Genomic DNA, 144,179 nt, shown 5'->3' on the forward strand with positions numbered 1-144,179 from the left:
CCAAAGTTGTATCTTTCTTAGTGTTTTTGTTCTACTCAGGCCTTCAACTGATTGGATGAGGGTCACCCATGTTAGGGAGGGCAATCTGCTTTACTCAGTCTACTCATTCAAATGTCAATCTCATAAAAAACATCTCCACACACACACCCAGAATAATGTTTGACCAAATATTTGGGCATTCAGTGTCCAGTCAAGTTGACACGTAATATCAACCACCATAACCAGTATCGAATCTTGAATATAATTTATTATATAAGCCTTCATTTTAATTTCAAATACTCACTTTATACGTTATTTTGTACTTATGCAATATGTTGGGTTGAAGCAAAATTGGATGAGGCTCTGTTTCCCATTATAGTTCTCAGAATTACTTTTCCTTCAAATGAAGTTGCTGAAATGCTGAAACTTTGAACATGTGACCCCACAAAAGTAATAGATATTGGAATTACACAGTCTGTGTCAACCCATTGTATATTTGGCCTTTAGCTATGCTAACAAATTATAGGTAGATATAAACAGAGACTTAGTAAGAAAAAAAAAAGCAGCGAAAAAGACCCTGTTCTCAATTTGCCTCAAATCCTCAGGAAACATGAGAAATGACAAGTGTTACTGGTAAATACTACCAGAAATTAAGAATTTCTCAAAACAATTTAACACAACAACACAAGATTAAAGGTTACATTGGATTAAATAGGACTTAGATTAGATGAGCAAACTGCTAGGTTTATTAAAATTATAACCATCAGGAAATGTTTGAAATACCAAAAAAAAAAAAAATGTAAAATTTTGTTGCGGTAACTAAGATTTATAGAGCATTTCCCATGCTGTGAACACTATGCTTAGTCCCTTACAATCTTATCTCATCTGCGTCTTATAATAACCCTATTGTGTCCGGAATTGGTGGGCTCTTGGTCTCACTGACTTCAAGAATGAAGCCGTGGACCCTTGTGGTGAGTGTTAACAGCTCTTAAGGTGGTGCCTCTGGAGTTTGTTCCTTCTGATGTTCGGATGTGTTCGGAGTTTCTTCTTTCTGCTGGGCTCGTGGTCTCGCTGGCTTCAGGAGTGAAGCTGCAGACCTTCGCGGTGAGTATTACAGCTCATAAAAGCAGTGTAGACCCAAAGAGTGAGCAGTAGCAAAATTTATTGCAAAGAGTGGAAGAACAAAGCTTCCACAGTGTGGAAGGGAACCCCAGCAGCTTGCCACTGCTGGCTCAGGCAGCCTGGTTTTATTCTCTTATCTGGCCCCACCCACATCCTGCTGATTGGCAGAGCCGAGTGGTCTGTTTTGACAGGGCGCTGATTGGTGCGTTTACAATCCCTGAGCTAGACACAAAGGTTCTCCACGTCCCCACTAGATTAGCTAGATACAGAATGTGCACACAAAGGTTCTCCAAGTTCCCACCAGAGTAGCTAGATACAGAGTGTCCATTGGTGCATTCACAAACCCTGAGCTAGGCACAGGGTGCTGATTGGTGTGTTCGCAAACCTTGAGCTAGATACAGAGTGCCGATTGCTGTATTTACAATCCCTGAGCTAGACATAAAGGTTCTCCACGTCCCCACCAGACTTAGGAGCCCAGCTGGCTTCACTCAGTGGATCCCGCAGCGGGCCGCAGGTGGAGCTGCCTGCCAGTCCCGCGCCGTGCGCCCGCACTCCTCAGCCCTTGGGTGGTGGATGGGACTGGGCGCCGTAGAGCAGGGGGCGGCGCTCATCGGGGAGGCTCGGGCCGCACAGGAGCCCACGGAGGGGGTGGGAGACTCAGGCATGGCGGGCTGCAGGTCCCGAGACCTGCCCCGCGGGAAGGCAGCTAAGGCCCGGCGAGAAATTGAGCACAGCAGCTGCTGGCCCAGGTGCTAAGCCCCTCACTGCCCGGGGCCTGTGGGGCCGGCCGGCCGGCCGCTCCGAGCGCGGTGTCGGCGGAGCCCACGCCACGCCCACCCGGAACTCACGCTGGTCCGCAAGCGCCGCGCGCAGCCCAGGTTCCCGCCCACGCCTTTTCCTCCATGCCGCTCCCTCCATACCTCCCGGCAAGCTGAGGGAGGCGGCTCCGGCCTTGGCCAGCCCAGAAAGGGGCTCCCACAGTGCAGCGGCGGGCTGAAGGGCTTCTCAAGTGCCGCCAAAGTGGGAGCCCAGGCAGAGGAGGCGCCGAGAGCGAGCAAGGGCTGTGAGGACTGCCAGAACGCTGTCACCTCTCACTATGAGGTAAGTACTTACTGTTATTATCTGCTTTTTACAGTTTAGAAAAATGAGACTGAGAGCTTGGGCAACTTGCTCAAAATCACACACATGTCCTGTAGCCGTCAGCCCTCATTTTGTCTCACTTTGAAACCCAGCTGTGCTCCAATGCCTCTCATGTACAGTGTACGATGGGTACTGTTGACCAAAGCAAGTGCTTTCCATAGTCACTCCTATTAACATCGTTTGTTAAAACTCAGTAAATGGTCATTGTTTTTTCAGTTGCATAATGGAAAACTCCTGGTAGGAAACACATTTACAAAAACTTCTGTCATCGCTTACATCCAGCTATAGAATCTCTCGAAGGGAATCATTGAGAAGAATTTTTTTTTTAGTTAATTAATCTCAAAGGTATTCATTTCTACGAGATGCTTTTTATGCTCATTATGATTTTGGCTATTTTGTCCTTTAATTGTTGGTTTCCATTTGTGAGCTGTGTCATGAGGTAAAGAGGATTAGTTAGCCAGTGCAAGAAGGCTTGTTACAGTGTTTATGTCTTGGATTCACTCTGCAATTGTTATTCCAAGGAAAAACTAATTATGAGTGTAATACATACATGTTAATATACAGCCTCCTTTCCAGACACATGTTTATGGATAATTTCATTTACATCAGTTTTTCAGCATTTCCAAGGTGAGGCTGATTTTTTCTAAATCACTGTATTAAAAAGCAAACAAGCAACTCCCCTGCTCCAAAAAAAAAAAAAAACACCTCTAAAAACTAGCTTTCCTACAGCATTATTCTCTCTTGTGGGAGTTAGTGGTAAAAATGCCACTTGTCAATTGCAATGCAATTAAATAGACTTGGTTGAAATTGACAAGAAAGAACAGCGAAAATATGGATTTTAAATGTCAAAGCTCTAAGTGGCTGCATATTCTGAGTGTGGACTTTTCTCACTTCAAAGAAGCATCAGTGGAACCTGTCAATCATATTTCATTCCTGACAGCTGGCTTTGATCAGCACATGGTGAAAAGCTCAATTAAAACCCCACAGTTAAATTGAGCAGCTGGGCCAGGGTAAGCAATTTGAGACTCAGTGTGAATTTCAAGAGGGACTGTTAACCATGATCGTCCTCATAGATTAAATTAGGTACTTGCTAACTTTTTCCGTCAGTACTTGCTGTGAAGATGTATTATACTGCATGACAAACTGCCTCCCCACCATTCTGAAGTCCCAAAGTTAGAGGCACTTTATGTTCTTAGTTAAGTTTCATGACATTAGGGAGTATTTAATTACCTTAAATACCTACAAAGAAACACACACACACTACATGCACACACATACATGCACACACAATATAATTAATCAAGGTAACAATTTTGATAACACACACCAATAGAATGAAATCTGTCGCTTTCAGTTAAATATAAGAAAAATCCTTTGGGTTCCACAATAACAAACCATCTCTATCAAAATAGAAGATAAATGCTTATGTCCTTATAAGTGGATGGAGGTGGATGAGACCTTAAATGTCACATAAAGTTTAAAAAAAAAAAGTATGATAAAACAACTGGACACAGAAAGACCAAACAGCATACACAAAATAACACAGAAAAAGTGAGAACAAAGTGAGGTTATCCGTTATCCAAGGTTACTTCAAGAAATGGATTGAAATCTAATTCAGGATTTAAGTCTTCTATTGATCTTGTCTGATTTCGAATAAGGTTTTATAATTATCTTTGTATTTGTCTTATCTACTGCATACATTGCAAATTCCCCAAGAATAGGCACAGTGTGCCCCATATGTCTTCTTCCACTAATCCTGTCTTTATTTCTACTGCAGTGGTTCAGCACAAGAGCCTGAGCAGAGCTGAAAGTCTATTAACTATTTTTAATATTGAGTTGGCTATCTCCTTGTAAATGATATCCTTATGTAGCCAGCCCTCAGGCCTCTGCCAGTTTCATTACTTATAGAGCTGACCCTATCCACTCAGAAGCCAATGGTGAATAGCATTAAAGAGAAACATTCAGACTAGACTTCACAAAAAAAGCTTACTTACATGCACCATAATCATATCTTGTTTTTATATATTATTATTAAACAACTTTTGAACTAAAAGGGACCTCAGAGATCGTTAATATAAACAGCTCTTTTAAATGAAGAAAAAATTCTACATAGCTAGATGAGTGCACAGAAACGAATATACTAAATTGGGAGTTCTGCCTCTCATCAAGATATCTGAGGGATAAGTAGGTTTCCTCTTATTTTAATTAGCCGATATATTAATTTAGCAAACATTCACTGAGGATCTACAAAGACGCTTAGCTAGGAGCTATGAAAAATATGAATTAGAGGCCTTTATAAAATTAGCAATGCAACAAATTATATATTGTCAGTCATAAGAAAAATACAGTTAAAATTTGAAGTGGGTTCAAATGAGAAAGGTTAGTTTGATCTGGGTATATCGGGGTAGGCCTGAGGGAAGACATGACATTCAAATTTAGCTTTATTGGCTTCTAGAATTCGAAAATTTGGGAATAGCAGTTGGTTTTAGAGAAAAAATCCAGCAAAGGCTAAGGCATAGAAATAAGAAGAAAATGAAAAAAAATCATTAGTTCTTATTTATTTTTTCTCTAATTAAAAAAACAATAACATAGAATACTTAATATATATAGTATTGTATTATATAGTATACATTATTTTTATTTTATATTATTATTATAGAATAGTATTTTTTAGTGTTTATACTTATAATATTATATAATTATGTTTATTTGGTATAAATAATATTTACTTAGCCATGCTAAGCCATTAGCTCTATAGTCAGGACCCAAGGAAAACAAAACAGCAAGCTTGAAATTGTTAGGCTACCTTCCTGTGCTTTCGTTTCCTCTCTGCATTTGGTTTCCATGGAGACCATTCGAGAGAGGACCCAGTGAGTCAGCAACAGACAAAGCTAGTTCACTGAGCCCTGTGAAATTAGGAGTAAGCTTTAAGGTCAGTGAAATGTTGCAAGTGAAATACACAGCTCAAATAATTTTCAACGTTCATTAAATTTAACTAGGCCTATTATCTTCTGCTCATAATTCTGCTCCAGCCATTATATTTTCAGGCCCTTGATTCACACCCAGATATATGTGATAATAGAATTGATGTCGCTGTCATACCTCTTGGGGAGCCACAGCAGATTTCAAATACACGGAGAGGATACAAAATGGGTAAACTATTGTTCATATGCTGCAAACTCAGATATACAAAAATGTAATTTCCTTTGATTTTTTTAAACTGAGCTCATTTTTATTCCAAGATTTCATTTCTGTCAAATGATAGGAAAAAATAATCTAGTTATCTTTAAGTAAACCCAGTTAATTTTGAGTTTTCTATCCTCATCTTCATCTTCACAGAGTTCTGGGACTAAGCTGTGGGACTTACATAACACCACAACATTGGTGGGGAGGAGTGTCTACTTTTCTCCTTTGATACGCCTTCCTTTGCCCTCTTATGATATGTACAGCATCTTGTGATGGCATTTGGTCATCTAGAGCCATCTCCACATATTCTGGGATTAACGTGTTCCTGTTATGGTTGTTATACTGACATTCAACACCACTCTTCCTTGGAGAATTCTCTTACCGTAATTTGAAGACCATTTTGGATTGATAGTTTTCCTTCAAAATTTTATTTTCTTTTCTTTAAAATTTAATTATTTAGCCAGTAAAAATATTATCCTGGTAAATCAAAAAAGTCATTTTTAAAAGAAGTAAGATTACAACAAGGGTAAGAAAGATGGCTCAAACGATGGCCAAATATATTTTAAATTCTAGAATCAAGTTGACATGTAAAACACAAGACTCACAAATATAAATATTTTATTATAAAATTTAGTATCAATGATTTGGTTTCAGAAATAAAACATAATATGTTAGAGCAAATTAATGTTCTTTATTAGAATTTTATTAGTTCTATAGTTGTTTTTTTGCATTTGTTCATTTTTGTTTCATTACCGTAGAAATGTGGTAAACAAGAGTTTATATCTAGCTTTGAGTCTGAAACAACATACATGTAAGGAAATGAATAAGTCAGTATGAATTTTTTTCCTTCTGTGTGTAATTCAAATCTAAATGCCAATAGTCTATATATCCAGCATTTCACCTCTGGATGTATACCCAAGAGAACTGAAGACCTATGGCCACAAAAAAAAACTTGTACACAAATTTTCATAATAATATTATTAATAGCCCAAAGTGGAACAAACTCATATGTCCATAAATGAATGACAAATATGCAGTATATTCATACAGTGGAATATTAGTGAATCACAAAAGGGAATGCAGAACTGATAAATGTCACAATGTGAACAAATCCTGATAACATTATGCTAATTTGAAGAAATCAGATACAAAAGGCCTTATATTGTATGATTCTGTCTATAGGAACTGTCCAGAAAAGACAAATCAATAGAGACAGAGTGTAGATTAGTGAATGAGTAGGGCTAAGGGTAGGAACAGGGAGCAACTTCAGATGGGCATGGAGAATCCTTTCAAAGTAACAGAAATATTCTAAAACTGGATTAAGGTATTGCTGCAAAACTGTAAATTTACAAAACATAATTGAATTCTACACTTTAAAAGGATATGTTTCTGGTATGTGGATTATATTTCAATAATCTTGTTAAAAATTCCGATAGTTTAGGTCTCTTCAAGACATGATGCGAACCATTTTAATAGTGCTTATTAAATAAAAATAATTAAACTAGTGTCAATTCTTCATATTTGCAGAGAATTTCTATTTCAAGAAAATGTTTGTACACACAATATTTCATTTGAAATTCATAAAATACATGTGAGAGTTGGTATCATAATCTCAATTTTGTAGGTAAAGAAATTCAGTGACCCTGAGACAGTTTAAGTAACTTGTATATTCTTATACATCAATAATTGCATGATCAAGATTTGAACCTAGAACTTACGATTCAAAATCTTATGCTATTATTTCTCTTTAAAAAACTAGATATTCTATTCTTTCCATAATTCACTTAATTCCATGGATAAACTAATGATTTTCTTTTAACTAGGACATAACCAATTGGTTCATGTACACAACATGATGAGACTTTTACTCAGGACCACTCTGGAAGATCTACCAGACACCTCAGAGAGCATTCACTTTAACTCAACTGGTCAATTTTACCTGAAAAGCAAAGAGATAGTCTTCCTTCAAAAATTTTCCTTCCTGACACTTTCAAAACTCTCAATGATTGATAGCTCCCCAAACCAATGATTGCTACATGAAAACCAGAGCATAAGATTTTGAATCATAAGTTCTGGGTTCAAATCTTGATCATGCAAGATATAATTATTTAATCTCAGCTGGAAGGGTTCCCATTCAGAGTGGATCCCCTCCTGCTGTTTTTGTCTGGCTGCTCTGTGATAAAAGACATAATGTGTGATGTGTTGTATGTGCACGTGCATTCTCGTGGCTCATTTGGTGGTGGGGCCAGGCCCTATGAGAGGACAGAGAGGGCAAAAGAATGATGCCAGAAGATATGGAGCATTATGCCCTTTTATCTTCACAGAGAAACAAGCTCTGTTGGCAGTGATAGTTCTCTAATAGAGACTATACACTTAGCATCACCTACACTGGGACCCTGCCTAGTTATTATATAACTAACTGAACTAACTGGGTTACTAGGGTGGAACTGTGAACTAGAGCTGGCCTTGGTCTGACATGATAGATAGATAGATGGATAGATAGATGGATAGATGGATGGATAGATGTAAATAGTTAGAGATAGATAAATATAGATATAGATATAGATATGTAGTCTTTTTCTTTTCTAGCCATATTGGGCTAACTTCTCCTCTTTTACTTCCTCATGTCCCAACAAAACCCCATGATGCCAAGCCCCGCTGAGAACTAACCTACTGAGTCCTCCTGACTCAGTAGATTAGATCTCCCCTTTTTGCCATTCCTAAATCCCTGAAATAATGTAAAATATACATTATTCCAAAGTAAAGAAGCCAAATGTTACAGAACACACAGCATAATCTCACTAACTACTGATTTTGACCTTTTCTAAAAACGTTGTTACTCATCACGGGTGTTTTGGCTTCAGTAGAAGTTTGCACGACTATTACTCTTAAATCAATGTTATTTTTTCTTTATTGGCCTGTTTGTATATTCCTTCCTTTCTACTCTTGCAGTTATCTCATAGAGGTTTAGAAAAGAATTACGTATCTGAATGTTAAGATCCAGTCTAGGGAAGTGACAGAAGAGAAAGACTAAAAGAGTGACTCAAGAAAAATGTTCTGTATGGGGGAGAAGTACAGAGAGAAACATGGGGCAATACCAGTGGTCACGCTGTCTTCCTACATTTGCTAATCAGCCCATTACAGGTTTTTATTGTTACAGTCCTTTCTTTCCGTTACTTTCATCTCCAGAGGTGATGATGCCGTTGCCTTACATCTCTCCTCGAACACACTCTCTTGGATGAGCTTAACAGTGGAAAAATCTAAACCACCAGTGCCCAATTCTTCCTAAGTTCATACTTTTATGTGAATACCATCTTATTTGTCTTGTATATGTAATTATGAAAACTCAGTACAGTTTCATTTTTCCCCACTAACACTCTGCCCTGTCATCTTCCCTGCAAGAGGGAATATTGTTTACCTCTAGGCCACATGCCATATGTATTATTTGGGAGGGCATCCAACAAGTCCTAGAATTATGGAACTGGAAGAGATCAATGTGTCTTATTAAAATGAGACTCAGAGCATCCAAGGGTAAACACTGAAAGGAAAATCTCTAATTAGGAAGTGCTTTTTTTTTTTTTCAAAATGACCTCAAATCTGTTCCTGTGTGTCTCACTTTCCACATACATCTCCATCGCACTTTGATTAATGTTTCTCCCATTCCACAGGTACATGCATAACATGTACATGTTACCATCAGGTAACAATCTGACCTGGTTTAGGCAAAACGGTTTTTTTTCTCCAATTTCCTTTAGCATATCTATGAAAGGCTGGCATTTTAAAAAATGATGTTAATAAATCAATACTAAGAGAAACAAAAAGAAAATAGACTATGTAAACATAAAATCAGATTGGCTTGTGAAGTCAGACATCATCCTCTCAGCAGTGACTGCCTTCCCATGAAAGCGCCTTCTCCAGGGAGAAAAAAAATAACACCAGTTGAAGATGTAAAAGTGTATTAGGAAACTTTGGCCTAATAAGATAAGTATTCATGAATGTACTGGGAGTAGGACCAGCTGTCATTTTCTTTTTTTCACCTAGAGGTGGCAAAATAGGATAGGAGGAATTAGTTCCCAAGCATGAAGAGCAAATTGACTTCAACACAAAGAAATGCAAAAGATAGGAAAAGGAGAAGTCATTCATTCATTCAACAGGAATTTATTGAGCCCACCTATGTCCCAGGCACAATCTAAATGTCATCATACCTGATGAATTGCCTTCAAGTCTGAGATGGCGCCTCAAGGGAGACATCAACAAACTAGAATAGTGACATGCAAAAATAAAAAAAGAACGTGATGTAGGAGAGAGAGATGGTTGTGGGAAATTAGAATATTTAGATAAAGAGACAGCAGATATGACTGATGTTCTCAAATCTGTAAAGGGATGCTGGATGAAAAGGGGCCCACATTCATTTGGCAGATTACAAGAGCAGAACAAGGAACATTTTCTAGAAAACTCAAGGAGGAATGATTGAATGGAAGAAAATGATTAACCAGACAATGGTCTGCCTTGAAAAAGTGTCATTCCTGTTCATGGAAGTGCAGGAATGGATTCTGAGTGCTGCAGAGGATATTCTGAATTCTGCAGGGCAACATTTTCAAATCGGGTTTGAAAGCCTCCAGAGATCCAAAAAAATAATTCTAACCTTTCATATAGGTAGGGATAGCAATAGTGCACTCTTTTCCAATATGATTCTTAAACACACATTAAGAAAAATATTTTAATACCTTTTCATCCATATAAAATTTTTTGAGAGCCTCTGTACGTGTGGTCTGAGTGAACATGTGCAATTAAGGATATGGGGACATATGCTCATGTTTCAGTCACTGATTTGGTGGTGATATGCAAAAATAACAACTGCTTGTGTTAACCATTATAGTCTTAAAGTGTTTGTCTTCTTATTTATATATAATTTATACCCATTTTGGACTAATGATTAACTAGAGGAAATATGAGGAAAAATAATGTTGAGCTCAAAATAAATAAACATGATAAGTAGACTGGCATTAATCATGTATGCTAGGCTCATGTTGCACTTAAGAAATTGTATTCATTTCATCATATTCCGGTATTTCAAAAATGTTGTTAAAATATACAGTGACAATTTTACTCCCAGTTTTATTTCATTTCTGAAGATAGACACCATATACCTGGTTATAAAAAATTGAGAAGTGCTTACAAATAGAAGCCTGAGTCTTTCCCTTTCTAACATTATTTAAGTACTTTTAACTATGAAATGCTAACATTCTAAAGAATGTGTTTTGAAAACTGGTTTTGTTCATTTTCACACCCTAACAAGTCCTAAAATTTTACTCTGTATTTTAATATATATTTGGTGAACAAGCCAAACATGGCATAATTCAGCATTTAAAAAATTATGTGTTCAATAAATTATGGTTTTCATAATTAATTTTAAATAAATTAAATGGTATGTGCTTTTTATTGGCTGGGAATAAATACGTATCTGTTTTATATGTTATTTATATTAATTTATATTATAGTATTTAAAATAAATTTAATAATATACTTTTCAATTTATTTCAGCCAGTTTTAAAAATTATTATGTATTGGGAGGCCAAGGCGGGCGGATCACGAGGTCAGGAGATCGAGACCATCCTGGCTAACATGGTGAAACCCCGTCTCTGCTAAAAATACAAAAAAAAATTAGCCGGGCGTGGTGGCGGGCGCCTGTAGTCCCAGCTACTCGGGAGGCTGAGGCAGGAGAATGGCGTGAACCCGGGAGGCGGAGCTTGCAGTGAGCGGAGATCGCGCCACTGCACTCCAGGCTGGGTGACAGAGCGAGACTCCGTCTCAAAAAAAAAAAAAAAAAAAAAAAAAAATTATTATGTAAAATATTTTTAAATATTCTGCAAATTTTAAATATATTACAAAATTGAAAGACTATTAATGAACACATGTATTCCTTATAGCTGGTATAGAAATTGAATATAATCTAGACATTCTTTCTGTGTATTTCTGTTAGACCTATCCTCCCAGAAGTTAATAGCAATCTGAATTTTTGTTAAGGAAATTTCTTTATTTTATTTATTTACCACCTATGTATGCATTCCCAAACAATATATCATTTAGTTTTTTCTGATTTTGAAATTTGTTTAAATATGCTCAAACATGATGCTTTTTTCCTTTTCAAACTTACTTTTAAGATTCATTCATTTTGATGCATATAGCTGTAATTTTACATCTTTATATATTTATTTGGTCTATGGTTGTCAGACATGTGGGTGATTTGTAATTACTGTTGAAAACATTCTTCTGCATGTCACTGGGGCACCACTTCAAGAGTTTCTCTAAAAAGATATATTTAGGAGTGGAATGCCAAAGAGCTTTCCAAAATGTAATGATTATAACAAATACATTCATACCCTCAGTGGATGATATTTCACAGCACTTCCATTCTTCAACACTTTATATTAACATCCTTCTTAGTTTCTGCCAATCTGATGGTATGTGAATGTATATATTGCATTGTAAAATTTTGGTCCCTGATTACTGGTAAAGTTAAGCATCTTCTAATATGTTTAATGACAATTTAGGTTTCCTCCTTTGGAAAATTTGTGCTATTTTTTAGTTCATTTTCTTTTGAGTATTTGGACTTTTATAAAATTGATTCATAGTAGTTCTGTATGTATTCTGGATGCTAATCTTTTCTTGGTAAGATGTCCCGCAAATATCTCCCCCTAGTTTGCAGCTTCTCTTTTTATTAGCTTTAAGCGATTTTTTGATAAAATCAATGGCTTCCTTTAAGGTGACTTACCAAACTTTCTTTTATGATTAAAGATTATTGTGTCTTACTTAGAAATAACATATTACCTTTAATTTGCCTTTAATTTTATTTTTATTTTTTTGCTTTTAAATCTTTAATTCACCTGGAATTGGTTCTTGCTCATGACTGAGGTAAGAATTCAATTCCCTTCTACTTTTAAAAAACACAAATAGCCAATTGTCCCAGGATCACTTATTTAATAGTTTATCATTCCCCCCACTGTCCTACAATGCATCTCATATGGCCCCTGGTGACTCCCGCCTTCTAGGATTCATGCTTTGTGTAATCACCTGCCCTGATTTAGTGACTTGGTTCTAGTGAATAGAATGTGGTTCTAGTGAGTAGAGTTGAAGAAGTATCATTTTGGAGATTAGATCATAAAGGGTGGTGCCTTCCATCTTGGGTTCACTGGCCCGATCTTACTGTCTCTTGACTTGGTTGCCTTGGGAGAAGTCAGCTCCCATGTTGTGACACAGTTCTGTGGACAGGGCCAGGTCTGCCAGTAGCCATGTGAGTAAGCTTGGAAATAGATCCTTCCCCAGTCAAACCTTCAGAGGAGACCACAGCCCCAGCTGGTAGCTTGACTGTAACTTCATGAGAGACCCTGATCCAGAGGAACTGAGTTAAGGTGTGCCTGGATTTCTGAGTCACAGAAAGCATGAGATAATCAATGCCTCTAAGCCACAAAAGTTTGGAGTAATTGGTTATGCAGTAAGCAATAGAAACTTTTACATACGACTCTTCATATTTTCTATTTTTAGTCAGTTTTCAAATTAATAAGCATTTGATGAATTATTTTGACAAATCATTTGAATATCTTGGCAAATGTCATAATATCTCTTTTCATTCTGCTTAATCCATGTGCTTCTGTCATCCTTTCATTCCTCATGTTTATATGTGCCTTCTCACTTTTTTCAAGAATCATTTTTAAAGAAGTGCCTCTATTTTCTTAGTCTTTTCAAAGAGCCAAATTTAGCATTGCTGACCTCTTTTCTTTTTGTTTTCTCTACTTTATTATTTCAGGTTTTTACACATTTTTCAGTTCTTTGACAACTCTGTAACTGTTATGTTACATGAAAGAGGAATAATTTCCAGATTACAAATGTCTGGAATCTCAAAGGGAAGGTTCTTGACTCCTTTCACAGAAGAGAAGGTCAAGATTAAGGAAATTTGTCTTATTCATGGTTGTATAGGTTATGAATTAATGTTTGTTGAATAATACTTTGATATAATTCTGGGAATATCATCAGGAGAACTATTCCTGGTTCAGGAAATTTAGCTGTGCCAATTGACAAATGTTTGTTGGAGTCCAGGAAAAGAAATTCTATTTCCATATCAAAATATTAGAAACCATAGTCTGAAAAGTAGAAGAACTATGTTAGTTCACTAGGGCTGCCATAACAAAACAGAATATACTAGGTGACACAAACAACAGGAATTTTTTTTTCTCACAGTTCTGCAGATTGTAAAATTCAAGATCAAGGTTGCAGAGGTTTTGCAGCAGGGTTTGGTTTCTGGAGCTTAGAGATGGGGCTGTCTTCTTGCTGTGTTCTCACATGGAGGGATAAAGGGAGAGAAAAAGGCAGAGAGAGAGAGGGAGAGGGAGAAAGAGACAGAGAGAGAGAAAGAGACAGAGAGAGAGATCTGATGTCTCTCCTTTTACAAAGATACCAGTTCTATTGCATCAGGGCTTCATCCTTATGGTCTCATTTAACTTCATTCACCTTCTTAAAGACCCTACTTCCAATACAGTTACGTGGATTGGGTGTGTTAAGAGTTTCAACATGAATTTTTGAAGGAACACAATTCAGTTCGTGGCAAGAACTATGAAGAAACTGAGATTAAAATATTTAAAATCGGATATTTTTAAAAGTCTGAGATATATGGTTGTTAGGTTGTTATTTCTCATTCCAATAATGTATCCTGAAACTGGGTAACTGGTTTCTACGTATGTCCTAGTATTGGGCTATACCATTCACCTTTTTTCTCCTTTCCCAGGGTCAATCTTAGAGGTAGAAAATAGAGATTTGGCTCCCCCTTGTTCCTATCCAGCACTGTCACAGTGGGAAACATCACCATATTCTATTTCAACTAGACAATTTACTCACTTCTAATTACTCCCTTTGCTCAACAACCTCCTTGAATAGGACTCATTCAGGAATGGGGTCCCAAAGGCTCCAGAGATATTTAAATTTCCACGTAGGAGAAAGCAATGTAGATATCAGTGTCTTGGAAGATGTCTTTGCAGAAGACAGAGACACACGCTGCTGCATGTCATTTAGTCAGAGTTTATTTGGCTAAGAAGAAAGCATTCCAGATCATGGGTGGAGATCCCTAACCTCTAATATGCCAAAGGAAAATTTGGACTAAAAATCCTATACAAACAGATGATTAAATGATCATACTTTCTCTTTGTAAGTTACATAAGTGCCATCTTTGCCTCTTTCTCTTTCTTTCCTTCTCTCTCTTTCTCTCTTTTTTTCTCTCTTTCTTTTTTTCTTTCTTTCTCCTTCCTTCCCTCCCTCCCTCCCTCCCTCCCTCCCTCTCTTCCTTCCTTCCTTCCTTCCTTCCTTCCTTCCTTCCTTCCTTGCTTCCTTCCTTCCTTCCTTCCTTCCTTTGTCTCACTCTGTTGGCCAGGCTGAAGTGCAGTGGCACGATCTCAGCTCACTGCAACCTCCACCTCCTGGGTTCAAGCAATTCTCCTGCCTTCGCCTCCAGAGTAGCCGAAATTATAGGGGCCCTCACCTCTTTTTTCACTCCTCTTTTATGCTTTATGTATCCAATGGAGAGGAAAATTTGGAGTCCTCAGTTTACAAAGTATTCTCAGAATTCAGGATGAACAGAGAGCATGGAGCTACTGGCCAGAAGAATAGATCTTATTTGCTTGGTTTATCTTTGAGCCCATTGTGCTGGCCCATCAGCTCACAAACCCCATTCTTGTTATTTCACTTTACAATCAGGAATTTGGACTTGATTTTATATTATTAAAGTAACAGAAACTCTAAATGAGCCCATATGTGGATATCTTCATTTGATTCTTTCTTTGATGTATGACAGCCAGTACATTTTTGGAAGCAGTATAGATTATATGTAGCAGTTGTCTTGGGTCTGATTGCCTTTTGGAATGTAGTGTAGAGCTTCTTCTGGAGTGCAGGTGACATGATTGTAAACAGAGAAATTCCAAATATACAGGAAATGGGCAAAAGAGAAACAGGTAGATGATCAAGTTGCTTTAGAAGACTGTGAGGAGAAATTACTGTCTGATAGTACCACACAGATCCTTGCACAAGAGGAATGATATCCAATTCTTGCCAGGCATTGAGTGAGTTATCTTATTTCCTTCATCAAACGTTTATTGAAAAAGTACTCTGCCAGGCACTGTTCTTTGCACTGAGAGTATAATCGTAAACACAAAAAATATTTACTCTCCTAGATGTTATATTTGTGTGTTTGTGGGGAGGTAGCTGGATATATATTGATTTTCCATTGCTTACTAAGGAGGAGGAGGAAGAACATTTTAAGAGCCTGGTGATGTCCAAACGAAAAATAAGGTTAATACCGGGGCAAGATTTGACAAAGCCAGTAATGCCGTGATCTATCACAGATGGATCCATCCAGACCTGGGGGAAAGACTGATGTTTAAAAAGAAAAAAAAAGAATGTAGATGCCTAGTTCTACCAAGAACTAGCTGCCTTAATTTAGGAGAGTCACCTAGCCTTCCTACTGCTCAAATGTAATCTTTTCTGTAGACCTCCTCAAAAAGTGACTGCCAGGATTAAATGAACGGAGATCATGTTGTACAAGTGTTTTGAACTGCAAAGCAGGGATCAACCTTTATGATTCCCTTAAAAAACGTAGACATAAAATCTAACGTTGTTGCTAATAATGGCTTACAAATATGATGATTCCCGAATTGTGGTTCATATCTCCAGTGATATAAAAAAGCCCTCAAATAATCCTGACGTTTCACATCCTTCTACCCCGGGAGGAGGAGCATGTGTTTGGATGGATCCTGCCCTCTCTTTAAAAATCTTTGCTCTAACAAGTTAAGAATATTGTTTTAATAATGGGCATTTGTATTTCGAATAAGTATAACAAAAATATTTGCTACAGAAATGTAGTTGGCTATGGCGGTTACATTCCAAGGATAATGCCTTGTAAATTGAATCACAAGCAGCCTTTCCATAACTTAGAAGCAAATCACAGTCACTTAATTGACAAGTTTTATTTCTCCAGTATGTTCACTTGATTGACAGCAAGCCAAGGCATTCTTCCATGTCCTCAGCCTCCTCTTTCCTTCCTAGGACTGGCTTCCATGGAGGTGAAGAACTGCTGCATGGTGACAGAGTTCATCCTTTTGGGAATCCCACACACAGAGGGGGTGGAGATGACACTTTTTGTCTTATTCTTGCCCTTCTATGCCTGCACTCTACTGGGAAATGTGTCTATCCTTGTTGCTGTTATGTCTTCTGCTCGCCTTCACACACCTATGTATTTCTTCCTGGGAAACTTGTCTGTGTTTGACATGGGTTTCTCCTCAGTGACTTGTCCCAAAATGCTGCTCTACCTTATGGGGCTGAGCCGACTCATCTCCTACAAAGACTGTGTCTGCCAGCTTTTCTTCTTCCATTTCCTCGGGAGCATTGAGTGCTTCTTGTTTACGGTGATGGCCTATGACCGCTTCACTGCCATCTGTTATCCTCTGCGATACACAGTCATCATGAACCCAAGGATCTGTGTGGCCCTGGCTGTGGGCACATGGCTGTTAGGGTGCATTCATTCCAGTATCTTGACCTCCCTCACCTTCACCTTGCCATACTGTGGTCCCAATGAAGTGGATCACTTCTTCTGTGACATTCCAGCACTCTTGCCCTTGGCCTGTGCTGACACATCCTTAGCCCAGAGGGTGAGCTTCACCAACGTTGGCCTCATATCTCTTGTCTGCTTTCTGCTAATTCTTTTATCCTACACTAGAATCACGATATCTATCTTAAGCATTCGTACAACTGAGGGCCGTCGCCGTGCCTTCTCCACCTGCAGTGCTCACCTCATTGCCATCCTCTGTGCTTATGGGCCCATCATCACTGTCTACCTGCAGCCTACACCCAACCCCATGCTGGGAACTGTGGTACAAATTCTCATGAATCTGGTAGGACCAATGTTGAACCCTTTGATCTATACCTTGAGGAATAAGGAAGTAAAAACAGCCCTGAAAACAATATTGCACAGGACAGGCCATGTTCCTGAGAGTTAGTAAGAGCAGATAAATGGATGCATGGGTCTGGAATTCCTTTTGCTTTGACCTAAGAAATTTCATTCTGGAATCTTCATATGTGACAATGACTTGGAATTTTCAGCACTGTGCTGAATGATATGGACCATTATGCTATATATAATACATTATCTTTTTGCAATATTTTATTTTATTATCTAGGTTCTGCCTCTTCACCTATCTTCAAAGTCATATAGTCTTGGTTATTGTTACTTTGCCTTTCTTCTATAGAGAATTGCCTGTCCCTGGAAGGAAGATCTTTTCCATCGTGCCATTTTTTTTTTTTTTTGCACCACTTTTCTCAATTTACTCCCCTCATACTATTTGTGAGACAAACCTATAGGGAAAGGCAATAAAAAGAAGAAAAGAGATTTTAAATAACTGAGAGAATAATATAATTTTAAAAATATATTAACAGACTAAGGACTAGAGTCAAGATGCAGTGTTTTTTTTTTTTTCCTCCCCAAATGTCTGGAAAGGGAATAACTTAGAATTTATCAGCAAGGATGTTCATCCCATGTCTGACCCCATGCCTGACTGCTCTGTCTAAACATTTTTAGGCAGATTGGGTCAGCCCCACTGCCTAAGGAAAGTAAAAAGCATTGTGTCTAGTATATTAGATTTGGGTCTGTTTCCATCTTGCTACCAGCTATTAGTGTGGCAAGTAGTGTGGTAACAATTTAGTAGCTTTATCAGGTCAGGCTAATGGCTTGGGCCAGTGGCTCTCCAAACCTGATTCAAGGAGCCCCAGACTCCAGTGAATTTATCCTGAGATTTCCATGTTAAATATACTTAGTGAGAACTTTCTGTTTAGTTATCATATGTATTAGATTTCTAGGTAAGATTCTACTGGAGAAAGTTTGAAAGCTTCTGGACTTTTTGATCTCTGGGGTACCTTGTAAGATTAAAAAATATGATGTGTATATTTTGTTTCTACCCATAACTTTAAAGGTGTTTCTGCCTTTTCTTTAACACCTGAACCTCACCCTTACCTCTTGGATATTCATTTGAGCTTGCTAGACTTGGTAAAGCTTCAAGGATCATTTCATTACCTACCAAACAATTCTGCTCTTCCAAAAAAAATTGTAAAGAAAATATTTATACTTACATTTGGCCTCATGCAACATCCTCATTTTTTGATGTGCATCAAAGTTATCTACTTTGGCTCAAAAACAGCTACACAGAAGCTTTGTGGAGCCACTGATTAGATCTGAAATCCCACAGAAGACAGAGACACTCAGCATTTTCCTGGATTCGTTGTGTTGACTGCCTAGGGTACACATAATTTTACCTCTTTACACCTCTTACCAAAATACTAAGCACCGTGTTATTAAAATTCCAACTAGAAAGCTTCCCCATCCACTGTGATGTAACGAAAATAAATTCAGCTTCATATTCTCCTTTTTATCCCTTTTCAAAAACTCCTAAGCATGACACCCGAATTGCAAAGCCTCCTGCCAGAATTCTCTGTATCCTTGGAACTGTCAAGTATATAATTGTCTTAGTAGCCTCTTCACTCATTTGTGCCTTAAATTTCTGTCTTTGGTTCAGTAGTATGAAGATTGTCTTTTATAGAGCCCTGATTATTTGTCAGATATTATCATAAATGCTGTGTAAAACTATCTCATTTAATCCTCAAAACAATCTTTGATATTTGTGCTATTGTTCCCATTTTACTGTGAGAGGCCCAGGATATGAATGCAAGGATTTTACGCTTAAACACTAAGAAACTGCTTCCAAAATGCTTAAAAATCTTTCCAACTAAGAAGAGATAAGAAACCAAGAGGGAGCAGTTGACTTCATCCATGCCAGCCCAAGAAGCATCTTACATCCAAGATAAAGATATTTTCTCCCACTCTTATGAAGGAAATGGTAACCAAGGGAGTCAATGGTGGGCTTAACTCCAGAACGTAGATGGCAGAGGCCTCAAGTGGGCAAGGCATCTCACTGCGGCAGAGGCCAGGGTGAGAAACGATTAGGCATACGAAGAGGGACACAGCAACGGAGACTCAAAAAAGAAGGGCCACACAGGAATCAGAAGTGCCACATCTTCATGTCTTCTTCCAGTAAAAAACAGACAAGAGCCATAGATGAAGGCACTGGAATCTTTGTATCACTGAGGATTGCTGGAAGGAGGAGAGATGACTGAGAATACAAAAATCAGCAACAGCTTGAAAGAAAGCTCTGTCTCCAAACACCCACCATATGCCTTCTTCTGTCACCTGTGCTCCACTTCTCTCGTTAGGAAGTTTCCTGACCAATGTAAGGAGATGGCTGTTGATTTTCAGTTACTGATTTCTCACCCGATCTGGGCAATGATCCTTGATCCAGCAGCTCACAATCCTCCCTCTGAGCCCCAGTATTGATTTCATTTAGCTTGTTGAATTTGCCTTCTAAGGATTCATAGAGACATCTCAAAGGCTCTGTTATTGGCTGAGGGAAAATCTAACAAAAGATCTCAGAGCCCCTCCCTGGCCCCAAAATGGTTTCAGATGTAACTCACCATTCCAGAGGAATGGTAATAATGGGACTGCATTTTCCCTTTTCTCTGGTATATATGTTTCTTATTAACATTATAAGACAAAGTGAACAAATAAAGACAAAATGTCACATCCGTTTTTAAAGGAATGCTGATCCACTGTTACAAAATCTTTTTTCTATTACTGATTTTTAAGTTATTTTTAAAGTTTCTTAATAATGAATCGTTAATTAGTAGCTTGCTATTACCAGAGTTAAAACACCTGTTTACCATAGTTCTTCCAATATACTCTAAAGCTGTACTTCCTATACAAACGTGTTTGAGATTATTCACAGTAAGAGCAGAAAAGCTCTTGTATGTTTTCTGCTGTTCTAACTTGCTTAACAGAGACTGTGAGGTAGCAGTCTATGCTTTAATTTTTCTCTCCTCCCCCTTTCTTAATAAGAAACAACATTTTCCATGGCAGTGGACATTTTTTTTCCTCTTTTCAGTTGGGCTGTTTGCTTTAGAAAATAAATAATTAGTTTCACAAAGAAAAGCCAGGTCTAGCACCTCCAAGGATTTCTCCCATCCCCTCTGCTCCCAAACATTCTTAGAGTAAAAACAACTTTTATTTCAGGAATATTTACATCTTTAACAAAACAAACCATTTACAAGATGTGTTTATTCACTTTATTCAAGAATTTCTTCTCTGAACCCTCAGTTTGGGAGGCCCCGGGAGACCTGAGGCATGACAGTCTATGATGGGAGCAATACAGCATCCAGCATTCCCTAAAGAGGATCCAGACCAGGGATCTCACTAACATTCTCACTATGGAGAGGAGCTCAACATGCACACAGTGAGTCAACTTGAACGTTTCCATGAAGGAGGCTGCTCCATCAGGGCAGTTAGAGCACTGATTTCAAAATATATTTTTATGCCTGAAATTCTGCCATTTAAGAGTGAATTTCCTCTCAAATCCCACATTCTGTTTTCAAAAGCAAATTTCCTGGGAAGTAATAGAAATGAGATACTATCTAGCTCGAGAAAGATATTTATGATTGGTAGGAGAAGTAAGAAGGCAGACGAGCAAGTGTATATCTATATCTATATCTATCTATCTATCTATCTATCTATCTATCTATCTATCTATCTATCTATCTAAACGTTTTTCTCTACATCGATTTGGCCAAAGATCGGCACTGATATCCTCAAATCTCTTTCCCATAGACATGCTAGAGAAGTAATTCAGTCGGTATTTATTAAATTCCTGTTTTGTAGCAGATACTATTGTTATGCTAAATTGATAAAGATGGGTAAGATCCCTGCCCTGAAGGAGTCCACCATCTGTTTTTAGAATCATACAGAATAGATGGTCCGTAATAAACTGTGATAATAACAGCAGGACACGCTTTCTTAGGGCTTACCGCGTGCTAGGTATTACTCTCAATCGCTTTGCTTTACCTACACTAACTCATGCGGTCCTCACCATAATCCTATTATCTCATTTTATACAGGAGAAAACTGAGACACAGAGAAGTTAAGAAATGTTTCCAGCTAGTAAGTCACAAAGCTAGGATGTCTTGCAGGCTGTCTCTCACAGAGCAGGAACACCGTCATCTTGGACAAACACCACCATTTTAAGTTCCAGCTCCCTTTCTAACCTCATGTATTTCAAGGAAATCACTTCTCTTGTAACAACAAGCAGCCAGAAAGAGCAGACAGTAAAACACAGATAAGACAGCTTGGGCAAAGAGGGAGGGGGGAAAGTCTCTTGGGTAACCACCAAATTTACACTCATACAATGGGCCCCAGTAAAACAGTGGGTCCTAATAAGCACATTCCTTTCTCTTTAGGTGCACTAAGATAGGGAAGCTAAAAGCAGACTCTGGGGCGTAAGCCTGCAGCTGCAGGAACAGACACAAAAACTCTCCCTCCCAGATAAGCAAGACAAAGAGACATAGAAACATTCTGAGCCTGTGATAAGCTCTCCGCCCTAAACCCTTAAATACTCTTAGTCTGTAAGAGAGAGTGCTCCTGACCTAACTTGGCCAGAAACCCCTCTCAAGTTTATTCTCCAACATAAATCTGTCTTTGACTATTGAGCTGCTTTTAGTGTTTCCTTCTTCCTTCTCCAATTCTCACAGTCTCCAGTGATCTTTCTTTTAATAATTTCATTACAACATCAGCATCATAAATTCTGAGAAGCAATGAGAGCATGGAGAAGTGACCAATTATTTCTGCCTAGGCTGTTTGGGAAGGCTTTGCAGGAAAGGTGGGATGTGAGCCGGGCTATGAGGGATGCATGGAGGGGAGTGTGAATAAACATCAGACAGAGGGTTAGAAAGTGCGGAATCAGAAAGAAGGGGACGTCTTGTGGAAGCATGGGCATGTACCAAGCACACTATTTCCAGGGAGAACGATATTGTTATAATAAAAGATGATTGGAGGTGGAAGTGAAAGGAGAAAGCAGGAAGAGAGAAGGAGATGGTAGAATGGAGCCTAATCATGAACGAGTTTCTTATCATGAAGTGCCCTTTGTAGAAAAGGCCATATATTCAGATTTGCCAGGATAGTTTATACATGATTTTTAATAGTGTTAACACTCTAAAAAGTGTTCTGATGTGTAAAATAAATTATGTGGACACCTTACTTCTCTATGAATCAAAGGAGAACTTGGCAATGAAGATTCAATAAAAGTGTGGAGGCTGGTTATGACTTAGCTCAGCCAAGAGCATTTGCAAGTCCAGCCAGTGCCAAGAATAGAGTGGGCAGAGCACTCCACCAACAGAATGGAGAGGAATCTGCTCTCTTCTACCCCTGTGAGAAGTACCTAACACTTAACTCCCGCTGACCTCTGCACCATCAGATGTAGGTTGTACCAACTCAGCCATTTACCACCAAGGACTCTTTCTCCTGCATTATTGGAGCTCATGCAGCAACCTCATGGCAGGACTAAGACTGGATCAGAACTTTAGTTTCTCTGCCCTACATTATGTGAATTATACCACTTAAACTTTTTGCAAATGTGAGTGAATCATGTTATATTTTGTTACATACTACTTGTTATATGTTTAAGATCATACATAACATGGGCTCTTAATTTTCCAAACTTAAATGAATCATGCTAAGCCCCTGTGCATACTAACCTACTTATGTATTAGTGATAGTAGACACTGAAGGATAAGCCACAGGAAAATCGAGCATTTCTTTTAAAACACATTCCCAACTCATGATAATCCCCACAGAGGATCAGATAAAGAGATGCTCAGTTTTATCAAGTGGAAAGTCTCATAGTCAGCAAGATATGGTTGACACTTATGCTCATAAGACACATGACCAGGAGGGTACTGAAAATCTCAAAGTCATCTGCTCACAGATCCAATGATCATTATCACAGAGCTTCTTTAAACTACCAAACCTCTCCCATCAGTAGTCTGAATCCTCAGATCTACTGGTTTATTTCCCAGTCCACTCTGTCAAAATTGTTCTTTCTAGCATCCTCCAAATAAATAAACACGAAGGCTCTTTCCTCCTAGATTCCATGACACCGCCCAGTGATGGCTGCTCTCCACCTCTTTCATCAGATCTGTTCTGTAGCTTTGCTTACTTCTGTGGGAAGTTTGCTGCATACTTCAGGACTTGATCCTTCCCCCAAAACTTCATCTAATGAAATTATTCACTTCATGATTCTTAGTTGTGACCCATACACTGTTCGTTTCTCCTTGAGCTCATGGGCAGGGTCTCCGGATAAATCTTAGATATTATGAAGAAAAATACCTGGATCTAAGTCTGCTTTGTTATGGGGAAAATTATGAGAGTAATTCTACTTATCTCATGGAACTGTTGTGAAAATTACATAAGAAAGTATATCATCAATCAACAAGTAAATAAAAGGTTATATATATATATATACACACACACACACACACACACACCGTGAAATGGTGTATATACAGTATACACTATTGTATATATACAATGGAATATACTACTATATATATTATATATATATATATATATATATATATAATGAAATACTACTCAGCCCCATAAAAATAAATGAAATAATGGCATTCGCAGTAACCTGGATGGAATTGGAGACTATTATTCTAAGTGAAGTGACTCAAGAATGAAAAATCAAACATCACATGTTCTCACTCATGTGGGAGCTAAGCTATCAGGATGCAAAGGCATAAGAACAATAAATTGGACTTTGGGGACTCAGGGTAGGGGGTGGTGAGGGATAAAAGACTACACACTGGATACAGTACACACTGCTCGGGTGATGGGTGCACCCGTCATCACCCATCACCACTCTCAGAAATCACCACTAAAGAACTTACTCATGTAACCAAACACCACCTGTTCTCCAAAAACCTATTGAAATAAAAAAGCTAAAAATTTTAGAAAGCAAATAAATGCAAGATTGTGGATGTTTTATCATTTTAAAAAATAATGAAGTAAAAGGCAATACAACTATTCAAACAATTCTGTAAATAAATTCTGTTTTGCATTTTAAAGAGAGAGTTAGAGGGAAATAGAGTTTCTCAAAGGAGGAAGTCTTTATATGTAACAGATTCACTGAGGTTAAGCTCTCTTTTGAGTATAGCTCAAGAGTGGAAGGGCCTGACTAGTTAGGTTTTGTTTTGGTCCCGCCACCTGAAATAATTAATCCAGGTTGAGAGTAGTCAACCCTGTTCCTCAATAGGGCATTTCAATACATTTTTCTTTTAAATTTTAAACCACAGTCATCTAGTTACAAACATTTCTGAAAAAAACTAACCTAATTGCTTATATTTCTCAATCATGATTTTGTTTCTGTAATTTCACTTTGTTTTTTTAACTGCTGCCAGTTTTGCCATATAAAACATTGACAAAATCATTTTGCTCTCTTGCTAAAAATTTCTTTGGTATGTTTCCATTTCCTATTGATGTCAAGGCTGACTATGTTGAGTTTAACATTTGAAGCTTTTTAACATCTGGTTCTGATCTCTGTCACCAATTTTATTCCTATTTCTCTTTTATTCTTGACTTCTCCACAAGCCAACTCAAACTCCTTTGTAATTTTCCAAACCAACGCTAACAACATGGTCTGGATTCTCCAGTTCAGTCCTAAATTAAGCTATTCTATTGCTGTGTTAGGCCATGTTTCTCACATTGTGCTCTATCGTGGATCCTGAATTTTGGTGTATTTCTCACATATTCCCTACTTTCGATGACTCTGAGTCCTAGTCTTCATGTGGCCTGTGTTTGGCATGTCAGTTTCGTTGTTCTCCATAGGACCAAATTATGCTCATTTTTCAGGACACCATCCAAACATTGTTTTCTTGCCAAAGCTTTCCTTAATGCTCCAAGCTAAAACAAATGTTTCTCCTTTGAAATCTCATTTTCTTTGGAAGTACATATACTCTTGACAAATACCACCCATCTGAGAAAAAACACTATGAGTGAAGTGAAATAGGATGACCATAGTTTTTAACTAAACAGAATACAAAGATCTAGAAATTTATATGAAATAGTAAGACCAGAATCAACCTTACAGTAGCAGATCTGATGTTCAGTTTCAGCAAGTTTGTAATGAGGGTTTGAAGTACACTCACAAACTCTGATAAGTAGTTACATTTATGATGACATGAAAACTCAAGACATTATTGCTAACTGATCCATAGTGGTTGTGACAATTGGGGAGCAAAGGTCACCCCTAAGACAATATATACTCAATATGTCTCAACTGTATGCTTCATTTTAGAGAACAGCAATCTTTGATAATTTTTCGTATAGTTCTAGTTATAGCTGTGCATTTAGATAAAGGGAAGTAGTAAACATACAGGGTATGTTAGATTTTAGAATTGTATATTGTAAATTCGTAATGAATCTGAGAATATGAATTTGCCACTCCTGGTCATAAGAATGTTTTCTTGTTTTGATTCTTAGCAACCTAGGAGCTGGAAAACTTGGAATTTCCCTTTGATGGATATGCCAGTAATAGGATTTAATCCCCTCCCTCTTTAGAGTCTCATGTTCCTATAATATGAGAAAAGGGGTGACTGCATTGGGCTCCGTGCCTCTGGGCAAACTCTCTATCACAACATGGGAATGTTAAGCGCATAACCTACCAAACTGAAAGCAAGTCACTGGGCACAGTCTCCACTGCAAGTCCCGGAGGGTGGAAGGGAGGTCTGATCAAGAATGAGAAACTTGCTTTTGTCCTCTCCTTGCCTTTTTGGCTGTGATCCAAAAGAAGGACATGCACGCTCTCCTAGAATCTTCAAATCATCCCTAGTTCTTCTGATCTTTTCCCCGGTCTGTGTCCCTGCACTAATATGACAGCCGTGGTCCCTATCTCCTATTTAGTCTATATTAGCTCTACAGATAGGATTCTGGCGGCATGTTAGTTATGTGATGCAGTCTAAGAAGTCAGTAACTGGACAACAAATTGTGCCAGCCTGGAGGCCACATGATAATCCGTATTCTGCAAACTGTGCTCTATCGCCCCCTGATGGACATAGGATCATCTCCAACCTTAGCACAGAACGACCAATTCTCCTTGGCTTTAGGAGTAATCATGATGGGTGCTTTTGGAAGGGCAGGGACAGAAGAGGAAATTTGTTTTACAAGTTCATTGGTAATTTGGAAGAAATGACAACCTCTGCATAGATATTTACGCGCAGAGTAGATCTGATCATGTTAATTCCCATGCATTAAAATATTTTATGTCTCCTTACTAACTTTAGAGTAAAATCTACTCTAATATGATATACAATGATTTTTATAATCTGTCTGTATCTCAGTGCCCAGCCTTATGGCCTTGTCCATTTTCCCCATCAGGCCTTACACTCTAAACTCACCAGATTATTTGTCATTTTTCCAAAACTAACTATATCAAACTTTGGTATATTTGGATAGGCTGTTTCCACTCTCTAGGATGCAATTCATTGTTTTCAAAATCTGTCAAAATTCTCCTGCAAAAAGTCTGACTTGATACTGGTGAGAAGACATAGGCTATGCTTCCTCTGTATTCTAATTTTAAATGATAAATACCATAATATTTCACCTTACATTACATTGCACTTTCCAGGCTGTGTTTCTAATTTCTACATATGTTATACTTCACATATGCTGAAGGGACTCAATTAAAAGAAGATAAACTATACATACATTATCAAATAATGGAGAAGATATAATTTATATTTCAAAATATAAAATATATTCCAAAATATAAAATTTTTCGAACAATAGTATACAAAATTACATGTAGGTTTAAAATTGAATCGAACATGTAGAAACATATCAACATGATCATTTCAAACATATAATGAAATAAGTTACAATTAATGCAAAGAAAATTGAACTAATAAATATAGATCCTTAATGTGACTATTAATTTTGAAAAATATACAATGTGACATGATGATACCATTTTATATCTACTGAATAAGCAAACTAATATTGAATAGTAAATAATCAAGCTATATATTAACAAAGCTACAGAAGCCCCGCAACATTTTTACACTACTGGTAGCATTTATTGATTTATGTGTTCATTCCAGGAGTATTTATTATCTATTCTATGTTTTGTATAGTGACAGGAGTTGAATTTACAAGTCCAACAAGGCATTTACCCTACCCTGAAGGTGATGATTGCAACAATATATGAACACGCAGGATTTTATGACAGCACTTAAGAGGAATACCTGTCTCAAAATGGGGAGAGATATGAGAAAAAAACATGCAATAAGGGAATAAATATTAAATTTTATAACAGATAATAAAAGTCAGCTCTGCAAAAAAAAAAGTGGAGGAAGAAAAAGCAGGATTTGTGAAAGTACAAAGGAATAAAGCAGCATGGTTCATTCAGAAGTTTAAAACACATTGGTAACATCCTTCAGAAAAGGAACTTTTAAATACAAATAAGATAAATTGATATGTTTATATACTTTGGCCCTAGGAGTCTAATATTGAGAAATTATTCTAAAGGAAAAATATATGTAATGCCAATTCATTTCAAATGGCAAGAACAATTGGCATTTAAATATTCAGATATGGATAACATTAGGCAAAATATAATGTGTTGACTTAATAAAACATATGGTCATTATTATTGGCTATCAAAATTATTTTAGCAGCATGGAAAAAGGATTATAGAATAATTTAAGTTAACAGAACAAAATAGTACATTTCTCTTACTAGGTCTTAAAGATAGTCTCTTGTATTCTTTTCTAGAAGCTTTATAGCTTAATTTTCTCTGTTTGTATCTATGACCCATCTCAAATTAATTTTTGTTTGTGGTCTGGAGTAAAGATTGATGTTCATTTTGTCCCCATGTGAATATTCAGTTGTTTCAGCATAATTTGTTTAAGAGACATCTTTTCCTGCTGAGCTGCTATGAGGTTACAGTCGAAGAATAATGGGTGGGGCTACTTTGGACTTTCTCTTCTGTTTCTTTGATCTGTCTATTCTTATGTCAATTTCACATTGCATTGCTTATGGCAACTTTACAGATAATCTTTTTTTCCTTTGTCGGTTTAAAAACATTTTATTTTATAGGCATACAATTTTAATTGCCTATATTTAAGGTGTATAACATCATGTTTTGTTATCCTTGTACGTAAACACAGTGAAATGATGACTACAGTGAAGCAAATCAACATTTCTTCACATTTACTTTTGTTTGTGTAAAAGGACCTGAAATCTACCATCTTGGCAAATTTACAGGATAAAATATGTGATATGCACATTAGTCTTATTTATCCTACATAACTGCAACTTTGTACCCTTTGACCTACATCTCCTCATCCTCCCCCAACCTGGTCCTGCCCTTAGTAACAACCTTTCTACTCTGTTTCTGTGTATTCAGTTTTTTAGATTCTACATATGTGAGATCATGAAATGTTTTTATTTCTGTGCCTGTTTTATTTCTGTTTTTTCACCAGCTTTATTGCGGTATGATTGACAAATAAAAATTGCATATATTTAGGTTATACAATGTGATGTTTTTATATACACACACATTGTGAAATGATTACCAAACTCAAGATAATTAACATATTCATCACCTCACATAGTTAGATTTTTTTGTATATAGTGAGAACACTTGAAATCTGCTTTCTTGGCAAATGTAAGATATAAAATGCGTTATTATTAGCTATAGTCACGATGCTGTACTTTAGATCTCTATTACTTATTTGTCTTATAACTGAAGGTTTGTACCCTTTGGCCAATATCTTCCCCTTTCCCTGACCCATGTCCCTGGCAACCACCATTCTACTCTGTTACCATGAGTTCAACTTTTATTTTTTTAGATTCCACATATCAGGGAGATTATGCAGTATTTGTCTTTCTGTTTGGCTGATTTCACTTAGCGTAGTGCACTCCAGGTTCACCCATGTTGCTGTAAATGGAGGGAACTCCATCTGTCAATGAACACTTAGGTTGTTTCTGTATCTTGGCTACTGTGAATAATTCTGCAATGAACCTGGGAATGCAGATACTTCTACAAGCTATAGTAATCTGCCCTGATCCTCGGGGAATACATTCCAAGACCCTCAGTGGGTACCTAAAACAGATACAGACAGGAGGCAGGGAATACTGGGTTGAGAGGGTGGAGTCTCTGTCGAGGGTTCCACCCTTAAGCCTGGACTCATGGCCCTAAATGAGAACTTCACATCCCAATTTTCCCGCTGGAATGTTGCTTTTTCCAAAACCACCCTGTCCTGCTCTGCCCCACACCCTGTACCCATAAAAATCCCAAGCTCCTCTAGCAGAGAAGCACAGCATAGTGGCAGAGAAGGAGAGAAGAGAAGAGAAGAAGCTGGACATTGGAGAAAAGCAGCTTGAATTTGGAGGGAAGGCTTGATGGCGGGACTTCAGAGAGGAGATTGACTGTCCCCAGGCGGGACTCCAGGGGAAGATTATCTTCCCACTCCATCCCCCTTTCAGCTCCCCTTCCCTCTGAGAGCCACCTTCACTACTCTGTAAAATTTTCCACATACACCACCCTTCAATTCATTCATGTGACCTGATTCTTCCTGGATGCTGGACAAGAACTCAGGTACCAAGAGGGCAGGGTGTAAAAGGCTATCATACTGACCCTCCACTGAGCTGGTTAGCACTTAGCCATCTGTGAATGACAAATGCTAAAAGCACTGATTGTAACACATGCCCTCTAGGGATCTGGGGTTTGTTGACACCCCCTCCCAGACAGCAGAGCTAAAAGGGCATTGTAACACGCTTGGACGCTGCCACATGGCCCACACACAGCCTGCTTCTGCCAGAGAGGAGTGACCAGCCTATTCCAGCATTCATTCACTTCAGTTCCTGCACCTATTGGCTTGTGTGCTCCCTCCAGTAAGGGATTGATGGTGGCAGTTGAGCAAACGAGTCACCGCTTCATGAGTCGCATGAAGGGGTCAAGGGAAATACCCAATCTCAAAACCATGAATAGTACCAAACCCTATATATTTTATGTTTTTTTCCTCTACACACATATCTATGATAAAAGTTAACTTCAAAATTAGGAATAGCAAGAAATTAACAGCTAATAATAAAATAGAACAATTATACACTATAATAAAAGTTACGTGAAGGTGGTCTCTCTTTTTCTCAAAACAAAAATGTCTGTCCTCACCCAGGTCCCCGGGCACAGGCCCAGGAGTAGAGCCCTAGCCAGGGACCACCCCCTTCCCCTTCCCATCCCACGTCCCTTCCCCCTTCCATATCATTTAAAGGGATCATGCCCTTTCCTTCCCAGCAGTTTCCTTCCATATCAGTATGAATAAGGACTCTGAAAAGTATTAGATTTGTTCATTGAAATATACACAATATGAACAGGGAGAATCCTTGGTATAAAATTAAATTATTTTTTATTTCATTTTCACCTCTCTACTTAGAGGAATTATATAATCTTCAGTCAAATAATTTCTATTAAGCAACTAAAATGAGATTTGTGTTGAAAAGATACAGGAATTTGTAAGTCATGGTCCATGTCCTTATGAAGGTCAATTACAAGACTACACTAAAACCTTTTAGAAAATAGTAAACAATGCAACACAGTGTGCAAGTGAGTCAGAATTTGAATGACATCATGCAAGCATCCATTATGTGGTTTAGAAATCAGGGATGGCTATGTGGAGGAGGTTACTATCAATGGCAAATAGAAACGGTACTTCTAAATAGGTGGAGTAGAATGATTATAAGCAGGATATGGAATGGAGCAGTGTGTTTGAGGGACATTGAGACTGTTCTGAGGAGAATATTTTTCCTGAATAAGAGTAAGAGATGAAGTTGGTGACATTAGGTAGGTAAGACTTTGATCTGGATGAAATTACATTATATTTTGAAAGCCGTGTGGAATAATTTAGGTATGAAACTTACTCTTTTTTGTTCTGTTTTTAGCTTTATTGAGGTATAATTGATATACAAAAACTGCACATATGTTATCCATACAATTTGAATAAGTTTGGACATGTGTACACACATGATTCCATCACCATAATCAAGGTAATAAACATAACAATCACCTCCGAAAGTTTCCTTTGTCTTTGCTTTGGGGCGCATGCGAACACACATGCACACGTGTGCATGCAAAAAACATGTAACCACAGATCTACCAGAGATCTTGTTTTCCTGCCAAAATGTTGCATTTCCCAAGATCACCCTGGCCTGCCACCCCCCCATACTGTGCCTATAAAAATCCCCAAGACCTGGCCTGGGCGCGGTGGCTCATGCCTTAATCCCAGCTCTTCAGGAGGCCAAGGCTGGCGGAGCAGGAGGTCAGGAGATCGAGACCATTCTGGCCAACGTGGTGAAACCCCATCTCTACTAAAATACAAAAAATTAGCCGGGCGAGGTGGTGGGCACCTGTAGTCCCAGCTACTGGGGAGGCTGAGGCAGGGGAATCGCTTAAACTGGGGAGGTGGAGACTGCAGTGAATAGAGATTCTGCCACTGCACTCCAGCCTGGCGACAGAGTGAAACTCCGTCTAGAAAAAAAAAAAAAAAATCACCGAGACCGTACCAGGCAGACACACAGGCGGCTGGACGTCGAGAGGCGCACACCAACAGGCACCAGCATGCCAGCAGGCCACCGACCGGCAGAAGCAGAACGACACAGTTTGGCGGGGGCAGTTGGAGGAAAGCCCAGGCCACTGAGCGGCCTGACTCCAGGGGAAAACCTTCCCACTCCATCCCCTTCTGGCTCCCCCATCTGCTGAGAGCTACTTCCACTCAATAAAACCTTGCACTCATTCTCCAAGCCCAGGTGTGATCAGATTCTTCGGGTACATCAAGGCAAGAACCTGGGATACAGAAATCCCTCTGCCCTTAAGACAAGGTAGAGGGTCTAATTGAGCTGGTTAACACAAGCTGCCTATAGACGGCAAAACGAAAAGAATGCCCTGTAACACACGCCCACTGGGGCTTCAGGAGCTGTAAACATTCACCCCTAGACACTGCCGTGGGTTGGAGCCCCACAGCCTGCCCGTCTGTATGCTCCCCTAGAGGTTTGAGCAGCGGGGCACTGAAGAAGCAAGCCACATCCCATCGCACGCCCTTCGAGGGGGACAAGGGAACTTTTCTCGTTTCTCTACCGTCACGTTGATTTTTTTCTAAATTTTTTTACATATATAGGAAACAAATGTCTTGGATTACAATTAGTAAGATGATTCTAATAAAATAGTGGCCACAGAAAAAGCATGAGAGTCATTCTGTGAGTAAAAAACTTCTATTAGCCGCATCCCCCAAGACGAGGTTATTGATTTGTTAGCTCCCTATCATGCTTAAGGGCCTAGAAAGTAATAGTGACTTTTAGACACTGTTCAGATGCAAAAAATTGAAATCAAGAGATGGAAGCCATGAAACTGTAGTTCAATTAAAAGCAAAATTAGAGTCTGAAACATGAGGAGAGATCTAAAAGATGTGAAGGCAAACAAAATGCACAAAATTTTCTAGGGTTGTTTTTTGTTGTTGTTGGGGGCGGAGAAAGAAGTTTTTGTATTAAATTAACTTCTCATTTTAGAATAATTTTAAATGTATAGAAAAGTTGCAAAAATATTATAGAGATTTCCCATATACCTTGCACCCAATTTTTCCTTGTACCCAGTTTAAATGTATCAAGTTAATATTACAGTGGAATATTTGTCACAACCAGTGAACCAATGTTGAAACCTTATTATTAGCTAAAGTTCATATTTTATTTTTATTGTCTTAGTTTTAACCTCTTTTGTTCTTGGTTGTCCTGGCTAGAGATTTATGAATTTTATTCACCTTTAAAAATAAGTAATTTTGATTTTGTTGGGTTTTTTTGTTTTCCTATTTTCAGTTTTTAAAATTCTGCTCTAAATTGTTATTATTTTTCTATGCTTTTAAAAAATATTTACTTGTCTCTTGCTTCTGTGGATTCTAAGGTATAAGCATAGTTTATTAATTTTAGATCTTTCTTATCTAATTTATTTTTTAATCTTCTAAATTTCCGTTTAAGCACTACTACATTCCACAAATTTTTGTAAGTTGTATTTTAGTTTTCATTTAGTTTAAAATATGTTTTTGTTTGTCTTAAAACTTCTTTAACCTATAAATTATGTAGATGCATGTTGTTTATTTTCCAAGAATTTGGGAAATTTTCGTTTTCTGTTATTGATTTCTAGTTGTTGTGGTCTGCTAAGTGAAATAAACCCATCACAGCAGGACAAATGCTGCATATCTCCATTTATATGAGGTATGTATAATAGTCAAACTCATAGAAGCAGAGAATCCAATAACGGTTTCCAGGAGCTAAGAGGAGGGAGAAACAGGGAGTTGTTCACTGAGTATAAATTTTCAGTTATGCTAGATGAATATGTTCTAAAGATCTGCCATACAACATAGTGTGTATAGTTAACACAATGGACTTCAAAATTTGTTAACACGGTACATCTCATCTTAAGTATTCTTACTACAAAAACAAACAACATAAATGGACACAAGAAAACTTGGGGAAGTAATGAATATGTCAGTTACCTCGATTGTGGTGATGGCATCAAGGATGTTTACATATGTCCAAACTCATCGAATTATACACATTTAAATATGTGGTTATGTATCAATTCTACTTAAGTAAAATGGTTTAAAAACAAAAATATCCTTTCTTCCCCTTAAACTGTTTTGGTATTTTGCTTCATCTCTAAGATGGCTCAGATACAGATAGGCTAAGGCTACTGATGCAGCCCAGGTTGTTTGGAAGTTCTCCACAAGTAATGATCATGGGCATTCAAACACAGAGGTGTTGTTAACAGGGCAGAACAGGAAGCAGTAGGCATTAAGAGCACGTATCAGAGTCAGACTTCAGTGGAAACTGTTCACATGCAATCAATCAGAGCCCCACAGCTGCTGTCAAAGTTACAAAGATTGGACACGAGGTCATGTCTATGATTGTGTCTAGTAGTTGGTTGAACAGACTTGTGAGAGTCAAGGAACACAGAAAAAAATAGTCAACTGGCCAACGTAAAGAGTCAGAAATATGGAAGGATATGGAAACTGAGCTCTCTTAATACAGGTAAAATTGGGAGATATATTAAAATAAATAACTGGGATTTTATAAAAGATAACTGGGAAACGATCATTTCTGGGTTTGCAAAATCAGCAATAGTTTGGATTGTTCAGGAGTTGACAAATTTGTACTCTAGATTTCCATAAACTTTTCTAATGAAGTATAGAATTGACTCAGAGTTGGGGATGATTGGCCTTTGCAGGAGATGGCAAACTGGGGAGTCAGAAGAAAGGAGGTGTCAGGTAGCAAATTACTGGCTGCCTCACTTAAACCTGCTGGGTATTTTCCGACAATCTCCAACTATACTGTGATTTCAGTCCTCCTTAACTATGTCTACTTTTTAAACTTATTTTTTTTCTCTGATAAGACACACAAGAAACATTTTAAACATCTTAACATTTAAAAGTATGTGTCTGCTCAAGGCCTTCCATATAGTACCTGGGTATCATTGCTGGTTACTCAGGGCCCAAGGGCTCTTCAGTTAGCAGGTGATGAATGCTGCCAGGACTGGGTCCCTTCCTTTAATGCAATGGGTTTCCTTCTGGCCCAGTGTGTGTCTAGAAATGTTGTCTGGGAGCTATGGCCTAGAACAGAGGCTTCCCCTCTCTGACGGGTGCCCTCTCTTGCTGTGACTGAGGTGACATCCAAGATGCAAGACAGAGTCCTCCCCACTCTTCCGTTTCCTCTCCTCAGGTGGAAGGAAGGGGTCTCTTTTGGAGCCACTAGCTGTGCAACCTGAGGTTAGGGGAGGGGTGATGCCAGCACTCTCTTGGCTGCCCTGGCTGGTGTCTCAGTATGTCATGCGTCCCCCTGTTCCACTGTCTTGGGCCTAGTTTAGCACTGGGTGTTGCCTAAGAGTTGTAGTTCTTATAGCCTTCAAGTGTGCCTGGAGACACAGAGCACTGTAGCCTGCAGTGGTAAGGTTTGCTGGAGCTCAAGTTCCGACTGCTGGGATTGGAGGTTCCCCTCTGGCTAGGGCTGGTTTAAATGCTCCCTCTGTGGGCAGACATCAGCTGAGTTTGGTCCGTGTTTCCTTTCTGCTCTAACAGGACAGCACTGAGTTCAGTGCCTCACAATTGCTGTGTTCTCCTTCCCCCAGTGCCCAGAGATGCTCTCATGACCAGGCTGCAGCTGCTGGGGGTGGGGGAGGAGTGGTGTCCATGATTCAAGACTGTTTATTTCTCTCTTCAGTGCCTCTTTCAGCGATATGCAGTTAAAACCTGGTGCTATGCGTGTTCACCTGATTTTTGGTTCTTATGAAGGTGGTTTATCTGTGCGGATAGTTGTTAAATTGCTGTCCTTGTTGGGGGGATGATGGGTGGAGCTTTCTATTCTGCCATCTTGCTCTGCCCTCCCCAATTATCACTATTCTATACATAAGTTTGAAACTGTGATAACCAAAAATTACTTAAAAATTACAAGTAAGACCTTACTCCAGGAGGACTTCACCATTATGAGTGAACTCTACTGCTGTAGACAAAAAGTGCTGACAAGAAAGTGGCAGAAAACCATTTCCTATTCCATTAAAAAATTTCACAATGTTACCACATTCTTACATGACTCTAATTTAAGTAATAACCAGGTAGTAAGCATGTGAAAACTGCCAGTAACAAAACTTGAGAGCATTTTACTATTAATCATTAGTATTACACTGAAAATACCTTGGTACTGTGAGGCAAAGTACTACAAAGAATATTACATGTTGACTTTATGTTTACCTGTTCTCAGCCATGACCTGCAGTGTCAGTGTAGAAACCATAGCAGACATTTTAGTGATAGGAAGGCACCACGCACTTAAAAGGAGTTTACATGCAACTGGCAATTTGGGAAAGACAAAGGCTCTTGGTTTTACTTATTTCATGCTGTGAACCCAGTTGAGTCCCTTTATTCATACACCACTTATTGAACAATCTATGCACGTGTAAGTAATAAGTACAAATATGGACTCCGGTCTAATTAAAATTACTCAATAAGTGCCAAGTATAACCTTTATAATTTTTCTCCAGTGCTTATGTTCTTTGAATGTAGTATGTGTTTGTACATGGTTTGGTTTCAGAAAGACGGCATTTCCAGAAGATATAAATACTAGCTGATGTGTTATTTCTTTTATTTCTCATGGCTAAGTCAGATTTTTTCATCTGCACTGCTAGAAAATCATCCTTCACATCTATATTGAAAAGCCACAGAGTCACCCTGAAAAACATTATAAACGTCTCTGAATTGTAGCTTTTGCATCTATAGAATGGGAATAATATTCTTGTACCCCATAGTGCTGTGGGGGAAAGAAATCATTTAACATTCATGAAAGTGCCTGAACAGTTCTAAGCATGTGGTAAACATGAAATAAATAGAAATGTTGCTTTTTTTTTTTGAGACAAAGTCTCACTCTGTCACCAGGCTGGAGTGCAGTGGCGCAATCCCGGCTCACTGCAACCTCCGACTCCCTGGTTGAAGTAATTCTCCTGCCTTAGCCTCCCGAATAGCTGGGATTACAGGCATGTGCCACCATACCCAGATAATTTTTGTATTTTTACAAGAGACGGGATTTCACCATGTTGGCCAGGATGGTCTCGATCTCCTGACCTCGTTATCTGCTCTCCTCGGCCTCCCAAAGTGCTTACAGGCATGAGCCACAGTACCCGGCCACCTTTCATCCTTACCTAAATATTCATACCTTTGTTTGCTGATACCTCAAAAACCTCTTATGCTGTCTTTCAGATCTCTTCCTTTTGAACATAGAACTGTCATCACAGTGTCCTGTGCTCAGACCTTAATTAGCTTTCTTCCAAACTCTTGTCCTGAAGCTAGAGAGATATCCATATTTTTTTCCTGCTTTGGTCTCTCTTGCCTCTGAGGAAGTGCTGTTAAAAACTGTGGTTTGAAGGTGAGTGCAAAATATACCAAGACAAAGTGCACACTGTTACTATAGTGCAAGCATCATGCAAGATTGCCATTCTGCAGTCCAGGTCCTCCTACAGGCCCAGAGGGCCATGGACTACATCAGGTCAAGCCAGAGTACTTAGCACATGCTGGGCACCCCGTCAGTGTTTCTGGAATGAATGAATTTCGTATTTATTATTTCTTACTCTGAATTCTCCTCACTAGGAAACTCAAATCCTTCTTGGATGTCAAGTACAAATAGTTTGTACTAACCATTCGGTTACTTTTTAGAGCCATAATTTCTATGTTTTTGAAGCAGTGCCAGTAGTCCAAGTACTCACTTAAGGGGAATCTAGTCTAGATCAGTGCTGATACATCATCGTTAGCACTTTATGTGAATTTTTTCTTTCACATTAATTGTTGTAAGTGAGGCTTCACTGATACGAAAAAAGAGGTAAAAAAGTAGGAGGGCAGTCATGAGTAGCTAAAATAATAGAAGGTGAAACAGGTTTTATCTCCTTGATTATTATTACATGCCTAATTTTGGGCAAATATCCAACCACTATCATCCTCAGTTACCTAATAGTAAAATAGGTACATTAACATTTGCTCTGCTGAAAGAGTCAAGAGGATTACCACAAGGCATGGGAAGTCCTTAGAACATTCAATCAAAGTTATCAGTACAGTTCTTTGGGTTTTCAGTGATTGAGCAGTACCAATATCCACTCTCATAGCATAGAACACAAATAGAGAAAGTTCTGAGATGTATCTGTGTATCCCATATTTCAGGGATCCTGGGGTCTTTTACTGCTAACATGAGGAACAGGCAGAGAACTGCAACTACCTAGTTGAAAAACTTGAATTTTGTTTCACATTTTATCGTGTTAGTGGGATAATGAATACCTAACTCAAATTTTCTTCTTCTCTTTTTACATAAAATTTCCAGAGAAAATGGTAAAAGGAAATCATTCCACAGTGATTGAATTTAATCTCGCTGGGCTAACAGACAAACCAGAGCTCCAGCTGCCTCTTTTCCTCCTCTTCCTGGGAATCTATGTGGTCACAGTGGTGGGCAACCTGAGCATGATCACTCTAATAGGGTTCAGTTCTCACCTGCACACCCCCATGTACCATTTCCTCAGCAGTCTGTCCTTCATTGATGTCTGCCAGTCCTCTGTCATTATCCCAAAAATGCTGGTGAATTTTGTGTCAGAGAGGAATATTATCTCCTACCCGGCATGCATGACTCAGCTCTACTTCTTCTTTGTTCTTGTCATATCTGAATGTCACATGTTGGCTGCAATGGCTTATGACTGCTACATTGCCATATGTAACCCACTGCTTTACCATGTCACCATGTCTTACCAGGTCTGCTCCTGGATGATAGTTGAGGTGTATTTTATGGGCTTTATTGGTGCTACGTGCTCACACAGTCTGCATGCTAAGAGTGCTTTTCTGTAAGGCTGATGTAATCAACCATTACTTCTGTGATCTTTTCCCACTACTGGAGCTCTCCTGCTCCAGTATTTCTATCAATGAAATAGTAGTTTGTGCTTCGGTGCATTTAATATCCTTTTCCCCAGCCTCACCATCCTTAGCTCTTACATCTTCATCGTTGCCAGCATCCTCTGCATTCGTTCCACTGAGGGCAGGTCCAAAACCTTCAGCACTTGCAGCTCCCACATCTCGGCTGTTTCTGTTTTCTTTGGGTCTGCAGCATTCATGTACCTGCAGCCATCATCTGTCAGCTCCATGGACCAGGGGAGTGTCTTCTGTGTTTTATGCTACTGTTGTGCCCATGCTGAACCCCCTGATCTACAGCCTGAGGAATAAAGATGTCAAAGTTGCCTTAAATAAGCTCCTTGAAAAAAGAAGTTTCCTATGAAGGAGGGTATTTTGCTTTAGCAAAAACTTTTAATTTCTGGAAAAGGTTTGGTAAGGAAACAATCTAGAGACAGTAAGGTATGTCCACAAGTAATGAGATGGCTGCTACTACTTGGTTATTTGGAAGAAAGATGCCAAGGGTAAGGCTGAATTCATAGGATCAGTTACATGTTGGGAACATTTATGGGATGCCACAGAGTTCATCCACCCAGAGTAACACGTATCACTTCTAAACATTTAAAAAGAATTCATAAGTCTCCGTGTGTGATTATACTTTATATGTATGGAATATGGCACTTTTTAAGGCAAGACTTATTTACCTTACTTTAAGGAATAAATATATCTTGTCAGTCCCCATGATATTCTTAATACCTGTGTACCTGGGTTTTTCTACTAAGTGTATAGGTAAACACTTCTCAAAGTGTGATCTCCAAAATAAATAATTGCAACCATTTTGAATACCAAATTCAATCACTAATTCTTACTAAGCATGTAGAAATATATTAGGGAATATGGAGGCATATGATGGGTAATAAAACAGTTTCTACCCATAAGGAGATAATACTTAGTGGAAGAGATTGACAGCAATAAATACTGCTAAATACATTTTGTGTATTTTGACATATATTTATGGCAAGGCTCCCACTACCGGCCTGGGTCCCACACCTCCAAGGGAGACTGTGCGTCAGGCGTGGAATAGTGAGGGGTGTGTGAGTGAGCATGGGGTCTGGCCACTGCATACAGTCAGACACACCAGCTGCTGTTGCGGGATGGGCAGCTCCAGGTGCTGACACTCTCTGCAAGGCTGCAGCTGGACTAGGTGCACTGCAAGCAGCTTCCTCAGCTGGCACCGGGGAATGTGGTGGCACCTAAAAGCTTGGAGACACCAGGAACTGCAGGGCCCCAAAGAAGAAGTCACAGTGCTGTCTCAGGGAGCTCCCAGGTCTGGGATCCCCAAAGGGCCGCAGCTCTTCTCTCCTGTTCACCCACACAACATGGTGAGCAAGGGGCATGTTTCAGCCCTGTTTCTGTTGCAGCTCTTTTAGCCTTGCCATTCAGTGGGTCCCAGGTTTTCGTCCTGAGACCAGAAAGAATAAGGCACGCAGACAAGTGGAAGGTAAGCAAGACACAGAGGAGCTTTATCGCACAATAAAACAGCTCAGAGGAGACCTGCAATGGGCAGCTCCTCTCCATAGCAGGGTTTCCCAATGAGTGTCAGGCTCTCAGCAGAGAGGGTAGTTCCTCTCTGCAGGTGGTCACCCAGTCATCTCTTCAGCTCTCAGCAGAGAGGGTATCTCCTCTCTGCTAGGCAGGTCATCCCGTCAAGTGCCCAGCTCTTAGCAGAGAGGGTAGTTTTTCCCTGCAGCTGGTCGTCCTATCATCTCCTTGGTTCTCAGCAGACAGGAAACCCTGGGGTGGGCAGCTCCTCTCTGCAGCTGGTCATCCCATCATCTCCCTTTGTCTCTCCATCCTCTGCTCCAGTTTGGCTGACGCTGGGATTTTTATGGGCCTCAGAGGGGAGAAAGCGTGTACTGATCAGTCCATGAGTGGCCGTAGGGAAAAGCACCATAAGTTCCCCCTCTGGTCTTTGGGACTGGTGACCCCATCCCCAAGCTTCAGGCCCTCTCCAGCTTGGAGGTAGGGCTTCACCAAGGACCCGCCACCTTCTGCCCAGGAGCCCGCCTGAGCATGTGGACCCCCGGCTGGGCTACAACAATGCCCGGGCTTGGTCCTGACTCAGAGCTGGCATCAACAGTAGAGAGAAGCCAGGCAGAGGGAGCAGGCACCCTCATCCCACTGAGGGTCAGGGGAGCCTTCCCAGGCCCCCAAGTCTGCAGAGATGCCTGGGCCTGCAGCTACAGCAGACATGGCAGGATGGCTGCAGCTGCACCCAGGGAGTTCTCACCCTGCCCGCTTGGAAGGGGCCAGACTCCTGCTTATCCTTGGCCCTGGAGCGTGCAGCCCCAGCCATGCCTCCTTTAAGCCTGGGGCAGGGGCTCCAAGTCCTTGCTGGGCCTGGGCTGGCATCCAGGGCAGGAGTGACATCAACATAAGTTCTTCCCATGGCCCTGGTGATCAGGGGTGTCCCAGGGCTCCCACTTGGTCAGCTTGTGACTCTGCCTCAGGGGCACCTCTAGGAGCCGATTTCAGGTCCTGGGACTAGAGGTCAGGAGTGTCAGGTTTGGTGGTTGTCCAGATGCAGGGCAGACCCCTGGGACTCAGCCCCCAGTGCAGAGCCTTTTCTCAGGGCACAGGAACCTGGCACCATCAGCAAGGTGGGCATGGTGGCCATGCCACTGGCCAGGTCCCCAAAGCAGACGTTACCTCTGGTCCATCCTCCACACTCCATCTCCAACCACAGCACCATGCTGGGCCCAGCTCTGCCTCAGGGCCATCTCTGCCAGGCCTCCATGCCCAACCGTGCTGCTCCCCCACCAGGCAACTCGGCCCAGCCCCTTCGTGGTGGTCCCCACCATGACAGGCTCCAGGTGGCTCCCAGGGGCGGGGTCCAGAGACTGTCTGCCTCCTCCCCAGCCCCTCCCCACAGCAGTGGCAGGCAAGAGTGGTGACATGGGGCCAGGGTCAGGAGCCACAGAGTCTCTAGGCCCAGGGGTGGGTCTTACCTGGTCATGCAAAGGTGGGGGTGGCTCAGTTGCCTGCCTTGGAGACATGGGGGACAGGGGTCCCACCACCGTTATTGCTGCCCCTGCAGCCTCTCCTGCCACAACCGCTGGCCTCCCCACTGCAGCTGGCACCGTGGTAGCAGCGGTTCTGGATGGCCTACTTTTGCCATCAATATAACATTTAACAAAACATGAAATATAATTTTACTTCCAAAATAATTTAGTTTTATATAAGTACAAAAATAACTTCTGTAACACATATGTCTTTATTGTTCCTCAGTATCATTCTTATTTTTTGATGAAAAAAGTCATCAACTCTCCTTGTTAGGCTTACTAGGAACTCCTCAGGGTCTTGGCAATATCTATCATATTTTAACTTGGGGGCTGAATGAAAGCATTTTCTTCTTCATTGATCTGAAAGGAAGCAGCCCCCAAGTTAAAACATTTCAAGCATTACTGTTTTATGAATACATCATGATATCAAAATATCATTAGTAGAGGTAAATGAAAATGAAAACTTTCAAATTTTAGAAACATTTGTTGTTATTTCTGATTTTCTATTTTCCCCTTGTGACATATCACTTTAGACAATTCCTTTAATGTATGTTTTAAAAATTGGCTGAAATTTTGAACTTTTCATTGTCTCACTAAAGAGATGAAACTCACTAGAGCTCCAACAAAGTCTCTCACATCCTCATTTCCAATCTGTAATATTACAAGAACAATGAATCACAACATATGGCAATAGGGAAACACTTGAGAACCAAGAGGGGGAAAGGGAAATTCTAATTGTTTCTTTTCCCAAGAGCTGACATTTGTGGGAATAGAATCTAGAGGGAGATCATTATCATTGTTTGTTCCCTATCAGACTCTTACTCTTACCCAGCATATAAAATCCTCACATCAGCCACCCTTTGCAGAGTGCCAGATGGCTTTAGGCATCAGCTTTGTCAGAGATCAGGATGAATGACTCAAAATAATTGCCAAGGAGACTTGTGGGCTGTGACCTCCTTATACCATCAGATTCATTTTTCCCTCCAGAGCAATGGAGAATAAAAATGTACAACCCTGAACCCTGGCAGAAAGGATGGGTATGTCTGAGTCCCAGTCTTTGACTTTAAAATCTTGGAGTCTCCTGTTCCAGCTTCTTTTGCAGTGCAAAGAGAGATGCACACAGCTATTCATCTGTCTCTCCCTGTCCTTATTCTCACATTCACATGCCTTGATGAGCAGTGGTTCCCTTGTCATCTACTTGTTCTCTGCAGTATACATTTATGACAAACACTTCTGTGTTTACTCATTTCAATTCAGGCAGTAAGAGGGTTTTTATTCTGTTATTTTGAATCCATGTTTACGTATCTCTAAGCTTCTTTGAGCAATTTTATTGAACATGTATGTATTGAGTTGCTATATGCAAGGCACTACGCCAAGCACTATGTTGAATTTATAGTCTAGTACAGAAGAAAAGCAAATAAATAAATAATAATAACATAGAATGAAATTAGTGTTACATGTAAACATAAGAAATGTATGTATGGACATAGAAAATGGCCTTATTAAGTAGAGTTTGCACTATTAAATGGCCTTATTAAGTAGAGTTTGCACTATTAAAGCCCTTAACTAAAGAGCCTTAACTATTAAATAGGATGTCATAGGCTAGAGGTGATAGACAAAGAGAAAAATTAAAGGGACATCATGAGTTAAAACTGAGAGAGTACCAAATGGCCAAATCATGTAATAGCCAAATCGTATAGTACTTGTTGGGACATAAAAGAAGAAAACTTTTATTTTGGTTGCCAGATGATAACAATCTTTGAATAAGAGATATTGATTTGAGCTTCCTATGAGGAAATGAAAAATAGTGACGATTTAAAGAGGTTACTGTTCAGTAAAAAAATAATTCTGAATCTCTGTGTTAATATGTGTATCCATGTAGGAAGGAGCAAAAACAAGATATGCTGAGGGAGGGAAAAAACCTTCAGCCATCATTATTGGAATAAAAGTTTGAGCAAATAAAAGATATTTCAGAGAAGGCTCAATAGATTGCAGTTAAAATAACACTGACATTTATTAAGTTCTTATCAACAGACGGGAACTGTGCGTCTTTTGATTTTTACATGAGAATGATATTAACATTTCTACTTTTTAGAGGCCTGAAGACGAGAAGTAATTTTCTCAAGATCACACAGCATGTATGGGGTTGAGATGATATTTTAACCCAGACTGCCTAATCTAATATCATAGCCCATTAGAATTTTAAATCATGAAATATTGGAACCAGAAGATATATTAAAGCTGATTGAATTCAAGCACCCATCTCATGCTGTGTGCTTGAATAATGTCTGCTAAATGGTTATACAGGCTGACTCTGACATTTCTGGCTTTAAGTAAATTAAGGTGTGTTTGACTTTTGGAATGTTCTTTTTTGTTGTGAAACCAAATATTTCTCTCCATCATTTGAAGCACTTAGTTCTTATTTTTTCTCTCTTAGAGACATATACAAGGAGCCCTATACCTCTTAGATATTTTGAACATTTGGAGATAAATGCCATGTGCCACATATATTTATATTGTGCTAGCTAAAACCTCAGTTATGTCAGTCATTATTCAAATGACAGTATTTTTAGATCATGTTTCTGATATTGTCCAGTTTTTCTATATTCCACATAAAATATTAAACCCTAAACTGAAAACACTAATCCAGCTATTGCTGGAGTGTTACATAAGACCATAAATTTCTTTCATCTAGAATCTACTAATTTTCTTTGCAAAAGTAAATATGTATTAGCCTTTTTTGAAAATCCACATCACACTGTTGACTAGTTTTATATTTACACTAAGATTGTGAATTGTATTTTGCATGTGCTCTACTAATCCACATAGCCATTATCTTTAAATTTTATAGTGAGCACAGGCAAAATATATGATTATAAAAAGTGATCAGTATAGAAGATATCTAATGTTTGTTTTCAGAAAGCCTTCTCGGTTTTGGAGAATATGAATACTTTTCTGATCTTCTCCAATTCAGCCACGAAGTACACTTAATGTAGACCAATCATAGTTTTCTGCTCCCCTGGCCAGAATGGGATAATAGGTGACCTGCATTGAGACCATTGTATTACTCCCTTGGGATTATTCAAATTAGAACAAGAGAGGCAATTCCCTCACTGTTGGAAAAGCTCCTGAGGTATAAGGATGCTATCAGCCACGCAGTTATGTTTTTGCCTTGCAGAATAGCAGGTCTGGGTGAAGAAAGTTGAGAAATAAAGAGCTGAAATTTCAGGCAGAATGAGACAGGTCATTACCCAGTTCTTCAGCTATTTTTAGTTGAAATTCTCATAAGAAAAGTAACTCAGACTAATATAACTAATTTTATAATCTCATGCCTTCTATTTTTAGATAGATAGATAGATAGATAGATAGATAGATAGATAGATAGATAGATAGATAGATAGGTATGAGGTCTTGCTTTGTTGCCCAGGCTTGTCTCAAACAAGTGATCCTCCCACCTCAGCCTCCCAAAGTGCTGGGATTACAGGCATGAGCCACTGCGCCCGGCCAGGACTTCTATATTGATACATTATAAGGAGCATTTGGTTCTCTTTCCTAATCTGAGTAAAATGAAAATCTCATGGCTATGCTATTTGATGTGCATGACGTATTTATATCCTAGAGAATATGGTAGGAAAGAAAAGAATCCTCTGGAATAACATTAGTAGCTTGCTTTCTTATTGAGGCCAAAAATTGGTGTTTTCTCTTAAAAGGGTATGAACTAAATTTTAATGTTTTTGATGTCTGCAGTTCCTCCTCTGGTCGACCAGACTATTGTCTATTGAACAGTAGCAAGAGAGGCTCAGGAGACCACTGCATTCTGTTTCTCCTCTGATAAGGTATAGAATATGCGATGATTTACAAATAATTTCTCTCTCACACACAAACACATTCAATTTCTCTTTTTAAAACTTAGAGACTGTTGACAAGATCATGGACCCTGGAAACCATTCCTCAGTGACTGAGTTCATTCTGGCTGGGCTCTCATAACAGCCAGAGCTCCAGCTGCGCCTCTTCCTCCTGTTCTTAGGAATCTATGTGGTCACAGTGGTGGGCAACCTGGGCATGACCACACTGATTGGGCTCAGTTCTCACCTGCACACCCCCATGTACGGTTTCCTCAGCAGTCTGTCCTTCATTGATCTCTGCCATTCCACTGTCATTACCCCTAAGATGCTGGTGAACTTTGCGACAGAGAAGAACATCATCTCCTACCCTGAATGCATGGCTCAGCTCTATTTATTCAGTATTTTTGCTATTGCAGAGTGTCACATGTTGGCTGCAATGGCATATGACCGCTATGTTGCCACCTGCAGCCCCTTGCTGTACAATGTCATCATGTCCTATCACCACTGCTTCTGGCTCACAGTGGGAGTTTACATTTTAGGCATCCTTGGATCTACAATTCATACCAGTTTTATGTTGAGACTCTTTTTTGCAAGAATAATGTGATTAACCATTATTTTTGTGATCTTTTCCCTCTCTTGGGGCTCTCCTGCTCCAGCACCTACATCAATGAATTACTGGTTCTGGTCTTGAGTGCATTTAACATCCTGACGCCTGCCTTAACCATCCTTGCTTCTTACATCTTTATCATTGCCAACATCCTCCGCATTAGCTCCACTGAGGGCAGGTCCAAAGCCTTCAGCACTTGCAGCTCCCACATCTTGGCTGTTGCTGTTTTCTTTGGATCTGCAGCATTCATGTACCTGCAGCCATCATCTGTCAGCTCCATGGACCAGGGGAAAGTGTCGTCTGTGTTTTATACTACTATTGTGCCCATGCTGAACCCCTGACCTACAGCCTGAGGAATAAAGATGTCAAACTTGCCGTGAAGAAAATTCTGCATCAGACAGCATGTTAATGAATAGAATCAATGTTATGTTGTTACATCAAGATAGGTCTTTGGTTTGATTAGATATCTAACTTATTGGATTTATTGTTGAGATTTATGAAAATTTAGTGATGTTCTTTTATGTAACACATCTCCAAAATATTCCTCCGGTCCGCTTCCATCGAACTTATATTCCAATGAGCATATGTAAAGAAATGCAAAGAATAAAATCAAAAGACTTTTGAGGTTTAAAGTATCCCTAGTTTTATTTATTATTATTATTGAGATGGAGTCTAGCTCTGTCACCCAGGCTGGAGTGCAGTGGTTCGACCTTGGCTCACTGCAGCCTCCGCCTCCCAAGTTCAAGAAATTCTTTTGCCTTAGCCTCCTGAGTAGCTGAGATTACAGGCGTGTGCCACCATGCCTGGCTAATTTTTAAATTTTTAGTAGAGACAGGGTTTCACCAGATTGGCTAGGCTGGTCTCAAACTCCTGACATTCAGTGATCTGCCTGCCTCGGCCTCCCAAAGTGTTGGGATTACCGGTTTGAGCCACCACTCTCAGCCCCTAGTTTTATCTTTTAATTATAATATAGACAACAACCTCAACAACAACAGCAATGATAATGATGATGGTAATGAGAATGATAGTAATAACATATATTATTGAAAGTTTATGAAATATCAAGCACCCAGCTAAATGGGTCACTCTATTTAACATTTACAGTATTACTTCAGGGAAAGCCTTAGTATTATTATGCTTTTAAATATGAAAAAAATTAAACATTTATTTGAGTGACTGCTCAGGGTTCCAACCATAATATGACATTGAGACTGGAAAGGTTGGCTCAAGGACTTTTGACATTATTCAAAGTGGTACTTGGTCCAGGTAATTGTGAGTAGGTCTAAGGACTCTAGAGAATTTCTGTCTGCAAATCAAGCTTCCCCCGTTCCCTATGACATGTTCCCTACATGATTGTGTCACTGTCCTCTGGACAGCTTCATGACAGTTTCACTTTTATTTCATTTATTATAATAAACATAACCAAAATCTTTCAAATTTGTAATGATCAACGAAAAACAAAGCAAAACCAGAAAATTATTCTAGTCTTATTATAGAGATGCATTATAGATACTTATATTATTATACTTCATATCAACAATTTATAAAAAACACACATTGTTTTATCGTCATACCAATAACACTATGGCTGTTTATGAGGCAGATCACTGGGGCAGCTGAAAATTATGCTAAGTTGCATTGCTTCCATGTGGTTCACACTCTTTGGTATCATAATTTATAAACAGTTGCCATTTTATGTCAATTTTTCCTTAAAAAAATCTCTTCTCTGCCCTCATGTTATTACTTTTCTGCTTCTGGGCATTTAACATCCTGTAACTGTGAATATCCATGATATTCTAATTACTCGATTGCCTGTGTCTCTCCCCAATTTAAATTACCTACTTGCTATTGTCAGATCAATATTTTTTGATGCTGTTCCGTGTTATTCAACTAATATAACAAGTTTCAGTGTTCACTATAATTTCCTAATATAGGAACAGCTAGTACAATATGTCTTTATCATTCTTACATTTCATTATCCATTCATTCAATGCAGTAAGATTTGTTTGCAAGGACCCACTGCATTTATTATTTCACTTAATTTTCATCATTTATATAAAGTAAGGGAAAATGGCTACAACTATAACTCTTGTCTTAGGCATGATTCCCAGTCTAGCACTCTGTCCAACAGACTGTCATATACCAATATATATATACCAATAGGCTAAAAGAGGACAAACCAAAAAGCACTGTTGGGTAGACACTTGAATCAATATGGCTTGAGCTCATACACAAAATATAGACTACTTAAAAGGCAGTAGCTTTATCAAGGAAGAGGGAAAAAGCGTGTCATATTCAGGGTACTATAATCAAGGCACAAAGATAGACGAGTAAGCAGAAGTAGTTCATGAACCACCCTGGGTCACTGTAAGACACCACTCCTAATTTTTTTTAATTTCAAGTTTCAATTTTTGTGGGTACATAATAGGTGTATATATTTATGGGTTGCATGAGATATTTTGGAACAAGCTTGCAATACATAATAGTCACATCAGAGTAAATGGATTATCTATCACCTCAAGCATTTATCCTTTGTGTTATAATCCAATTATACCCTTTTAGTTATTTTTAAATATACAATTAAATTATGTTTGACTGTAGTAACCCTATTGTGCTAGCAAATACCAGGTCTTTTCCATTCTTTCTATTATGTGTACCCACTAACCCTCCCCATTTTCCCAACCCTGCCCCCCCATCTGACCCCACCTACTACCCTTGACAGCCTCTGGTAACCATTCTTCTACTCTCTATCTCCATGAGTTCAGTTGTTTTAACTTTTAGCTCCCATGTGTGAGAACATGTGAAATTTCTCTCTCTGTGCCTGGCTTATTTCACTTAACATAATGACCTCCAGTTTCATCCATGTTGTTGCAAATGACAAAATCTTATTCTTTTTTATGGTTGAATAGTACTTCGTTGTGTATATGTACCACATTTTCTTTATCCATTTGTCTGCTAATGGACACGTAGGTTGCTTCCAAATCTTGGCTATTGTGAATCGTGCTGCAGTAAACATAGAAGTGCAGATGTCTCTTCAACATACTGATTTCCTTTCTTTGGGGTGTATACTACGAGTGGGATTGCTGGATTGTAAGGTAGCTCTATTTTCAGTGTTTTGAGGAACCTCCAAACTATTCTGCCTAAAGATTGTGCTAATTTACATTCCCACCAACAGTGCGCGAGGGTATCCTTTTCTCTACATCCTCATCAGCATTTGTTAAGCCTGTCTTTTGGATAAAAGCCATTTTAACTGGGGTGAGATGATATCTCATTATAGTTTTGATTGGTGTTTCTCTGATGATCAGTGATGTTGAGCATCTTTTCATATGCCTGTTTGCCATTTGTATATCTTCTTGTGAGAAATGTCTATTCAAATCTTTTGCCCATTTTTAGTTGGATTATGAGATTTTTTTTCCTATGGAGTTGTTTGAGCTCCTTATACACTCTAGTTATTAATCCACTATCAGATGAGTAGTTCGCAAATATTTTCTCCCATTCTATGGATTTTCTCTTCACTTTGTTGATTGTCTTCTGCTGTGAAGAAGCTTTTTAACTTGATGTGATTCCATTTGTCCATTTTTGCTTTGGCCTGTGCTTGTGGGTATTACTCAAGAAATCTTTTCCCACTTCAATGTCCTGGAAAGTTTCTCCAATGTATTCTTGTAGTAGCTTCCTAGTTTGAGGTCTTAGATTTAAGCATTTAATCCATTTTAATTTGATTTTTGCATATGGTAAAACATAGGGGTCAAGTTTCATTCTTCTGCATGTGGATATTTAGTTTTCCCAGCACTATTTCCTGAAAAGAATGTCCTTTAGTTCCAGTGTATCTTCTTGTCACCTTTGTAGAAAATGAGTTCACTACAGATGTACAAATTTATTTCAGGTCTATCTGAATGTTTTATTCCAATACCATGTTTAAATCAGTCTCTCAGTGATTCTCGTTATTGTATAATTAGTTATGAAAAGGTCTATTGATAGCATTCCCATTTATCATCTCAACCAAGCTTCAACTATTTCTCACTCCTATTATTTATCATGTTGATGTAATAGTTAGGCATAGTTTGCTCTCCTGTGAAGTGGTGATCCAAATACATCATAATTTGTTATAGACATCTCAGAATCCTGCAGGCATTGTAATTCTAAAGCTAAATAGAAGCTCTCTGATACATGATATGAAAGAACTTGCTGCACTCTGAAAAAATTTTTGTGGGAAGGATATAATACGAGATATCATGGAACACCTCAGTTCTCAGAGTGGTCCATACACCAGCAGCATTGGCAAAACTTGACAGATGCTTAAAAGTGCAAATCTGAAGCTATGTATCAAACTTTCTAAATCAGAATCTGCATTTGAAGAGGATCCCCAGTGTGATAAGCTTTTAAGAAATACCGGTATCTGACTTCAGATCCCAAGATTTTGATTTAAGTGATATGGGGAGGACATCTAATATTGTATTTTAAAAATCCCTTGGTTTTAAATATGCAGTAATAATTGAGAAAGATGAATATAGTCCAATCATCGACTTCTTTAAATAGAATTGAACCTAATGTATTTCTCTACTTTGATATGAGTGTCCAAATTTACCTTGATTTATTCTGTGAAGACTGCATCCAATTATTCCTATGTTAGAGAAAAACAGGAAAAATATATAAGAAATAAGAAGGAACATGGAACATGGGAAGCTAAAAATAAAATATCTAAATATTCGAATTAATGCAGGAAAAATATTATTAAGGGATCTTAAAAAAGTTAAGTACTGTATCAATATTATGAATTCCTACCCCATATCTCTTAAAATCCAAGTATATGTAGATTTTACTTTTGAATCAAGTATATTACCTGTTTATACATAAAATAAACATTTTTGCACAAGGAAATAAGTGGCTTAATTGGTTATTTAGTATTATCTAGTCCTATTAGCAGTAAGATAACTTGTCAGGATATGCCTGGTGCTCTGAAACCTGCTCATTATAATGTAGGCTGTGAACCAATAGCACTGGCTATAAGAAATGAAGAATCTCAGACCCCACTCAGACCTGCTGGATCAGTGTGTATATGTTAACAAAATGCTCAGGTAATCCCTGCACACAAAACTTTATCACTAATTGATAAGTTTAGGGTTGGCAGATAATCTCACTTGAGGAAAAAAAAAAGGCCACTAGAGAGTCAACTGTAATTGCTTCTTTTCTCAAGAGCTAGCTTCCCTGAGAAATGGAAATCTTTGTGGAATATTTGTTCCATGTTATTTGGTACCTGATGTGTTTAAACCAAGGACATAGCTTTATAGCACAGCCATCAGAACTGCTCAGGCGACTGTCAAAGGCAAGGATATTTGCTTCTCTGGTGCTGCAGAAAAAAATGGAAGGTTACAATTGTGGATGCTGATTTGTGATGTAGACCAGCTTCTGAAGCCAGACTGAGGGATGTGCCCTGCCCTCTTTCTCAGCACAAAAGATAGTAGAAACACCCAACACCAGCATTAGTGCCATTCTTTTCCAAGTCAAAGAGAGTAAGTTGCAGGTAAAATTTGGCACTGCAATTCTCAAGCAGAGGTAAGGTGACTGCGGTCATCTCACACTTGTGATTTAAAACTATTAGGCCCGAAGTAATTGTTGTCAAAATTCAAAGATCCCTCTAAAAACATTCATTCATTCTTTCATTCACTCATAAAATATTTTTAAGCACCTTTGATGTGTCAGATGCTGGTTACTTGGGTTAAAGAAGAGGAGAAGTTTAAGTTAGTCTTACATCTGTCTTATAGTTTAGCTCACAGTGTACAATTGCATTGTGTTAGAAATAATAGGTTGCTTTCTAAGCTTGTGTTAGGAAGGTCAATCTATTCCAGTGAGTTGCAGATGTCTTCCTGATGGTGTAATTTTTAAATGAGACTTGGAAGAAATACAGTTTCACCAGGCAATTGAGGATAGGATTTAGTAAGATTATTTCATCTGAAAGGAAGCACAAATAAACGTTCAGATAGCTAAGAGAATATGACATATTCCAGAAACGGAAAGGAACCAAATGTGAACTAGGTCTGGAGAATTGCAAGAGGTAGCATAGATTGTCATACTTTATTCTTTTTTTTTTATTTTTGAGACTGAGTCTCGCTCTGTCACCCAGGCTGGAGTGCAGTGGTGCTATCTTGGCTCACTGCAATCTCCACCTCCCGGGTTCAAGCGATTCTCTTGCCTCAGCCAGTTCAACAACTGAGATTACGGGTGTGCACCACCACACTCAGCTACTGTTTTGTATTTTTAGTAGTGAGGAGTTTCACTATGTTGGCTAGGCTGGTCTTAAACTCCTGGCCTTAAGTGATCCACCTGCCTCGGCCTCCCAAAGTGCTGGGATTACAGGCATGAGCCACCACGCCTGGCAGCTATATGTGCTTTTTAGGCAGCTCCAAGAACTTACTGCCTATGCCTAGTTTGCTAAGAGGCTTTTTATTTATTATTACTTTTGGATATTTTCTATGTGCTTTTTCTATATTTTAGAAGAAAATCTGTAAGATTGGTGTTATTAGATTCTTAAATGTGAAGAACAGTGAAAATGTCTGGGAAAATATTGTGCCTTGCTTTATGAACCAGCATATAAATAATTCTGTAAATGTTCCATGTGACCTTAAAAAGAATGTGTCATTAGTTGTTGCATGCCGTAAGATCGTGTGTGTGTGTATGTATATACAGCTATACATACATATGATTATCTTCAAATTTATGACTCTCATTCAGACCTCCTTTATCTTTGCCGATTCTTTATTAGGGTTTTTATTTTGAAAATAATTTTATTAATTTATTTTATTATATTTAATACTTTATAAGAGTATATCAAAATGTAATTTTATCTAGATTACATTAAGGATAAAAGTACCCATTTTAAGTGTAAAACTCCTAAATGAGTTTTGACAGATGCATACACTATAAACTGGTGAAATCAACACTTCCTTATTGAAACATTTTTATCATCCCTGAAGATTTCCCGTGCTCCTTTCTAGTCGTTCTACAGTAGCTACTGACCTCATTTCTATCACCATAAAATTAGTTCTGCTGTTCTACAAGTTCGTATGAACGGAATTGTACAATATGTGCTCTTTTTTGTCTGGCTTTTTGCTTAACATGATGTTTTGAAGATTAATCCATATTGTTGCATATATCTGTGATTTATTCCTTGTTATTGATGTGTAGTGTTCTATTCTATGCAAATCCCACAATTCATTTATTTATTCAACGGTTATTGAATAAATGAATAAATATTTGGGTTGTTTCCAGTTTGGAGTTGTTAGTAACAAGGCTTCCATGTACATGTTTGTACATGTCATTGTGTAGATACATGTTTACATTTCTCTTGAGTAAACCCTGAATAGCAGAATTGTTGGGTTATAATCTAAGTATATGATTAACTTTCTAAGATATTGCCAAGCAGTTTTCTGAAGTAGTTGTACGGTTTTACACCTCTCCTCGCCAGCTATGTATGAGAGCTTGAGTTATCCCATATCCTTGGCAAACTTTGGAACTGTAAGTTTTTGTTTATTTTGTTTTTTCTTTCTTTTATAATTTTTAGCCATTTCCATGTGGATGTGTAGTGGTATGTAATTTTCCTGATGAATAATGAATTTGGTATCTTTTTACGTGCTTATCTATTTACATATCTTCTGTCATATATCATCTATACAAATACTTTTCTTATATTTTAATTTGGTCTATTGTCTTTGTATCATTGACATGTTGATATTATTTGTATATATTTACATAAAAGGCCATAGTCAGATATACGTATTTTTTGTGGCTTACTTTTAATTTTCTTTTTTTAACTTTTATTTTAAGTTTAGAGGTATATGTGCAGGTTTGTTACATAGGTAAACTGTGTCAGGGGAGTTTGTTGTACAGATTATTTTATCACCCAGGTATTAAACCCAGTACCCGTGAGTTATTTTTCCTGATCTTTTCCCTCCTTCCACCTTCCACTGGCTCTCATAGGCCCCAGTGTGTGTTGTCCCCCTCTATGTGTCCAAGTGGTCATGTGTTCAAATCATTTAGCTCCCACTTAGAAGTGAGAACATGTGGTATTTGGTTTTCTGTTCCTGTGTCGGTTTGCTAAGGATAATACACTCATGTCCCTGCAATGGACATAATCTTGTGCTTTTTTAATGGTACCTTTGGAGATGTGCTTTTAATTAGGATAAAAAAGGATTTATCAATGTTATATGGCTAATTCATGTGTGCATATATGTCCTAAGGAATCTAATTGGATTACTCCACTATATTGAAATTTTCCTGTAGTGTTTTTTCCTAAAGTTTAATAGTTTATTGTTTATGCTTAAATTTAAGATTTATTTCAATGTTCTTGTTTGCATGGGTGTGAGATAGAAGATTTTAGATTTTCTGTTTCTACTTTATTTAAAATTCAAGTATGACTTTTTTGGAATTTTACATTAATGTATCAAATGACAAAATCTTTTGTTTAGTGCATAACAGAGGCTACATTTATATATTTCCTAATTTTATAACTCCATCTTTGGCACACTCCTAATTAAAGAAAGAGGAAAGAGATTAATGAAAATGTGTGAACATCATGTTTACTATTTTTATATTTTGAAGTATATAAATATCCCTCATTTTCCAATTGATGGATGGTGGAACAACAATGAAAACAATTATTGTTGTCATTTTCAGAGTGCTAAATATCTGCTAACTAGATGATGATGTTAATTTAATTGTCCACACTTATCAACTGGTAAATGAGAGGATCAGAATATGAACACAGGCACTTTGATATTAAGGATTTTTTATTTAGCCGCTACTCCCACTGTTTTCCTCCAACAAAGGCAGAGGTGTAATATTTGGTCCAAGAGCCATAACACTGCTGCAGTGGGACAATTCCACTGGTAGATCTGTATCATGAATCTTGTTGGTGCCATTTCATTTTAATAATAATATTGAAAATCTGATAATTTTTAATAGAAACCTAAATTGCCTGATTATCATTAAAATCCTTCAAAGATGTAGCCATAATGCACCTCTGTTACCCTTGGCAGAACTTCTCTGCTCGTTAATAAAGGACACCGTACTGAATGCAGGTCTGCTCTCTCCCAGTGGCAGCTCAGCCAGCTTCCATCATTTTCATTAGCCCTTGTAAGTTTTTAAGTGTGCGAAAAACAGCTCAGAAAAGTTGACTTGAAATCTTTGGAATGTTCAACCCAGAGAGTAGCAATTAAAATTCTTAAATGATAATAATTATGGCTGAAATATTTTATATAAAAACAACTATTTGATATTAAGCTATAAAATATTTAATTAATAAAAATATTACTTAGCTAATTTACCCAGAGTTAAATTATTATATATAAACCAAAGGTCATCTAAATCATGAATCCTCAGCATGGGATACCCTCCTCCAAAAGTAGAATAGTAACTCAATCCCTACAAACACCATCGTTTTTCTTTCCTCCGTAGAAACTGACCAAAGGAAAATGTCAGCAGGAAACCATTCCTCAGTGACTGAGTTCATTCTGGCTGGGCTCTCAGAACAGCCAGAGCTCCAGCTGCGCCTCTTCCTCCTGTTCTTAGGAATCTATGTGGTCACAGTGGTGGGCAACTTGAGCATGATCACACTGATTGGGCTCAGTTCTCACCTGCATACCCCCATGTACTATTTCCTCAGTGGTCTGTCCTTCATTGATCTCTGCCATTCCACTATCATTACCCCCAAAATGCTGGTGAACTTTGTGACAGAGAAGAACATCATCTCCTACCCTGAATGCATGACTCAGCTTTACTTCTTCCTCATTTTTGCTATTGCAGAGTGTCACATGTTGGCTGTAACGGCATATGACCGCTATGTTGCCATCTGCAGCCCCTTGCTGTACAGTGTCATCATGTCCTATCACCACTGCTTCTGGCTCACAGTGGGAGTTTACATTTTAGGCATCCTTGGATCTACAATTCACACCGGCTTTATGCTGAGACTCTTTTTGTGCAAGACTACTGTGATTAACCATTATTTTTGTGATCTCTTCCCTCTCTTGGGGCTCTCCTGCTCCAGCACCTACATCAATGAATTACTGGTTCTGGTCTTGAGTGCATTTAACATCCTGACGCCTGCCTTAACCATCCTTGCTTCTCACGTCTTTATCATTGCCAACATCCTCCGCATTAGCTCCACTGAGGGCAGGTCCAAAGCCTTCAGCACTTGCAGCTCCCACATCTTGGCGGTTGCTGTTTTCTTTGGATCTGCAGCATTCATGTACCTGCAGCCATCATCTGTCAGCTCCATGGACCAGGGGAAAGTGTCGTCTGTGTTTTACACTACTATTGTGCCCATGCTGAACCCCCAATCTATAGCCTAAGAAATAAGGATGTCAAATTTGCCCTGAAGAAAAATCTGGACAGCAAAGCATGTTCATGAATCCAATTACTGCCATGTTGTCATATCAAAACAGGCCTTCAGTTTGATTAGATATGTAATATGTTAGATTTATTGTTCAAATTTATCAAAATATAGTGATGCTCTTTTATGTAACACACCTCCAAAATATTCCTTCAGTCTACTTCCATTGAACTTATATTCCAATGAGTATGTGTGGAGAAATACTAAAAATAAAATCAAAACTCTTGAGGTTTAAAGAAGCCATATTTTTATTATTTCATTAATAATAAAAATAACAATGTGCACAACAATGATAATCACAATAAGATGATAATGAAGATGCTAGTAGTGGCATATATCATTCAGATGTGATGAAATAGCAAGCACTGTGTCCTAACATTTAAGTGGATAATTTTATTTAATATTTACAGTATTCCTTCAGGGGAAGCTGTAGTATTATTTCCCAATAAGTAAATAAGGCTTATTTTTTGAATGAATGCTCAGAGCCCCAAACCTAAGAAGTCATTGAGAGTAGAAAGTTTGGCTTAAGGACTTGTGATACTATTCAAAGTGATACTTGGTCCAGCTACTTGTGGATAGGTGTAAGGACTCCTGAGAAATCCGTTCCAAACATCAAGCTTCCCCAGTTCCCAACATGACTGCATCGCTGTCCTCTGGATAGCTCCAGGATAATTTACTTTTGTTTCATTTGCTATAATAAACATAATCAAAGTCTTCCAAATTTGTATTGATCAATGAAAAATAGATCAAAACCAGAAAATTATTATAGTTTTATTATAGACATACACTATAGATATTTATAATATTATTATACTTGATAGCAACAATTTTGTATAAAAACAACCCACACAACATTGCCTCATCTTTATGTTAGTAATGCTTTGGCTGTTTATGAGGCAACTCATGACAGCCGTAAATTCTTCTAAGTTGCATTGTTTCCATGTGGTTCATACTTTTTTGCCTTATAATTTACAAACCATTGTCATTTTATATCAATTTTCTTTAAAAAAGTCTTCTTGGCCCCCAGGTTATTATCTTTCTGCTTCTCAGAATTTAACATCTTGTAAGTGTGAATTTCCATGATATTCTAAATAATTGCCTTGTGTCTCTCCCCAGTTCAAACTTTCCTACTCATTGTTGGCAGGTCAATAGTCTTTGGATGCTGTTTTGCATTATTCAGCTGATATAAGAAGTTTCAATGTTCACTATATAGTTTCTAAGTATAAGATAAACCTATATATTTTTATCTCCCTTGTATTCCGTTATTCGTTGCAATCAGATATTCATTCTCAGAGTTCCTCTCACATTATTTCCCTCAATTTTTATCATTTATATAATGTAAGGGAAGTTGGCCACAATTACAACTCTTGTGTTAGGCATGATTCTGAGTCCAGTGCTCTGTCCAGCACATTGTCATATATGCAAATAAGTGAAATGGGGACCAACAAAAAGCGTGCTGTTGCATACACCTTTGAATCACTGGGGCTTGAGCTCATATAGAAAATACAGACTAATTAAAAGGTGGCAGTCTTATTAAGGAAATGGCAGAAGCTTGTGCAGCCCCAGAAGGGATGTCATATTCAGGGTAATACAATCATGCTACAAGCATAGAAGAGCAGGCAGAAACAGTTCATGAACCAACCCTGATCATTACAAGACATCACTCCTCATTTTAGTGTGGGGAACTGCTAGAAGTTTTTAAGCAGGAAAGTGAACACAATTAGTTTTGCATGCTAATAATGTCACATATGTCAATATGGAAGACAGATGGATGTGAATGAAAAACTTATGCTACTGAGGAAATGCCAAACGTAACTGCGTCTTTTCTCAAAAACTTATTTCTCTGAGAAATTGAAATCTTGAGGGTATTTGTCTCTATGTTGTCATATCTAAATCTAAGATATATCTTTATAGCACATCCATCAGACCATCATAACTGTCAAAGGTGAGGATATTTGCTACCCTGATGCTGGAGAAACCTAACTTGAAAAGTTACAATTGTGGAAGCTGACCTGTGATGCAGACCAGCTTCAAATGTGGTTCTGAGACTAGACAAAGGGTTGTGCCCTGCCCTCTCAGCATTAAAGATAGCAGAATACTGAGTACATACAACTCTCAACACCAACACTAGTGTAATTGTTCTCCAAATTGAAGAGAATAAGTTATGAGTAAAATTTGGCATTGCAGTTTTCAAGCAGAGGAAAGGTGACTGTGGTGTTCTGCTCACACTTGTGATTTGAGACTGTTAGGTCTGGAGGTAATTGCTGTAAAAATCCAGTTAAACATCCTGCTTTATACATTCATTCATTCATAAAATATTTTAAAGTGCCTTTGATGTTCCAGACACTGTACTCTTAACTTTGGATAAAGAGGAAGATAAGTTTGAGTTGGTCTGTCTTCTGGCTTATAGTACAGCTCACAGTCTCAAGTTGTACTGTTAGAAATTATAGGTGGTGTAGCCTAGGCGACATGGCAAAACTGCATCTCTACAAAAAAAAAAAAAAAAGAAAATAACGGGACATGGTGGTGCACATCTGTAGTCCCAGCTACTCAGGAAGTTGAGGTGGAAGGGTAGATTTAGCCGGGTTCAACCAGGGTGAGTCTGCAATGAAGCATGATCACACCACTGCCCTGCTCTAACCTGGGCAACTGAGTGAGACCAAGTCGGAAGGAAGGAAGGAAGGCAGGCAGGCAGGCAGGCGAGCGGGCGGGCGAGGGCGAGGAGGAAAGCTTGTATTCAGAAGGTCTAATCTATCCCAACAAATTGGAAATGTTTTTCCGATGGTGCAATTTTTAAATGACACTTAGAAGAAATAAAATTTCACCAGGCAGTTGAGGGATAGGATTTAGTAAGACTATTTAACCTGAAAGGAAGCATAAATAAAAATTCAGATTTCTAGGATAATATGGTATATTCCAGAAACTGGAAGGAAGCAGATGTGAACTAGGTCTGGAGAATAGAAAGAGGTAGTAGGTATATTCATTCTTTATCTTAAAAACAGTGAAGAAGATCCTTTTTTTCAGTGTCCCCAAAAGTAGATTTTCCTCTGTTTTATAGTTGAGTGTATTGTATGATTTAGGAAAAGTACCTAGTTCCATTTTTAAGAACTCAAATTGTTAGAACCTTTCCCTCATATCTAGTAAAAGATACGGCCTTCAATGTTCCAAACACCGCACATGAAAGAAGTTTTCTTCCCTTTTGATTCCCTTTTGATATAAGACAACGCACGCTAATTATCCTATTACCATTGAATATTTCCAAGTTATTCACAGCTTCTGTGCCCCTTTCATTTTGTCTATGTCCCTCCTTACAAAGGACATTAATAATAAAAACAAAACTTTAAATATAATGTAAGTGTAGCAGAGTGCTTTCCAGCTTCATTGCACACATAGAAAATGGTAATATTTCTGTGGCACAAGAACTTAGCACAGTTATGTTCCACTCACGGTATTCCAGTTCCATAGAACTCATGTCAGGAAGACTTGAGTCTCCCTGTTATGGACTTCCTGTTACTTACGGACTCCCTATTATTTACGGAGTCTTCGTGTTATGGACTTGTTATGGCTTTTATATGGATTATTGCCCATCATATTCTAGATAATATATTCATATAATTGCAATCTAAAACAAACCAATTTATTAACCAACCATTTACTTTATTGGCTTAATGAGTTAACGAAAAACTCAGCCCTGTTTTTTTCATGTGGGTTGCACCCAAAACATATACAGTATGCAAAAAAATTGTTTTTTTTAAAGTAAATTTAGAATTTAAATCTTTGCACTGCTAAATTTCAACTTATTTGTTTTAGCTGTTTTGGGCCTGGATCTATTTGCCCAGTAGGTATAGTCTTTTTGGGCCCAGATTACAGTAACATGAGAGGTTTTGTTGGCCCCTTGGTGTGCAACATACTTACCATGGGGGATTAGCAGTCTCCAAGTGCAAGCTTAAATGAGCAAAGGAAAATTTCACAGAGAATTGAAGTCTCAACTGCTTATTTCTAGTTGTATTCACAAGTATTATCTTTACAATTAAGGTAAGAAAAAACAGAAGAAAGAAAGACAGAGGAAGAGATGAATCAAGAAAAGTAAGGAAAGAAGGTAGGGAGGAAGGAAAGGATAGAAGGAAGAAAATGAAGACTAGAAGAGAAAAGATAGAGGTTCTCAAGCTCTTTACTTGAAGCAGGCAACTACTTTGACTTTGGTTTCTTAATCCAGTCATTCCCACAGTTAGCTATTCATCACAATTAGTTAATACTTTGTTTTCTTGCTTTAAATTATTTTGACTTTTGAACATTTAGATCTTTAAAATGATCTAATCACTAGTTCTGTTCTTGGATTAAGAAGTCTGTATTGGGAATTTCTCTAGATGAGTTGAGAAAACTTTGAAAATTGATGAATAAATAGTTTTGAGAATATTTTTACATTTCCAGAAGCAAGTGAAAGAGGAATGAAAATGAAATACAACATAAATATTGGAAGAGAGGGTAGGTGGTGGTAATGATTTAACTAAAGTAACTCCACATATATTAGAAAGTCGAGTTAATGTTCAAAGTTGATAATTCTGAAAAAAAGCAATATGAGGAAATTATGTAGAGGTATGGGGGTAGCCTTCAGAAGAACTAGAAACAGAAGCTCTTTGTTGGAGCTGTTCTATAGAGATAAAGCTGTCTTTGGGGAATAGGACTAAGAGCATAGGGAAGGTAACACAGGAATTTTGAGGGTTTGTTATAATTATGGTAAGAGCTTTACATTCATTTTTGTACATACTATTGTCTCCCTAGATGATGCTGATTATCAGCCATATCTGGAAATCTTTGAGTTAATTAACCCTCTGTGTTCAAGTATGTTCTTTTACATCTGACTGTAAAGCAACCAGCCCACATAACTATAGCTTATCCACAAACATGTTATGAGAGCCTGTGCCACTTGCCTGTATAATTTGAAGATGAGCTGTACCTATGCCATATCCATCTTAAGTAACTTAAACATTGGCTTTGACATAAAATTCCTTTGAGTTCAGGCAAACTGAATTCAGAAAGGAAGGCATTTACTGATTCCATATGTGGATGTTAAGTTGGTTCAGATATAAGGAGTAAGGAATATAGAGCATAAAAGCTCATCCTTCACAGGCTATTTAGATTGATAGTCTATTACAAGTTTCATTTATTGAAACACTGGTCTAGTCACTTCATGATGGGGTCACCATTGTCATAAATCAGATATCTGGATATGTATATAAATCTGGTTTTGAATTCTAAATTTTGCTCTACTAATCTATCCTTACACCAATAAGACACCATCTTGTCTTATAATGTGCCAATAACATATGATAGCGTGATTTATACAGCTTTGTTTTTCAAGGTTGTTGTGGATATTTTGGGCTATATGCATTTCCATGTGAAATTTATGGCAATCCACTAAAAATTCTACAAAATTTCAATTTGGATCACATTGAATGTATAGATGAATATGGGAAGACTTGATATCTTCATAGTATTGAGTCTTCTAATTCACGAACATGGTAAATATCTCCTATTATTAAGATTTTCTTACATTTTTTAATAATTTATAGTTTTCAATATACAGACATAATACAATTTGGTGTATTTATTTCTAGGTATTTGATTCCAAATTATTGCTATTTTAAGTGATGTGATTTTTAAAAAATCTTTTATTTGTATTTGTTGCATCTTAAAAAGATATATTTTAATATAAAGACATAGAAATGTTCAAAAGCAAAGAATTGAAAGTGATATGCTGTGCAAGCACTAACCAAGTAAAAATGGCTTTGATATTCTAATAATAGGCATAGAAACTTAAAGCATGATGCATTACTATATATTAGGGAAACATTCCATAATGATATATGATTCAGTCCAAGATTACCTAAAACAAAGATCTCAGAACCCTAAATTTCTATATAACCCAAAGCTATATAGAAATATATATATATGGCCCCAAAATTTTGTAAAAATTATGAAATATATTTAGAAATAGACAAATCAAATATTTGTGGGATACCTAAATATATATATATTCCTCCGTCAATAACTCTTTTTTTTTTTTTTGAGACGGAATCTCGCCCTATCACCCAGGCACGATCTCGGCTCACTGTAAGCTCCGCCTCCCAGGTTGACGCCATTCTCCTGCATCAGCCTCCCGAGTAGCTGGAACTACAGGTGCCCGCCACCACGCCCCGCTAATTTTTTGTATTTTTAGTAGAGACGGGGTTTCACTGTGTTAGCCAGGATGGTCTCGATCTCCTGACCTCATGATCCACCTGCCTCAGATTTCCAAAGTGCTGGGATTACAGGCATGAGCCACCACACTCGGCCTGTCAGTAACTCTTCAAACAGAAGACCAAAAATAAAACCACTATGGATGTAAAATATGAAAACCACAATAATGAATTACATGTAACTCACATATATGGACCAAACAACTCTGAAAGAGCAAAAAACATTTTTTCAAATGCATTTGAAACATTCACAAAAGTTGATCATATATTGTAAGATTTATAAAACTACAACAACTTTCAAAAAGTAAATAATGTGTGTTTATTGACCACAATAAAATTAAAATATTTTTGAAGCCTAATTTTCTACAACTTAATAACATATTTTAAGTATTCAAATATATAACATTTATATATTAAAATATAAAAATAATACATTTAAAATACATTTTAAATATAGGACAAAAATAATTGAAAAGAAAAAATACTTAAACTAAATTATAGTTACAATTTAAAACATTAAAACATGTAAGATGCAGCTAAAGAGGTGCCTTTGAGGAAATCTATACCTTATATGTATATGTTCAAAAAAGAAGGATGATTGGGATAATCATTTAAGCTTTATTTAAAGAATTTAGGAAAAAGGAAAGCAAACCAAAAAATCTATAAAGAAAATGAAATAATAAAATTGTTAAGAATAGTTTAAATATAAAATATACACAAAATTCATAAAATCAATGTAACGTAAAATTTGTTATAAAATTTATTAATAAAACTACTAACATGAATAATCAAGAGAAAAAATAAACTATAAATATCTGATTTCTGGAATAAAGAAATAGAAAATATTGCATACCCTACAAATATTTTAAAAAGTGAAAAAAATAGTATGAAAACCATTCAGTAATTTTCAAAATGGGTAAATGTCTTGAAGTATCAGTTTAAAAGAGTTGAAAAGAAAGACAAAATCTGAATAATTGATAGCTATTTAAGAAATTTAATCTGTTACTTGAAATCTAAACAAAAAGAATGTCAAAGATCTACATCACTTCACTAGTGAATACTTCCAAACATTTACGGTAATTTTTATGCCAACTATTCCAGATTTAGAAAGAGAATATCTTCTAATCTTTTACAAATTCAGTTTTTAAAAAAATTACAAGAATGGAAAATTATGTATTATCTTTTTTTGTGAATATAGAAAATAAATACTCTGGCATATAAGTAATTCTGTAAAGGTTTCATATGGTCTCAAAAAGTATAATATCTAGTTGTTGACTGATGTGAGATGATAAGTATATATAGGTAGGTAGATATTCACATTTATGAATCTTGCTCAGGTATTCTTTATCTTTGCTGATTTGTATTATATACATTTAAAAATAAAGATTAATTATTAATTTCATATTTAATAGGGATTATATAAAGATATAAGTTTATCAAGATTACATCAGGAATGAAAGCACCCATTTAAAGTGTAAAAGTCACGTGTCAAACTAAATGAGTTTGTCCAATGCATATACTATACACTGGTGAAACTAACACTTCATTATTGAAACATTTTCATCATCCCAAAGGTTCCCATGCCCCTTCCCAATCTCCTATAGTCTTCTAGAGTCAGCCTCTGACCTTCTAGCACCACAGATTAATTGTGGTGTTCTACAGGTTTATATGAATGGTATTGCACAATGTGTACTCATGTCTTGTTCTGTTTGCTCAACATGACTTTTTCAAGAGTAATCCACATCATTGCATGTATCTGTGATTGATTCCTTGTTATTGATGAGTAGTGTTCCATTCTATGCATATACCATAATTCATTTATCTGTTCATTGATTGAATAATTGGGTTGTTTTCAGTTGGAGATGCTAGTAATAAAGTTTCTATGTACATAAATATTGAGGAATAGAATTGTTTGGTTATCTTCTATGTATAGAATTAATTTTCTCTCAAGTTGCCAAAGAGTTTTCAAAAGTGGTTGGACAATGTTATATCCCTTCTCACCAGCTAGGAATGAGAGCTCTAGTTGCTCCATGTCCTGGTCAAACATTAGTACTGTAAGTTTTTGTTTGATTGTTAGTTTGTGTTTTTCTCTTTATTTTTTCTTTTTTATATTTTAGTCATTTCAGTGTATGTGTGTGTGTACTGGTAGTTATTATGGGTTTAAGTTTCAATTCCCTGATAAATAATGATTTTAGTATCATTTTATGTGATTATTAACTACTTGTATGTTTTCTATGATATATCTGTTCAGATAGTTTTCTTATTTTTTAATTTATTATCATCTGGTCACATTATTTACAAATTTTAGATGATAGTACACAGTTGGACAAATGTATTGTCTGGGCTTACTCTTAATTTTTTAATGGTGCCTTTTGAAGAGTATTTTTTAATTTGGATAAAATATAATTTATTAATATTGTATAGGTAGGTTGTTTGTATGAGGGTATTCTCTCAAGAAATCCTAGACACTCCAGTAATGAAGATCTTCTTCAGTGTTTTTTTTTCTCACAGGTTTAATAATTTAGTATTTATGCTTAGTTTTACGATTGATTTCAAGTTTTTTTGATTATTTGTTTAGGTGTGAGTAGAACATTTTAGATTTTTTGATCCTCCTTTTTTAAATTCAGGTATAATATATTTGGAATTTTACTTTGACACATGAAGTGATTTTTAAAATCATGTGTTTACTGCTTGACATAATAAGGGACTGCATTTATAATTCATTATCCCTTATTTTATGATTGCCTTTCACACCCTCCTAGGTAGCGAATGAAAAAAGATGAAGGGAAGAGTTTAAACATTATGATTGTTGGTTCTGTATTTGCAAGTTTGTAATTGTCCCATAATTTCTAACTGATGATTGTTGTAAGTTACAACAATTATTACTGTTGTTATTTTCAGAGTGCTAAATATTACTAATTAGATGATGTTATTTTACTTGCCCAAGCTTATTAGCTAGTAAATCATGGGGGCAGAATATGAAAACAGGCACTTAGACTTTGAGTCTTGCTTAGTTAACACTACGTAAACATCTTTTCTCAAGCAAAGCAAAATCATCTGACCCAAGAGCCACAAACTCTCCAACAGTGGGACACTCCAGCTAGTAGCTCTGAACCGAGTACTTCTGGTGCTGTTTCATTTTAATAGCAGTTGTGAAATCTGAAGATTTCTGGAAAAATTCAAATTAGCTGATTATCATTTAAAAACTCCAAAGATGTTCCAGTAATGTGTCTCTGTGAACCTCGGTTGATCTTAGCTGCTAGTTAATAAAGGATACTGCATTGAATCTGGGGCTGCTCTTTCTGAGTGGCTGCTCAGCCAGCTTCCATCATTTTCACTGGCTTCTCTAAGTTTAAGCCTGTAAATATCACCTTAGAAAAACTGATGTTTTGCATTTCTCTGATGGCCAGTGATGGTGAGCATTTTTTCATGTGTTTTTTTGGCTGCATAAATGTCTTCTTTTGAGAAGTGTCTGTTCTTGTCCTTCGTCCACTTTTTGATGGGGTTGTTTGTTTTTTTCTTGTAAATTTGTTTGAGTTCATCGTAGATTCTGGATATTAGCCCTTTGTCAGATGAGTAGGTTGCGAAAATTTTCTCCCATTTTGTAGGTTGCCTGTTCACTCTGATGGTAGTTTCTAGAAGCTCTTTAGTTTAATTAGATCTCATTTGTCAATTTTGTCTTTTCTTGCCATTGCTTTTGGTGTTTTAGACATGAAGTCCTTGCCCATGCCTATGTCCTGAATGGTAATGCCTAGGTTTTCTTCTAGGGTTTTTATGGTTTTAGATCTAATGTTTAAGTCTTTAATCCATCTTGAATTAATTTTTGTATAAGGTGTAAGGAAGGGATCCTGTTTCAGCTTTCTACATATGGCTAGCCAGTTTTCCCAGCACCATTTATTAAATAGGGAATCCTTTCCCCATTGCTTGTTTTTCTCAGGTTTGTCAAAGATCAGATAGTTGTAGATATGTGGCATTATTTCTGAGGGCTCTGTTCTGTTCCATTGATCTATATCTCTGTTTTGGTACCAATACCATGCTGTTTTGGTGACTGTAGCCTTGTAGTATAGTTTGAAGTCAGGTAGCGTGATGCCTCCAGCTTTGTTCTTTTGGCTTATGATTGACTTGGCGATACGGGCTCTTTTTTGGTTCCATGTGAACTTTAAAGTAGTTTTTTCCAATTCTGTGAAGAAAGTCATTGGTAGCTTGATGGGGATGGCATTGAATCTATAAATTACCTTGGGCAGTATGGCCATTTTCACGATATTGATTCTTCCTACCCATGAGCATGGAATGTTCTTCCATTTGTTTGTATCCTCTTTTATTTCATTGAGCAGTGGTTTGTAGTTCTCCTTGAAGAGGTCCTTCACGTCCCTTGTAAGGTGGATTCCTAGGTATTTTATTCTCTTTGAAGCAATTGTGAATGGGAGTTCACTCATGATTTTGCTCTCTGTTTGTCTGTTATTGGTGTATAAGAATGCTTGTGATTTTTGTACATTGATTTTGTATCCTGAGACTTTGCTGAAGTTGCTTATCAGCTTAAGGAGATTTTGGGCTGAGACAATGGGGTTTTCTAGATACACAGTCATGTCATCTGCAAACAGGGACAATTTGACTTCCTCTTTTCCTAACTGAATACCCTTTATTTCCTTCTCCTGCCTGATTGCCCTGGGCAGAACTTCCAACACTATGTTGAATAGGAGTGGTGAGAGAGGGCATCCCTGTCTTGTGCCAGTTTTCAAACTGTCTTGCTTCCAGTTTTTGTCCATTCAGTATGATATTGGCTGTGGGTTTGTCATAGATAGCTCTTATTATTTTGAGACACGTCCCATCAATACCTAATTTATTGAGAGTATTTAGCATGAAGGGTTGTTGAATTTTGTCAAAGGCCTTTTCTGCATCTATTGAGATAATCATGTGGTTTTTGTCTTTGGTTCTGTTTATATGCTGGATTACATTTATTGATTTGCATATATTGAACCAGCCTTGCATCCCAGGGATGAAGCCCCCTTGATCATGGTGGATAAGCTTTTTGATGTGCTGCTGGATTTGGTTTGCCAGTATTTTATTGAGGATTTTTGCATCAGAGATACCATCTCACACCAGTTAGAATGGCAATCATTAAAAAGTCAGGAAACAACAGGTGCTGGAGAGGATGTGGAGAAATAGGAACACTTTTACACTGTCGGTGGAACTGTAAACTAGTTCAACCCTTGTGGAAGTCAGAGCGGCGATTCCTCAGGGATCTAGAACTAGAAATACCATTTGACCCAGCCATCCCATTACTGGATCTATACCCAAAGGACTATAAATCATGCTGCTATAAAGACATATGCACACGTATGTTTATTGTGGCACTATTCACAATACCAAAGACTTGGAACCAACCCAAATGTCCAACAATGTTAGACTAGATTAAGAAAATGTGGCACATATACACCATGGAATACTATGCAGCCATAAAAAATGATGAGTTCATGTCCTTTGTAGGGACATGGATGAAATTGGAAATCATCATTCTCAGTAAACTATCGCAAGAACAAAAAACCAAACACTGCATATTCTCACTCATAGGTGGGAATTGAACAGTGAGAACACATGGACACAGGAAGGGGAACATCATGCTCTGGGGACTGTTGTGGGGTGGGGGGAGCGGGGAGGGATAGCTTTAGGAGATATACCTAATGCTAAATGAGGAGTTAATGGGTGCAGCACACCAGCATGGCACATGTATACATATGTAACCTGCACATTGTGCACATGTACCCTAAAACTTAAGGTATAATAATAATAAAATAAAATAAAAAGAAAACATGTTTATAAGGATCACTGAAGTGTTCAAAATAGAAAATAGATACTTCAATGATTTAGAATGATTAAAATTATGACTAAAATATTTTTTATAAAATAATTTGATATGTTTTAGGTTAAGATGTAAAGAACATTTAAAAAACACAAATATCACTGAGGTAAATCTATCTAGAGTTAAAATTATTATATGGAAACCAAGGTGATTGATATAGTTTGGCTTTGTGTCCCCACCAAAATACCATCTAGAATTGTAATCCCCATGTGTCAAGGGAGGGACCAGGTTGGGGGGTGATTGGATTATGGGGGCAGTTTCCCCAATGCTGTTCTCATGATACTGAGTAAGTTCTCATGAGACCTAATGGTTTTATAAGTGTTTGGCAGTTCCTCCTTCGCTCTCCCTCCCTCTTTTCCTGCTGCCTTGTGAAGACGGTACCTGCTTCTCCTTCACTTTCCACCATGATTGTAAGTTTCCTGAGGCCTCCTCATCCATACAAAATTGTGAGTTAATTAAACCTCTTTCCTTTACAAATTACCCAGTCTTGGGTATTTATTCATAGCAGTGTGAAAACAGAGTAATACAGTGATACCTAAACCAATAATTTTCTATATGGGATACCTTTAAAAACTGAGGGAGAACAAAGATGTGTCTCTAAATACTATGTCTTTTTTTGCCCCTTTACAAACTACTCAGAAAAAAATGGAAGCAGTAAATTATTCTTCAGTGACTGAGTTCATTCTGGTTGGGCTAACAGAAGAGCCTGAGCTCCAGCTGCCCCTCTTCCTTGCCTTCCTGGGAAACTATATGGTCACAGTACTGGGGAACCTGGGCGTGATCACATTGATTAGGCTCAGTTCTCACCTGCATACCCCCATGTACTATTTCCTCAACAGTCTGTTCTTCATTGATCTCTGCCATTCCACTGTCTTTATCCCCAAAATGCTGGTGAACTTTGTGACAGAGAAGAACATCATCTCCTACCTGTATGCATGACTCAGCTCTACTTCTTCCTCATTTTTGCTATTGCAGAGTGTCATGTGTTGGCTGCAATGGCGTATGACCACTGCATTGCCATCTGTAGCCCCTTGCTGTACATTGTCGTCATGCCCTATCAGGCCTGTTTTTCCCCCTGATTTGGGGTGTTATATTATTATTTTATTTATGTATCTTTATTTTGGATTCAGGGGTACATTATAGGGTCATTATATGGATATATTGTGTGATGCTAAAGTTTGGTATATGCATGTTGTAGTCATGCAGGTGCCCAAAGCAATGTTCAGATTCCATGCTATCCCTATCAAAATACATCATTTTTCACAGGTGTTATATAATTGGCCCAGTTTTGTGCATCAGCTTATACAAATATACAGCTGCATGTTTAGGGTTCAATTCTGCAAATTTGATGTGATCAATCATTATTTCTGTGATTTTCCTCCTCTCCTTAAGCTTCTTGATCTAGTACCTATGTTAACAAGTTACTGATTCTGTGTGTTCATGCATTTAACATCTTAGTCCCTAGCCTGACCATCCTTAGCTCTTACATCTTTATTATTGCCAGCATCCTCTATATTTGCTCCACTGAAGGAAATTCCAAAGTCTTTAGCATTTATGGCTCTCACATGGTGGTGGATGTGGTCTTTTAGGGTCTGCAATATTCATATACCAGTAGCTATCATCTGTCAGCTCCAAGGAGTAATGGAAAGTATCCTGTCCTCTGTGTGTTACACTACTGTTGTGCCAATGCTTAACACCCTGATCTACAACCTGAGGAATAAAGATATCAATGTTTCCCTGGAGAAAATGCTGCAGAGAACATTACTGTAAACAGAAATAAAAGATGATTTATTAAACTTAAGTGGTTGACTATTATATTGTATGAATGGATGTCTTTCATTTTAGTGCAACTGTCAATATTTTTTCTCATTTGGTGAGATTGTATTACCATTATTTCTTCTTATCATCTTTTGATGCTATTTCCCATGTGGGGTTTTATGTCATATGCATTATTGAGACACAGATTAGAAGAAAAACTAAGAATAGCATGGATACATAGATCAATTAATGCTATCCCTGCCCCCTTACCTCTCTTATTATACACAGTTGATAAAAACTCAGCTCAGTCTCCAACCATAATGGAAATATCTTCCAACAGTGATACCAATGTCATTTATTATTTCCATTCAAAAAATAACAGAAATCATGACAATGTGTTAGTTGTAATCTCTAGTTTTTGCACAATGTTAGCCTGCAGCAGTCTCTTTTCTGCCCGATTCAACTAACTAAACTTGTCTTCCTTATTTCTTCCGTTAATTTTTTTTACTTCAGAAACCTATTCAAAACTTTAGAGTCAAAGTTGCAGACCCACGTGTGTGTTGTGATTGTGCACTCCAATATGCCCACTGCTTTGCCTTTTACTATTCTAATTTGTGCTGCCTGCTTATTGTCCAGTGTGCCATGGGCTGTAATCTAGGATGAGATTATGAAAAAAAACTCCTTGTTGATTTTAAATGTGCAGCCATAGTAAAATCACTGATCTAGACCTACTTCATTCTCTTTAAAGACAATCAAACCTAGTGTTTTGTGTGATTTTTCAGAGCTTCTAATATGTGACTTCCCATATAGTCTTTTTCAATTCCTTCATTTATTTGATGCACATTGAATATAAAATTTCATCTAATTTTATTTTGAAGAAAGTGAAAAACCATAAAAAGTAAGAAGTGGGGCACTTATATGGACTTATATGGAAACTAACTTCTCCAAAACTTAAATACTTTCTTCAGTTATAAAAATTAGGAGGCAGAATTTAAATCAACAAGGAAACTCAAAAATTAAGTATTATATCAATCCCTAAATTATTACACCATGCTTCCTGAAATACAATTATAAACAGATTTGAATTTTCAGTCAACTATATAAATTACCTATTTACACACAAATTAAAACTAAATATATCTATTTGCAAGGAAATAAAAAGTGTGTTATTTTAAAGTTTTTAACTTTATTATCAGTACAAGATAACTTGTCAGGATGTGCCTAGTCCTCTCAAGTATATTAATCACAGTGTGTGCTGTGAACTAAATTACATTAGAAGCATATAAGAAATGCAGAATTTCAAGCTCCACTCAGACCTATTGCATCAGAATCTGCATTTTAGTAGAGATAATCCTTGCCCACAAATATTTACCGCCAATTGACAATTTTAAAATTGACAGGGAATTCGTTTACAGGAAAATTAGACAACTGGGGAAATGTCAAGTGTAATTGCTGGTTTTTTCCAAGAATTTGGTCCCTGAGAAATGGAAATCCCGGGAGAGTATTTGTCTCCATGTTTTTTTGTACCTCGCATATCTTAACCCAGGGCAAGCCTTTATAGCACAGCAATCAGAGCTGCTCAGGTGAGGATGCTTGCCACCCTGAGGCTGGAGAAACAAAAACTGCAAAGTCGTAATTAGAAATACTGACCTGTGCTGCAGACCAGCTTCAAAGTGACTCTGAGACTGAGGGCTGGGCCCTGCCCTCTCAACACTAAAGATTCCAGAATGCTGGGTGTCTATGACTCTCAACACCAACATTAATGCCATGTCAGGAAGAGAACATTCCAAGCCAACATTCTCCATGTCAGGAAGAGGAAATTGCAAGTAAAATTGAGCATTGAAGTTTTTAGGCAGTGGAAAGGTGAGCGTTTTCATCCATCACTTGTGATTTGAGACTATTAGATCTGGAAATAATCTTTGCAAAAAATCAGGAAACTATTACTCCTCATTATCTTTACTTATTCAATTATTTATGAAATGCTCTTTTAAACCCTCTTCAATGGGCCAGCCACTTTGCTAGTTACTAGAGATACAGAGGAGAATAGCTCTGGTCCCTCACTGGGCTTATAAAATAACTCAGTCAAAAAAAAAAATGTGCTGTCTGGAAATTAGAGTGTTTCGAGCTTAACAGTAGGAAGATCAACTTAATTACAATAAACTGGACAATATTTACATGATGACTTCATTTTAAATGAGATTTGAAAAGTAAATATTTACCAGACATCAGAAAGACAGGTGTTGGTAAGACTATCTAATGTAAAAGAAATAGCTAATGAAAAGGCTCAGTGAATGTGACAGACTCTAGGAACTGAAAGAAGCGAAGTGTTCCTGTAGCCAAGGAGGAGGATCACAGGAACTAAAAGCAAAGAGGGACAAGAGATAGCATGAATCTGTGTACTTTATCCTAAGTGTAATTAAGGCAACCTGTTCATCAGTGTCCCTGAAAGTGAATCATCATCTGATTTCTGGTCCAGTGTATTTTATGACTGGAATAAGTAGCTCATTCAACTTCTAAGAACTCAAATACTAGAATATTTTCCTTTACATTTTTTATTTTTTATGTTTTTTCAGTAGTAAATTATTTATTTTTATTATTATTATACTTTAAGTTTTAGGGTACATGTGCACACTGTGCAGGTTAGTTACATTTATTAAAAGATGTATTCATAAATCTTTCAAATGCCACACACAAAATTAAAGCTTATCCTTGCTCCTCTTAGGATACATGAAAATGCTCACTAATTATCTCATTGCCTACAAATATTTCCCAAGCTCTTGACAGCTTTTGTCTGCCTTCCATCTTATCAATGTCTTTCTTTTAAAAATATATCCATTGGAAAACGCTGGACTCCAGATGTAATATGATAAGTGTGGAACAGTGCTTTCTAACCTCATGAGCACATAGAAGATGGTCATATTAATATGGCATAATGAAGTTACTGGATGAGAAAGCTTGTGGCTGATGGTGACCAGTGAACTGGCTCTGAATGCCACAGTCTTATCTGTGAGAACCTGAGGGCTACAGACCAATACCTCTGAACCATTATGAACCTTTCCCTACATTTCAGTTCCATGGCATATGAGTTGGAAGCTATGTTACAGATCTTACATGGATTGCTAGTCATCATAGTCTAGCCATTATTTTTTTTATTAATGAAATCTGAATCTCCCCTTGCTTTATCCATCATCCACTATTCTATGGACTTCATTTAGTTAATACAGAAGTACATTTTTATGTTTTCTTATGAATTGTATTCAAACCAGATATGTTGTACATAAAGAATTAATCATTTAAACTAAGCCTGGAAGTTAAATATTTTTCTCACTCAATTTTAACTTGTTTGTTTTAGCTATTTTCAGTGTCTAGAACCAACCACATTTTGCTGGTTGTCATAATATTTTAGGACTGAAGTTACAGTAACTTGGGAATATTGTTAACCAAAGGGTGTGTGTAGACCATACCATGGGGAATTGTCAATTCCCAAATCCATGTATAACTCACAAAAAGAAAGTTTCACAGTTTAATTCCATAGAACTCTTCCCAGCTGTAATCCCTACTATGATGATTACAATTAAAGTAATCAAAAAAGTAAATGACTAAAAAAGTAGAGAAAAATGCTTTTGATATTCATGATGTTCAGTGACCTTACCTTATTCTTTGATATTATATAATTTATAACCCTACTTAGCTGGCTTTGGTCAGACCTTTTATTGCTACTGTCATATATACCCAATTTTTAACACGCAGGAGTAAACATAATAGACCAGGAGCCCTATATTTTTTATTTGTTCTTGTATTAACAGAAGACTATATTTTGTGTACATGTAAAGTATTTTTCAGAGCCTCATATTGATCCTATAGTGATCACATGAGGACACATAAATAATAGAAAATACATTTTTAAATGTATATATAACAGAATAGCTCTGAATTCGTTAGGGAAACCATTCAAAAGTTGCATGCCTCTCTTAACTTTACTTCAATTATTGAAGTAATTGACACATCATCCCTTATTATGGTGAATATTAGACTTAGTATCAAGTCTCTACAACAGTATTTCTCTTCTTCTTAACACAGTCCTGTTGGGTTGTATAAACAATCAATTCACGTATTCATTGTATTGGCTGTTTCTTCCAGTTTTATTTTATCTGTACATTAGATGATCACTCATTTCCATTTTAATCTTAACTAAATTATTGAAAACATTGTTAACAGGATATAATTAGATTGAGAGTTCTATTAAAGCAGGGAATGTGTCATTTTACTTTTCATGCATTTTGGCTTCGGGTCAGTATTCGACCCCTTGTCTCTCAGTAATGATGGCTGAATAAAAGAGCGAGCTAGAATAGGTGCAGCAAACCACCATGGCACATGTATATCTATGTAACAAACCTGCACATTCTGCACATGTATCCCAGAACTTAAAATAAAAATTAAAAAATAACGAAAGAGCTAGAGAGAGAACGAGGAAAGGATGGAGAGAGGGAGAGAGAGATGGAGAGAGAACAAGGAAAGGATGGAGAGAGGGAGAGAGAGATGGAGAGAGAACGAGGAAAGGATGGAGAGAGGGAGAGAGAGACGGAGAGAGAATGAGGAAAGGATGGAGAGAGGGAGAGAGAGATGGAGAGAGAATGAGGAAAGGATGGAGAGAGGGAGAGAGAGATGGAGAAGCAGGGTGGGAAGAGCTTCAGAAGAACTAGAAACAAAATGTTTACTGGAACTATTCTACAAAGACTAAGATGTCTCTAGGGAACAGGACTAAGCATATAGGGAGGTGATTCAGGAACTTTTATTTTTAATTATAATCATATTTACATTTTTACATTCATCAATTTTTATGAATACTATGATCTCCCTAGGTGACTCTGATGATTAACCATATTGGGAAATCCCTGAATTGATAAACACTGTGTTTAAATATGTCCTACATCTGGCTGTAAAGCAACGGAGCCATGTTACTCGGTCTTACTCATGAGCATGTTGTGAGAGCCTGTGCAACCTGCCTGTATAAAATAAAGATGAACTATGTCTATGGCACATCTATATTGAGCAACTGAAACATTGGCTATGACAAAAAAAATTCCCTGATTTGAAACAAGTTACATCCTAGAAAGGAAGGCAATTACTGATCCTATGTAAGGATGTTAAGTGAAGACAGATTCGAGGAGAAAATGGTATGGAGTGTGAAGGCTAGCACATTCATGATTACCACCTTGAGTTTCTGGAGTACAATATAACATATTGAGATCCAGTATCTTAATTCTACTCCCATATCAGGCTAAATTGAATTTTTTTCATAAATATAAAGAGATTACCAGAAGTAGCCAATGATCCCTTCAGTGCTTTGTTGGTGTCTTAACATATTGATGATCTGTTTAGATGTTCTATTCAGGAACTGTATTATGTTGAGTCTATCCGTAAGTTTGAGAGAATTAATATCTTTGCAACACTGAGTCATTAAATTATGAATAGGAAAAATTCTTAACCTTATTAAGAATTTTTTTTAATTATTAGTATTATACTTTAAGTTTTAGGGTACATGTGCACAATGTGCAGGTTAGTTACATATGTATACATGTGCCATGCTGGTGTGCTGGACCCATTAACTCGTCATTTAGCATTAGGTATATCTCCTAATGCTATCCCTCCCCCCTCCCCCCACCCCACTACAGTCCCCAAAGTGTGATGTTCCTCTTCCTGTGTCCATGTGTTCTCATTGTTCAATTCCCAACTATGAGTGAGAATATGCGGTGTTTGGTTTTTTGTTCTTGCGATAGTTTACTGAGAATGATGATTTCCAATTTCATCCATGTCCCTACAAAGGACAAGAACTCATCATTTTTTATGGCTGCATAGTATTCCATGGTGTATATGTGCCACATTTTCTTAATCCAGTCTATCATTGTTGGACATTTGGATTGATTGCAAGTCTTTGGTATTGTGAATAGTGCCGCAATAAACATATGTGTGCATGTGTCTTTATAGCAGCATGATTTATAGTCCTTTGGGTATAGATCCAGTAATGGGATGGCTGGGTCAAATGGTATTTCTAGTTCTAGATCCCTGAGGAATCGCCATACTGACTTCCACAAGGGTTGAACTAGTTTACAGTCCCACCAACAGTGTAAAAGTGTTCCTATTTCTCCACATCCTCTCCAGCACCTGTTGTTTCCTGACTTTTTAATGATTGCCATTCTAAGATGTGTGAGATGGTATCTCATAGTGGTTTTGATTTGCATTTCTCTGATGGCCAGTGATGGTGAGCATTTTTTCACGTGTTTTTTGGCTGCATAAATGTCTTCTTTTGAGAAGTGTCTGTTCATGTCCTTCACCCACTTTTTGATGGGGTTGTTTGTTTTTTTCTTGTAAATTTGTTTGAGTTCATTGTAGATCCTGGATATTAGCCCTTTGTCAGATGAGTAGGTTGCGAAAATTTTCTCCCATTTTGTAGGTTGCCTGTTCACTCTGATGGTAGTTTCTTTTGCTGTGCAGAAGCTCTTTAGTTTAATTAGATCCCATTTGTCAATTTTGGCTTTTGTTGCCATTGCTTTTGGTGTTTTAGACATGAAGTCCTTGCCCATGCCTATGTCCTGAATGGTAATGCCTAGGTTTTCTTCTAGGGTGTTTATGGTTTTATGTCTAACATTTAAGTCTTTAATCCATCTTGAATTAATTTTTGTATAAGGTGTAAGGAAGGGATCCAGTTTCTTTAATTTCTCTCAGAAATATTTGAAAGTTTCATTCTATAAACATTGCATGTATTTTGTTAATTTTATTCCTAGGTATTTGATGCTAGCTTATTGCTATTTTACGTGATACTATTTTTAAATTTGTATTTTATTTGTAGCTTCTTAAAAGTACATTTTAATGTAAAGATACCTAAAGATCAAATGGAAGAGAATGGAGAATAATGTGATTTGCAAACACTATCAGTGATGATATACTATCAGAGAAAGGAAAGTTTAGGCAAGATACATTACTAAATCGTAATTGATAAGGGGTTAGATCCAAGGATTGAACAATTAAAGGAAGAAGTATAAAAATCAGAAATTTTAGTGGGAGACGTTGACATACCTCACTAAATAGCTATTGGAATAGTAAACAAGAGAAAAAAACACTATGCACAAGAAAAATCTAAACAACATAATTAATGCATTAGGTATAATTGAAATATATATATCACATGACCCTCCAAAGACAGACAACATATTCTTTAAGATGTACTGAAATATTTACAAAAATTGACCATATGCTGTATTATAAAGTCTCAGTAATTTGCAATGATTTACATAATTCAGATTATGTTCATTGATTACAATGAAATTACAACAGATGTATTTTTGAAAGAAATAGCTAAAAAAAAAAAAAGCCCCACATCTGTAATGATAACAACTCACTTCTATATAATCCTTGGAACGATGAAAAAACTGAAACAAAAATTATAAAATATTTTAAACTTAATAATATTGTAAATTTTGTATACCAAACCTTGCGAGATCCAGCTAAAGTGGGGTTCATATGGAAATTTATAACTTATATGTACACATTAGAAAAGAATAAAAGTTGACTTGTTGATTCAAGCTTCCACTTCAAGAGGTTAGGGAAAAAATAGGAAATCATACTAAAGAAATGTGTAAAGAATATAATAAAGTTTTTAGAAACAACTAAAGTAGAAATAAATATATCACTCATAAAATTAACTTACCCAAAAGTTAATTTACTTTATTTGAGTAATACAATTGGAAAATTTCTAGAATGATTGATCGAGACAAAAATGGAACCATAAATTACTGATTTTAGGAATCAGAAAAAAGAAATCGCTGCATAGTCTACAATTATGTTTAGATGTTAAAGAAACAATTACCAAAAAAGAAGAAGAATACAATATATTTGATCATTTGCAAAGTGGGCAAGCATTTTCAAATTTAAATTTAGGAAAGTTGAGAAGAAAGATAAGATCTGAATAGTAATATCTATTAAATAAATTCAATCCATTACTAAAATTCTCACAGAGAGAAAACCGTAAGTCTAGATTGCTACACTGGTGAATACTTCCAAACATTTAAGGTATTTTGGGGCAATCTATTCCAAAAAATATGTTTTTGAGATTTGTGTTATTGCATGTATTTGTGATATGTTCCTTTTAAAATATAGAGTAATATTTTATGTGTGTGTGCATATGAGACAGAGAGAGAGGAAGAGAGAGAGAGAGGAAGAGAGAGAGGGAGAGAGAATTGTAGTATAGGTGTATACTACATCTCATTTATGTATTCATCTGTTGATAATGTTTTGGTTGTTTCCAGTTTGGGGCTCTTATGAATAAGGCTGTCATGAACATTTTTGTATAAATCTTCATGTAGACAAATGTTTACATTTTTCTTGGGTAAATATTGAGGAGCAGAATTATTATATTGCACAGTGTCTGTTTAAATTTATACTAAATTGCCAACATCTTTTCCAAAGTGGTTGGACAATTTTACACCTCCTCCAAATTTTATAAGTCCAGTTACTTCACACCAACATTTGGTATTGTTGGAGTTGTTTCATTTAACCCATTCCAATACAGGTGTGCAGAGCTGTATCACTATGGTTTTAACTTTCATTTCTTTGATGACTGACATTGAGCATATTTTCATATACTTAAGGACTATTCATACATATTTTTTGTAAGGAATTTGTTCGGATATTTTCCTGTTTTTGAAATTTGCTTGCCTTCCTATTAATTGTAAATATTATTTATGTATTTTGAATAAAAGCCCTTTTTCAGATATATGTATTTCCATAGAATTGCCTTCTTATTTTCTTAATACTATCTTTTGAAGAACAGCTTTTAATTTTGATGACATACAAATTAAGTATTTGTATGTTTTTTTGTTTGTTTGCTTTGGGTTTTATTTATGTGTGTCTGTGTGTGTGTGTGTATCCTTTCTAAGAAAGCTTAAATTTTAAAATCTCAAATAATTTCTCTAGCATTTTCTTCCAGATATTTTATAGTTTAGCCTTTCTGTTTATATCTGTATTTTAGTTTTTCTATAGAAGTAAGATATACATTTTTAGGTTTTCCATATATGATATTCTTTGTAATTTAACTCTAAGCCATTTGGAATTTTACTTTGGCGCATGCAATGAGTAATTTGCCTGATCATAGTTTAACAGAATAAATAACTATATTTTAAATTCCATATATTCTAAATGTATGCCTGTTTTTTGTACTTCTTCCTAATTCACAAAAGTTAAAAGAAGAGAAAAAAAATGGAGGTATTTATATCTGTTTCTGTAATTTGAATGAGTAAAATGGCTTATTTCCCAATTGACAGGATATGAATAGGTAACAATACAATGATGATCTTGCTTACTTTCTGATTAATAAGTCTGCCAATTTTATTAATAGGTAGGTAATATTTTTATTTATCTTTTACAGATTTGGAGTCAAGACACAAACGGGTTATTTAACTTATCCACGGGTATCATTAGTAAATGATAGAGTCAGAAAGCAAACATAGGCACTTTGAGTTTAAGGCCTGTCCATTTAACCACTACTAACACAGCTTCCCTCAAATAATGGCAGAAGTGCTTGGTCCAGAGACCATAAACCAGATAACTGTGGGCCAGTCCAGCTCGTGTTAAATTTATACAATTATTGTTATAGAGATTGTTTCATAGTAATAATATTTTAAAATATGAAAATTTTATGTATAAATCGAGATTTCTTGATAATTACATTACAAATGGAAAAATCTGACAGTAATATCTCTGTTCACCCCTCCCAGAAATTAGTTTCAGGTAATTAAAGTTTACCATCCTTAGGCAGGGTTTGTTCTCTCCAAGTTGTCATGAGTTCAACTCATTTATATTGGCTTATATTAATATGTAAGTTAGTGGGTCTGAACTTAGAAATATTGGCTTAAAATCACTGAAATATTTAAAAGAAGAAAGGGATACTTAGAAAGTGTTCAATGATAAAAATGGCTAAAATATTTTACATGAAACACATTTATTATATTTGAAAATAAGATTAAATAAATATTATTTGAGGTAAACTTTACTTACTCAAAGGGGATACCTAAAGCGTGAATATCTGGGAACCTTTTCTAAATGAAGAATAATAAAGTCCCTCCCACAACCATGGGGTTTTTTTGTTTTGTTTTTTCTCTTCCTGCAGAAACTGACTGGAGGAGATGTCAGGAGAAAATAATTCCTCAGTGACTGAGTTCATTCTGGCTGGGCTCTCAGAACAGCCAGAGCTCCAGCTGCCCCTCTTCCTCCTGTTCTTAGGAATCTATGTGGTCACAGTGGTGGGCAACCTGGGCATGACCACACTGATTTGGCTCAGTTCTCACCTGCACACCCCTATGTACTATTTCCTCAGCAGTCTGTCCTTCATTGACTTCTGCCATTCCACTGTCATTACCCCTAAGATGCTGGTGAACTTTGTGACAGAGAAGAACATCATCTTCTACCCTGAATGCATGACTCAGCTCTACTTCTTCCTCATTTTTGCTATTGCAGAGTGTCACATGTTGGCTGCAATGGCGTATGACCGTTACATGGCCATCTGTAGCCCCTTGCTGTACAGTGTCATCATATCCAATAAGGCTTGCTTTTCTCTGATTTTAGGGGTGTATATAATAGGCCTGGTTTGTGCATCAGTTCATACGGGCTGTATGTTTAGGGTTCAATTCTGCAAATTTGATGTGATTAACCATTATTTCTGTGATCTTCTTCCCCTCCTAAAGCTCTCTTGCTCTAGTATCTATGTCAACAAACTGCTGATTCTATGTGTTGGTGCATTTAACATCCTTGTCCCCAGCCTGACCATCCTTTGCTCTTACATCTTTATTATTGCCAGCATCCTCCACATTCGCTCCACTGAGGGCAGGTCCAAAGCCTTCAGCACTTGTAGCTCCCACATGTTGGCGGTTGTAATCTTTTTTGGATCTGCAGCATTCATGTACTTGCAGCCATCTTCAATCAGCTCCATGGACCAGGGGAAAGTATCCTCTGTGTTTTATACTATTATTGTGCCCATGTTGAACCCTCTGATTTATAGCCTGAGGAATAAAGATGTCCATGTTTCCCTGAAGAAAATGCTACAGAGAAGAACATTATTGTAAACAGTAATAATGAGAAGATGATATATTAATCCTAAGTAGTGGACTATTACATTGTATGAATGGATGTCTTTCACTTTAATGCATCTGTCAATAATTTTTACCATTTGGTGAGATTATATTACCATTATTTTTTTCATTTCATGACCCTTTGATGTCATTTCCCATGTGGGGTTTTAACTCATATGTATCAATGAGACACAAATTAATATAAATACTAAAATCGACATGAGTACATAGACTCATTAATGCCAGCCCCATATTCTTACCTCTTTTCTTCTACACAATTGATAAAATTCAGCTCAGTTCTCAACCATAATGAAAATACCATCTTCCAAAAGTGATACCAATCTCCCTTATTCTGTCTTTTCAATAACAACATAAATTATTGCAATATGATAGCTGTAATTTTAGCCTGCAGCAATCTCTGTTCTGCCTTATTCATCTATTTACCTCATTTGTCTGCTGTATTTCTTCTTTTACTTTAGCAACATAATCAAAATTTCAGAATATAAGTTACATATCCGTGTATGTGTTATAATTGTGCAATCCAGTATATCATCTGCTTTGCATTTTCCTATTCTAGTTTGTACTTGCCTTCAACCTACACTGGACTTCAGTCTTCATGAAGATTCCCCCTGTACATGTGGTTTATTGCCATGTCTCCAGCGTCTATCATAGTTCTTGCCACCTTAGGTCCTTGAAAGCTTTTTTATTATTTCCTCATTTAAGCTAAGTATAGGAAAGCCATATGTATGTCATACTTTATCTATTTATCTCTCGAAGAGGTACATATGTTTTTAAATCTAATCTAATTTAATTTATATTTCAAGTTGATTAAAATTTACTTTAGAAGGTTCTTCAAGAATCTATAATATAACTGGTAACATTCTGACCTATTCTGTGCTAAGATGTATGTGTATTTGTTCTGTGAAAAATCCCAATGCAGATATGATAACTTGTTAACACCTGATTTTTTAAGTCATTAAACCCTCTCAACAACCAAGGAGTCCCTAAAGCAATACTTATTTTTTCTTTCTTTTCAAACATGTGGCACAGGAAGGTTAAAAAATATGTTTGATGCCTGATGGGTAAACAGCAAATCTGGTGATAGAGTTGGAACCTGAATAGCATGGTCTAAACTACCCTTAATTCTCTATGCCTAGAGCAGAACATAATTTTACCTGTGCTGGTAATGAGAAAATTCCTTGCTATGTAGATATTTAGTGAATTTTATGATATATAAAATATACTTCAATAAAATTGCTTTAAAATAAAAGTGAGGGTGCTACATGATCAAATACAATAAGCTATGTTTCTATAACCAGAAGAAATATTTCACCTGTCTATTTTTGGATGGGGCTAGTTAAGTTGCTTTGATCAGATTCCAGGTAATGCAGCTTACTCTGTTTATATATATTTAATCACAGGCTCCTGGATATCGAAACTATAGTTTGTCCATCCTTTTAGTTGAAGGGAGCGTAGGTGAATGAGCCATAGGTTAATAGGACTATTTCCTGGGAACTCTAAAAACATGGCATGTATAAAATTGAGCATACCAATTAGATTTGGATCTTCTTACCTGAGAAAATTCTCAATCAATCATGGACTCTATTAACCTGAGTCTGGGAAGATTCAATTGTTAATCTATTTCTTCCATGTGGAGCCAAGTTAAATGATTTCTTTAAGCTTATTTACTTATTACTTATTTGCTATTAGTAGTGTATCTAAGTATAACTAGTGAAAAAATTGCAAGGATCCGACTTAGAGAAAAATATATTTCTAAAAGCTAAGGGGACTTAAAGTTATTTCCTCAGAAAACTCATCTCTGAAACTCAGTCTGCATTACTTTTCCATATCATTCTTATGTTCTCTTTCAGAAAAAGTGTCTCATTTTCTTCTTAGCTTGCATTGCTTGTGGTAATTTTATGATCATTTGAACGTCTACTCTGTACATTTCCCTTGCTTCAATGGACTATAAGCTCGAGTAGAGAATACACACTCAAATATTTATAATGATTATACCAAACACCCTTGGTTTCTCATGCCACATTCTTTCAGACTACCTCCCGTTTCTCATTTCAGCAGACTTGAGGCACATTTATTAGCTGTGTGCAAGCTGAGAGTCAACTTGCATTGAAGGTGTTACACTTCAAATTTCCAGCAAGTGCTTTGCACTTTCACTCTGGAAACTTCTCCACAATTTCAGATGCTCATTTGGCTTATGTACAGTCAGCTCAAAGAATTCTTGCTCTTGGGGTCACCTTTACCCAGTAACAGTGAAAATTGTGTGTAATGCCACCTCATCCTGTCACACAGGACAGCCATCTTGGGAAACATCATATGCACTTCTGAGGAAGTGCTGGTAAAATTGAACCACCATTGCTCATACCAGCTTTTCAATAACATACTCCAATATTAGCTTTTCCGTCTTCGTATTTTGACTCAAATTTGTAAACATTACTAAAAAATTAACAGCTTAAATGAAGATAAAACAATAAAGTCCTTTAGAAAACTATTTATGTTTGCTGAGTGCAGTGGCTCATGCCTGTAATCCCAGCACTTTGGGGAGCTGAGGTGGGTGAATCACTTCTGTTCAGGAGTTTGAGACCAGCCTGGGCAACAAGGAGAAACCTCATTTCTGCAGAAAATACAAAAATTAACTGGGCATGGTGGTGTGTGCCTGAAGTTCCAGCTACTTGGGAGGCTGAGGCAGGAGTATTGCTTGGGTCCAGGAGGTTGGGGCTGCAGTGAGCCTTGATTGTGCCACTGTACGTCAGCCTGGGCGACAGAGAGAGATTGTCCCCCAAACTACCACCACCACCAATGAACAAACAAACAAAAACTTTGACAACTTTTAATGGTCAAAAAATATTGTATATATTATTGTGTACAAGTTACTTTGAATGTATGTGTGTGTGTATAGCGAAATGCCTAAATTGAGCTAGTTAACATATATATTACCTAACATATTTATTTGTGTGTGTGTGGTGAGAACACTAATCCAATAGATTTTTATTACTATAGTTACCATTTGTACAATAGATTGTTTTTAACTTATTCCTTCTATCTAATTAAAATATTATATCCTTTGACCAACATCTCCTCCCACACGCCCAGCTGCAGATAAACACAATTCTACTGTCTACCTCTGTGAGTTCAGCATTTTTAGATTCCACATATATGTGAGATCATGTAGTATTTGTCTTTCTGTGCCTGGCTGATTTCATGTAATATAATGTCCTATAGGTTCATCTGTATTGTTGCAAATTTTTAAATCTAAATATTATTCCATTGTGCACATATACCACATTTTCTTTATCCATTCTTCTAAGCGATGGACACCTAGGTTAATCTATATCTTGGCTATTGTGAATAATGCTACAATAAACATGGGAGTGCAGATATTTCTTTGACGTGCTGATTGTATTTTTTGAATATATACCCGCTAGTGGTATTGCTGGGTCATATGGTAGTTCAATTTTTAATTTTTTGAGGAAGCTTTATACTGTTTTCCATAATGACTGTACTAATTTACATTCTCATAAACAGGATGTAATGGTTCACTTTCCTCCACATCCTCTCCAACAGTTATCCCTTCTCTTTTTGATAGTAACTATCCTAACAAGTATGAGGTGATATCTCACTGTAGTTTCTCTGCAATTTGATGATTTGTAATTTTGAACACTTTTTCATATACCTGTTGACCATTTTTATGTCTTCTTTTGAGAAATGTCTATTTAGATGCTTTGCCTATTTTTAAATCTGTTTAATTGTTTTCTTACCATTGAGATGTTTGCATTTCTTCTATATGTAGGATATCAATCGCTTGTGAGATGTATGGTTTGCAAATATTTTCTTTCAAAGCAAATTTGATAAGGAAATCTATTGTAAATTATTATCTCAAAATGATATAATACTGATAAATATTTTGAGTAAAAAGTTTAATAATTTTTATTTCCAAACAAGTTAATTAGTCTATATATAGAACTAAAATAACCTGTACAGTGCATGTGTTTCTTTTGTTCCTCAACATTTTTATTTTTAGAAGAAAACCTTATCATTTCTCCTTTGTGCAGTTCCCTAGGAACACCTCTTGTGTTTACACCAACATCTACCAGAAGCTTTCATTTAGCCCTCAAACTAAAATTATCCAAGCATTGGTGTTTTATGAGTACATTACGATATTTAATACAGTTAGTAGAGGTCAATGAAAATAAAAACTTCCATGTCTTACGGTGCATTCATTTTCTAGAATAGCTGTAACAAAGTATCATACTCTGGGCAGCTTTAAACAACTGAAATTTATTGTCTCATGGTTCTGGGAATTAGAAGTCAAAAAATCAAGATGTCAGCATAGGTGGTTCCTCCTGAGAGCTCTGAGGAAAATTTCATGCCTCTTCCTAATGCCCAGTTATGGCCAGCTTTTCTTGGTGGAAGTGATTTTCTTAAAGTCACACAGCAAGTATGGAGTTAAGCTGAGATTTGAACCTAGGACTGTCCAACCGAATATCAGGATATACTGGAATTTTTATATCAAGTCATGAAATATTAGAACTGGAAGAGATGTTAAAAATGATTTAACTCAATTACTCATATTGTACTGTGTACTTGAAAAATATCTGCTCAGTGGTTACACAGGCTATGCTCTAGCATTTCTGGTTGTAAGTCCTGCACATTAAGGTAACTGCTTCCATTTCTGGATGTATTTGTATGCTCTTCTTTGTTGTGAAACAAAATGTGTCTTACCATAGTTTCTAGCAGTTAGTATTACAACAATTTCTTAGACATGAAGAAAATGAATTCAACATCTCCTAAATATAGGAATATGCTGAATATTTGAAGATAGCTATCATGTGTCAAACAGAGTATTACTATGCTAGCTAAATATCTTCAGTTCTCTCTGACAATCTTCAAATGACAAAATTTCCAGAACATTTTTCTCCTGAAATTTTCCAGTTTTTCTATACCCCACAAAATTATGGTACTCCAAACTAAACAGTAGTCCAACTATTGTTGAGTGTTAAATAAGACTTAAGTAATTCCATTTTCTAGGACCTTTTTTTTTTTTGCAAATGAAGACTAAAGATATATTGAGTCTTTTTTAAAAGTCACATTATACTGTTGATCAGTATTGAATTTGACTTTCACCACGTTAACCATGAAGTACAATAGTGTAGATCAATCACAGTCCACTGCTCCCCGGCCACAATGGAGGATTACATGAATTATATTTAGGCTGTTTTATTGCTTTCCTGCAAATATTCAATTTAGGAACAAAGGAAGATAGTTCATTGGTTTTGGAGAAGCTGTTGAAATATAAGCATGAGATCTGTCAAGCAGTGATTTGATTTATTATTTTAAAATTTCTAACACTAATATGAGTAAGATATAACTTTTCAGGAAGTGTCTTGGTCCTCTAAAATCAGGTAATAATAGTCTGGGCTGTGAACGAATAGTACTGGCTTGGAGTTTCTAAGAAATGCAGAATCTCAAACCGCACTCAGACTTGCTGGATCAGAATATACCTTTTCACAAAATCCTTTATTGCCAGTAGGCACAAATCTTTATCGCTAATCGACAAGTTTAGAATTGACAAAAATTCCCCTGAAGAAAAATTAGACAATTGGGTAAATGCCAACAGTAATTGCTTCTTTTCTCAGGAGCTTGTGTTCCCAGAGAAATGGAAATCCTTGGAGAATGTTTGTCTGCATGATATTTGGTACCTGGCGTATCTAAACCCAGGACAAATGTTCACAGCACAGCAATCAAAACTGCTCAGGCCACTGTAAAAGGGGAGGATGTGTGCTAGAGCTAGAGAAACACAACTGAAAAGTGACAGCTGGAGATGCTGATCAGCGGTGCAGATTGATTTCAAAAGTGAGTGAGATGTCTTGTGCTTTGCAGTCTCAGGACTAAAGACTACAGAATGCTGGCTTGGTACCTATGACTTCCAACACCAGCATTAGTGCCATTCTCCAAGTCAAAGACAGCAAGTTGCAAATAAAATTTGGAACTGAGGTTTCAGGCAAAAGAAAGGTGAGTGTGTTCATCTCACACTTATGATTTGATGCTATTAGGTCTAGAAGTAATCACTGTAAAAACTGTAGGAAATATTTGTGAATACTTTCGTTCATTTAATCAATCATTTATTCTTAAAAGTACTTTTTAAACTTTCAGTGATTTGCCAGATATGGGTTAATACTGGGAATACAGAAGAGAGGAGGTCTGATCCACAGCCTGGCTTACAGTACAGTTCAGTCTAAAAATGTGCTGTTTAGAAATTAGAATTTTCTGAGCATGCAGTAGAAAGGTCCAATCAATTACAAGGAATTGGAGAATGGTTCTATGATTATTATAGTTTTGAATGAGATATGAAAGAAAACAAATGTTTGCCAGACAACAGAAAATGTAATTGATAAGACTATTTAATGTAGAAGAAACAGTAAACAAAAAGTCAGGCAGCTAAGTGAATGTGACAAATTCCAGGAACTGAATGAAGCCAAATATTTCTCTCACAAAGGAGGAAGATACAAGACCTAAGAGTAGAAAGAGATGAGAGATAGTGGATATTTGTTTTTAATCATAAGATAAATTAAGAAAATCTTTTCCCTAATTTTTCTGAAGATGGATCGTCATGCTGTGGTTAAATATATTTAATGGCCAGAAATAAATAGCCTCTTCCTTTTTTAAGATCTCAAGTTATTAGAATATTTTTATATTGATTAAAGGGTGTATTCTTTTTTAATAGGAGAAAAAGGCATACAAAATTTATTTAATGTGTATGTACATGGAAGTCATACACTAAGTATGAAACTCAAGAAGGACCAGGTGGTTGAGGCTTAAATACTCTCTTCATGGAAGAGAGATGTGTGGACGCAAGAGGTAGACATTATTTTGTAAATGATTATCTTTGGAAGCTGGATGAGACGGACAAGTTATGGAAGGTGAGGGGTGGAAATGCATGGGGACACAGGTTGTCTTATTATGCAGATAAAGTCCCCCAGGTAATCTCTTGGAGCTGCCTTCAGAATAACAGATGAAAAGTCTGTCTGTGCATGGTGATGACTCCCAGTCTCTTCTCTGGTGGTTAATCTTTCCTGGTTATCTTTCCTGGAGTCCAAAGAAGGGGGTCTTAAGACAACTGCGTTTCTTTGGGAAAGAAGCTTAGTTAGATAAGGAAATTCCAAAGAGTCCCACCCAGTACTTTGGGGAAGAGGATCTGAGAGACAAGGAGGTGGGAGAAGGTCAGAAACAGCCCTTGGTTCTGAAGCTTATTTCCAAGGCCTTTTAAAGCACTCAGCATGCCAGAGTGCCATATTTTGGGGAATCATCTTCTGCACCCCAACATCACCTCTCTTCTCTCTTAGGAGAGTCCTTCCTTTCTAAATCTAGCTCTTGTACACGTACTCCATATCCCATTATTTTCTTCTTCTCTGAGACTTTTCCCCATTGAATTATCTCCTCTCTGGCTAGCATCTTCAACATCTAAAGGGTGTATTCTTAAGTCTGTCAAACACCATACACAAAATAAACACCTCTTCTCTTTTGTTTCTCTTTCAATGTATAAAAGTGTCTGCTAATTATTTCATTACCTTTAAATATTTTCCAAGCTCTTCACAGCTTCTATACAAATTTCATCTTGTCAATGTTCCTCCTTAAAAAAGACATTCATGGCTGGGCTCCGTGGCTCACGCCTGTAATCCCAGCACTTTGGGAGGTCGAGGTGGGCAGATCGCCTGAGGTCAGGAGTTCGAGACTAGCCTGACCAACATAGCGAAACCCTGTCTCTACTAAAAAATACAAAAATTAGCTGAGCGTGGTGGCAGGCGCCTGTAATCCCAGCTACTCAGGAGGCTGAGGCAGGAGAATTGCTTGAACCCAGGAGGGTTGCAGTGAGCCGAGACCACACCACTGCACTGCAACTTGGGCAACAAGAGCGAGTGAGACTCCATCTCAAATAAATAAATAAATAAATAAATAAATAAATAAATTTAATTAATTAATTAATAAAGACATTCATAATTAAACATAAAGTTCAAACTTTAATATGATAGGCATAGAGTAGTACTTGCTAACCTCATAGTGCCCATAGAAGATGGTAATATTTGCATAGCATCTGGGGTAAGAAATTTATCCCAGCTTGTGGCAAATGCTGACCTCTAAGAGGCTCTGGATGCCACAGGCTTCTCTTCATTGCCCCAAAGACTAAACACCAGCACTTCAGCACCATTGTAACACATTCTAAGTCCATGGCACATGAGTTGGGAAGCTATGTCATAGATCTTATTGAGATTATGGCTCATCATACTCTAGAAATTGTTTTTTAATAAATAAGCTATGAATTTTCAATCGCTTTATCATCTATTATTCTATGGACTCCATTGGATTATTTTTTAAAATGCCTTTATGCTTTTATATAAACTACACTCAAACCAGATATCTTATATGGGAGGAATTAATTTTTAAACTAAGCTTAGAAGTTAATAAATATTTTCCCTGCTACATTTTAATTTGTTTCAACTCTGTTCTCAAACCTGGATGATCATCATCATTGATTTAGAAGTGTCATTTGTGTGTTTTATTTTTCAGAGAGGTCAGATCTCTAAACCTCAACATCAAAGATTCTGATTCACTAAATCTGGTAGAGTGGTAGCAAATCTATATTAAACAACACAAACAGGATATTTACACATGAGTTGAAAAAAAATTGAAATTTGACAAAGAGATATGAAAATATTTTCAAAGTTTCAGAAGCTACTAAAAGATATCTGAACTAGAATACAACTATCAATTATCAGAATTAGAGAGGGGGTAGCAATACTAGTTTAACTAAAGTAAAACCACATGCAGTTTGGAAGTTTATAATGCTCAAAGTTATTAATTCTACAAATAGCAATATGAACAAATTAGAACTATAGCAGTAAACTTCAGAAGAACTCGAAGCAGACACTGTTGGAACTATTCTACAGAGATTAAGTAGTGTCTGGGGAACGGGATAGAGTATATAGGGAGGTGATTCTGGAACGTTTGTTTTTCATTATAATCATGTTCACATTTTTACATTAATCCTTTTTTGTAAACACTTCAATCTCCCTAGATGACTGTGTTGATCAATCATATTGGGGAATACCTGAATCAACAAACACTCTTTGTGTTCAAATATTTTCTTCTACATCTGACTGTAAAGCAACAAGCCTCCCATAACTCTATCTTATCCAGCATATATTCTGAAAGCCTGTGCCACCTGCCTGTATAAATTGAAGATGAACTGTGTCTATAGCACATTCACACCGAGCAATTGAAATATTAGTGTTAATATAAAATTATCTGATTGAGACAAGCTGTATTCTAGAAAGCAAGGCATTTACTGATCTTATATACAGATGTTGAGAAAGGGATATAGAGAATAATGGCTATAATATCCATCTTGAGTTTTTAGAGTACAATAATTGTTAACTTTTGAGAATCAATATCTTGAATCCCCTTTGATATTGCACTGAGATGATATTTTCCATAAATCCTCAGACATAAACAGCAGTAGCTAAATATTCTCTTCAGGAATTTGTTGATATATTTTTCATAGTAATGCATTTTTTTATCTTTAAATAATTTTTTAAAATTTCAGTATACACCATAGAATACCACTGAGCCATAAAAAGGAACAAAATAATGACTTTTGCAGCCGCTTGGATGAAGCTGGAGGTCATTATTCTAAGTGAAGTAGTTCATGAATGGAAACCCAAATGTAATGTGTTCTCATTTATAAGTGGCAGCTAAGCTATGTGTGGAGGAAGAGGATCAGAAAAAAATAACTAATAGGTACAATGCTTAATACCTGGGTGAGTAAATAATTTGTACAACAAACCCCCATGACACAAGTTTACCTATATAACAAACCTAAACATGTACCCTGAACTTAAAAGTTAAAAAAGAATTACATATTGATATATTTTTAAACATATCGATCATCTGTTTAGATGTTATATCCAGCAATTGAATTATGTTAAATCTATACATAAGTTTGAGAGACTTAATATCTTTATAATAGTGAGTCTTATTATCCGCAGATATGGTAAATCTCTTATTAGGGTTTTTTAAAAATTAATTGATACATAATTGTACATATTTGTGAGGTACCTGTGGTATTTTGATAGATGCATACAATGTGTAATGATCAAATCAGGGTATTTAGGATACTCATCACCTCGAACATTTATCATTTGTTTGTGTTGGAAACATTTTAAACCTTCTACCTATTTAAAAATATACTATATATTGTTGTTAACTATAATCACCCTACTGTGTTACTGAACATTAGGAACTATTCCTTCTATCTAACTGTATGTCATGTACCCATTAATCCATATCTCTTCATACTTCCACACCCAGCCAGTCTTTCCAGCCACCAGTGACTGTCATTCTACTCTTTATCTCCATGAGATCAGCTTTTTTAGCTTCCACATATGAGTAAGAATATAAAACATTTGTCTTTCTGTGCCTGGCTTATTTCACTTAACCATCAAATTACAAGATTTCGTTCGTTTTATGGCTTAATAGTATTCCATTGTGTATGTATACCACATTTCCTTTATCCATCCATCCATCCACTGATGGAGACTTAAGTTTGTCTAATTTATCTTAAGATTACTTTAAAGTTTTAACCTATAGTCATTGTATATGTTTTGCTTTATATTTTGAGGTATTTGGTGCTAATTTGTTGCTATTTCACATGATATTATTTTTGTGCTTCTTTCAAAAATAAATTTTAATATAAGGAAACAGAAAATCTAATGAAAGGGAGTGAAAAATAGTATGCTGTGCAAACTTTAACCAAAAAATATTGTGATAGCCTAACAATGCTAAAAATGCTAACAAGAGACAAAGGAAGATTTAAGCAAGACACATTACTAAATATAAAGTTCTGCATTCCATAGAAATAAAGATTTTGGTAAAGATTCAACTACTAAAGGAAGAAATTTAAAAATCAGAAATTTTAGTGAGAGACATGGACATACTTAGCTGCTAACCGTTAGAACATCAGACAAAAATATCACTGTGCATATTAAATGTCTCAACAACATAATTAGTGAATTGAACATCATTGAAATGTATGTATTAAGGGACCTCAATATCAGGCAATGTATCCTTTTAAGATGCATTTGGAATATTTATGAAAACTGACGATATGTTGTATTATAAAGAAAATCTCAGCAATTTGAAATAACTTCAATGATTCAGAGTATGTTTGTTAGCTACAATGAAATTAAGACAGACATTTTAAAAAGCCTGACTTCTGTAAAGTTAACAGTTTACTTTCTATAATCCACGGAACAACACAAATATAAAAAAGAAATTATAAAGTGTCTTAAACTGTATAATATCATAAGTTTGATATATCAAAACTTGTGACAAGTAGCTAAAGTAGGGCTGAGAGGGAAATTTATACCTTATATGCACATATTACAAAAGACTATAAATGGAAGATGTTGATTAAGGTTCAGTTCAAAAATCTAGGAAAAGGACAGGAAATCATGCTAAAGAAATGAATAAAAATAAAATAAATTATTAGAAATAATTTACATAAAAATAAATGTTAAAATCAACAGAGTAAAAAGTTAGCTTATTTAAATAGATTAATAAAATTGACAGACTTCTAGCATGAATGATCAAGACAAAAAGACAACCTTAATTTATTGGATTCAGGAATGAAGAAGCAAAAAATTTTGCATAGCCTACAAATATTTTTTAAATGTTAATTATTATGAAAAGCATAATGTAAAATGTTTCATAATTTGTAAAGTAAGCAACTTAATTGAAAATTCAATTTAAGAAAACTAAAAAGAAAGATAAAATCTGAATATATGATATCTATTAAATAAATTCATTCCATTACTGAAATTTCTTACACACAAAAAACCTGTAGGTCTAGAGAGCTACACTGGTGAATACTTCTATACATTTGGGGTTTCTGGTGGAAAATCTATTGCAAAGAAACATAATGTTTTTGAGATCCATGTTAAACGTATTTGTGATTTATATTTACTTTTTAAATTCTCAATAGTATTCAATTTTATATATATGTACATACACACACACACACACACACACACACAAACACACACACCACAACTCATGCATCTACTCATCTGTTGATGAACATTTGAGGTTGTTTCTAACTTTTGGTTGTTTTGAATAAGGCTGCCATGTACATTTTTGTACATATCTTTATGTAGACAAATGTTTATATTTTTCTTGGGTAAATACTAAGAGGCAGAATTCTGGATTTATTTAATGTCTGTTTAAGTTTATAAGAAATTGGCAAACTCTTTCCAAAACAGTTGAACAATTTCACACTCCCTGCCAGCTTTGTATGACAAGTAGAGATACTCCTGACACTTGATATATTCAGGTGTTTTTGTTTTGTTTTGTTTTTTCTATTCTATCATGGTTTGTAGTGTCTCATTATGGTGTTAATTTTCATTTCCTTGATTACTAAAAACATTGGATATATTTTCATAAACTTACCAGTCATATATCTTTTCTGTGAGATAGCTCTTCTGATATTTCACTAGTAGTTAATATTTGGTTGTCTGTGTACTATTATTTGTATATGTTATTTACATATTTTAGATAAAAGTCCTCTGTCAGGCATATGTGTTACCTTGAGCTTGCCATTTCATTTTCTTAATGTCATTAATTTTGTTTTCATTTTGATGAAATATAATCGAAACATTGTTAGTTTTTGGTTCTTTTGCTTTTTTTAAAATATTTTATTTTTCAATTTCATCCATGTCCCTACAAAGGACATGAACTCATCATTTTTTATGGCTGCATAGTATTCCATGGTGTATATGTGCCACATTTTCTTAATCCAGTCTGTCATACCTAATGCTAGATGACGAGTTAGTGGGTGCAGCGCACCAGCATGGCACATGTATACATATGTAACTAACCTGCACAATGTGCACATGTACCCTAAAACTTAAAGTATAATAAAAAAAATTTAAAAAAAATTTTATTTTTTATTATACTTTAAGCTTTAGGGTACGTGTGCACAATGTGCACGTTTGTTACATATGTATACATGTGCCATGTTGGTGTGCTGCACCCATTAACTTGTCATTTAACATTAGGTATATCTCCTAATGCTATCCCTCCCCCCTCCCCCCACCCCACAACAGGCCCTGGTGTGTGATGTTCCCCTTCCTGTGTCCATGTGTTCTCATTGTTCAGTTCCCACCTATGAGTGAGAACATGCAGTGTTTGGTTTTTTGTCCTTGCGATAGTTTGCTGAGAATGATGGTTTCCAGCTTCATCCATGTTCTTTCTAAGAAATCATAAACTTTTCCAAGATATCAAGGATTTTATCAGTTGTTTTTCCAGAAGTTTTATAGTTAGTTTTATGCTCAGATCTGATTTATTTCAGATTTATTTTGGTGTAGAAATGTGTTAAGAAATGTATAGATTTTCTAAATTTTGTATTTTTTAAAATAATTTGACTCTCATTTGAAATGTAACTTTAGTGAATGGAATAGCTACATCATCTATTCACTGTTTAACAGAAAGGGAATCACACTTGTAATTCTGATTTTTAATTGGGTGTCTCTACTTTTTACTCCCTTCTAATTCACAAAAGTTGAAGAAAATCAAAGGAAATACTGAGGTAGTAAGATTGCTGTTTCTGTACATTGAAATCAGTAATTTCTTACTATCTTCCCATTTTTACACTCTTAATAGACATTAACAACATAAGATTGACCTTCTTCACTTACTGATTTATGAGTCTGAAAATGTTATTATTAATAGGTAATAATGTTCTCTTTTACAGATTTGAAAGTCATGACACAAAGAGGCTATTTTACATGCTCAAGGGTATTGGCTAGTAAATGACGGGGTCAGAATTTGAATACAAGCACTTTGACTTTAGAGCCTGTCCATTCAACAACTACTCATTCTGTTTCCCTCAAGGGATGTCAGAGATACTTCCCTGTAGCTCAGAGATGGCAAACCGTAGAATTATGGCCACTGCAGCTGATAGATATTCACAATGATCATTGTAAATGTTGTTTCATTTTAATAATATCTGAAAATATGAATGTTTGATGTACAAATCTAGATTTCTTGATAATTACATAAAACATTGAAGTCTGACAATAATAAGATTTCTGTTCATCCCTGACAGAAATTAGTTTCAGGTTATTAGAGGTTACTGTCTGTAGACAGGGATTGTTCTCCCCAAGTTGTCACTCAGCCATTTTTACTTACTTACACTGGCTTCTCTAAGAATTTAAGTTTGCAAGTATTAGCTTAAAAATATTGACTTGAAGATCATTGAAATATTCAAAATACAAAATAGACACTCAAAGTTTTTAATTATTATAAACATAGGTAAAATATTATCATATAGAATACCAGTTACTAGAAAATAAAGATTACTACATGCTAAATTGGGATAAATTATGATTCAGTTAATTGAACCAGAGTTAAATGATCATATATAAACAAGGGATCACTTTCCTACAAAAGGAGAATAACAATACAATTCACCTAAATACCATCTTTTTTCTCTCCCCTGCAGAAACTCATCAAAGAATGGCAGCAGAAAACCATTCTTTTGTGACTAAGTTTATTCTGGTTGGGCTAACAGAGAAGTCAGAGCTACAGCTGCCCCTCTTCCTCGTCTTCCTGGGAATCTATGTAGTCACAATGCTGGGGAACCTGGGCAAGATCACACTGATTGGGCTCAGTTCTCACCTGCACACACCTATGTACTATTTCCTCAGTGGTCTGTCCTTCATTGATCTCTGCCATTCCACTGTCATTACTCCTAAGATGCTGGTGAACTTTGTGACAGAGAAGAACATCATCTCCTACCCTGAATGCATGACTCAGCTCTACTTCTTCCTCGTTTTTGCTATTGCAGAGTGTCACATGTTGGCTGCAATGGCATATGACCGCTACGTGGCCATCTGTAGCCCCTTGCTGTACAGCATCATCATATCCAATAAGGCTTGCTTTTCTCTGATTTTAGGGGTGTGTGTAATAGGCCTGATTTGTGCATCAGCTCATATAGGCTGTATGTTTAGGGTTCAATTCTGCAAATTTGATGTGATCAACCATTATTTCTGTGATCTTATTTCTATCTTGAAGCTTTCCTGTTCTAGTATTTACATTAATGAGTTACTGATTTTAATCTTTAGTGGAATTAACATCCTTGTCCCCAGCCTGACCATCCTCAGCTCTTACATCTTTATCATTGCCAGCATCCTCTGCATTCGCTACACTGAGGGCAGGTCCAAAGCCTTCAGCACTTGCAGCTCCCACATCTCGGCTGTTTCTGTTTTCTTTGGGTCTGCAGCATTCATGTACCTGCAGCCATCATCTGTCAGCTCCATGGACCAGGGGAAAGTGTCCTCTGTGTTTTATACTATTGTTGTGCCCATGCTGAACCCCCTGATCTACAGCCTGAGGAATAAAGATGTCCACGTTGCCCTGAAGAAAATGCTAGGGAAAAGAACATGCTTATGAACAGAAGTACAATGAAAAAGATTGCATTAGATCTAAGTTTTTGGCTATTATATTGTATGAAATGATGTCTTTCACTTTAGTGCATCTGTCAACATTCTTTCTAATTTGGGGGGATTTTACTGATGTTATGTCTTTATGCACATGGTCTATTTCATGCCATTTCCCTCTCATTTTTTCTCTCATAAGGATTACGAAGACATGATATTTTCTTAGAAGAAATAATAAGGTTGACATAGTGAAATAGTGGCATAACCCGATAATGCCAGTTCCATTCCCTTCCCCCTTTTCTTTCATGTAATTGATTAAAACATACTCCTCAACATAATAAAAATACTATCTTCTGGTGATAAAATACTATCATGCGGTGATGACTAGCAACCTGTTTTTTTTCTGTCCACTCAAAAACAGCATAAGCCATAGCAATGGTAGGCCTGTAATCTTTAGTGTTTGCACATGTTTAGCCTAGAAAAGCCTATTACACATTATCCCATCCCATATATGTTTCTTTGGGGTTATTTCCTCTCTTTCTCCTGCTTAAAGGCAAAATCTAATCAGAACTTTAAAATCTGAATCACAGATCCATGTACATGCAGTTAATTGTTCCCAATCTAGTATACCCTTGCTATGCCATCTATTATTCTAGTTTTTAATTGCCTACTCGTTTTTAAATCCTGTACTGGACAGTAACCTCCATGAAAGAAATCCCTTGGACATATGGTTCACTGCTACATCTCCAATTAATAGTTGAGTGCCTGCTACATATTAGGCCTTTGAATTTTTTTTTCTTTATTTTTTTTTTTTGAGATGGAGTCTCGCTTTCTCACTAGGTTGGAGTGCAGTGGCACAATCTTAGCTCACTGCAACCTCTGCCTTCCGGGTTCAAGCAATTCTCCTGCCTCAGCCTCCCAAGTAGCTGGGACTACAGGAGCACACCACCACGCCCAGCTAATTTTTGTATTTTTAGTAGAGATGGGGTTTCACCATGTTGGCCAGGCTGGTCTCGATCTCTTGACCTCGCGATCTGCCCGCCTTAGCCTCCCCAAGTGCTGGGATTACAGGCGTGAGCCACCACACCCGACCAATAAATTTTTAATATTTATTTCCTCCCTATAAGATATTTATATGAAAACAAGTACATATCCAACACAGCTGTCACTCATTAACCACTTCAAGTACTACACACAGCATTTGTTTGTTTGTTTTTTGTTCAAATTAGTTATGTTTAAGTTTGAAGAATTCTTTAAGGATCTGTAAGATACCTGGTAACATCTTTAGCTGTTTCTATACAAGGAGTTTGAACTATTAGCCTTGACTTCCTTATGTGGTAAATCGCACACAGATATGATAACTTGCATGTACCTGATTTTGTAAGTCTTTAAATCCTGTTGACAACCAAGGAGTCCCTGAAACAAATGTAATTTATTCTTAAATTTAAGTAGGCAGCATAAGAAACTCAAGTATTTTTAAACAGATTTGAAATCTAATACGACAACATGACAAATTACGTGGTAGAGTGATGTCTGGGGCCCAAACAACACAGTCTAGACCATCATTCCCAGGACAGAAAATAACGTCACCCATGCTGGCGTAGGGGGAATTATTCTGCTGTTTAGACTTACAGAGAAATGGCATTAAATATTTAAGCATAGAAGTCTTGGTTACTGTTTCCAGTTGATCCATTTTATTCACCCTTTGTTTTTCATTTTCTTTTCTTCTTTTTTTTTTTTTTTTTGTTTTGGTTGTTTCTCTGCTTGACGGTCAGCTCATGTAGGCTGCTTTATGCATAAAATTATTTATAGCCCTCTGCTTATACAGTTTGTAATTCATCTAAGCCTTTAGCTGGAGGGAAGGTAGGAGAGTAAGCTACAGCTGTAAAGGGCTGTTTCCTGGAAAATCTAAAAACACATTACACTAATCATATCAAATAGAGCTGGTCAGGGTCTCCGTCAGTCATGGACTCTATTGTTTTGAGCCAACACAAATGCTAGCGTGAATGTATTTCTTCCACTTATGGCTGATTTCTCTAAGCTAAACCAAACTATTGGCTTATTTGGTGTTGCCTGTGTACCTCAGGGTAATCAACACAACATAAACGTATGCCAGAATCAGACCTACAAAAATATACTTGTAAAGGCTAGAAATGTCATTTCTTCAGAGAACTCATCTTTGAAACTGCAGCTAAATTATACACTATCCCTCTCTTCTTGCTCTCAGATGCTGGCTACTTTTCTTCTCAGCACGTATGGCTTATGATAATAATATGATACTTAAATGCTTATTCTTTTAATCTTTCTCTGTTGAGTTGACTTAAGCTCTAATAAGACATAGACACTCAAATAATACTGATTGAAAATAGTACCAGACACCTCAGACATCCCATGTCAGATCCTCTGCCTACCTCTCATTTCCGTCTCGTACACATCTGTTAGTTCTGTGCAAGCTCAAACTCAACTTGCATTAACAGAATTCCACTTTAAATATCCACGATGAAACTTTTTTCATATTTTAAAATTAATGTTATTTTTAGGACAGTTTTAAATTTATCAAAAACTTTTTATGATAGTACAGAGTTCCCTTGCCCTGTATAATTTTTCCTATTACTAACATCATATATTAATATGCTACATTAGTTACAATGAATGAGTCATTGAAACATTATTAAATAGCATCTATATTCTTTTGTTTATTTACTTGTTTAATTGGAACAAATATATTATTTGTGGTGTACAACACTGATGCTTTGATATATGCATACATCGTGGAATGACTAAATCAAGCTAATTAACATATCCATTGCCTCACAAATTTATTATTTTTTTTGTGGTGAGAACATTTAAAATCTACTCTCTTAGCAATTTTCAAGTATACGATATACTGTTATTAGATATACTTGCCTTGTTGTACAATAAGTCTACTGAACTTATTCCTCCTGTCTAACTGAAATTTTGTATCTTTTGACCAACATCTCCCCAGTTGCCATCCCCTCCCGCAAACCCTGGTAACCACCATTTTATGCGCTGCTTTGATCTACTTTTTAGATTCCACACATAAGTGAGATAATGCAGTGTTTGTTTTTCTGTGCTTGGCTTATTTCATTTAACAAAATATCCTCCAGATTCATCCATGTTTTAGCAGATGACAAGATTTTTTTTTAAGTCTGAGTAGTATTCCATTATGAATATACATCTCATTTTCTTTATCCATTAATGTGTTGATGGACACTTATATTGATTACATATCTTGGCTACTGTGAGTAATGCTACAATAAACATGGGAGTGCAGATACCTCATCAACATACTGATTTCATTTCCTTGGAATATATAACCAGTAGTGGGATTGTTGGATCACATGGAAGTTCTATTTTTTAATTTTTGAGGAAACCATACTGTTTTAAATAATAGCTGTGTGAATTTGTATTCCCGCCACCAGTGTGCAAGGGCTTTCTGTTCACATCCTAGCCAACCCATGCTATATCTTGTCTTCTTGATAATACCTATCCTAATAGCTATGAGGTGATACCTCATTGTGGTTTTAATTTGTGTTTCTCTGATGAATAGTGATGTCAACTATCTTCATTTACCTGTTGGCCATTTGTAGGTCTTCTTTGGAAAAATGTCTATTTGGGCCTATTTTTAGGTTGGTTTATTTTTTTCTTGCTATTGAGTTGTTTGACTTTTTAATATACTTTGGATATCAATCCCTTATCAGATGTATGGCTGCAAATATTTTCTTTTATGCCATAGGTTATCTCTTCACACTGTTAATTATTTCCTTTTCTGCACATAAGCTTCTTAGTTTGATGTACCCTCATCTATCTATTTTTGCTTTTCTTTCCTGTGTTCAATCTAAAAGGTCTTTGCTCAAACCAATATCAAGAAGATTTCCCTAATGTTTTTCTCTAGTAGTTTTATATTTTCAAATCTTATACTTTATGTTTTTAATCCGTTTTGAGTTCTTTACTTTTGTACGTAGTGTGAAATAAGGCCAATTTTTATTCTTTTGCTTGTGGATATCCAGTTTTTCCAACAGATTTTTGAAGTTTTTGTCCTTCCAATATTGTGTGTTCTTGACACCTTTGTCAAAAATCATTTAACCACAAATGAGTGGATTTATGAAGTTTCATTTTCACCATATTATATCAAAGGTACATACTATCAACTTTAAACACACTTATTACTGTTGATGCCAACCTTGATTTTGTGGTTGAGGTAGTGTTGGTCTGGTTTCTTCACTAAAAAGTTACACTTTTTTTCATATTTTCTGTACTCTCTGGAAGAAAGTCAGTATGCATGGCTTACACTTAAAGAGTGGATGGTTATGTTTCACTTTATTTAGGGTGAAGTATCTTCATAAATTACTCAGAATTCTTCTTTGTGAGATTTTTCTCTTTTCTCATTTATTTATTTGTCCAATCATTTATTTATGTTACAAGTGTGGACTCATGGATATTACTATATATATTGGGTTATAATTCAATAATACTTTATTTGCTGCTCAAATTGTTCTAACATTGTCATCGGAGTTCCTTTAGTTGATTCCTGAATCCCTTTGACAAACTTGCATCAATCATCAACGTAGTGTTTTTTGTTTGCTTTATGATACCTCCCCTACTTCTAGCACCGTAGTATGCCCCAGGTTTATCTTGCATACTTCCTGCCTAGTTTTCGAATCACTTATTTCTCCTATTGCTAACAATAATGAAAGGAAAATCTTGTTAGCAATAGAATAAAATATAGGCTCCTATCGCACCTCATTCACAAAATCACCAAATATGTCTAGGTCTACTTTTGCACTCTCTATTGTTCTGTTTTTTTTCTCTACAATCACCTATAACACATAACCTAATCTGTGGGAAAGGGAGTTTCTGGGATGCCAGATGAGTTGGTCTCCCCTGTGTGAGACACCCATGGGGAGCCACGGGCAGACTATGAGGAGAAAAGTCTCCTTATTGCCTTAATGTCTTTATGCCCCAAGAGCATAACAGCTCTGTGGCATGCCACAGGTTGCTCGGGGAATTAACACTCCCTTGAAGCAGTGGAGTATAATCAAACATCTTGGCTCCTCCTGAAACCTGCTCCCACCCATTTCAGTCCCTAGAAGTTAAAGATCTTAAGTAGTTTAGACATACGCCTTTGCTCAAGGAAATTCACAGAAACCGCCACTGCTATGCATCTTATTGAATGACTCAGGAGTTCTCCTTCACTGATTAATCCTTTTCCTCATCCCTTCCTCCCCTTCCATCTGCCCTAAGAACAAAGAGCTTGTAAACCAATAAATTGGGTGGAGGCCGAGAGCTCAGGGCCCTGAGCAAGCCTCGGAAGCTATGGTCCCCTGGACCCGCCTTTTAAATTATTATTCTGTCTCTTTCTATTCTTCTGTCTCCGCTGGACTTGGGGTACCTGCCAGGTGGTGTGGTGTGTCAACACTAATCTGTGTCATAATATTTCTCAAAACATTTTAGTTTATATCATATACCTTTGTTCTTTGTCAAGATAGCTTTAGATATTCTAAGGCAATCAAAATTCCATATGATGTCTAAATTTGACAGACTTGCAAGAAAAAGTAGACAAATCCACAAGTATTTTTGGAGATACTTATGCCACTCTCTCAATCACTGATAGAACAAGTAGACAGAAACATTTTAAGAAAGGATTTCAAAAAGCATGATTTATAAAAAAATCAAATTGATACTGTAGATTTTATCAAAATTAAAAATTTTTGCTCCTCCTAAGACATTGTTAAGAGATTAAAAACATAAATCTCAGAACATATTTGCAGATCAGGCATCGACTAAAGTCTTGTATTCAGAATATGCAAAAATTCTCAAAACTCAATCATAAGAAAACAATCCATAAAATGAACAAATATTCGAATTCATCACCGTTGTTATAATGATGGCAAATAAACACATGTTAAGATACCACAGTACACCTATTAATTAGAATGACCGACATTAAAAGTATAAGCTGAGGCTGTGCATTGACTGGAACTATCACAATCTGGTAGTATGAATCTAAAATGATACAGCCACTTAAAAAAACAATTTTCCAGTTACTAAAAAATTAAACCTATATCCACTATATTACTCACCCTTTCCATACTAAGTAGTTACTCAGGAGAAATTAAACATATGTTTATACAAAGACTTGTACATTAATATTCACATTAGCTTTATTTGTCATAGTCCAATACTGGAAATGACGCAAGTATTCCTTAATTGAAAATGCTTTGTGGTTTATTCATCCAAATCCATACCACTCAGTAGTAAAAACATTGAACAATTGATACACACGGCAACATGGATAAATCTCAAAATAATCATGCTAAGCAGAAGGAGCCAAATCTGCACCCCACCCCCCAGAAAAAAATACGTCTATATAATTTCATCTTTGTAAAATTCTAGCAAAAGCAAATTAATCTATATTGACAGAAAGCAGATGTTTCTTTGTGTGAGGACAGGAGTAGGGCATTACAAAGGGGCAGGAAGAAAACATCTGTGGATAGCAGGTATGTTCCTTAGCTTGGTGGTGATAATTTTACATATATTACATACATACATACATATATATATATACACACATATGTAAGTGGTGATGTTTTTATATTGTACATATGTATATAAATTTGTATATATATGTGTGTAGCAAGATAGATAACACTTACCAAGTTGTGTATTTTAAATATGTAAATATTGAAGTAAATTCACAGGAGTTGACCACAAACATTCCAATCTAATTCTAGTCTGAAAATTTTCAAAAAGGTCAAACTTTTTAATCTTATAAATACTTAAGATTTTCTTCCACAACAGAACGGATAATAAGGCCTAATTATTTAGTTCATTCTTATAGTACATCCTCATTAACTGATGCTTGCTGAGTGGAAGACACGGCCTCATGACACTCCTGAGAGGAAGACCTAAGAACAGACAGTGCAAATCAGGAAGCGCAGCCTAGAAGCTTATTCATGGTTACTCTATCATTGGTGCTAATCTCAGTTCTTCCCAATATATTAGATTAGAGGAGTGGAGAAAACTGGGTAGTTCAAAGCCCTCCTTACAGGTGCACGTCTGAATTCTGCCTTTACAAATTAATGTGTCTGCAGACTCTAAAAATATCCTTACAAATGCAGATTATTCTAGAAATTAAAGAAATGAGATAATTGCCTAAGAAAAAGAAGTCTCTGCTCACAAAGTAGGGAAGGGGGTACCAGGAAGGCAGGGGAGAAGATAAATTTTCCTCGATTTCAATTTCAAAGACCCACCCAATGTGTTCAAACCATTTATGAAAGAAGCCATCTTCTTGAAGTCAGTTTACTGGCTACCTGTGTTATGTCAAGCATAATTATTATTGTTAATTTTACAAAGACATTTTAGCTGTGATCTTTGAGATGTATGAGTTCACCAACCAATGGAAGAACCAGGCATAATAACCCATAATAAAATGTGATAATAATAATAGCATGTCTATGTACCAGACATTAATGGAATCACACATATTTATTAACTCATTTAAACCTCATAACTATACTATATAGTAGATAAGTCTATTATCTGCATTTTACAAATGAGGAAACTGAGGCATGGAGAAGTTAAATAACTTCTCAAATGTTACAAAGATAGGAAAAGACAAAGCCAGGGTTAGAACCCAGGCAATCTGACTTCAGCAAACGTTCCTTTAATTATTTCACCCTACAGTCTACTGCAATTAGCTTAGCACACATGTGATAAGAGCACAAAGCCATGAGTTATGAATTCTGTTTATGGGGCTCTAAGAAGGCTTTGCAGGGAAGGTTACATGAGAGTCAGATTTTTAATGATGAACAAAATTTGTCATGGAAAAAAAGAAATGAAAGAATGAAGGAATATAAAGCAAATGGGTGATATGAAGCACTTCAAAAAGAAGTGGACAATTTGACATAGTCATGAGTAAAAGGGAGAAAGAAGGGACTGACATTTTGCTAACATAATTGTTAATCATGGCATGGGTTCATGTAATGTCAAAGAGCTTGATTTGAGTTAGAAAACCGACAAGTGGCAGCAAGAATCAATTCAATAATGAATGCACAACAGGGGTGCTTAAATGCTTTTGTTTAATATTTAAATCATTTGGTTTTCTTATCAGGCTATTTGTCTTTCTGGCGACTGTCATCAGCATCATATAGGTCCCATTGGTACAAGTATCTCAAAATCAGCAACTGATTATTATGCACAATCAATTGCTAGTTATCTTGGGCCTCTAATTGCAGCTGTTTTCCTCCTTGCCATCTTCTGTAAAAGAGTCAGTGAACAGGGAGCATTCTGGTTGGACTTGTAATGGGCCTTACGGATATGATTGCAGAGTTCACCTTTGGAACAGGGAGTTGCTTATCTTCCAGTGACTGTCCCAAGATTATCTGTTAAGAGCACTGTCTGTACTTTTCCATCATTCCTTTTTTTTCTCTCTCTCTTTTTGGTGGTGGGTGGGGGGCAGTCTATACTGGCAGTCTTAGGAATCTCCCTCTTAACAAAACCTATTCCTAATGTACGTATTATCCTGAGCAATCTCATGAATATCTCAAGAAAGCTTATGACTTATTCTGTGATTTGCGGAAGACAGGGCTCAAGCTGCCCAAGGAGGAGGAAGCCCCGAGAAAGAAGCTGTCATCTGAGAGGCCCTTGTGGAGGACTGCAGTAAACATCAATGTCATCCTCCTCCTGGTGGTGGTGGTCTTTGTTTATGGCTATTTTGCCTGAACTCTGAGCCACTAAAATACTTGATAATTATTAATAAGTAAACCAAGGATAATTTTATGAATTTTCTTATAGCTTCTTGTGTTGCAAAAGGGAGATGAGCAGTTGGTAATTTTGTCTAAGGAAATGACTAAAGACTTGATATTTTGCTCTATTGTTTCTTTGTATCATTAAGAAAAAGTTGGGCTGGGCACGGTGGCTCACGCCTGTAATCCCATCACTTTGGGAGGCTGAGGCAAGCAGATCACCTGAGGTCAGGAGTTTGAGACCAGCCTGACCAACATGGTGAAACCCCGTCTCTACTAAAAATACAAAAATTTAGCCGGGCATGGTGGCGGGTGCCTGTAATCCCAGCTAGTCGGGAGGCTGAGACAGGAGAATCACTTGAACCCAGGAGGCAGAGGTTGCAGTGAGCCGAGATCACGCCATTGCACTCCAGCCTGGGTGCAACAGGGCGAGACTCCGTTTCAAAAAAAAAAAAAAGGAAAAGACAAAAAAGAAAAAGTTGACAATTTATAAAACTATTAAGTGACCCTATATGTGTGTAAACCAGACACATAGGGTCTATATTATTGTTTCCAGCTTTATTTTGGTATAATTAAAAAATAAAAATTGTATGTATTTAAGATGTTAAAAAAAAAAAAGGAAGGAAGGATCGGTGGAAGGAACACTAGACAAGCGACTTAAATTTCATGACCACAGAACACTATGGAAAGTTAAGGAGTCTTAACTGTAGCATATAGGCTGTGGATGATGGGGATGAATTCAAGGTGTTAAAGCAGAGAAATGTCAGGTGAGATTAGTTTGCACTGAAAATACCTGTCAGGCCAAAGATTACATTGTACATTGTGTTAGCAAAATAGAGACAGCTCTACTCTTGTACACTACTTCATATTTCATATCCACTGGGATTTGTATTTGGGCCCAGATCAGTCATCCTCAGAGGCCTCCTCTGCTCTGCAATTTACCTCTTGGATCCTTTTCCTTCTCTTTGCTGATCTCATGCAGCAATCATGTAATGAAGCTATGGAAAAATCATAAGATTTCTGGTTTCTTTGTTATTCTTTTTTTTTTGTAGAGGTGGCAGGGGGATGAAGTTTCACTCCGTCACCCAGGCCGAAGTGCAGTGGCATGATCTTGGCTCACTGCAAACTCTGCCTCCCAGGTTCAAGCGATTCTCCTTCCTCAGCCTCCCAGGTAGCTGGGATTACAGGCATGTGCCACCACGCCAGGCTAATTTTGCATTTTTAGTAGAGATGGGGTTTCACCATGTTGGCCAGGCTGGTCTTGAACTCCTGACCTCAGTTGATCCTCCCGCCTCGGCCTCCCAAAGTGCTAGGATTATAGGTGTGAGCCACTGTGCCCAGCCTGTTTCTTTGTTATCTTTCCAATATATCACTGTGTTTTCCCTCAGTCAGAATTATCTTCTATTTTGTTATATATTATCATGTTGACCGATGCACCTCTAGAGTTCCTTAATTTTCTAAGGGTAAACTGTTGCACAAGTCCTTGTGCATGTTAATCTACGTGAAAGTCAGAAAGAGAAAAAGGTAAAGAGGTAAGCTTCAGGAGAAACAAAGAACCTCCTTTACAAAAGGATTTCTAGTCTGAGTGAATGGTAGGCCCCAAACAACTGTAACCTGTAAGAACAGATTAAGTGATATTTTATCTTAATGAATGGGAAACTTCATGGTTAGCAGGATGTGAGTAACACTCATGCACATAAACCGCAGGACCACTGGACTCATGATAAGTAGAACACTGAGAACCTCAATGTCATCTGTTTATAGAGCCAAGTGATCATTATCACTGACCTCCTTTCAACCATCAACTTTTTCCAGCTAGTGGTTTACCATCTGTATAGACATTTATTTCCTGATTTATGATAATGTTAGTAACATGTTCTCCTAGGGACCTCCAAAATCCAAATATAAATGTGTAAGCAGTCTCTTTTCCTGCCTAGACTTCATAACACAATCTTATGCAATTTGCCATTTACTTCTCTGCTCAAACATTCTCCATCTGCTAGGCTGTCTCCTCCTCCTCTTCCTCCAAACCACCTCTCAGTTGAATCTTTAATCATTCTTTCAAGTATATCATTTTTTCTGAAACTTTTAAAAAAATGATTAAAATATGAAATCAAAATGAGATATGTGGAGTGCCAATTTAGAGGGTAAAATTGTGTAATCAGAGAATATTACAAACCATACTTTGTGCTCATCTCCCCAATTTTGTTTTCCTAAGTGGCACTTTTTTAAGTGAATGAAAATGACCCTAGAGTGGCAAGATGACAGACTAGATGCAGCCAAGAAGTTTGGCTCGCATAGAGAGAACATGATTTCAACTACACCAACATAACTTGAACACTTATTGGGAGAGAAAATGCTGAATGTGAACGGAGAAAAGATGCAGTCACTAAGGCTGAAGCGAGGGGAAACTGGGACCCCTGATTGGGGTGCCTGAATGCTAGGGCTGGTTCCTGGCCATGAATGGTGCCTGGGAAAGGAGTGAGTGAAGGGACTCGGGGTCTTCTTGCTCTCGCTGTGGACCTCTGGGGTCTTATCTGCAGGGGATCCCACAGCCCTAGGGACATGTGAGCTGGCAAAGGGTCTCCCTGAAGATTACACAGAGACAGAGACAGAGCTGCAACAGGCACACAGCTGGGAACCTTTGAGTGTGGGTCAGCTCCGACAGAGCCCAGCCATAAGCACCTACCTTCTAGGGCTGCCCATCTCTCTCTGAGAGGCTCTGGCCCCAGAGAGAAAGCAAGGCCTGCTTCCCTATGCGACTGGAGCACATCTGTCCTGCAGGCCCACCTGCCATCAACTCCTTCCAGTGCTCCTGCCTGGCTGCCCCCTAGGAGTGTGTATACAGTGCAGTCTCTGCTGTCCAGCTTGGGTGCTTTGCTCTACCTAAGTGCATTCTGGCAACCTAGCAATCCTTTGAGTCCCCCAGCACACCGGGAATTCAACCCCAAGGGTCCAGAAGAGGGAGCCACAAGAAGGTCATGGGCCCCAGAGCCGCAGCCCGTGGCTCAGGAGTACAGAGCTGGGATCTGGGCTAACGAGGGAGTAGCCCACACTCAGAAAACAGAGGAGGTAAGTCGCACAGTTTGATGGGCTGGTATGGGACCTAGGTAGGCCTCCCCCAACAGGGCTGGTTCGTTAAGGGTATGGTCTATCTCTGTACCAGACCTCTCCCCAAGGGTGCCCCACAGGCTGAAAGACCTAACAACCACAACAAAATCACAGCCATAGTGCCAGTGATCGGAGGTGGCTCCCCAAAGGCCCAGGAGCGGACCTGGGCCCAGAATCGGACCAAAAGAAGGATGGGGTCACCTCTCTCTCCTTGGCACTATAGAATACAGCTGCAAATGCAAGGATACACAAAGGAACCCAGCCTCCAGTAAGAGCTGATCTACCCTCTGTTGCTCTTATGTGCCATCTACTGGATCACAGCCCGAAGTATAACAACAAAAAACAACTAATTCTCCGGGGGCTGTGAAACCAAGGACAAGAATTCAACTACAAAGACCCTGTCCACAGCCTTGCCCTCTGAAAACTTCCAGAAATGAGGCCAACTGACTACACTCAACTTACACCACAGTTAAAGGAATATCCACCTTTCCAGATGAGAAAGAAGTAGCACAAGAACTCTGGCAATTCAAAAAGCCAGAGTGTCCCCTCGCCTCCAAATGAGCCCATTGGCTACCCGGCAATGGTTCTTAACGAGTCTGGATTGTCTGAAATGACAGTCATGGAATTCAGAATCTGGATGGTAAGGAAGCTTATTGAGATCCAGGAGAAAGTTGAAACTCAATCCAAGAATCCCAAACACCCAGGAAAACAATCCATTGTAAGATTGTAAGTAAAATATCCATTGTTAGAATGATGCAAACTGAACCTCCTGAGTTGGAACATTCACTACAAGAGTTTCATAATACAATCAGAAGTAATAACAACAGAATAGACCAAGCTGAGGAAAAATTCAGTGCCTGAAGACCAGTCCTTTGAATCAAGTCAGTCAGATAAAAATAAAGAAAAAAGGAATTAAGAAAAATAAACAAAACCTATGAGAAATCTGGGTAAAGAGACCAAATCTATGGCTCACCAGCATTCCTGAGAGAGAATAAGGAACTTGGAAAATGTATTTGAGGATATAGTCCATGAAATTTTCCCTAATATCACTAGAGGTTTATATGTAAATCCAAGAAATACAGAGAACCCCAGCCAGATACTATACAAGACAACCATCCCCAAAGCTCATAGTCATCAGATTCACCAAGGTCAATACAAAGGTAAAAAAAGAAAAAAAAAAAAGGTTTTTTTTTGTTTTTGTTTTTGTTTTTTTTTTTTTGAGACAGAGTTTCACTCTTGTTGCCCGGGCTGGAGTGCAATGACATGATGTCAGTTCACTGCAAGCTCTGCCTCCTGGGTTCAAGTGATTCTCCTGCCTCAGCCCCCCAAGTACCTGGAATTACAGGCGACCGCCACCACGTCTGACTAATTTTGAATTTTTAGTAGAAACGGGGTTTCACCATGTTTGTCAGGCTGGTCTTGAACTCCTGACCTCAAGTAATCCACCCACCTTGGCCTGGGATTACAGTCATGAGCCACTGCGCCCAGCCAAAGGAAAAAAAATATAAAGACATATATTTTATAAAGAAATATAAAGACAACTAGAGAAAAGGGGCAAGTCACCTACAGGGGGACTCTCATCAGTCTAGTAGCAGACCTCACAGCACAAACCTTACCCAGAAGAGACTGGGGGCCTATTTCATCAACCTTAAAGAAAATAAATTCTCACCAAGAACTGCATATCCTGCCAAACTAAGCTTCACAGATAAAGGAGTAATAAAATCCTTCACTGACAAGCAAATGCTGAGGGAATAGGTTTCAACTAGACCAGCCTTACAAGAGGTCCTTAAGGGAAAGATACACATGGATGCAAAAGAACCACGCCTTCTACCGCAAAAGTACACTAAAGCAATAGCCCACAGGCACTATAAAGTAACTATCCAATCAAGTCTACATAATGGCCAGCTAACAACACAGTGACAGGATCAAAATCACACATATCAGTACTAACTGCATCAATGTAAATAGGCTAAATGTTCCACTCAAAAGACACAAAATGGCAGGCTGCATAAAAAGACAAAACCCAACCATCTGTTGCCTTCAAGAAGCCCATTCCACATATAACAACACCCACAGGTTCAAACTAAAAGGGTGGAGTGAGATCTACCATGCAAATGGAAAACAAAAAGAGCGGGAGTGGCTATTTTTATATCGGATAAAACACTTGAAACCAATAAAAATTTAGAAGGACGATAAAGGGCATTACATAATGATAAAGGGTACAATCCAACAAGAGGCCCTAACTGTCCTAAATATATATGCATCCAATATTGAAGCACCTAGACTCATAAAACAAATTCTTCCTGGCCTACAAAAAGACTTAGACAACCACACAATAATAGTGGGAAACTTTAACACCACACTGACAACATTAGACAGATTGTTGATGCAGAAAACTAAAAAAGAAACTCTGGACTTAAACTCAACACTTGGCCCACTGGATATAATAGAAATCTACAGAACACCCCAATCTACAACCACAGAATATACATTCTTCTTATCTGCACACAGAACATATTCTAAGATTGACCACATGCTTTCTTATAAAGCAAGACTAAATAATTTTTTTTAGAAAAATTAAACTCATACCAAGCACACTCTCAGACCACAGTGCAATAAAAAATGGAAATCAATAACAAGATCTCTCAAAACTACACAACCATTGTAAAAGGGGTTGAGTTCTTGATTTGATTCTTCACTTAGTTGCTGTTGGTGTACAGAAGAGCTACTGATTTGTGTATATTAATCTTGTATCCAGAAACTTTGCTGAATTCTTTTATCAGTTCTGGAGCTTTCTGGAGGAGTCTTTAGGATTTTTGAGGTAAATGATCATATTGTCAGCAAACAATGACAGTTTGACTTCTTCTTTCCCAATTTGTATGCACTTTATTTCTTTCTCTTGTGTGATGGCTCTGGCTAGGACTTCAAGTGCTATGTTGAGGAGCAGTGGTAAGAGTACTACAAAAAAGATAAAATACTTAGGACTATACCTAACCAAGGAGGCAAAAGACCTCTACAAGGAAAACTACAAAACACTGCTGAAAGAAATCATAGATGACACAAACAAATGGAAACACAACCTGTACTCATTGATGGGTAGAATCAATATTGTGAAAATGGCCATAATGCCAAAAGTAATCTACAAATTCAACACAATCCCCATCAAAATACCACCATCATTCTTTACAGAATTAGAAAAAACAGTTCTAAATTCATATGGAACCAAAAAAGAGCCCACATAGTCAAAGCAAGACTAATCAAAAGGAACAAATCTGGAGACATCACACTACCTGATTTCAAACTATACTATAAGGCCATAGTCACCAAAACAGCATGGTACTGATATAAAAATAGGCATATAGACCAATGGAACAGAAAAGAAAACCAAAAAGTAAGCCCAAATATTTACAGGCCAACTGATCTTCAAGAAAGCAAACAAAAACACAAAGTGGGGAAATGACATCCTTTTCAACAAATGGTGCTGGGAAAATTGGCTAGCCAGAGAGAATGAAACTGGACCCTCATCTCTCACCTTACATAAAAATCAACTCAGGATCAATTAAGGACTTAAATATAAGATCTGAAACTGTAAAAATTCTAGAAGATAGCATTGGAAAAACCCTTCTAGACATGGGCTTAGGCAAGGATTTCATGACCAAGAACCCAAAAGCAAATGCAATAAAAACAAAGATAAAAAGCTGGGGCTTAATTAAACTAAAGATCTTTTGCACTGCAAAAGGAAAAGTCAGCAGAGTAAACACAAAACCCAAAGAGTGGGAGGAAATCTGCAAACTATACACCTGACAAAGGACTAATATCCAGAATCTACAATGAGTTCATACAAATCAGCAAGAAAAAAAACAAACAATCCCATCAAAAAGTGGGACATGAATAGACAGTTCTCAAAAGAAGATATACAAATGGCCAAAAAACATATGAAAAAATATGCTCAGCATCACTAATTATCAGATAAATGAAAATCAAAACCACAATGTCATACGACCTTATTCTTGCAAGAATGGCCATAATCAAAAGATAACAGTAGATGTTGTTATGGATGTGGTGATCAGAGAACACTTCTACATTGCTGGTGGGAATGTAAACTAGTACAACCTTTATGGAAAACAGTGTGAGTGTGGAGATTCCTTAAAGAACTAAAAGTAGAACTACCATGTGATCCAGCAATCCCACTACTGGGTATCTACCCAAAGGAAAAAAAAAAAGTCATTATAAGAAAAAGATACCTGCACACACATGTTTATAGCAGCACAATTCACAATTGCAAAGTCATGGAAGCAACCCAAATGCCAATCAATCAACAAATGGATAAAGAAACTGTGGTATATATATGCAATGGAATACTACTCAGCCATAAAAAGGAATGAATTAACAACAGCATTTGCAGTGACTTGGATGAGATTGGAGATGATTATTCTAAGTGAAGTAACTCATGAATGGAAAACCAAACATTGTATGTTCTCACTGGTATGTGGGAGCTGAACTATGAGCATACAAAGGCATAAGAATGATACAATGGACTTTGGGGACTTGGCAGGAAGGGTGGGAGAGGGGTGAGGGATAAAAGACTACAAATAAGGTGCAGTGTATACTGTTCAGGTGATGGGTGCACCAAAATCTCACAAATCACCACTAAAGAACTTATATAATCAAACACCACCTGTACCCCAATAACCTATGGAAAATTTAAAGAAAAAGAAAACTACACAACCACATGGGAATTAAAAATCTTACTTCTGAGTAACTCCTGGGTGAACAATGAAATTAAAGAAGAAATAAAAAAATTCTTTGAAATTAATAAAAATAGGGACACAGTTTATCAAAATCTGGGGGATGCAACCAAAATAGTGTTAAGAAGAAAGATTATAACCCTAAACACCTTCACTAAGAAATCAGAAAGATCTCAAATTAGCAATCTGTGCACCTAGGGAGCTAGAAAAAAAAAAAAAACAAAAACCCAAAGCTAGGAAAGCAGAAATAACCAAAAGTAGAGAACTTAATAAAAGTGACATGCAAAAATCCATACAAAAGATCAATTACTAAAACACCAAAAGCAATGGCAACTGAAGCCAAAATTGACAAATGGGATCTAATTAAACTTAAGAGCTTCTGCATAGCAAATGAAACTATCATCAGAGTGAATAGACAACCTACAGAATGGAAGAAAATTTTTGCAGTCTATCCATCTGACAAAAGGCTAATATCCAGAATCTACAAGGAGCTTAAAAAATTTTACAAGAAAAAAACAAGCAAGGCTGGGCATGGTGGCTCACTCCTGTAATCCCAGCAATTTGGGAGACCAAGGAAGGTGGATCACCTGAGGTCAGGAGTTCAAGACTAGCCTGCACAACATGGTGAAACCCCATCTCTACTAAAAATACAAAAATTAGCTGGGCACGGTGGTGTGTGTGTGTGTGTGTGTGCCTATAATCCAAGCTACCTGGGAGGTTGAGGCAGGAGAATCTCTTGAGCCTGGGAGGCAGAGGTTGCAGTGAGCTGAGATTGCACCACTGCACTCCAGTTTGGGTGATAGAGCTAGACTCCATCTCAAAAAAAAAGTGGGTGAAGCATATGAACAGACACTTCTCAAAAGAAGACACTTATGTGGCCAACAAACATATGAAAAAATGTTCATCATCACTGGTCATTAGAGAAATGCAAATCAAAACTCAAAACCATAATGAGATGCCATCTCACACCAGTTAGAAGGCCTATCATTAAAAAGTCAGGAAGAAACAGATGCTGGAGAGGATGTGGAGAAATAGGACACTTTCACACTGTTGGTGGGAGTCTAAATTAGTTCAACCATTGTGGAAGAGTGTGGCAATTCCTCAAGGATATAGAACCAGAAATACCATTTGACCCAGCAATCCCATTACTGGGTATATACCCAAAGGATTATAAATCATTCTACTATAAAAGCATATGCACATGAATGTTTATTGTAGCACTGTTCACAATAGCAAAGACTTGAAACCAACCCAAATGCCCATCAATGATAGACTGGATAAAGAAAATGTGGCACATAGACACCATGGAATACTATGCAGCCATAAAAAAGGATGAGTTCATGTCTTTTGCAGGGACACGGATGAAGGTGGAAACCATCATTTTCAGCAGACTATCACAGGAACAGAAAACCAAACACCACATGTTCTCACTCATAAGTGGGAGTTTAACAATGAGAAGACATGGACACAGGGAGAGGAACGTTACACACTGAGGCCTGTCGGGGGTGAGGGGCTAGGGGAGGGATAGCATTAGGAGAAATACCTAATGTAGATGACGGGTGTAGAAAGCCACCATGGCACGTATATACCTATGTAACAAACCTGCACGTTCTGCACATGTATCCCAGAACTTAAAGTATAACAGTAATAATAATAATAATAAATCAATTAAACCAGGAGTTGGTTTTTCAAAAAAAATAAGATTAATAGACTGCCAGCTAGATTAAGAAAGATAAGGAGAAGATCCAAATAAGCATAATCAGAAATGATAAAGGCACTATTACAACTGATCTCACAAAAATGAAAAGATCCTCAGAGACAACTATGAACAGCTATATGCAAAAAATTAGAAAATCTAGAGGAAATGGATAAATTCCTGGAAGCACACAATTTTCCAAGATTGAATCAAAAAAAGATTGACACCATGAATAGACAAAGTCAAATTCTGAAATTAAATGAATAATCAAGAACCTACTAAGTAACAAAACAAAACAAAACAAAACAAAGCAAAACAAAAACCCTGGGCCAGATAGATTCACAGCCAAATTCTACCAAATGTACAAAGAAGAACTGAAACAAATCCTACTGAAACTATTCCAAAATATCAAGGAAATGAGACTCCTCCCTAACTCATTCTATGAAGCCAGCATCAGCCTCGCACATATCAAAATCTGGCACAGATACAATGAAAAAAGTAAACTTCAGGCCAATATTCCTCAGGAACACAGATGCAAAAATCCTTAACAAAATATTAGCAACAGAATCTAGCAGCACATCAAAAAGTTAATACACCAGGATGCAAGCCTGGTTCAAAATGCAAGTCAATAAATGTTTTTCATCACATAAACAGAATTAAAAACAAAAACCACAATAGGCACAGAAAAAGCTTTCAATACAATGCAACATCTCTTCATAATAAAAACCCTCAACATATTCAGCATTGAAAGAACATACCTAAATAATAAGCGCCTTCTATGACAAACCCACAGCCAACATCATACTGAATGGACAAAAGCTGAACCCATTCCCCATGAGCACTAGAATAGGACAAAGATGCCTACTGTCACCACTCCTATTCAGTATAGTACTGAAAGTCTGAGCCAAAGCAATCAGGCAAGAGAAAGAAATAAAAGGCATAAAATAGGAAATGAAGAAGTCAAAATATCTCTCTTTGCTGATGATGTGATTCTATACCTAGAAAATCCTAAAGAATCTCCCAAAAGGCTCCTAGAACTGATAAACAACTTCAGTAAAGTTATGGAATACAAAATCAATCGATTTTTTTTATTTTTTTTGAGATGGAGTCTCGCTGTGTCTCAAAAATATACAATATATACAATATACATTATACAAAAATTAACTCAAAATGGACAAAAGATTTAAAGGTAGGACCTCAAAGTATAAAAATCTTGAAAGACAACCTAGAAAACACTCTTCTCAACATCAGCCATGGCAAAGAGTGTTTGGCTAAGTCCCCAAAAGCAATTACAACAAAAACAAAAATAGACAAGTGGGACACTATGAGTGGGACACTTACGGACTCAAAGAAAAAGGATGGGAGAAGATAATTTGCAAATTAATCATCCACCAAAGTCTGAATATCCAGAATCTATAGGTAATTTAAATAAATTGACAAGCAAAAAATAAATAACCCCATTAAAAACAGGCAAAAGACATGAACAAACTCCTCTCAAAAGAAAACATTTAAGCCACCAACAAACATGAAAAAATGTTCAGCATCACTAATCATGAGAGAAATGCAAATCAAAACCGCAATGAAATTCTATCTCATACCAGTCAGCATGACTATCAATAGAGTCAGACAACAAAAGATGCCGGCAAAACTGTGGAGAAAAGGAAATGTTTATACCCTGTTGGTGGGAATGCAATTTAGTTATTACCATTTGACCCAGCACTGGATATATGCCCAAAGGAATATAAATTGTTCTACCATAAAGACACACACACTCACAATTTATTTATCCAGTCATCTGCTGAAGAACATCTTGATTGCTTCCAAGTTTTGGCAATTATGGAAAAGCCTCTATAAACATACATTAGCAGGTTTTGGTGTGGACATAAGTTTTCAACTCCTTTCGGTAAACACCAAGGAGTGTTTTTCCTGGATCATATGATGAATATGTTTAGTTTTGTCAGCAGCTGCCAAACTGTCTTCCAAACTGGCTGTACTGTTTTGCATTCCCACAAGCAATGAATGAGCATTCATGTTGCCTCATATCCTCCCCAGCATTTGGTGTTGTCAGTGTTCTGGATTTTTGCCATTCTAGTAGATGTATAGTGTATTTCATTGTTGTTTTTATTTGCATCTCTCTGATCACATATGATGTGGAACATTTTTCAAATGCCTATTTGTTGTCTGTATATTTTCTTTGGTGGGGTATCTGCTAAGGTATTTGGGCCATTTTAAAATCAGGGTTTCTAAAAATATATTATTGAGTTTTAAGACTTCTTTGTATATTTTGAATAATAACAGTCATTTATTATATGTGTCTTTTACCAATATTTGCTTTCAATTTGTGGCTTGTATTTTTATTCTCTTGACAATGTCTTTTGCAGACCTGAAATTTTTAGTTTTAAGGAAGTGCAGATTAGCAATTCTTTTTTTTTATGAATCATGAATTTCATGTTTTATCTAGAAAGCCATCGCTAAATCCAAGGTTATCTAGATTTTCTCCTGTGTTTTCATAGGTATTTTATAGTTTTGCATTTAATATATTTAGGTCTGGAATCCATTTGGGGTTAATTTTTGTGAAGAGTTTGAATTTTGTCTAGATTTTTTTTATATGCAAATAACCAGCTATAGCACAATTTGTTTAAAAGGCTTTCTTTTTGCCATTTTATGTTGTCTTTGTTCTTCTGTCAAATATCAGTTGGCTATATTTATGTGGGTCTATTTCTGGACAATATATTCTGTTGTGTTAATCTATATGTCTGTTATTTTTATGAATTACAAACTGTCTTGATGACTGTAGCTTTAAAGTAAGCCTTGAAGTTAGGTAGTGTCAGTCCTTCAACTTCATTATTTTCCTTAACATCGTGTTGGCTATTCTGGATCTTTCACCTCTCAACATAAACTTTAATAATCAGTTTGTAGTCAGGCATGGTGGTGCACATCTGTATTCCCAGCTATTAGGGAGGCCAAGGTGGGAGGATCACTTGAGCCCAGAAGTTCAAGGCTGCAGTGAGCCAAGATTGTGCCACTCTCCTCCAGCTTGGGCAACAGAGTGAGATCCCTTCTCAATGAAGAAAAAAATCAATTTTTAAATATCCATAAAATAACATGTTGGAATTTTTACTGGGGTTGCATTGAATTTATAGATCAAATTGGGAAGAACTGACATTTTGACAATACTGTTTCTTCTCCACAAACATGGACGATCTCTCCATTTACTTATTTACTGGATTTCTTCCACCAGAGATTGCAGTTTTGCTCATATAGGTCTTTGTTAGATTGATACCTAAGTATTTTTTTTCTTTGATGAAGTGTTCATGTAAATGTTATTATGCTTTTAATTTCAAATTCCACTTTTCATTACAGGGAAACAATTTTATCAGTATAGGGAAACAATTGGCTTTGGTATGTTAACGTTTTATCCTGCAACTTTTCTATAATTACTATTTAGTTCAAGAATTTTTTATTGTTGTTGCTGATTTTCTTTTTCTGTCAATTCTTATAGATTTTCCACATAGATAACCATATTATCTGTGAATAAAGACAGTTACACTTCTTCCTTCCCAATGAATGTATCTGTTATTTCCTTTTCTTGTCTTATTGTATTAGCCAAGAAAATCTTGGCTAGATCTAAGATTTCTTCTTAGAAAATCTCAGATCTTAGCTAATTCAATAAGACAAGAAACATTGTATTTCCAGTACAATGATAAAAATGAGTGGTGAGAGGGGACATAGTGCCTTACTCCTGATCTTAGTGGGAAAGCTGCTTGTTTCTCCTTATTAAGCATGATGTTAACTGTAAGGTTGGGTTTTTCCTTTTTCATATATATGCATTGTCAAGTTGAGGAAGCTGCTCTTTATTCCTAGTTTACTGAGAGTTTTTGGCATGAATGGACATTGGACTTTGTCAAATGCTTTTTCTGTATATATTGTATGATCATGTGAATTTTCTTCTTTAGCCTGTTGATGTAATAAATTACATGAATTGATTTTTAAGTGCTTAACCAGCGTGGTATACCTGGAAGAAATTCCACTTGATCATAGTGCATATTTTTTATACATTATTGGATTCAATTTACTAATATTTTGTTGAGGATTCTTTTACCTATACACTTGAGACATATTGATCTGTAGTTTTATTTTCTAGTAACAACTTTGTCTACTTTTGGTATTAGTTTAAGGCTGGCCTCATAAAATTAGTTTGAAAGTATTCTGTGTCTATCTCCTAGATGAAATTGTACAGAATTGGTATAATTTCGTCCTGAAATGTTGGGTAGAATTTATCACTGAGCCCATTTGGGCCTGATACTTTCTAGTTTGGGAAGATATTAATTATTTACTTAATTTCTTTAATAGATACAGGCCTATTAAGATTGTCCATTTCTTCTTGAATGAGTTTTGGCAGATGTGTTGTTCAAGGAACTGACTGGTCCATTTCATCTAGGTTATGAAATTTGTGGGCATATAATTTATTATCCTGTTAAATGTGCATGGGCTCTGTAGTGATGTTCCCACATTTATTTCTAATATAAGTAATTTGTATCTTCTCTCTTTTTTATTAGCCTGCTAGGCTACAGACATAAATCGTATTGATATTTTTAAAGAACAAGCTTTTGGTTTTGTTAATTCCCTATTTTCAATTTCATGAATTTCTGCTCTAATTTTTATTGTTTCTTTTCTTCTTTTCTTTTCTTTCTTTTCTTTTTTTTCCTTTCCTCTCCTCGCCTCTCTTTCCTTTTCTTTCTTTTTGTGAGGGGATCTCACTCTGTTTCCTAGGCTGGCATGCAGTGGAGTGATCATGGCTCACTGTGGCCTTGAGCTTCCAGGCTCAAGTGATCCTTCCACCTTAGCCTTCTGAATACCTGGGACCACAGGCACATACCAGCATGCCCAGCAATCTCTCTGTTTGTTTTTAATTTGTAGAAACAAGATCGCACTGTGTTCCCCAGGATGGTCTCAAACTGGACTCAAGCAATCCTGCCTCAGCCTTCCAAAGTGCTGTGATTACAGGTATGAATCACTATATTTGGCCTTATTATCTATTTTATTCTTCATGATTTGGATTTAATTTGCTCTTTCTTTTCTAGTTTCCTAAGATTGATGCTTAAACGAATGATATCAGATTTTTCTTCTTTTCTAATATGTGTATTTAATGCTACAAATTGTCCTCTAAGTACTGCTTTTGCTGTTTCCCCAAAATTTTGATAAGTTAATGTTTCATTTTCATTTAGTTCTATTATTTTAAAATTTTTCTTGTGTTTCCTTCTTTGACCCTTTCTTGTATTGTTTAGAAGTAGGTTGTTTAATCTCCAATATTTTAGAATTTTCCAGCTACCTTTCTTTTTTGTTGCTGTTGAAATTATTTATTATAGCAAATATGCTATTTCAGGGAGTATTTACAATTAAATTTCTTCACATATTAATATTTTTAGGTACTTGTTATAATTATTTCTTTTTTTAACTTTTATCTTAGGTTCAGGGGTACGTGTGCAGATTTGCTATGTGTGTAAATTGTGTGCTGCAGGGTTTGGTGTACAAATTATTTCGTCATCCAAGTAATAAGCATAGTATCTGATAGGTAGTTTTTCAATTATCACCCTTCCCCTACCCTGCACCCTGTAGTAGGCCCCAGTGTCTGTTGTTCCCTTCTTTGTGTCAATATCTACTCAGTGTTTAGCTCCCACTTACAAGTGAGAATGTGTGTTATTTTTTTTTTCTGTTCCTGTGCTAGTTTCCTAAGGATAATGACCTCCAGCTCTATCCATGTTGCTACAAAGGACATGATCTCATTCTTTTTATGGCTGCATAGTATTCCATGATGTGTATCTATACTATATTTTCTTTACCCAACCTACTGTTGATGGATATTTAGGTTGATACCTTGTCTTTCCTATTGTGAATAGCACTATGATAAACATATGCATGTGTGTGCCTTTATGGTAGAACAATTTTTATCCCTTTGGGCATATACCCAATAATGGGTTTACTGGGTCAAATGGTAATTCTGTTATAAGTTTTTTGAGAAATTGACACACTGCTTTCCACAATGACTGAACTAATTTTTATTCCCACCAGCAGTGTATAAAACATTCCCTTTTCTCTACAACTTCACCAGGATCTGTTACTTTTTTACTTTCTAATAGTAGTCATTATGACTGGTGTGAAATGGTATCTTGTCGTGGTTTTAATTTGCATTTCTCTAGTGATTAGTGATGTTGAGCATTTTCTCATATGCTTGTGAGCCACTTGTATGTCTTCTTTTGAAAAGTGTCTGTTTATGTCCTTTGCCCACTTTTTAATGGCTTTGTTTTTTGCTTGTAAATTAAATTTGTTTAAGTTCCTTGTAGATTCTGGATATTATACCTTTGTTGGATGCATAGTTTGCAAATATCTTCTCTGATTTTGTAATTTGTCTGTTTATTCATTGTTTTGTTGTCGTTGTTGTTTGTTTTCCATGCAGAAGCTCTATTTAATTAGGCCCCATTTGTTGATTTTTGTTTTTGTTGCATTTGCTTTTGGCATCTTCATCAAGAAATCTTTTCCAGGTCCTGTGTCCAAAATAGTATTTCCTAGGTTATCTTACAGGGTTTTTAGAGTTTCGGTTTTACATTGTATTTAATCCATTTTGAGTTTATTTTTGTGTATGGCATAAGGAAGGGGTTCAGTTATCCCAGCACCATTTATTGAATAGGGAGTCCTTTCCCCCATTGTTTGTTTTTGTCAATTTTTGTTGAAGATCAGATGGTTTTAGATGTATGGAATTATTTCTGGACTCTGTATTCTGTTCCTGTGGTCTATTTGTCTGTTTTTGTACCAGTACCATGCTATTTTGGTTACTGCAGCTTTGTAGTATAGTTTGAAGTTGGGTAATGTGATGCCTTCAGCTTTGTTCTTTTTGTTTAGGATTATCTTGGCTATTCAGGCTGTTATTGGTTCCATATGAATTTTAAAATACCTTTTTATAATTCTGCGTGGAATGTCATTGGTAGTTTGATAGGAATAGAATTGAATCCCTAAACTGCTTTGAACATTATTTCCATCTTAACAATATTGATTCTCCCTATCCATGAGCATGGAATGTTTTTCCATTCATTTGTGTCTTTGTGTAGTGTTTTGTAAATCTCATTGTAGAGATCTTTTTCCTCTCTGGTTAGCTGTATTCCTAGGTATTTTATTCTTTTTGTGGCTATTGTGAATGGGATTGCATTCTTGAGTTGGCCCTCAGCTTGGACGTTGTTGCAGTAGAGAAATGCTACTGATTTTTGTGCATTGATTTTGTATCTTGAAACTTTGCTGAAGTTGTTTATCATATCTAGGATCTTTTGGACACAGACTATGGAGTTTTCTAGATATAGAATTATATAATCTGCGAACAGGGATAGGTTGACTAGCTCTCTTCATTTTATTTCTTTCTTCTTCCTGATTGCTCTGGCTAGGAATTACAGTACTATGTTGAATACGAGTAGCAAGAGAGGGCATCCTTGTCTTGTTCCAGTCTTTAACAGGAATGCTTCTAGCTTTTGCCCATTCAGCATGATGTTGGCTGTGGGTTTTTCATAAATGGCTCTTATTATTTTGTAGTATGTTCCTTCAATGCCTAGTTTGTTGAGGGTTTTCACATTAAGTGATGTTGAATTTTATCAAAAGCCTTTTCTGCATTTATTGAGGTGATCATGTGGTTCTTGTCTTTAGTTCTATTTGTGTGATGAACCACGTTTATTGATTTCTGTATGTTGAACCAATTTTAGAATATGTGTCATGTACAGATGAGAAGAATGTATATTCTGTTGTTTTGGGGTGGAGAATTTTGTAGATGTCTATTAAGTTTATTTCATCAAGTGTTGAGTTCAGGTCCCAAATATCTTTGTTAATTTTCTGTCACAATGATCTGTCTAATACCTAGTGGGGTGTTGAAGTCTTCCACTATTATTGTGTGGTTATTTAATCCCTTTGTAGGTCTTTAAGAATTGCTGTATGAATCTGGTTGCTCCTGTGCTGAGTATGTATATATTTAGAATAGTTAGGTCTTCTTGTGAATTGGGCCCTTCGCCATTATGTAATATTCTTCTTTGTGTTTTTTTATCTTTGTTGGTTTAAATTCTGTTTTGTCCAAACTACTAATAAGTCCATCAAAGGCATTCTTCATTTTTGTTACAGTATTTTTGGTCTCTGGCTTTAACTGAGGGAGGGGTTCTTTCTTCAAATGTCACTCTCTTTGCTATCATTGCTCGTCTGTTATTGCATGCTGTCTACTTTATCCACTTAGAGCCCCTAGCATAAAAGCACATTTTAAATTCTCAGTCTAATTATCCAGGATCCCTGCCATATCTGAATGTGGTTCATAAACTTACTCTGTCTCTTCGTCTGTGCTTTTTGCCTTTTGGTATGTCTGGCAGTTTTTTTCTTGATATCTGGACACGAGGTACTGAGTAAAAGAAACTATTAGAAATAGGACTTTAGTCATGTGGTGGTAATGTGTGGGGGAAGGAAAAGCTTTCTTTATTCCTGTGGTTGGGTCTCAGTCTTTAGTGAGATTCTGCCTTTAGATTTTGACGTTCACAAGTGCTTCTCAATTCCTCCCCTGTCCTGAATTGGGACAGAATGGCTAGAGTGGGTTAGAGGTGAGATTGTTTTTCTGCCACATAGAAGGCCAGAGCTGGTTGGAGTTGGGTGTTTTCTTTCCCCCAGGTCATTTAGGCGCTGATAAAACTCCAGCAGGTTAGGTGCTGATTTAATAGTTTCTCCTGAGGTCAGACTAAGAAAAACAGAATTCTTCAGAATGCTTTAAAGTGGTTCATTTTCCACTCCCCCTGCCAGAAGCGTTAAGGAACTTTTCTCCAATATTCACTACGTTGTGCACATGTACCCCAAAACTTAAAGTATAATAAAAAAAGAAAAGAAAACCTGGCCAAACTTCTGGAAGCAAACCTCACAAAAGGGTGGAGACTATCCTATAACTGGATACCGCTAAGTTTTCGAATCTCATGCTTGTCCACACTGAGCCTGCAACCATTCATCAATTACTGTTTAGGTTTTTCTACCCCAGCACTGGTTCTGATGGAGGTTTCTGTTCATGGGTTTCTGTTCCAGTAAGATATGATTCTCTGTATTCACCTCTTTCTCCAATTTTTGGGACAGTGGTTTTTCCTGTGGCCTCACTCCTCTGATAGAGCAAAGAAGAGTTGATGATTTTTTAGTTTAGCGAGCTTCAGCTTTTTACCTGTTGGTAGGATAAAGGGTTACCCTGAAGCTCTTACATGCTGGACCAGAAACCAGAAGTTGCCAATTGCTTTTCACGGTCAGTTATTTATATGAATGAGAAATAACTGAACTGCAACAGAATTTTGAATGTTGTTTTGATACATGAACAGGTTTAACTAGAATAAATTATTTGTGAAAGTTTATTTCTTGATGCTTGGTGTGAGGTGTTTATTTCCTGTTCTTACGATGCATAAATCATCATGGGTTCCATTAAGTCAAGAATTTGAAAGCTAACACACGAAAAACTCAAGGGTATCCAAAACCACTGAAGGGGTTCTAGAGATTTAATATGACCCAGACCAAGACTTAATATTCTGATATAATTGGACTGAAGTGTGTTGGGGAGCAGAAGGCTTTGAACATTTCTTCCAGCTTTCTCATAGTCTAGGAAGAAGTTTGTGTGTTAGGTCAATCATATTCCTTCTCAAATCTTTATTCCGTGATGGTCAAAGTTGTTTAGAATACATATTAATAGCCTCTTGAAAATAATCTAATTGCAGCCGGGCATGGTGGCTCATGCTTGTAATCCCAGCACTTTGGGAGGCCAAGGCGGGTGGATCACCTGAGGTCAGGAGTTTGAGACCAACATGGTGAAACCCCATCTCTACTAAAAATACAAAAATTAGCCAGGCGTGGTGGCAGGCACCTGTCATCATGGCTACTTGGGAGGCTGAGGCCCAAGAATCGCTTGAACCTGGGAGGCAGAGGTTCTTGTGAGCCGGGATTGTGCCACTGCACTCCAGCCTAGGCGACAGAGTGTGACTTTGTCTAAAAAAACAAACAAAAACAACAACAACAAAAAAAACAAGTGATTGCTCTCTAATTGATATATAAAACCAATATAATTTATGATATTTGTTAAAAAAAGTTGTACTATTAGATCAGCATCCTAAGACAAATTATTATGGAACTCTGATATGTCTGAAATTATTGCAGGTGTTGGTAAATTTGAGGTACTCTAGAAGATGGTTTTCAAGGGGTAAACACCAGCAGTTTTCTCTGAATCCCTTTTTGTCAACAAAATTAGATTATTATTAGATACATATTTGTTGTTATGACAAAATGGGAGGCATTTAGCCACTTATGCCCGGTGTCCCATTATTGGAACACTAAGCATGTGGGAGTTATTTATATCGTACTGCTGAAGGTCATTGCCAAGGTCTGATTGCAAAAATTCAAAAAATTGCAACTTCAGGTGTAAATGGGTTAAGAAAGATGGGTATTGTAATAAGTAATAGAGTTTTATACTTAAAGTTTTGTTAAATATTTTTCTGAATTATGCAGTAAACACTACACTTAACTGCTTTATGGTGCTGGTTTGAATCATAATAAAATAATATCTCTTAAGAGGATCAAGCCAGATCAGTGTCAGCTTCCTTTTTTGTTACTTAGGAATTTTTCATATCCATAAACCCAAGTGAAGGAGAACTATGATATAAGTGAACATTATGCTCTTTCAAAGGTTGAGGACTTACCTTTTTGCAGGATGACTTAGCCATGATATCTAGAGTAAACCCTAAATCTTCCTTTCCAAACCCTTGTTGGGCATGTTTCCATATGTATATCCTGAATCACATAAAAGTTGTTTTCTCTCCTGACTTAAATTCAATTCACCAATCTTTGGGGTATTAGGATCCAAGGAACCATGCTTGATTATTTCCACTTTGGTTTCTTTGAGACAGTCTCCCGCCACCACCAACAAATGGACAGATAGTATGTGAATAGTTATTTTTATTAGAATAATTGGGGGTTACTATAAATACACGAACAAAAAACGGTAAAACCTTTCATTTAAAGGATGGGATCTACCTCTGTGGGTGAGGTCATTTCACTTATGTCCAGGAAAAAGTCTGCAGGCTCACTGAATATTTGAACTCATAAGTAGAAGTAAAACAAGGAGATAGGCTGTTATTTCTGAATGAAATAAATATGATGCAAATTTATCTTTGTTACACCATAATCTGAAGTATGTTCTTGGGGATTATCATTAGGCACTAAAACTTCTCTGTAGCTCTACAACCTATTAACTTAGTATAATATAATCTTGAAAGACTCGTGTTCCTCTCCTGAGCTATAAGCTGGTGCCATAAACTATTAAAATAATAATATATAAAGACAGTTAATGGCTGCAAGGGTGCCAGGAAAACTTCTCCAAACTTGGAAGCATGAATCTGTGAGTGATATTTTTTCCCTTACACAGGGGCAATTTCTCTCCGCATCAAGTATTTTTGGAGACAGTGAAGGTGTAATAGAAATAAGACTAAACATGGAGTCAGAAGATTTGGGTATAACTTACTCTTCACTTTTTAGTTTCAGAAAAGTTTTTAAGTCTCTGAATTTCAATGTCCTTATCTGGAAATTACAACAATCTTGCAAGGCTTTTCTGAGAATTAATTAAGAGAAAATAAAATTACATTGTAAAAATAAAGCAATACGAAATAAGATTATTTAGAATTATTGTCTTTGAGTGAGTATTAGGAAGTCAGAATTAGTAACTACTCAGCAAAGCATTCCCACTGTTCTGCGTGTGAGACCCAAATCTACCCACCAATAGATGTAGATACTTGTTCAATTCACTTACATTCTTTGTGCCTCGGCTTTCTGATATAAAATGGGAATTAACACTACCTGTTTTACCGAGTTTTGGTAAAGACTAAGAGAGTTAGTATGCATAAAATAATCAGTACAATGCTTGTATGTATTCATTTTTAACATAATTGAGATTTTTTTGGGTTTTTTTTAAGCTACATACCATACACAAAAGTATCCCAATGAGCATCTACCATCCCAAGGGACTCTTCTTCAGTGGAATTCTGGCTTTCCCCATAGCATGTGCTTCTTTTCTTCTAAGATGCATTAAAAATGGTGTTAATTTGTTACCATGGTAAATGCTATACATATATTCATAGTTCTTATTGGTTTTTCTGTTTGTTGTTTTGGGGGGTTTTAAACTTTTAGTGTCCAGGAGTACATGTGAAGGTTTGTTACCTAGGTAAACTCATGTCACGGGGGTTTGTTGTATGGATTATTTAATCACTCAGGTACTTAAGCCCAGTATCCAACAGGTATCTTTTCTGCTTCTCTTCCCCCTTCCACCTTCAACCCTCAAGTAGACCCCAGTGACCATTTCCTTCTTTGTGTTCATAAGTTCTTATCATTTAGCTCCCACTTACAAGAGAGAACATGCAGTATTTTGTTTCCTGTTCCTGCATTAGTTTGCTAAGGGTAATGTTTTAAAGGTGAATAGATCTATCACATTTGAATGAAAATCACCTGCTTACAAAGAGAATCATTTGTTAAGCTTTATTGTGCCTACTCAGATACATATATATATAATATGTATCTATAGATACATATTATATACATATAATATAATATGTATCTATAGATACGTATTATATAATATATACATATATAATACGTATATATACATATATAATACGTATCTATATATACATATATGTATGTATAAATATGCATATATAATATGTATGTATAAATATGCATATATAATATGTATGTATAAATATGCATATATAATATGTATGTATAAATATGCATATATAATATGTATGTATAAATATGCATATATAATATGTATGTATAAATATGCATATATAATATGTATGTATAAATATGCATATATAATATGTATGTATAAATATGCATATATAATATGTATGTATAAATATGCATATATAATATGTATGTATAAATATGCATATATAATATGTATGTATAAATATGCATATATAATATGTATGTATAAATATATATATAAATATATATATGAAAAGATGGACTATGTAATAAAATCAAATGATCTCAAAATTATAAGCAATATAAAGGGTACATGTAGGATAATCTTGCATTCTGATTAGGAATGTCCCTTATCACATCTCTGAAAGAATGCTTTTTGATCCATGCTTACACTCTTTACAGTGGTAGTAAACTCACTCCTTCACAAGGCAACATATCTCACCATTGTTTTTCTCCTTATACCGAAATGAAATCTAAGTTTTTATTAGTTTCACATCTTTTTACTGGCTTTTCACCATGGAAAACCACACGACAAATCTACATAGCAGTTTTTGTAAGTATTTGAAGTCAAGTGTCATGTCTCTACTTCTCTAAACAAAATATCCCTTGGGAGCTCTCACAGTAGAAGGGGAGAAATGTTGGCTTTGGAATCAGATCTGGGTTTAATTCTTAGCTCAATCACTTTCCAGCTGTGTGATCAAGGTATTAAATCTCTCTGTGCTTTAGTCTTTCTCTCCTACTTAATAAGCTTGTTTTGTGACTTAAATAAGAAAAAAACACTAAACTTGAAAAAAAAATCACAGTACTTACAAATATTCAATCAATATTAACTGTTAGGTATACTAAATCATTTTCATATGCGATGAGCCACTTTATCAATTTATAATCTTTCTTTGAATGTATTTAGTTTATTAATGTTACTTTTAAGATGCATTTGATGGAAGAACACATACATAACAACGAAACAATTGTTAATTATTTATTAAATTCTGTCTTAAATGGCGATGCTAACTGTAGATATCTACAAATTCCCAGAAATTTTGATGCAATTAAATTACAGGTGTTTAAATGTCACCACAGGCAAAGACATAAACATGTAAGAGACAGGCACAAAAAGAACCATGAACCCTTGAGGTCAGGATTGGAGTCCATTCTCTAGGCAAACACACTGGGAGGAGGTGTATATATTTTCTCTTTCAAAGCATCTCACTATTGTTATTTTATTTTGGGTGGCAAATGTGGTTAACTTTAATTGCTCCCTCATAGCTACCAATGACTACATCATGAGAAATGCCCAACGGTATGTGAAGAAAGTAATCCAGGGAGAATGAGTGTGTTCACGTCTTGATAGTATACCCCCTTGGGACCTCCTTCTATAAACACCAAATTTGAGTTCCTGAGGCTGAGATACCACACTCTTCTGGAAACCAGAGAATGTGACTTGGATTCTCTTTTACAATACTGCAGAAAATTCCACAATGGTCTATGTGGACTGCACGAGTGTTCAAAGGTATTAAAGTTTCAGATTTTGTATTTAAATGTATGATTCATTTAAGTGTATTTTTGTATGAGGTGTTAGGCATGGGTCTGGGATCACTGGTTTTTGTTTTGTTTTGTTTTGTTTTACTATATGAATGGCTAATAGTTTCAGAATTATTTGGTATTTGTTGAAAAGACCATTTTTCTCTATTTACTTGCCTTTGCACAATTTTTCAAAAATCAATTGACCATATATGTGTGGTTCTGTTCTCAGGATCTCTGTTCTGTTCTATTGAGCTATGAGTCCCTTCATCAATACCATCAATACCACATGGTCTTGATTTAACATAGCATTATGCATTATAGTAAGTTTTAAAATCTAGTAGTATGAGCCCTCAAACTTTGTTGTTTTTCAAAAGCATCTGTCTATTATAATTATTCTTTACATATAAACTTTAGAATTGTCTTCTTAATATCTAAAAAAAAATATTCTGTTGGAATTCAGATCGAGAGTGCTTTGATGATACAGTTTAGCTAGAATTGATTTCTTAACGATATTGAGTCTTCCAATCCATAAACACAGTTTGTTTCTCCATTTATATATGTCTTTTTTGATTGCTTCCATTAATGTTTTATTTTCAATATACTGATCCTGCACATATTTTACTAGACTCAAAACTGTGTACTTTGGTGATGTTATAAATGATACTATTCATTTTACTTTTGCTTTACAATTTTTAATTGCCAATATATGGAAACATAACATATTTTTGTATATTGACTTTGCATACAGTGACTTTGCTAAATTCTCTTATTAGTTCTAGAAGCTTTTATTGTAGATTCCTTGGGATTTATTATGGAGATAAACATATTGTATGTAAATAGAAAAAGTTTCATTTTTTACTTTGTATCCTCTTGCCTTTTTTCTCTTTTGTCACACTAGTTAGAACTCCCAGTATGATGTTAAATATTTCTAATTTCTTAAGCATTAATTTTATATTTCAGTTCTAAATGTTTTCTTTGTTCCTTTTTTTATAGTTTACATTTGTCTGCTGAGGACTTCTACTCCTGCATATATTTTAAATTTGTTTATTTATACCTTATGGAACACAGTCATAGCAGATGCTTTAATATTTTTGATAATTCTAATATCTGGGTAATCACAGGGTTGGTATTTGTTGATCATCTCTTCTGTTGAGAATTGGTTACATTTTCTTGATTTTTTGTATGCTAAATAATTTCAGATTTCATTCTGGACACTTTTCATGTTATGCTATTTAGACTCCAGATCCTGTTAAAATTCTCTGGAGAATATTGATTTTTGTTTGCTTCTTTGTTTGTTTTAACACATTGTCAATCCATAGCATCAGACAAGTAGCTCCTCTCGCCTTCCATGGGCAATGTTTCCAATGTCAGTACAATTTTCAAAGCCTTTAATATGCATCGTGTTTGTCTTTCAAATGTACCACTCAGAAGTTAGTATGAGATTTTGCCACTCAGAGGTCAGTCTAAGACCTGGGTGGTGTTTCAAATTGTCGTTCAGTTTTTAAAGCCTTTGTGATACTTCCTTGGGTCTGTTCCACACATGCACAGCTTAGGAGTGAGCTCTGGCTTTGTTTCCTTCCCCAGCTCTCTTATGTAAAGAAATATGCACCAGTCTCCCATGTCGATCCCTTTACACACACACACACACACACACACACACACACACACACACACTCCTCCATGCTGGCATCCTCTATTCAGAAAGTGGAGTTTATCTCCAAGTTTTTGTTTCTCATGCTATTGCCTCATAGTTTCAAAATTGAGAAGACTTGTGACACAGCTGGAATTAAAAAAAGAGACAATGCAGGAATTCCCTCACATGCTTTGATCACAGAGGCCTCTTTTATCAGGTTTCCTAGTGAAAAACATGGGTCATCTATTGGGGTTTCAGCATCCTGAGCAGCCCCTACTCAGTTCTGTAACTTTGGACACCCTCCGTTCAAAACTACAAGATTAGAGGAGAAATGTAGTAGAAATTCATATTTGTAGGGGTTTCTTCTCTAGGTTTTGTCTCCTCTTGCCCATCTGCCTCTTCTGTTTGCTCTTCAGAGTTCTTAGGCAAATAACTTTGGTGATTTTATATAGAGTTTTAATTGTATTCTGTGAGAAAGAGGCTGTGGTGACCTCAGTCCAGCTTGGCCAAAACCAAAAGTTAAAGACTACAGTCAAGAATTTTTATCATCCCTATATTTTTATGTAGATCTGCCCCTACATAAGAAGGTTGACTGTGGAATGTTAAAACATGAAGCCAGCACATCTATCAGACAGCTTCTTGATTTGATGTCAGTATTCATACTTTGCAGACCTGTGTTCTTTTTTGAAGTCCAACACTCTGACAAAGATGAGGAATCTCTCGGTGGTGACTGAATTCATCCTGCTGGGCATCCCTCACATGGAGGGTCTGGAGACTGTGCTCTTGGTCCTGTTTTTGTCCTTCTATATCTTCACCCTTATGGGGAACCTGCTCATCTTGCTGGCTATTGTCTCCTCTGCTCGGCTTCACATGCCCATGTACTTCTTCCTGTGCAAGCTGTCTGTTTTTGACATGTTTTTCCCTTCTGTGAGTTCCCCTAAGATGCTGTGCTATCTTTCAGGGAACAGCCGAGCCATCTCCTATGCAGGCTGTGCATCCCAGCTCTTCTTCTACCATTTCCTGGGCTGCACTGAGTGTTTCCTGTACACGGTGATGGCCTACGACTGCTTTGTTGCCATTTGTCACCCTCTACGCTACACCATAATCATGAGCCACAGAGCGTGTATCATCCTAGCCATGGGGACCTCATTCTTTGGCTGCATTCAGGCCATCTTTCTGACCACTCTCACCTTCCAGTTGCCTTACTGTGGCCCCAAGGAGGTGGACTATTATTTCTGTGATATCCCAGTCATGCTGAAGCTGGCTTGTGCAGATACCTCAGCCCTGGAGATGGTGGGGTTCATCAGTGTGGGCCTCATGCCCCTCAGCTGTTTCCTTCTCATCCTCACCTCCTACAGCTGCATTATTTGCTCCATCCTGCAGATCTGCTCTGCTGAGGGCCGACGCTGTGCCTTCTCCACCTGCAGCACCCACCTCACTGCCATCTTTCTCTCCTTTATGCCAGTGGTTCTCATCTACCTGCAGCCCACCCTCAATCCCTGGCTTAATGCAACGGTTCAAATCCTGAATAACTTGGTCACCCCCATGCTGAATCCTTTGATCTATAGTCTGAGAAATAAGGAAGTTAAATATTCTCTGAGAAAGGTTCTGCAGCCAGTAGCTTTCCTTCCTGGGAGGTGATAGAGAAGGATCCGTAGCTTAACATTAATAACACCGCAATAATTACAAAAGATATTTCCTTTTGTGCAATAAGGAGCACAGATATTACCACGGCCCCCTTTTACAGGTGAAAAAGTGAAGACTTGAAGACATAAAGTGAATGACTCAAGGTGAGGTAACTAATAAATTATCCTGTCTGGGAAAAATTATCTCTTCCTGCTTGGCAAGTTATTCTGGACCTTCTCTTCAAGTGTCTCTTCTATTTTTCTGCCTTTACATCTTCTCCTTCTCTCCTCTGTCTCCTTACTCTAGCACTGTTTCGTCTTCACTGGCATGTTTTTTCTAATTGACCCATTAAATGTCAGCACTGATTAAATAAACCCTCCTTTGATAGTCTAGAAGTTGCAGAAAAATGGAAGAGGTTCAACTACATGGAGGTGGTATCCTGCAACTTCTCAAGCATAAAGAAGTTGTATAAAATAAAATAACTTCTGGATGGGATGTAAGGCAGGTTTCTTACGGATGAATCCGAGGCGCTAGTGCACTCTGTCACCTATAAAGCCTGTCTGTTGGTCTTAGACCTATAAGCAGGTCTTGGCCTGGTGCTGAAACAGTAGATGAAAGACAGTGTGGAGAGGGTAGATAAAAAAGAGTCTGTGAGGGGTAACTTGTTCTGTTGTTTTTTAGTATTAGAAAATTTGAGTTTGGCTGTGTAATCCCCAGCACAGACATGGGGCATTGCAAAGTCCAAGCTGCTGTTTTATGGTTTTGGATACGCTGTTTACACAAAGGCTTTGACTTTAGTTTTCTCCCGCCTATATGTATTTGTTCTTCCTAGTGAGCTTAACATAAGAAATGTGCTATTACAATTCAGACCGCAATTTGATGGGAAGAAGAGCAGTGAGAAGATGGTGATGGGAAAGAAGGGGACTATGGGAAGAAAAGGGGGTGCCGAGGAGGGAAAGGCAGAGGCAAGTCTCCCTTCCTTTTGACTCTCTTCAGGATCTGAGTTCAGTCAAGGAATCTGCTAGATTGAATCAGATACAACATTTGTTTGGACCTCATATGAGGGTGGTGAGCAGATCCATGCTTTTGAAGGGAGCGCACTTTTTCCTGCTCACTTTTCTTAAGCTCCGTGCCTTTTATTCTCTCCACCTGCAGTGCTCTTTCAAGTCTTCAGCTGGGCAAACTCACTCTCAACATTCAATGCCCAGTTCAAATACCATTTACCATGCAAAAACTTTATCTCAAGCAGAGTCAGAGTCCTCACTTTTCTATGTTTTGAATCAGACTTCACAGTGTCATCACTCCATTGTGTCAGAATATGTTTTGGCCAAGCATTTTCCAAAAGTAAAAGTCAGGTAGGTTCAGGGAGGGTGAGGACAAAAAAGGGCCAGTTGGGGATGGACAATACAGAAGTAACAGCTCATTTGTTGAGCAAATGTAGGTCTGAATCCCAGATGATTTTTTTGTTGTGGTTAGTGAAGCAGAGTTTCAGTCTTCTCATATCTGTCAGTTTTTGTGTACCCACAAAGCATCTCCAGAGTACTGATAGCATATTCTTCTTCTAGCTTTTGGGGAAAAACTTCAGTGATAGTCACAGTCCTTGTCTTTTAAAGAGCTTTTATCAAATGAGGAAACATGATAGTAGTCATATTGTGTATTTGTTCAAAAAATATTTATGGAGCTGTCATTTAGGCAAAGCACAAAACAGAGAGGAAGGCAGGAAAATAGAGCACCAAAGACCAAAATGTAGTAAGTGAACGAATGCACACATTCAATAGATACTGAGGATATCAAGACCCTCTGTCTAATCCTTCCTTCTCCTAGTTACTTAAAAGTTTGGCCCAAAAGAAAATAAGTTGTTGGGGTGAGGAAATCTTCATTAAGAGAACTTTAAGTCATCATTGCTTACTAAGCACCCTTAATAAGCAGCGAGCTTAGTAAGTAGAAGAAATTCATATATATGTGTGTGTGTATATGTATATATAAATATAAATGTATATATACTGTCTCACGTTGTGAGTCTTGTTTTCTTCCCTTGCAACATGGAAATAGTAATACCTTTCTTGCATTGCTGTTGTAAAGATTAAATGACACAAAAGCAAAATACTCATCTGACTTAATGTAGGGACTCCAAAAACTTGGTAATTATAATATTTTTTGTATTTTTAAGAATTTTTTTTAGCTTACTCCCTCACTTCATTCTGGTCTTTAATGCTCAAATGTTAAAACCACAGAGAATACTTCTACACTTGTACTATTAAGATACTCTCCCCTTCATCATATTTTTCTTATTATCTTGCTAAATGTATATATTTTTAACTTTCATTTTAGGTTCAGTTCTCTCTGCTTTAGTTTTTAGAGTTTATATTTGTCTACTGAGAACTTCTATTCTTCCATTTATTTTAAATTTGTTTATTTATACCTTATGGAGCACAGTCATAACAGATGCTTTAATATTTTTGATAATTCTAATGTCTGGGTAATCTCAGGGTTGGTATTTGTTGATCATCTCTTCTGTTGAGAATTGGTTACATTTTCTTGATTTTTTGTATGCTAAATAATTTCAGATTTCATTCTGGACACTTCTCATGTTATGCTATTTAGACTCCAGATCCTGTTAAAATTCTCTGGAGAATATTGATTTTTGTTTGCTTCTTTGTTTCTTTTAACACATTGTCAATCCATAGCATCAGACAAGTAGTTCCTCTTGCCTTCCATGGGCAATGTTTCCAATGTCGGTTCAGTTCTCAAAGCCTTTAATATGCCGCATTGTGTTTGTCCTTCAAATGTGCTGCTCAGAAGTTAGTATGAGATTTTGCCACTCAGAGGTCAGTTTGAGATCTGGGTGGTGTTTCAAATTGTCTTTCAGTTTTCAAAGCCTTTGTAATACTTCCTTGGGTCTTTTCCACACATGCACAGCTTAGGAGTGAGCTCTGGCTTTGTTTCCTTCCCCAGCTCTCTTATCTAAAGAAATATGCACCAGTCTCCCCTGTCGATCCCTTTACACACACACACACACACACACACGCACACACACACACACGTACACCTTCATTTATTATTATAAACTAGGGTTAATAATGGAAATGTAAGATTCATTTGACATTCGAAAGTCAATCAGTGTAATTCCCCAATAAACAAGACAAAATAGAAAAACCTATGTGCATTCCCAATAAAAACTCTCAGGAAATTCAGAATAGAGGAGCACTTCCTCAACCTGTAAAAAGGCATCTACTAAGATTGACGGCTAACATTATGCTTAATGGTAAAACACTGAATGTTTCCTCTGTCCGTTTTTTATCTTTCATCTCTCATTTCTAAATTCATCCTTTTTGCAGGCTGTGTAATAATGAAGCTGAGCCTTGTAAAATAGTTCTTCTCTGCCCTTGGGCAACGTGCTATGTGTTGTCAATACAGGGCACTGGAAGGACACCTAAAGAGAAACAGGTTTTGTCCTGGTTAAGGCTTGTCTCTCTTGCCCATATCCTATAGAGCATATTGTCTTTTTCTCCACTGTAGGGCCTCTGATGGTTTCTTCAGTGCTAGGCTTGTGTCGGCTGGAAATTTCTCTAGCAGTTGGCCACCACTCATTTTTTTTCAGCACTAAACTGAGGCAGTGGTGGCATTGCCAGGAGGCTTGGAAGAAACCTGCAACCCAACTGAGATCACTGTTCTTCACACCCTCTTCCTACCTCAGGGCACATGCATGTACCCTGGGGGTGGTCCCACCCCCAGGGCAATTAATGTAGCAATTAATGTAGCAAGCTAAGTGCACAGTTTTTACCTGATGCAGCCAGCCTGCTGCCTCAGCCCAAGATGGACAGTTTTATCATTTAGATAACTAAATCTTGCTAATTGTGCAGCATTAGGTAGACAGTTTGGAGACCAGTCTGTTATATTGTTATAATCCAAATTAAATGCACCAGTGCTTGGGAAATTATGTTTCATATAGAAAATATAAATTAGCAATGACTATATAAGTAATATACATTTATGTATAAGAATATACATTTGTTATAAACAAATATAAAACATGCAAGCATAGAATAAAGACAAATAGCACACCCCTCAGAAATAACCATAATAATATATTCCTGTACAATTTTCATCAATATATGTGAAGGTGTATTCATTTACTTATATAACTACTAGAGGACATTTAATTTGGTATAATCTTTCTGAAATGTGATATATAGCAAAAGTTTGTAAAATATTCTTATTATTGACCCAGAAACTACTTTTCTGTGAACAAATTTTAAGGAAAAAGTATGAATAATAATTTAGCTATTAGAATGACTTGACATTTTCTATCATCAAAAAGGAAAACTAAAAGAACATAATTGTTTAATAAAAAGGAATGAGATACCACTCAGTAAATATTAGCTATTCCTGTTAACAGGATGTCTTAGAGCTGAAAACAGACATCAAGTTTATTTGATCAATTCACCATTTTTAATTGAGGCCCAGAAAGAGGACACTGTGTGACTCAATAGTCATTCCATGATACTTAATGTAAATATGTATCTAATTAACATTTTATCTTCTACTATTCTATTTTATCTACTGTAATAACAAACATAAATTAAAATGCCATTTAAATTGTAATTAAAACAAAATGAAGGGGAGGATGAGCATAGCTGATTTTTTTCACTTTGTTCCATTTTCCTACTTAATGGATTGTACTTACTTGGCTTCACACTCAGCCTTTCTACAGGGAAAGAATGAGTCATGCGGACTGCATTATGCAAGTTCTGGGGACAAACTCAGTTCTCTTTTAAATTAATATATTGGCCTTCTGGTTGTGGATCTATCTTCCATGTAACCTGACTGAATCGGAAGACTGACAATACCTTCAAGTGTCCTGCATTTGTTGTAATTTAAAAACTAGCATTCTGCTCCTGTGCATCAGCTTGCTGAGCTTGATTATTGTGAAATCCATTCCCAAAAGAATGATTTCCTCTGCAGACAAAATTAGATTTGCAAGCTTGCAGGGCTGAGGGCAGATTCTAGACTAAAATTAATATACCAGGGTTGTGACTGTCATTCTGTGGGGCCTTTTGAACAGCCTGCCAGGCTTCTCCGGGGGTACACTTATCTATATTAAATGTACCCTACACAATTATACTGATAGAACTGTGGAAGACAGAGGCTTACGCATTTTGTGCTGGAGCCAGGTTTCCAATGCAAGTCTTCTAAGCGCTGGTTCTGTGCTCTTTTGATAATTCTTAAATTTTTCTGCTAAAGTAACTTAAATGGCAGACAAGAGTTAATATGCTAAAGGCATGAAATGAGGAAGAGAAGGCAGCTTAAAATTGAGGCAATTTTTAAGTCTCATTTATATTCAAACTTCTATTACATCAACAATTTTAACATAAAAATTGCTGGGTTTACACCATCACATTTTTAAGCCAAATTAGGTCTTTAAGAAAATGAACTCTGTTTATTCTTTACATGAGTTTTCCCAAGTCTATCTTCAGCTGTGCCTTGTCCACAATTTGAGAAACACTGTATTGTTTCCTTCCCAGGCATGTTAAGACACTGTGAATGTTTGTGAGAGATTAATGTTTGTGGATGATGTTATCACTCCTAAATAGATTGTAAACTTTTATGCAGAAAGGTATGTGTATATGTATTGGGTCTGACATTTCATTACAAATAACTATTTCTCAATATGTGAGATTCTCTTTCAGGTCCATAGCCATAAAACTGATAGTTTCCTCAGAAGTACATATACATCTTTGCCTGTACCCATTTTAGGAAAAAAAAAATCCAAGCCTTAAAGAAGAAAGGGCTTCATAGTTTTCAAGTCAGATGAATCATAACAAATGATATTGTATCAAATTTATAAAGATTTACAGTTTTATTTATTCACATATTTAACTTATCTTACTCTCATAACGGTTTTATAAGAAAGGAAGAATTGGAGTAGTGTGATTTCTTTACAAATGAGTATATCCAGGAATGCAGTTTCCCAAGTGAATCTGGAGCCAGGGCTTCCTGTCTCCTGATTTACTCATGACCTCCTTACTAGGAAAGAATAAGGAGACTAAAACTACAGCCAGTTCAGAAATGAGTCTGTATTAATCCGTTTTCACATTGCTATAAGGAACTGCTGGAGACTAGGTTATTCATAAAGAAAAGAGGTTTAATTGACTCACAGTTCTACATGGCTGGGGAAGCCTCAGGAAACTTACAATCATAGCAGAAGGGAAAGCAGGCACATCTTACATGGCGGGAGGTGTGAGACAGAGCAGGAAAAACTACCATTTATAAAACCATCAGATCTTGTGAGAATTCACTCACTATTACAAGAACAGCATGGAGGAAACTGCCCCCATAATCCAACCACCTCCCTCTCTTGACACACGGGGATTACAGGTCCCTCTGTCGACACGTGGATGTGGACACAGGGCTAAACCATATGAGTCCTTGACATGTAGTACAGTAAACGGTCGTATTTGGCTGATTCTGTGAAGTTAAACATTGTTCCATTTGTTTATTGGCTACTGGACGTTCTGTTTTCTATGTAAATTGCTGCTTATATCTTTTGCCTGGTTTTCTATTAGGCTTTTTGTCCTTTGCTTATTAATTTGTGGGGCTTTTAAAATTATAGTTATCAATTATTTTGTGTTTCAATTATCCTTTTCTGATTTGTAGCTTGCCTTTAGCTTTATGTATGATGCCTTTTATTGTAAAGTTTTTTAATGTGGCTATATTTATGACTCATTTTCTTTAAAAATTATGCTCACTTGAAGTCATAAAGTCCTCTGTGTTTTCTTATTTTTATATTATAATCATTTCAAAATAATTACATACAGCAAAATGAACAGGTATTAAGTATATAATTCAATGAGTTTTGATAAATACATTCACTCAAATAACTAGCACACCTATCAAGATAAAGAGTAGCGGTGCAAAATATGGGTTATGGGGCAAATCCAGCCCAGAGTTTAGTATTGTTTATGAGCTAATATCACTTTTTACATTTTTAAATGGTTGAAAAAAATCAAAATAAAATTGTATAAAATTTAAATTTTAGTGTTTATAAATAAAATTGTATTGTACAAGACCACATTCATTCATTACAATATAATAGTTGAGTAGTTACAATGGAATCCTTATGGTCTGTGAAGTCTAAACTATTTGTTATCTGGTTTTTTAGAGAAAACATGTCAGTCTCTGATGTAGGCCATTGCTATCACCTGAGAAAGTTTTTTTGTGTTTATATCCAGTATGAGTATTTACTTCTTCCAAAGAAACAATCACCATTATAAATTTTATCTTCACAGGTTTATATTGCCTATTCTTGCACTTGAAATAAATTGATTTATACTGTGTGTACTCTTGTGTTTGTGGTTTCTCGGACTAGACATATTATTAAATGATATTCATCTGTTTGGTTGCATGCCACAATAGATTGCCCCTTTTCATTACTAAGTGGTGTTCCATTATACATATATTCCATAATTTGCTTCTCCATTTATCAGATGATGGACATTTCTTGATTTTTTTGCTATTATGAATATTTAATAGACATTCTAGTATATTTTTATTTCTGCACTGTTTAACATTTTACACTACAACATGTAATATTTGAGAGATGCCATTTCTCTGAATCCTCTCCAATACTTGATATTTTAATCTTTTAAATTTTAACCCTTCTAGTGGGTGTGTAATGGTATCTCTTCGTGGTTTTAATTTGAATTTTCCTGATGACTATTAATATTGAAATGGCCTAATGTATTTGTAAACCCTAGTATACAGTTCATATAAAGTTTCTTTTACTCATTTTTTAAATAATTGGTTGTAGGAATTATTTATAAAAGTTGGATATAAGTCATTTGTTGGACATATTTGTTTTGTGTTTGTATATGTGTGTGTACATTATTTTTCCAGCCTGTGTGTGCACTTTCTTTTTATTCTAAAATAGTGTCTTTTAATAATAAAAAATTTTAAATTTTGATGGAGTCACATTTATCATTTTTCTTGGTATTCTATTTAAGAAATGTTTGACTACCTCCCAGTCACAAAGATAGCTCTTATGCTCCCTTCTGTAATCAATCTCTAGTTAGTGTGTGTGTATGGTGTGAGGCATTGAATCAGGTTCAGCTTTTGGATACAGACATCTAGTCAATCAGAACAATCTGTTGAACAGATTTTCTTTTCCTCATTGATTTCCATCAGTGCGTATGCCTGAAAATAATAAAGATAGACAATAGAATATAGGGTACAAAGTAGGTCCCTATATAGATGGTCAATTGATCTTAACAAAGGAAAATGTCAAGGCAAGTTGATAGTGCTATGATGCATGCAAATCATGGTGAATCTGAAAATAATTATGCTGAATAAAAGACATCAAGCAAAGAGTATATACTGTATGGGCTTATAAACGCAAAATTCTTGGAAATGCTAATAATCTACATGGCAAAAGTGGATTCATGATTGCCTAGGAAAGGGTGGAAAAAGGTTGAGGGAAGGATTATAATGGAGTATGAGAGAAGTTTGTATAAAGTTCAAAAAAAAAATGACCAATTGTACAAGTCAATATAGTGGGTACTTCTTGAAGATGGGTATTGACTCAGGAAAAGCAAAAGGGGGCCTCCAGGAGTGATGCTAATATTCTATATCTTTACCTGGAGAGTCACTAAATAGATATAAACATCATTAGCAATTTAAAGAGCTATACTTTTGGTGAATTTTCTGTGTATACATATATAAAATTCGTTAAAATGCAGTGGAGGAATGTCTTAAAAAATGATTGGAGTAGAAGATAAAGCCCTTTGAATCCCCTGTATTCAACACAGACACACAAAAATAATGTTAAAACACCCCTAAAACATTATCCTCATTTATTTGCATGCTACACACTTCTTTCAATATGAAAAGAAAAGAAAGAATGTCTGTTAAAGCACTACGGATTTTTCATTCAAGCACGTCATACATATCAGTATCATTTATCATGCCCGTCTTCTTAACTTACTATATACTTTGCATATTGTCCCTGCCAGTACTATTTCACAAAATTATTTTAATGATACCATATTTATTCTACTGGATATCTGAATCTTACTCAAACCTATAACTTTGAAGAACATTTAACTCAATTCATTATTTTGTTATTGTCAATATATTTATAGCTCTGCCTTTGACAATGTCACTTTTATTTCTTAAGTATGCATGCCTAGAAATTGAATAACTTGGTAAAATTGTATGGAATTATTTGGCGTATATTATTTGATATATATTATCAACCTGTCTTACAGAAATTAATACAGTTATCTATATATATTATCATTCTTGTTTACCTCACCTTTAAGATTTATTAAAATATTATTTACCATTTCACAGGTAAATAAGTATATGACTGTTATTTTATTTGAATTTTTATTTTTAGCATGGTTGACCAAGTTTAATAGCTACTATATATATAATGAATATTATATATATAATATTCATATAATATTCACAGTGAAACTTCTGCATACTTTTCTATGGGATATTAATCTTTTTTGTATTAACTTCAAATCACCATTTACGTATTTTTATTTTGGTCAGCTAAAATTCTTTTTCTCTTCTCCATTGTCCTTATTTTCCCTTCTGTAGTAAGACAAAAACATCCTAATAGTGTGCTGATGAGGGTTTTTTCAGCAGAAAAAGGATTTTGTGTCACTTTTCTTAAGAGTTACTTCGAATTTCCCAATTATAATTTTGAATCTTCTGTATTTCTTGATTCTACTTTTCTCTAAAATAGCCTTGCCATTTTTTTTTTCTCTTAACTGATTGGAATCTGTTTTTCTAAATCCTAGGGTATATGTAGGAAGAATGAGACACCTCTCCTGGCTTCTGATGTTCCCATCCCTGAGGAGGAACACCTATTACTCTAATACTCCTACCTCTGTTTCACACCTTTACTCACTTTCCCCAGGAAGGTGGGATGACTTTTCTGATGATTAGTTGTGAAAAAGAAATGGTTCTCTTCTTTGTTGTTCTTTTTGAGAGTTAGCATATTTTAGAAACAATATATCCTTGGTTATCCTTGCCTATGAAATTCTACCTCTACTAATAGAGACCTACAGGGATCCAGCATTTTCTATGGTTCAAGTGGCAATTTTGTCTAATGCTAGAGCTTGGTATTAAGAAATTTATTTGCCCCAAAATATACCTTGCCAAACAACCAGTATCTGGTGGTTTGGACCAGGGTTATGAAGAACTTAACAGCAAAAGTAGATTTAAGTACAAAAGTGTACTTACAAGTTTGGGACTTTCCATGAGGAGAGAGGATTTTGACCTCGGGAGCACGCAGTGACATTTACTTTGCAGTATTTTATAGTTTACAGTTTATGTGTAACTTTTAACTGTAGTGATCCCAGCAGGCAGCTGTGGTTCCTGACCTCTGACAATGTAAGATTTTAACTTCCACTGGTGCATATACAGAAGAGTTGTTTACAAATAAGTGAATAACTTTAGAAGAGCACAGATTCATTCACCTGGAGATCATGCTGCTAGTGCTAGGCCCTAAGCAAAAGGCAAATGCCTCAGGAAAGGCTGTCTTCTGAAAAATATGAGCAAAGTGAGTTTCCACAAAGCCCTGGGTCCTATAATCCTAAGTAATTGTAGGCTGGATAGTTTGAGCAACCTTAGCAACTGTGAAAGCCACTTAAGAATCAGCAAATATTGGTGCAGCTTAAAATTGAACACAAAGGGGAAGCTTTTTTCAAGAAAGTCATGATGTGATTATAGGGAAAAGAGAATATTTTCATATAAAGGTGTTTTAGGCACAGGAGATGGGATAATAATTTGTTATGTTCACAGTTTTCCAGCTTCTCCACATGCTTGAGGGTTAACTCTCACCAAATGGTCTCAAGCTCTCCCTGGATTTGTTAAATGTATAAGTTCTGAGCAGGGCTACAAATATCTATCTTCTAAATTGGACCTTTCCCTTTAAAGGGGTGGTAGATTTCACTCATGAACCAAAAAATAAAAAATAAAAATAAAAATAGCGGTGGAAGAGGGTCTTAGCATAAAAATAATATTGCATCT

General features: G+C 36.6%; 6 protein-coding genes and 3 pseudogenes across 7 annotated transcripts in view; 8 read left to right on the forward strand and 1 right to left on the reverse strand.

Annotated features, from left to right (window-relative positions):
• Nucleotides 1-14,586: 14,586 nt before the first annotated feature.
• Nucleotides 14,587-20,039, forward strand: OR10D3 (olfactory receptor family 10 subfamily D member 3). Its single transcript, XM_055355833.2, has 2 exons — nucleotides 14,587-14,625; nucleotides 16,516-20,039. The coding sequence occupies exon 2, from the start codon at nucleotides 16,527-16,529 to the stop codon at nucleotides 17,463-17,465; it is 939 nt and encodes a 312-aa protein (XP_055211808.2). The 5' UTR covers nucleotides 14,587-14,625; nucleotides 16,516-16,526; the 3' UTR covers nucleotides 17,466-20,039.
• A 13,595-nt stretch (nucleotides 20,040-33,634) lies between these two features.
• LOC101140579 (olfactory receptor 8G5) lies at nucleotides 33,635-97,606 on the forward strand. Of its 2 annotated transcripts, XM_004052330.3 has the most exons (3): nucleotides 72,406-72,466; nucleotides 87,381-87,756; nucleotides 96,299-97,606. In XM_004052330.3, exon 3 carries the CDS (start codon nucleotides 96,313-96,315, stop codon nucleotides 97,246-97,248), a length of 936 nt encoding a protein of 311 aa, XP_004052378.2. In that variant the 5' UTR covers nucleotides 72,406-72,466; nucleotides 87,381-87,756; nucleotides 96,299-96,312; the 3' UTR covers nucleotides 97,249-97,606. The 2 variants fall into 2 exon arrangements, with proteins under 2 accessions (XP_055211809.1, XP_004052378.2); XM_055355834.2 differs by lacking the exons at nucleotides 72,406-72,466; nucleotides 87,381-87,756 and adding an exon at nucleotides 33,635-33,658 and having other exon boundaries at nucleotides 96,299-97,509.
• On the forward strand, nucleotides 38,300-39,233 carry LOC101139496 (olfactory receptor 8G50-like; annotated as a pseudogene).
• Nucleotides 45,841-46,771, forward strand: LOC101139867 (putative olfactory receptor 8G3; annotated as a pseudogene).
• On the forward strand, nucleotides 55,797-56,705 carry LOC115936274 (putative olfactory receptor 8G2). The gene has a single exon (XM_031016307.2). The coding sequence runs from the start codon at nucleotides 55,830-55,832 to the stop codon at nucleotides 56,703-56,705; it is 876 nt and encodes a 291-aa protein (XP_030872167.1). The 5' UTR covers nucleotides 55,797-55,829.
• LOC101143905 (olfactory receptor 8G1-like) lies at nucleotides 69,491-70,615 on the forward strand (annotated as a pseudogene).
• On the forward strand, nucleotides 72,197-85,472 carry LOC101140217 (olfactory receptor 8G1). The gene is made up of 3 exons (XM_055355835.1): nucleotides 72,197-72,466; nucleotides 78,910-78,989; nucleotides 80,769-85,472. Exon 3 carries the CDS (start codon nucleotides 80,785-80,787, stop codon nucleotides 81,718-81,720), a length of 936 nt encoding a protein of 311 aa, XP_055211810.1. The 5' UTR covers nucleotides 72,197-72,466; nucleotides 78,910-78,989; nucleotides 80,769-80,784; the 3' UTR covers nucleotides 81,721-85,472.
• Nucleotides 97,607-132,221: 34,615 nt separating the features above from the next.
• On the forward strand, nucleotides 132,222-133,154 carry LOC101144282 (olfactory receptor 10D1B-like). The gene has a single exon (XM_004052337.1). The coding sequence runs from the start codon at nucleotides 132,222-132,224 to the stop codon at nucleotides 133,152-133,154; it is 933 nt and encodes a 310-aa protein (XP_004052385.1).
• A 5,859-nt stretch (nucleotides 133,155-139,013) lies between these two features.
• Nucleotides 139,014-144,179, reverse strand: part of OR8D1 (olfactory receptor family 8 subfamily D member 1) — an 11,191-nt gene continuing 6,025 nt past the window's right edge. Inside the window, exon 3 of the mRNA XM_055355836.2 lies at nucleotides 139,014-144,179. This exon is cut by the window's right edge and continues 2,805 nt beyond it. The gene's annotated coding sequence lies outside the window, so the exon portion shown is untranslated.

The sequence above is a fragment of the Gorilla gorilla genome, chromosome 9 (assembly GCF_029281585.2).
Source record: "Gorilla gorilla gorilla isolate KB3781 chromosome 9, NHGRI_mGorGor1-v2.1_pri, whole genome shotgun sequence".
Taxonomy (NCBI): domain Eukaryota; kingdom Metazoa; phylum Chordata; class Mammalia; order Primates; family Hominidae; genus Gorilla; species Gorilla gorilla.

Excerpts from the sequence above, each read along its gene's own strand:
- OR10D3 (XM_055355833.2), top strand. The coding sequence starts at position 16,527 with ATGGAGGTGAAGAACTGCTGCATGGTGACAGAGTTCATCCTTTTGGGA.
- LOC115936274 (XM_031016307.2), top strand. The coding sequence starts at position 55,830 with ATGTCAGCAGGAAACCATTCCTCAGTGACTGAGTTCATTCTGGCTGGG.
- LOC101140217 (XM_055355835.1), top strand. The coding sequence starts at position 80,785 with ATGTCAGGAGAAAATAATTCCTCAGTGACTGAGTTCATTCTGGCTGGG.
- LOC101140579 (XM_055355834.2), top strand. The coding sequence starts at position 96,313 with ATGGCAGCAGAAAACCATTCTTTTGTGACTAAGTTTATTCTGGTTGGG.
- LOC101144282 (XM_004052337.1), top strand. The coding sequence starts at position 132,222 with ATGAGGAATCTCTCGGTGGTGACTGAATTCATCCTGCTGGGCATCCCT.